The sequence below is a fragment of the Podarcis pityusensis genome, assembly GCF_964106645.2.
Source record: "Podarcis pityusensis genome assembly, chromosome: 2".
Lineage (NCBI taxonomy): Eukaryota > Metazoa > Chordata > Lepidosauria > Squamata > Lacertidae > Podarcis > Podarcis pityusensis.
This window is the reverse complement of record NC_138029.1, coordinates 65,839,828-65,984,006: the sequence shown is the minus strand read 5'-3', so window position 1 is coordinate 65,984,006 and position 144,179 is coordinate 65,839,828. Positions and strand designations below refer to the sequence as shown.

The following is a 144,179-nucleotide window of genomic DNA, read 5'->3' as shown; positions in this document are numbered from 1 at the left end:
TTGGGAAAGTGTATTTAAATAGTTTTTTCATTTTGTTATATATCATGTCCCAATATTTTTTCATTTTTTCACATGTCCACCACATGTGAAAAAATTCACCGTCTTTTGTTTTACATTTCCAACACATTTTATTACTTACTCTATACATTTTTGCTAGTTTAACCGGGGTGATATACCAACGGTACATCATTTTCATTAAATTTTCTTTTAGAGTGGATAATGTAATTTTCTTCTCTCAATTTGATCAGGAAACAAATGCAGAAACTGCTGAGAAAACTAGCAGTGTTTTCTGATAGGATGTGTGTCTTATCTGTTGATATTGTCAGGGTATGGTGAATACTTTGAGCATCTTTTGGCTTACCAACTCACTGTTGCACATGGCTGGCTGAAACCATTTTGATCAGGGATGTCCAACCGGTTGATCATGGGATGATAGTGATCACAGAATGTAATATACACCCCCCCCCGGCTGTATGATCCCTCCTGCGCATTTTCCCCTGCCTATAGTGTTCATTTGCAGCCTTTTCTTTGGTGTTTTGATCTCAACAACTCTGGTCCCCCACCCCAAAAAAGCTCAACAACCCGGATCTCCCCCTCCCCAAGTAGCTCAGCAACTCTGGGCAATTCTCCCCCCTCTTCCCATTAGTCGCCACCTTGGGTAGATCACTGCCATTTTTTTTTTATACTGGGTGTAGATCGCAGTCTCTTGGGAGTTGGATGTGCCTGCTCTAGATCAATGATGTAGTGCAGGACCTCTGTCTGGGAGATGCTTCTTGATCTGCCTTCCTGTTTATGATGTCATTCCCTTACTTAGTGTCCTCAGTCTCAACAAGGTGGCCATCAAACATTTGTGGTCAGAGTGGTCCTGACTGTGCAGAGTACACATCACTAAGATGTCTACCTCTATTATCTTTTCCTCCTTTCAAAAATACTATTTGATGTAATCTTCTAGCTTTTTTTTTTTTAAGGACATGCAGTCACAAGATCATAATAACTCATCAGGAGTTTTAGATTCCTCAGATCTTTTTACTTCTCAATTTTATCTAATTAATTCTGGGACTGAGGGATAATTATGCACATTATGATAATGCTTTCCCCCAGCTAATATTTTAATTGCTAGCTGTCCCCATGCAGGGCTACGAAAGGGAATAAAAAGTCAAGAAGTCAGAATGAGTCATCTGAAGTAGCAGATGGAAGGAGGACTAATTGCACCAAGCAAAGGGAACTGTCCCTCCCTATATGCACAAGGAATTGGACTGTCTTGGAATGCAAAGGAGAAGATGATTCCAGAGGACAGATTTTGGATGAATATCTTATTACCTATAAATAAAACAATAGCACACTAAGTGAGTGATTTGAATTATTTCCAGTTTTATTTATTTTATATCATATCAGTGATTTATTTAAATTTGTTTCTTGAGCTCTTCCATTTAAAGGGGGAAAAAATCAGCTCTGGAGCAAGTAAGGTCAAGCCTGGTTTTACTAAAATTCTTGATTCAATCAGTGTATTCCCAATGTACTTCTGAGCCAGAAAACATTAATATTAATTTAGGTCTGTTCTGGAAATCTTTCACCACTTAAGCTTGCTAGGGATATTTAAGTATTAATAACATACACATCACTTTTGGAACACAATGTCTCCAATCTGGTTACTCATGAGGCCAGTTCATTCAGGACTTGAGAGGCCTGATCCAGCACTATGCATGGAGCCCATAAACTGGTCTTCAACTATTCAAATGGAGAAGATGGGTCCAAATGGGACCTCTCTGTGTTCAATCCTCCATATGAATACCAAAATTTCCCACCCAATTCCTGATTTTTCTCTGGACTTTAGCCTGTGTATAATATTGTATCAGAGTAGGTGACATTTGGATGTGCCATTCCTAAGCTGATGGTGGAGTTGTGTCTTAAGTATCATCCTCTAAAGTTTCATCCATGGTTAAGAAGAATCAAATCAGACCTTGAAGGACAAAAAGCAATGAATTTGACTGAAAGCGCGGACAATCTATCCAGTAGTTCAAGAGCAAAATTTTATGCAGATGCAAAATTGTTAAACATTTCAAGATTCAAATCCAACATTTATATTTTGAAATATACAATTTTGCAATTTGGATCTGAGACAAACTTTTTGAAAGTACCCAGTTGAAAAGGAAATAATACTAAGTATTGATCATCTAAAATGACAACTTGTATACCATGTTTGTCCTCATGGCTGGTTATGGGGGTGGGGAGACCCAGAACATTGAGGAGATGATTTGCATACGCACCATACATTTATAGCACACACCCTGAGAATCCTGGGAACTGTAACTCATTAAGGGTGCTGGTTTTTGTATGTGAGGAGTAAACTACAATCCCCAGGATTCTTGGGATGTGTTTGTGCGCATGCTTTAAATGCATGCTGTGTATGCCGTCATTGTATATAAAAAACTCTACACTCCACCCATGAGAAATTCATCAATATTTCCGCTTCCCTTTCATAATTTTCCAATGAAATTCTTTTTCTCATTAACTGATGGTGAAAAATGCAGGTGAGATTTTCAACACAGCACTAGTTTTGACTATACCTTCAAGAACATGGCAAGATCTTCGTGGGAAAAAGAGGGAATAATTCCAGGCACTCTGTTTTCCCCCCTTGGGCTACTACAATGTCCTTTCCAGGTGGAGCGCTAGTAGTACTAATTTAACTAGCTCTTATTGCTCATTTCCAATAGGAGTTAAGCAGATTTCTGAAGAATTTTTCAGGGTTGAGTAGCATTGTCTCCTAGTGGGATAGAAGCCCTTTTCATTACACCATAGGATGTACTAATTTCTTGCTTTCAGAGTGCAGCACCTTCACAGAACCATCACTCCTTATCCTGAGCTGAAGAGGAATACATTAGAAAACAAAGTGATTAGAAGGTTATAGTCAAGCACTTTTAGTTCATTTCCTGGTGCCAGCTGAGACTCAGAGCACCAGGATAGAAATTTACAAAAGGTCCCTTTATCATCATTGATGTGGAGCCAAACCCAAAACAAGAAGAGCTCAATATAGCTGGAAATTGGTTTCAGCTGCCAAGATTAAAAGTGGTTCCAAATATCTCCCAAATTTCAGAAAAAGAGAAAGCTTGGCTTAACTTTGGCACAGACAGTTGCTATATTCAGACCCAGATTCCAACACTTTCTCAGTTTGACTTACACAATTTTAATGTAATTTTGGGGGTCCCTTTGTAAAACTCCATTCAACATACCTTGGTGTGAGACTGTTGTGTGCAAAGAAAAATGCAGGATTATTTATTTATTTATTTTTAAAAAACCACATTGTTTCCCCCCAAAACAGGCCAAGACTTTATTTAAATTCTCTTATCTCCCCACTTCACACAAAGAGCCTCACTTCTGCTCTGCTGCTACATATAATGTGGTTTGATATGCTTTCAAAGTCCTAATCTATCCATGCCAAGAGTTTAGACGTCTAGGAGAATGTTTTCAATTACTTCTTGGAGCCCACAAAGGAAAATAAATCAGGAACTGATTTATATTGATTTAATATCCCTCAATACACCTATTCATTATTTTATACCCCTGGAGCTCATTAGAGTCTCCTTCCTCAGGAGAAAGTCTTGGTGGCTTGATCGTTTTATCAGCTGATAAAGCTTCACTTGGTCACACTAGTCCTTCAGAGCGTATAATAGTCTAAAGGGTTTTTGCTGTTCTACCCTAAAGCTTTTAACAAGCATTCTCCAAGGAGAGATTGGCTGACGTTTAAAATATAACAACCCCCTGTGATGTGGCAAAGATTGTGTTTCACTACAGTAGCTGTGTATTATAGTTATTACAATACAGAGCAGGGAGGCTGGAAACCATACACTTTACTGTGTATCTGTACGCCCTTTTCTATGCATGTAAGCAATAATCTCCCCAAAACGCATTTCAGCCCCACTCAATGATCAATGCAAAAGGAAGGTGATACTCAATTGCACACAGGTAACACACAGGGGAAAGGATTAGGTTAAAGGACAAGGAATTAAGTACCAACTCTTTCATTCTGTTTGGTTTTCATATCCTTAACCAATCTGTTTCTCAATTCTTCATGTGTGAGCCATGACTTGAATATCAATTTATTTTAAAGTGGAGCCATAATAATTCCACAGTTTCTAAATATTTTGTCTTAACCTGAGTCAGAATATTTGGTCTGCCCAGTGGATCAAAAGCCTAAGGATAAAGCAGATTCATAAGTCTATAACAGGGGCCAGGAACCTGTGGCCCATGGGCCACAAGTGGCCCATGGGGGTCATTTAAACGGCCCATGAGCCACCCCTGAACTGAGCCACCCACTTGGTGAGTCCCTGTGTGCTGCACTAAACCGGTGCAGCGTGGAGTGGGGACTTGTTTCTGCGACACCAGAAATTGCGTCTGTGCAGACGCGATCCAGCCCATGGAGCGATCTCCATGGGAGTGAACCGGCCCAGGCGAGGTAAACCTTGCTGACCCCTGGTCTATATGGTCTCGAAGGTACCAGCATGAATTTGACTAAACTGCGGGAGGCAGTGGAAGACAGAAGTGCCTGGTGAGCTCTGGTCCATGGGGTCACAAAGAGTCGGACACGACTAAACGACTAAACAACAACAAAGAACGGAATCTGAACAGTGGAAGGGCACCGGCGGCAGGAGGCCTCTTTAGGGAAAGCGTGCCTCAGTTTAAGAACGGTTTCAGTTTAAGAATGGACTTTTGGAACGGATTAAATTTGTAAACCAAGGTACCACTGTATTCCATAATTAATGTATTAGTATTTAAGATGCCATAAGAGTCTTCATTGTTTTTTGCTACAGCAGACTGACACTACTAAAAGCTTCAGTTATTTGAAACACACACACACACACACACACACACACACACACACACACACACTCAAAGTTATATCGGGGGATGAGAGCTAGTCATTCCCATTCCTATGTTGTTCCAGTGACTTCACTACAGAGACCACAACTTGGTAGTTCTTCTTCCCTAGCTGCCACTAAGTTTGACAGAAACATGCAACCCATAATTTTTCAAATGGAGGTTTTAAACTTCCAATTAGAGGATGATGGAAGGGCAATCGCTCCCTGGCATGACAGGAAAATCAATACCCCCCCTCTCTTTGTAAGATCCCTTTCATGAGTGCCAACAGAGCTTCAGTGAAAGGAGGAGAAATAAATAATTAAACAAAGTAAGGAAAAACGTAGGTATTTCAACATCGGTTGGAACAAAGCTTGGCAAGAGGACGAACGAATTCTCCGTCTGCTAGCCCAGAAGATGTGCTTTTTCGAGGACATGTTCTAAACAGTGCCAAAAAACCCATTTTGAGTTTGAGATTGCAGCCCCGAAACATGTTTTTTTTTGGGGGGGGGCGTGTGAGATCACAGTGACCAAAATGGCCACTGTGCTCTTGCAAGAGAAAATAGGATGTCCTGTTTTTTCTGGGACACTTGTGAGATATGCAGATGTGTTCATCACTTGAAGCCTACAAAACCGTTTGATAACTTCCCAAATCTGAATGAGGTATTAGAGGTGAAACTGAATTTGGCAGAACTTACACATGAGGTTTTTTTTAAGTCAATCCTTCTGTGAACCTTCTCTGAATTCATTTGGATGAGTCATTAAATGTTTTGTAATAAAGCTATTTGAAATCAAGTGCCACACATATATACGTAAACAAACTCTTCTGTGATGTGGAGCTTTGCATGGAATCACCAGGTACAGAGGCGGAGCTAGCTGCTCCAGAACCCAGAGCAGCCTGTGGGGGTGGGGCTAGCCATCTGTGGGGTGTGCGCCGCCACTGCATGTTCCAGCAGGGGAGGGCAGGGGACAGCGAGCATCTCGGGGCGCTGCCCATGGCGATGTCACTCCCCTCAGGGATGACACCTGGGGCAGACTGCCCCCCCGCTCCCTTTCTCCACCTCTGACCCTGATCTATCTGGCCCATAATTTGAGTATTTCAGTTCTTCCTTTCTAGCCATCCTTGTTGTGAATGTACATTGTTGGGATTTTCATTGTTTTTTGTGTCTCATTTTTACTTGTATTTTTTAAAAAATGTTTTAACAGAACATGGTGCTCTTAGCATTTTTGCTGCTAATTATGCTGCTCTAAATGTGGCTCTTTATTGCATTCGTCGTTCCTTTGTAACGTTCTGTTTCAATATGTTGCACAGTTGTATTCACGATGCTTTACGATAAGCCGTAAACCACTTAGCGGTCCCTCGAATGTAAAGCAGTATAGAAAATATGTAAACCAATAAATGAATACATAATATTTGACAGAAGGCAACTGACATCTGGAGGTAGTGTTCCAGATCGAGAATCTGTATTTTTGTATATGATTCAGAATTGTTGGGGGCTCAGATGGATGGAGGAGGCAGAGGAGGAATAGTTCTGATGGTAATGGCTATTTAAACAAACACCCACACCAACACCCATTTCATGTAATGTGTAATTTTGCCTTTAGTTACAAAAAATCTAAAACAGAGACTTGATGCATGAAAGAGTTTTTAAGGAATCTCTGTGATGGAAGTATCTGGCTCTTTGGGCAGCTAGACTGGTGACTGGGAGTGGCTGCTGAGACCATATAACACCGGTCCTGGAAGACCTACATTGGCTCCCAGTACGTTTCTGAGCACAGTTCAAAGTGTTGGTGCTGACCTTTAAAGCCCTAAATGGCCTCGGCCCAGTATACCTAAAGGAGCGTCTCCACCCCCATCGTTCATCCTAGACACTGAGGTCCAGCTCCAAGGGCCTTCTGGCTGTTCCCTCCCTGCGAGAAGTGAGGTTACAGGGAACCAAGCAGAGGGCCTTCTCGATAGTGGCGCCTGCCCTGTGGAATGCCCTCCCATCAGATGTCAAGGAAATAAACAACTACCTGACTTTTAGAAGACATCTGAAGGCAGCCCTGTTTTATCGTGTTTTTAATATTCTGTTGGGAGCCATCCAGAGTGGCTGGGGAAACCCACCCAGAGGGCGGGATATAAATAAATTATTATCATCATCATCATCATCATCATCATCATCATCATCATTGTTATTACTACTACTACTTCTAAATGACCTGTTTACAGAACATTCATCCTGATTTGTTTGCAGGGAGTTTAGACAACACTGGCTATTTAATGAGCATTCACTCAGACTTGTTTACAGAGAGGCGTCTGCCCAAACATGCGTTATCCCACACCTCCCCCTGCATTTCCCAGTCATTTTCTTTGTCATAAAAAGTCCAGTCTTTGGGGAAACAGGTTTGTTGTGCAAGAGCTCCAAACCAGCTATAATTGCACAACCTGAATTTGCCAGTAGGCGACTGGATCCCACCCAATAATAGCAACAGTCTGTTGCTACCCTCTTCTCCCACCTCCTCACGTCTACTTTGGCAAATCCAAAATGTTAGCATGTGGAATCTCCGGAGGGGAAACGCTGACAACTTGTGTGTGAAATTTCCCTGAAACTCCCCGATGTTCTCACAGCTGAACAAGCCAGTTACAAGCTGACGCAGTCAGTTTCCACCTTCCAGGCACCGCAGCCGAGGCAGTGAAGAGAAACAGCTCTGGTATACCATATGTTCCAGCAGCAAGCGTGCTGGAGCTTAATCCTTTCCCCTGCTGCACACAGGAGAACACACAGCTGACAACCCACTGATTTCATCAACCGGCTGACATTCTGCTGCGCACTGTTGGTGCGCTTCATTTTGCCAGTTCTGCAGGCCACATCTGTCTACCAATCACGAAAGTGGCTATAGTAGGTTCCCATTCCAGGTCACTGGCAGGGCAATGGAGACCTATGAATGAGGCATGCAGACAATGAATTGCTGAGATGCTGCTTTCGTCCCATCCCATTGTGAGGAGTTCACTGAAGGCATTTTGGGATGATGCAATCATCTCCCCACTGACTTGAGTGACCTGGGCAAGTATGTTCTTGGCAATAGTGCAGTGACACTGGGGTCGGGAAAGCTAAGCACAGCTGCTGCTTGGGCTGGGCATGAATCATTTGCCTCCCTTTCCAGCACTCCTGACATCAGTATGCTTCATCAACAAACACATTCTCCCTTCCTCCTCCTTGGTTCCTGCTTAAAGGAATATTCAGCAGTGACACAGATTCCATCTAAAAACCTGGACACCTTTAAAATTTGCTTTTCCTGAAATCTTTGGACTTCAGTGGCTTTAAGCTCCCCACAGCTTTGCTTCCTCCTGCAGGGATATTCTAATTGCTGTAGTAAATTGCTTTACTAGAACACACAAATTGTCTCACAGAAAGAGATCAATGGCCCTTCTATTGCTGCCTCCAAAAGCAGGTCAATGCTGAAGCAATGAATGCTCTTTAAGGCACCTAATTTTGCAGTGCTGTGCCAAAGGGGACGCTCCATTTTGGCACCAGCTGACGATTGCTTTATTATGTCTAGGAGCAGGGGGAAGGAAAGCTCTTCTGTCTACTGTCTATCCCATTTAATGCACTGACTGCAGAACTCTTATTAAACACACATACACACAAAGAACAAATACAAACAAAAAACAGGCGATGGGCTTTTGAATGACAGCCGCAATCAGTCATGATGGTAATGAATGTTGTCAAGTAAAGACAAATGAAGCATAGAACAAATGTCGTTAAACAAATTATTACATGACATAAATGATTCTGCATTTGTGCCACAATGCATAGAATCCTGAACCAGGTATAGAATTTAACAAGGCTTCTTTTATAAATAAATAAATATTTCTAGTTCTCATGTTGAGGGGGAAACACTGATAACATATAGACAGTTGGAGGCAGGATGTTTCTGAATATGAGCTGCTGGAAACTTGAGAAGAGGAGAGTGTTGTTGTGCTAAGATTCTGTTTGTGGGCTTCAACTAGGCCACTCTGAGAATAGGCGGCTTGACTAGGTGGGTCACTGGACTGACCAGGTGGGCTTATCTTATGCTGTTATGTACCAAAGGATCACTAGCAGAAGTCGTTTCAGCCCTTCAGTGATCAAAGAGTGGCTTTTTCATTCGGCACAGCTTAATATCAAATTAAAATTTCTATTGCGGAACCAAATCAGTTCAAGAAATTATAAACTGTGCTGTGGAAAGTATTGTGGCCTGGTTTTTCTATGTTGTTTTTGTACGGACTTTTAATTGTATTGTGGAAATGCTTTTGCAATAATTTTAACATAAAGGTTATTGGCTATGTTTTGAATTGTTTTTCGTAAGCTGCTTTGTGAAGTGTAGAGAAAGAGTTCAACACCATCAATTCTGGAGGGGTTTGGAAAGATTTGGAATATGGTAATATTAACAAAACTTACACATTTCATTAGATAAAGAAGAGGACAAAGATTCCTAGAAATGTGATCAATTTTTATTTTGTTTTAGAACAATGAAGTGCATAGTAATGTAAAGCCATATGATTTATTTACATTGCTGTGACACTGTAATATGATTTTGGTTACATTAATCCATAATTTGTAACTTTATTCAATGCTCCTAAAATATACACTTTTCGTATCTATTATTTGATCTGGAGAACTGCATCACAAAATTCACAGACGTGTGAGTTTTAAAAGAGAGCTGAGCTTCAGTTTCACATATTGTTTCACGAACAGTGCATTAGAACAAAAATTTTCCCTCATCCCTAGGTGACAGTTGTTATGTTCTCTTAACAGTCCCTGTGAATGATTTCATTCAAAACTCTGTGAGTGTGTGTGTGTGTGTGTGTGTGTGTGTGTGTGTATGCTACAGTATGGATATAAGGCACTATTTCTTCTTTAAAAAGAAGCAGCAGCAAACAATAAATTGCTCTTCTGTGTACATTGTTTACTTCAGCAAGATACTGATGAGCTCATAATTCATGTCTGGGACACACAATAGAGTCCTCAGTAAGTTATAAGAGGGGATCAATAATGATTCAAAAATGGATGCAGTTCTTTTTGTGCAGCCTCAACCTGAGTTCTGGCGAGTTAGCATTGGAGTTAGCAAACTGAGGCAGTACATAACCTGGGATGGGTGTTGAGAAGGAGAAACTGGAATTCCTACCAAGCCTCCAAATGTGAAAAGAAAGTCTCTCTGCTTGGAGAAGTAGATACTATACCTTCTGATTATTCAAGCAGCTGAGGCAACTCAAACAGCAGGTGTGCAATATGTTTCACAATGATCCATAATTGCAACCCCCCATTTTCCTTCAAGTGCAATGCCAGCAGGCAATAACTAGAGAGAGAAAGAGGGAGGCTGTCCAAGAGATGCTGTGAAGCAGAGGATCCTTTTCTTTTAGTGTACATCCGATAACAGAGACATGTTCCATGGGAACAATGGACATGAAAGCACACTCACAAGAGTCATGATGAGAACGCCCACCCAAAGAACAATAACTGATTGTTTTTATAATAAAAAAAATCCTTCCAGTAGCACCTTTAAGACCAACTAAGTTAGTTCTTGGTATGAGCTTTCGTGTGCAAGCACACTTCTTCAGATACACTGAAACAGAAGTTGCCAGATCCTTCTATATAGTGAGAAGGTGGGGAGGGGTATTACTCAGAAGGGTGGTGGGAATGGGAGATAGGCAGATAGCTGGGATGAGCCTGCTGACGACTCTTAACGACTGTAATGGGTCTTACAGGAAAAGGCAAGGGGTGAGAAGGTGAGAAATGGCTTAGTCATGTATAATGGGATAAGAATCCAATGTCTTTGTTCAAACCAGGTTTCTCCATGGTTTTAAGTTTGGTAATGAGTTGCAATTCAGCAGCTTCTCTTTCCAGTCTATTTCTGAAATTCCTTTGTAGTAAAACAGCTACTTTGAGATCTTGTATAGAATGTCCTGGGAGATTAAAGTGTTCTCCTACTGGTTTCTCTGTTTTGTGATTCTTGATGTCAGATTTATGTCCATTTATTCTTTGGCGTAAGGTTTGGCCTGTTTGTCCAATATAGAGAGCTGAAGGACACTGTTGGCATTTGATGCCATACACAATGTTAGATGATGAGCAATTGAATAGTCCCGAGATGGTATGTGTGATGTTGTTGGGGCCAGTAATGGTGTTGTCCGGGTGTATGTGGCAGCAAAGTTGGCATCTGGGTTTATTGCAGGCTCTGGTGCCAGTGTCCGTGTTAAGTCTGGTTGTAGTATTATTGTGGGTTAGGAGTTGTTTAAGATTGGGTGGCTGTCTGTAGGCAATGAAAGGTCTTCCTCCCAGAGCTTGAGAAAGAGAACTGTCATTGTCCAGGAGAGGTTGTAGATCTCTGATGATGCGTTGTACAGTTTTAACTTGGGAGCTGTATGTGATGACTAGAGGTGTTCTGTTATTTTCTTTTTTGGGTCTGATTGTTTTTATGAAAAACAATCAGACTTTTGAAAAACTTTTTTGGGTCTGATTGTTTTTATGAAAAACATGCACACCCTGCATTTCCACTTCAGTTTATAGGAGCCCAAATGGCTTCCATCAAAATTTAATACAAACATTTAAGTTAAGAACCAATGTTTATTACAGCAGCATCATCGGATGGAAGCCAATGTTGTGTGCACGGAATTCTGTCCATGCAACGGGATTTCCCCTTCCTCTCTTCTTCCCCCACACCCTCAAAATTTGCTCTGGGGAGTTGAAGCCGAGGGGAGGGGAAAGTCCCATTGTCCAAATGGAAGTCTGCTGTGCTGGCAGAACAACAGTGCTGGATACAACCCATTATAAGTATGCACACCTTTTTCACAGTACGTCATAACACTACACCTGCTTTAAATTAATAATTACAAATACCTGGTCAACATTTGTTTGGTAAACAAAGGCCGTGTAAATATGTGTCTATCACATATTTAAAAGGTGATGTTCTTAGATACAGGATTATTCTCCCCAAGTTTATATTCCCGTGACAACACCGTGCAGGGTCCCTTCACACAACATAATGCTAAACACATTTATCGACAAGTAAGTCCCAGTGAGGGACGTGGATGGCACTGAGGGACACGGGTGGCACTGTGGGTTAAACCACAGAGCCTAGGACTTGCAGATCAGAAGGTCGGCAGTTCGAATCCCCGTGACGGGGTGAGCTCCCGTTGCTCGGTCCCTGCTCCTGCCAACCTAGCAGTTAGAAAGCACGTCAAAGTGCAAGTAGATAAATAGGTACCGCTCCGGCGGGAAGGTAAACGGCGTTTCCATGCGCTGCTCTGGTTCGCCAGAAGTGGCTTAGTCATGCTGGCCACATGAGCCGGAAGCTGTACGCCAGCTCCCTCGGCCAATAAAGCGAGATGAGCGCTGCAACCCCCGGGTCGGTCACGACTGGACCTAATGGTCAGGGATCCCTTTACCTTTACCTAAGTTCCAGTGAGCTCGTGAGACTTTCTCCCTGGTTGCTGTGCTAAGAGACTGAAGCCCGATTGCACCACAGTTCCTCCGGTCTTGTCTTGCGATAGAAAATCTGTCAGTATGTAATCAAAGGTCAGAAAGAAGTTGAATGCTGTAAGGAACCAAATTGTCCCTAAACTCATGATGCTCTTTCCTAACAAGAGCCGCAGTAAGGACGTGTTAACTGCTTCCCACACTCTTCCCCAGAGGGTTGGCTATAAACAACTTTAAATAGTCAGATGGTACTTAGCTCCCATAAAATTAAAGCCTCTTTAAATGTTTGCCATGACCAGAAATAAAAGCATATCTGCCTCCACTTCCATTGTTTTCTTTGCTTTTGTTACCCCTTGTAATTGCCTAATAAATAGCCTCTGATTTGATTTTCTAGTCAACTGGCAAGTCTGCTACAGCTGCTGTTTTCAGCTTGTCTGCGCCACAAGGTATAAAGAAAGGCATCCCTTTCCTATCTTCCGTGGGTTGGGCCATGTAAAAACCCAGTGTTCCAGTTTTGGTTTCATCAGCAGAACTGGAGCTGATTCTGATCCTTCTAGAGCCTTTGCTGAGCATGAGACTGCAAAAGTGTCCCTTTTTCTATCAGCCAGGCTGTAAATATCATTGAGATGCATTATCACCCTTTACCTTGGGCCTTGCTTCGTGTAGGAAGGAGAAGCAACATAATTAAGAATGCCTTCTTAAACAGGGAAAATTATACGTTGAGTAGGACTCTTGAGGTGAAGAGAAAAGGAAGGTGATGAGAGAGCATTGAGTGGTCTCAAGCTGTATCACTGCTGTAGCTGTATGAATGAGCCATCCAGAGACACAGGTTGCTCCTTAAAATGAAACTCTGGGGCACAAAGCCAGCAACCCGTCATTGCTCTTCACTCAGGGGAGACGCTGATGCTGTGATCATGACTTCTATCTACAGAGCAGACTGGGAGGCTCAGCTGTGAAGGCCATGTGCAAGGTACTTTAGGCATACTATAGATCACACTCAGTCATGGGTAGGCAAACTAAGGCTCAGGGGCTGGGGCTGGCCCAATCGCCTTCTCAATCCAGCCCGTGGACAGTCCGGGAATCAGCGTGTTTTTGCATGAGTAGAATGTGTCCTTTTATTTAAAATGCATCTCTGGGTTATTTGTGGGGCCTGCCTGGTGTTTTTACGAGTAGAATGTGTGCTTTTATTTAAAATGCATTTCTGGGTTATTTGTGGGGCATAGGAATTCATTCATTCCCCCCCCCAATATAGTCCGCCCCCCCCCCCAGGTCTGAGGGACAGTGGACTGGTCCCCTGCTGAAAAAGTTTGCTGACCCCTGCTCAGTGATCATGGGATGCTGTACAATAATTTGTCTGGTGCAAATGATGCCAAGAGATTTAGGTCAGGTATGGAGCACAGTGCAACCTGTAAGCCAGCCCTTCTCAACCTGTGGGTCCCAAGATGTTGTTGAACTACAACTCCCATCACCCCTAGCTAGCAAGGCCAGAGCTCAGGGATGATGGGAGTTGTAGTCCAACAACATCTGGGGACCCACAGGTTGAGAACCGCTGCGTAAGCAATCGTAAGTGCATATCCATGTACTTACTGCTCTAGGAGATGCAGCCTCACTTTGCACACTCGGCTGCTGACAGGATTTATGTCTGCTGTGGTTTCTTACCTGGAAAGAGTCCTCCTCTCTAATGGGCCCGAGTTAAATGAGCCGTGGAATGCATGTGATGCTGGTGGGAAGCAAAGATAGGGAGTTGATTAGGATATTACCCGTCTACCAGCAGGGCACCGAAAGAGTCTGCCAGGAACAGCTCTGCTGTGAAGTGGGCTAAAGGGCACAGCTTCAGGCGGCAGACTGCAGGAAGCAGCAGGTGTGTCATTTTAAATTTATGTAATTGTTCTTGAAAATGCTTTTAGTGCATGTAAGTGTGTGCATGCATGGGGAGGTCTCTAGCTCCTGCTACTGCGCAGGCTCAAGCAATTTGACCTGCCAGCCTGACAGTCTCCTTCCACTTTGTATTTGCCACCTTTGTCTCAGCTACCTTTGTTACAGGTAGGACTGGTAGAGGCCCAGAACAGAGGCTGACTTGGGAGACTGCTGATTAGATGAGGGTAAAAAGGTAAAGGTACCCCTGCCCGTACGGGCCAGTCTTGCCAGACTCTAGGGTTGTGCGCTCATCTCACTCTATAGGCCGGGAGCCAGCGCTGTCCGCAGATACTTCCGGGTCACGTGGCCAGCATGACAAGCTGCATCTGGCAAGCCAGCGCAGCACACAGAACGCCGTTTACCTTCCCGCTGGTAAGCAGTCCCTATTTATCTACTTGCACCCGGGGGTGCTTTCGAACTGCTAGGTTGGCAGGCGCTGGGACCGAACAACGGGAGCGCACCCCACCGCGGGGATTCGAACCGCCGACCATGCGATCGGCAAGTCCTAGGCGCTGAGGTTTTACCCACAGCGCCACCCGCGTCCCTGATTAGATGAGGGACCTGCTGCATAATCTGTTACAATAGCATTAAGAGCAGAGTCTTCAGGCTCCCTCAGACCATCCTTCACCGCTGACCCTGGCTCACCAGCACCCACTTGAATTTGTTCTCATGCTAAGCAATCCTGGTGGCTTACTGAGTCGGACTGAGCCCACCAGCAGGCTCAGCAACTGCCAGCCACCTTCCACACTCACACCTCTGCCAACCTTGTCGAGTATGTAGGGAATGGTGGCAATGGAAACACTGTACAGTGCAAGAGTAAAAAAACCAAAAAAAACCAGAAGAACCTGTAGCATCAGGCCAAAGGTCCATCTAGTCCAGCATTCTATTCTCTCAGTGGTCACCCTGATGCATAGGAAATCTTGCAAACAGAGATTAATCTGAGCATATGCATAGGGCTCTCTAATATATATATATTTTAAGTGCCCAATTGTGCAGAGTATACTTTGCTGCTCTGACTTTGTTTCCGCCTCCCCCAAAACAACAAGAACCCTGCGTTGTGGTAGTGTTTCATTGTTTCTGCTACGGGCTGATAAACTCTAGATCTCTTTTATTTATTTTTGTTCCCGGGAATGAATGGGAACGTAATGAACGGCATGTGCAAGAATAACTCAAGCAGTCATAAAATGGCAAAGAGAAGGAAATGGTAAATCAGACATCCACTTGTCGCAGGCTGGCATTCTTTGAATCACTCTCCTTGGGCAGATTATCAATTTCATTTGCCTTTTCCGTCTTAAACTTTTATTTGGCCTGTCTCATGTGGAAAGATAGAGTGCATGAGCCATATGTTTCGGGGATTTTGCTATTTATTTTCACTGCCATCTCTCCCCACTCTCTCCCCTCCATTCTCTGGAATGACAGGCTGCTCACATTTTACCATAAAGCTCCCTAGTACCAATTCACCTTTTCAGTTCTAAAAATAAATGTCGCTCCCTTGGCTTAGACAATGAAAATGGCTTCCCCAGCACTGTTTCCAATTACTTTGACACATTCAGATTTGTATTTAGTTACCGTGAACAACAATTAGCATACCTGAAGAGGACTTTTTGTTTTTAACTGCAGCAGGAGAGATGCTTGGAGTTTTGAAATGTTTGCCGCTTCCCTACACCTAGGCGGCACTGATCTGCTTATATCAAGCAGCTGTTTCACGAGGCCTCTGAGAACTGGAAACCATTTTTGGTGCTTTATAAAATACCTCCCATTTTTATTGCTTTATTGCTTTACTGTCTTCTTGTTTGCACCTTATTTGGGTTTCCTTGCTGTCTATTATGCTGGAAGCCTTTTTGTTGGCAGAGAAACTGTTCCATCTGAATCAGCTGAGATGCTAGAGCAGTGCTTGGAGGCAGTGCCGGGCAGTGGGGCAACAAACTGAAGTTGAATCCTGAAAAGACAGAGGGGTTACATGTCCAAATTCTCACGTCTGGGAGGTAGGGAGGTGGCTTGTCCTGGGTGAGTGAAATATACTCGGAGTCAAGAGTGGATTTCATGCTCTTTATTCAGCTCATAGTGGTGAGGAGGAATGGAAATTCCCCTAGAATGTCTGCTTTATATACATTATTTACACATTGGACCCACGTGATTGGCTAATTCTGGGATTCTCCTGTGGGCCATTCAGGTTGCGGATTCACTTCCACCTGGAGCTGGATTGGGTGGCTCCTGTGGACCAATCAGACTGCTGCATTCTGGGTCCTATTGTTCTAGGACCAATCAGACTGCTGCATTTTGGATCCTATTCAACTCAGTACATAACAGTGAGACTTCAACCTGCTGGAAAGAGCAAGTCTGCAGCTTAATGGTGCTTTTGGGTTCAGCACTGTCACTGGAGAACCAGGTGATTTTGGTGGTGAGGAGTGCTGTTTTCCAGCTCTGGATGCTTTGCCAGCTCTGGCCCCTTTTTGAAAAGAAATGATTTGGCTACTGTACTCCATGCTCTGGTAACTTCCAGACTGGATTGTTGCAATGCACTCTACATGGGGATGCCCTTGAAGATGCCTTAAACCTTCCATCGGTTCAAAACACAGCAGCCAGATTCCTGCTGGGGGTTCCCATTGAGATCTTGCATAAGGCCTGCTTTAAAACAGCTGCTCCAGTTGCCAATTTGTTTCAGGGTGCTCATGTGAGTGTTTAAGGCCCTAAATGACTTGGGCCCCAAATACTTGAAAGACCATCTCCTTATCTACAGCCTCTCTTGGGTGTTAAAATTGGCAGAGAGGGCCCTCTTTCTTGTCTCACCACCCTCAGAGGTTTTGTGTGTGGCAACCTGGGAGATGTCCTTCTCTGGGGAACTCCCCCCTCCCACAGAGGTGTTTCTGGCACCTTCGCTATGCAACTTTTGATGAATGCTAAAGATTTTCCTTGACAATGTAGGGATTTCAAAGGCGGAATTGACTTCTGGGGGGAATTTATGAAAGGTGGCACTTATCCTGGATCTTAGGCAAGTCAATAAAAAAATCATGGTTTGGGGGCATTTTCCTAAAAAAACCACAACTCATCAATTTCGGTGGTTTCCTGGTTTTTACTTTTTGAAATATGGCAACCCTATCTTTAGCCTGGCATTTGACTCCTGAGATGTATATTTTTAGGACCCACCTGACTTCTGTGATTGTAAGTTGTTTTGAACTGTTTTAAAAATTGTGTTTTAATTGTAATGCACCCAGGAACTTGGAGCAGCAACAATTTGCACTTACTGAAACCCAGCTATCTTTTGCAATTCACACCTCTCCAGCTTCTGCAATGCAGTTGTCCAGCTGAAAAATGTTTCCAGAAATGTGTATATTGGGGAAACATGTGCACAAATGAAAATAAGATAAAATGCATTATATTGCTTTCATAAATACCTATATTTGGGGAGATTGCTTTAAAATGTGCATACTGGAGAAACATGTACTAAAATGCTGTTGAATTTTTGTAAGGACTATATATATATATATATATATATATATAAAACTGATGTGGAGAAGACTGAAAAAAGAGAAATACCGTATTTTTCGCCCTATAGGACGCACTTTTCCCCCTCCAAAAATGAAGGGGAAATGTGTGTGCGTCCTATGGGGCGAATGCAGGCTTTCGCTGAAGCCTGGAGAGCGAGAGGGGTCGGTGCGCACCGACCCCTCTCGCTCTCCAGGCTTCAGGAAGCTATCCCCCCAGCCCGGCAAGCTTCGGGAGCGATGGCGAGGTTGCGCGCAACCTCGCCATAGCTCTTGGACCCGTTCTGGGGGCTGGGGTCAGGGGAAGCTCGGGCTTCCCCCGCCCGCAGCCCCGCAAGCTCCGGGAGCGATGGTGAGGTTGTGCAACCTCGCCTTCGCTCCCGGACCCCCAGCCCCGAGGCTAAAAACGAAGCCAGGACAGCGAGCGGGATCCATCCCGCTCGCTGTCATGGCTTCTTTGCTCTTTGGGGCTCGGGGGGGGGGAATAAATCCACCCCTTTATTTCCCCCCAAAAAATAAGTGCGTCCTATGGGCCGGTGCGCCCTATAGGGTGAAAAATACAGTAGATAAACCAAAACTGACCAATTCACGCACCCCATACCATGGGAAAGTGTGTTGCACATCTTTCCCCCCCCCCAACCAAAAAGAATAATGACCTGAATTTGCACACTGATCTCACTAGAGGCAATGAAAATTATGCTGGTCATTTGCCCAGAACCCAAACTACTACTGCAGAGAGACTGAAAACCAAAATAAGCTATTGCTATTCTGCTACCCTATTGCACAAAGTCCAGCTCTGAGTTCTGGATTAGGTGCAGGCCGATTTCCAGACACAAAGCCATAATTGCAGAGGTTCTAACAGGGGGATTAATTATCTTGTCAAAGCCAAATGAGACATTGAAGAAAGAAATTTGCCTTAGCTGGTTTGATATACCAGCACAATTCTGGACTTTATGCATGCTGAAGAAACATAATCGTCAATATTCTATCAGGGTGATTGTTTATGAGGTGCTTCTCATAGAAACCTTTCTCCAAGTAATCTAAAATGCCCGTATTATACCAAACCAGATATCAACTATGGGAAACATGTTCATCTATGAATTTCACATCATTTACTACCAACTCCATGGTTTCTGTTTTACAATTCAATACTTTCTTTCATCACTTGTAAAAAACAAATAACAAAGCCTCTTACAGAAACTGAGAGGTGCTAATTAAAGTATCAAACGCCTTTTGTTTGCATGGAGTCATATTCTGATAAATGATTCACAAGGGGGGGCGGGGAGAGACTTGACAACAAGTTTCATATAATGGCATGCAAATAATGACATGATTCGCTCAGAGGGACCAAGCTTTTCCATTATTCCTGCCGATAATTTCCATTGTTTAAGGAACACAGTGTATATTGTGCAGACATTGGTGAGGATATTGCATCACCAAAATTTATGTTTGTGTTTAAATTTTATGTTTCCTAAAGGTGACAATGTGCCATCTTAATCTGCACTTGAATTTCTAAATAGTGGCTATTGTTTCACAAACTTTGAAATTTATTATAACAAACACAAAAGTTTGAGTTCTTCATTTGTTCATACCTTATTTTAAACGACCTGGTTCTAGCATTGCCACCTCTTTGCTTTACCTCTCTGGAATGCACAGCTAATGGCTGCTGCTGTATCTATCAGTCACCTGGATATGGACCACATCAGTGTTCCACTGAGCTGAGTATCCTGCTGAACCTTCGGCCATACTGAGTTGCAGAGTAGTCAAGAAGCCAATCCCCGCCGACAGGACCACTGTTTGGAGACACTGAACGTTTAAAACTCACTTCTGACACCTGTGTTGCTTCCATGCTCATCTGGTAGTGCAGCATCCATTCCACTTTTCTCTCCCCAATTCCCCTTTGGACGAGAACTTAGAGGGAATCATTAGATTTTCTGGCTTTTCGCTGGTGTTGTGCTATAATCAATCTTCCCCCTGACACAAGGCTCTTTTGTCATTGGGCAGGGGTACTGAGCATGGCTGGAGAGGTGCAGGCTCTAAGCACCATTTCTGGCTGGAACAGAAAACCGCCTTCTTAGCCTTTCAGAGTTGGGCTGCTGTTTCTGAACCGTTCTGTAGAGCTGTAGTAGAATGAACTTAGCAGTACAGTGGTACCTCAGGTTACAAACGCTTCAGGTTACATACGCTTCAGGTTACAGACTCCACTAACCCAGAAATAGTACCTCGGGTTAAGAACTTTGCTTCAGGATGAGAACAGAAATTGTGCTCCAGTGGCACAGCAGCAGCGGGAGGCCCCATTAGCTAAAGTGGTGCTTCAGGTTAAGAACAGTTTCAGGTTAAGAACGGACCTCCGGAACGAATTAAGTACTTAACCCGAGGTACCACTGTAGTCTTTGTATTATTTGTCAGAGCTGTGATATCCTGGAGAAATGGACTATATTTTAATGGAAGAGATCAGGTTGTTGTTGTTGGGGATGATGATGGTGATATTAGTTGTTGTTGTTGTTGTTGTTGTTGTTGTTATTAATCAGATCATAGCCTTCTACTAATGTGGGAAACAGAACAGATAGCATTGTTTTAGATGGGCCTGTTTTAATGCCATCATTATATTTGCTTTAAAATATTGCTTTAAAACATTTGCTGCCTATGAAGAAGCAGCTTTGTGCTTGCTCCTATGATCAGCTGAATTATGCAGTGGGTTGAAAAAAGCTACAGATTTGTAGTTGTACACCAAGAGGGCCTCCATGGGATTGTGTCAGCAGCAGCAGCAGAAGGAGGAGGTGAAAGATTCATGTTGATCGGCTGCATCTTCATGCAGATTCCCAAGCTATAATGACAATGAACAAAAGCAAGCAAATTGTGGGGGAACTTTTTCTCTTCTTTTTCTAAATGCCATCAGCTGCAGATTGCTCATCTGAAAAGCAGCTTTGATCCCTGATTCACATTTTGCATGTAGGAAGGTATCACAAGAAAGCAAATGTTCAGCTTTTAATTTTGTGCACCAATATGTCTTGCTGAGCTTGACAAACAGGCATCTGTTTATGCTGCCGCGCTCTCCAAATCAGATCCCAGGAGTAGCTCTAAAATTAGATTCCATCTCTCCTCTCCTTGCAGGACAAGTGCTTAATGTCAGATGAATCACGAAGAAAACTTTTAAAATGAGGTACTGCGGATGCCTACAGCTTTAAAACAACTGGGGAGGTTGACAATGGTCCCCTGTCGCTTGGAAAGCTTCCCCTTTGATTAGCATATCCTCTTGGTTATGCACTTTACTTTAAAAGGAATGCAAATGTTAGAGGGAGAAACGCACATCTGAACTCATTTCTGAACCTGGCCAGGCCACTACAATCCAATATATTTAAGGCACTGCATAGGCTGAGCAGCTACAAGTTAATGGGGAAGTGCAAAGTCCATATAGATGGGCAGCATGAGAAGCAGGGTCCAGAAACTGTCCAAGGTTTACACACAGTGGGCCTAGCAACTAGCTAGAGGCCAGTGCAAAGATGCTGTTCCAGCACTCTGGGCCAACGACTGAAGGCTTTTAAACCTGAGCCTTTAGAGTAGGGTTACCAGACATCCCCGGTTCCTGGGGACAGCCCACGGATTTGCAAATCTGTCCCCGGAATGTCCCCAGATTTGCAAATCTGTCCCTGGGAAACGTGGCAGCGGCAGCCTCAGAAGCCCGGAGCCAGCCTGGTAACGCAGTTGGCTCTGGCTGGCTTCAGGAGCTGCTCGCTGCTGCCACCACTGCCAAAGGGGAACCAGGGACGTCTGGCGGTACAGATCTCCTGCCCCCTTCTCCCTTTGTTTTGACAGATCCGGGGAGGCTCAGGAGTCGCGGGCGGGTGGCTGTTGCCCAGGAGGGGCGCAAGGCATGTGGTTTCTCTGCCAGGCAAAGTGCAAAGCCCTTCTTTTGCACCCTGTGAAACATAAATGCTCTGAGTTTTTTAAAAAACTGGGCAACGGCCACCCGACCACGACTTCTGAGCCTCCCCCGATCAGTCAAAACAAAGGGGGAAGGGGGAAGAAGACTGGGGGAGGCTCAGGAGTCACAGGCGTGCCGTTACCCAGTTTTTTAAAAACTCAGAGCATTTATGTTTCACAGGGCGCAAAAGAAGGGCTTTGCACCTTTATACAATATGCATGTGTGCTTGGGCCCAGGGTCTTTTGCCTCACCATCCGCACTACTGACTCCTTGTTGCTACTCAGTGTCAAAAAAAGAAAAGAAAAAAAATGCCCCCGGATTCATTGAAAAAAATCTGGTAACCATACTTTAGAGTCCCACGCAGAACACAGCTATAAGCCATCGGTGTTGTGTGCAGATTTGGTCTACTCATGAAATGTGGCTTGCTCACAACAAGCATTCATTTATGCCTGAGGAGACCATGTTCCTCATGAGCCTGCATCTTTTTTGCTTGCACTCCCTATGGCTCAGTGACTGCCTCTCAGTCTGTGAAGGGGCTACCTGTGTTGTGAGGGGAAGGTTGGATTACTGTCTCCCCTTGAGGGCCCTGGACCCCCCTGGTCTGCCTCCTGGTCCCCTAGCACAGCCTGCTCCTCTACGATATTTCCCTCTGGGAGCTCCAGGCTGTCCTCCCAAGATTATTCTTCTGGCAGGGACATGACAAAATATAGGGATTACGCATCAATAACAAATGCAATGCAATCCCAAGGGCATTTACTAAGATGGTAGCTTCCCCACTCACATAGTTTGATAGGCCCTACATTTTAGTAACTGTGCAATCCTATAGATGTCTACTCAAAGGCAAGCCCCACTGACTTCAATACAGCTCGCTCTCAGGAATGTGGATATAAGATTGCTGCCTGAGGCTGCAGTCCTGGACATACATACCTGGGAATAAGGCTGTGTATGTTGGAATTCAAGCCTCTATCGGGAGAAGCTGGCAACCCTCCCAGGCACCCGGCTTGAATTCCGATGACCTCCCTGGCTGCATTCCCAGCAAACACAGGCTAGGTCTCTATAGGCGACCCTCCCCAGCGTGGGAAGAGCGCACATCCTCTCCCTCCTGCTCCCCCGGCAGGGAAAAGGAGATAGACAGAAACGTATTTACATGCTTTCTTTCTGTCTTTGCAGCATTACAGAAAACATGTCTGCTCTCTTCAAACTCCAGCAAACAAGTGACTAAGACTTCCTGTACAACCTGTACATACACAAGAGGAAGAGCTCATATTACACTCTGGGCAAATTCCGGTGCATTGCGCTGTGAACTGACTGTCCCACTGTTTCCCACAGACAGTCCCAACATTCCATCATGTGATGTTTCCAAGCTAGCAGTTTGCAGCTGCATTGCATCCATATCGTAACATACTCCCCCATATGAATCAATGTGAGCTGCGAACAAAGCTTGATCCAAAGAAGAAAACAAACAGTTGTTATACATATAACAATCTCCTGTTGTTTCAGTTCCACCCTTGGAACTACCCGCCATTGGTTTCCCCAGTGTAACTCTCTGGTTGTCTGACTTCCAAGGAATGAGTGCTTCTGCATTACCTTGGCTAGGGAATGTAGCGTTACGCTTAGCAACTCCCTGTTGTGTCTTTGTCTCTGACTTAGACACACCTTTTACCTGTCTTGAGTTGTCAACAATAGTAACACATGCAACAGTTGAGTTAGCAAACTCTTTAGAATACCTCTTGGGTGGTACGCCCTTTGTAACTCTCTCAGATCTGCGTATGAGGTGCTGATCTTCTTTGCTGACTGGTTCAGTCTCAGGACTTTTTGGAGAACCGGTACCAAAACAGTAATGTGTACTGGCTTAAAATGCAGCTAACTCATTTCTCCCCCGCAAATCAGATGGAAGCTGGTTGGGGGTGACAGGCATCAAAATGCAGTGTTTCATAAGAAATAACAGGATAGATATAGATTGTGGCTAAGTGTGTACACCGCTTCTCAAACCAATGGCAGGAGCCAACTGGATGTGGAGTAAACAAGTGTGTACACTGTCAGTTTGCATTTTTTTGGTGAAGAAAGTATTGAGCTGAAGTATAGAAATCTTGTCATTCTAATTGATTCAAGGGCGTTCTGGAAGCTTCTCTGTGTGATAGAAACTTCCTGCTTGCACCACTTTGTAACTGATACCTAAGTTTTTATTCTGCCTAGAAACTGGCAGAAGGTTCCTGATGTTTGGGTTATTCCTTCAGAGAAGGTGAACAGCTAGTTTAAACTGGTTCTGTTTTCTCTTTCACTCAAGGTCATGCTGACTATAATGGGCCAGAAGGAGCCTGAGTTTCTCTCTCTCTCTTTCTTTCTTTCTTTCTTTCTTTCTTTCTTTCTTTCTTTCTTTTTCTTATGTACTGAGCTGAATCCTAGAACAACAGGATCCAGAATGCAGCAGTCTGATTGGTCCGCAGGAGCCACCCAATCAGGCTCCTGGGTGAAGTGAATCAGCAACCTGATTGGCCTGCAGGAGCAGCCAATCAATTACACAGAACAAAAGAAATTACCATGAAAATCCCTGAAACAAGAAGTAATCGACTATAGAATAACAAAAATCAAAAAATAAACTAGAATTAAACAAAGACTTATTTAAATAGGGTTATGTTTAAAACTTTTTTGAGTTTCTGCCCTGTTTTTTGAGTTTGTTTGAAACTTTAAAACCTCAATTTCTTATCATTACTGCTTGATTCTCTTAAATAGGGCTGTGTTTAAAACTTGTCATTGAGGTTTTCATACCTTTGTAAACTCGAGGAAGCATTTTCAGCCCTGCTCTTGAGCTTGTTTGATATCACTTAACTGGCATCTCGTTAAGTCTTTGTTTAATTCTAGTTTATTTTTTGATTTTTGTTATTCTATAGTCAATTACTTCTCGTTTTAGGAATTTTCATGGTAATTTCTTTTGTTCTTTGTAATTTCTTGGGTCCGTGACTGTCTTTTTTTCACTGGAGCAGCCAATCAGGCTTCTGGAGGAGTTGAATCTGCAACCTGATTGGCCTACATGAGCAGCCCGAAATTAGCCAATCACACGGGGCCCATGGTGTAAATAATGTATATATAGCTAGACTTTTTGGGGAAAGTTTCATTCATTGCTACTATGAACTGAATAAAGAACATGAAATTCACACTCGACTCTGAGTATATTTCACTTTTCCTTCTGGTGTGGTATTCTGTACATAGTATGCTTAGGTGTTAAGGTTTCAGACTTAGTGTACCGGTAACTTCTTGTAAGTTTTAAGTTAAGTCTCCTGCAACTGGATTTCTTATGGACAGTGCCAATCCTGAATGTATGAATTTGTGACCATTACGCTCATTAACCTTCAGTAGCAGCAGTAACCTCTGCTGGATGAAATACAATTGCCTCTGGTCTATTTTGGGGGGAATCCTGCAACGTGTTTAAGTGTTTATTCTGCTAACTATACATTGGAGTTTTGCTCTGGATCAATATGAGCAGAATTCATTATATACACAGCCTAAACCCTATTGAACTAAAATGTATAGGATTGCAATCTAAGTGTATTTTAGATTGTGGTTATGCTGTGCAACCTTAGCCTTTCCTACTTGGCAGTAAGATCTATGGAGGTGAATCAGACTTACTCCTTGGTAAGAGTGTCTCAGATTGTAGTCTTTGAGCAGCACAGTCTGGTATCTCCTGCGCTAGCTCCACTTCTCATTTCTTCATTACTTTCCTTGGCATATATTCCTTCAGGAAGTGAAAGGCCCACCAGCAGCGGAGCGAGCCGATTGGGAGCCTGGGGCGGTGTGCGTGCCCTGCGCCCAGGAGTGGGGCCAGCCGTCTGCGGGGCAGGGCCAGCCAGGGCAGGACGCTCCATGGGGCCTCCGAGGAGTCTGCCTGCCTCCTCCCACTCAGTCGCCCTACAGCTGAGGGGGAGGCGGTGGTTGGACCGTTTGGGGCAGCGCAGAGCCTGCAGGTGCCCAAGCCACCGCGTCACTCCCAGGCCTTGCGGTGAGTGCCACCCAGCATTTTGTCACCCCCCTCAGTGGTGACAGTCGGGGGGCCCGCCTCCCCACCCCTTCCTCCGCCCCTGAGGACCACCATTCCAATCACAGACTTGGGAGTCAGCTACACTGGCAAAGAAAAAGCACTTTATATGCGTTATAACACTATGACACCAGATGGCGCTGTGGAGTCCCGCCTTTCACCAACGTGATTTCCCTTTATGAAGTTTAGAACACATTTCCCTGAAGTGCTTTTTTGATGTGTCTAGATCCAGCCTTGCCTTCTTCACAGTGCTCTTATTCTTGGGGTACCAATCATCCTAACATGGCTTACTTGGTAATTTGCACTTTTCAAATTCAGCATCCCTATTCCTCCTTACTGATTGGCAGCATTTCAGCTCCTAAGAAAGGGCACCCTCGCAGTCAAAGCCAGTTACTCCATGTGTGCTCTGTTGGATTGGCACCCTAAAGTCTGAAAGGCAGGAAACATGTATATCATCTTTGTCAGAGAGACATGATGGGCTGCTGCTCTCTCCTGAGTGCATGTTCAGTACCAAATCTGGGTTTCCCTTGGCATTATGAATGAAATGAGACTCTTGATTCCAAGTTCTGCTGCCCACAATTTTGTACACTGAATGACTACTGAAATAGGTGAGTATTAGAGCACATGGCTGGCCACAGAATCACAGCCAAAATGAATATATTAATCATAACTTTTTTTTTGCAGATCCCACTCATTCCATAAAGACAGTTTGGCCAAGGACGCACACAGATGAAACTAAAAACTACACTTTTTAGAACCATGAGCCAAGGTTCTAGTAGGAATCAACAGGCCTTTGCAAAACTAATCCCATGAATTATATCATTTTAGCTAACCAAACAACCACATTGGCTGCTGGGGAAATGACGCATTACGTAGGAATGCTGAAATGGTGTGGTTGTTCAGTCATTCCGTTAGCCTATCATGATATTCCAGATCCAATGACAAATTTATTGTGTTATTTTTGGGTAACAACTTGCAAGGCTGGCTGGTTCAAATCCAAAGTGTTCTTCATGTCACAGCCTCTGTGCTCTGATTGTGTTTTCAGAATTGCTGAAGCTACCACAAACATTTATACTCCATGCCCAGGTTTTTTTCCTGACACCAGCATTTGTTCTTATTGCATATTTGCTCTTTGCTTCTCTCCAGTCTTCAAGTGATTTTATCTATCTATCTATCTATCTATCTATCTATCTATCTATATCTATCTCAGCCTTATTGGTGTGTCACTGCTGCCTCAAAGGAGGTGGTGCAAAGAGGGATACCGCCGCTTCTACCCTCAGCTTCTATGAGATGGAGGTAAAGATGCTTCTTGTCTGTTATGTAAGAGCACATTCATCACTGAGCACAATGAACCTGGGTCTTCATTCGGTCGCCTTAAACCTTCCCCTAACATACACATTTTTTTCACTCAGGGTTTGGTTGGAGAACTGCGTCACAAAAATTGGAGAAGTGCAAATTCCAGAGGTCAGCTACCTTATGCTTTGCATATTTTTTTCAGATAATGTGGTTAGGTTTGCATTAAAATCTGAACTGAATCTCCACACCCTCCTGCCTATCCCTAGCTACTTCTGTCTCCATGTAGCACGCCTGCTGTGCATATACATAGTGATAAAAATCAACTGCATACGACAGACTAGCTATGTAAGCCTGTAAGCCTGAGGATGGTGCAGGCATCTCGTGAGTGTCCTAATGCATTTAGAACAAGCACTACAAAAATACTTTGTCAATGGCTCCCCTGAAGAATGATGCTTTGAGAAATGCAAGGCAGTATCTTTACAAGTGTGTACTGGTGTACAGTATGTGTGTGTTCACAGCTAATGAATTCAAAGGCATGAGCTGAAGATTACAAATGGAAGAGCCAACTAGATCATTTTAGGCAGTTGAATCACATTTCCCATCCGTGCCCTGTGATCAAATCAATGAGAAGCAGCGCACATATAAAGCCTCTCTGTGGCACGTATCGGGATATTGCACACAACAAAAGCAGCAAGGGGGAGAAAGCAGTGAGCTGTTGAAGCTCCCCAGGGATTCATCGAGCCTTTGAATTGTCAATATAGGAGTTTCGCTCTTGAAGCTGGAACACTGCAAAAAGGAAAACAAACTACTGACTTGTTTTAGTGTGTTATAATTATGGGATAAATCCAGTCTCGTATAACCAGCATGCTTAACTCCAGTTAATGCATGAAGGGGTTAAGATCATAGAGTAAGTTGTCCTGCCAGGCTTAGCTAGGTCACAACCACTCACCTTAGGAGAAAGGGTTACCAAACTCTTTGTTCTCTTTCTTCCACCATGTGAACCCTACATGTAAAGTCAAAGTTGAATGTTCCAAGCTTAGACTGCGTGGCTTTAGCAAGACATATGAGTGTTTCTATACAAATAATTTGGAAGCAACTTATAAGGGGATATTTTAAAGATCTAACAGCCTGTATTTCCATGCTTTACTTTGTTGAGTATTTTGTGATTATAAATCTCTGCTGGGGTTCTCTCACCAATAAGTACTTGCCCCAAAATTGGATTGAGACATCCAGGGAATTCTCTTCTCCTTTTACCACATTCTATTTTCCCCTTTGAAACCAAATTACAGAAACCATCAATAATAAGAAGATACCGACTAGGACACATGTGAAGGAGGGAAGATGTGTTCACCAAATTGGCTTTATAGATCAAATACAGCCGGGGAACATTCTTATACAGGGGATTATCTCGGATGTGGGTTTTCATGATCCAACTCATTGGATACATCGTGAGGTACTGAATCCAATTTTGGATGTTAATTGGCCACCTGGGGCTGCCTTCTTTTTTTTGAAACAGTGATGCATCTTTGCTGAGTGTTGTCATAACTGCATAGAGGGAAACATGGCCATGACTCAACTGGGATGTCAATCCAGATGGCAAATTAGAATCAACATTCAGATCCAGCTCCTGAAAATTGAAACATTTATCCCCAAGCTTGTTATTTAAGGGAAATGCCAGGGTGGGAAGAAGGGCGAGTTCTTTTATGACCGATAGATCTAGCTTCTAATCAGAGGAAAATATTTTACTAGGGCTGTCCAACTGCAGTGCTTTGGGGCATTGTGCAGGATCGTACTGCACATGGAATAAACTATATGGGTGGCACTAGTGACTGTACTACGTTGCACAAAGATTGGGGGAAATATGTCAATTAAGTACTGTATGTGGAAAATATTTGTGAGTGGAAGGAATGAACTCATTACTTTATATCAATGTATTTGGACATTATTATAAACTTATAACTTATTGGGTGTGTTGTTTTTTTACACAATGAGTGCTTACGAAAATTGATTCTAATGTTAATGCATCTAGCTGGTGATAATTCATTGCCGTGCCTCCCCTGATGCAATTCGTCTCAATTTTAGCTAATACAATTTTGCTCTTCGCATTATGAAGGGTTGTGTCCAAGAAAAAGCTAGTTATATCCATTCTTGTATTTGTTTTGCATATGCTGCCCCTAAGATTTGGTTTCTCAAAGACTCTTTGCATCATTTGCAGTGGCTGAGGACACAAGAGGCCTGCAGCAAAAAAAGCGACGGCTCTGTTCTTCACCAAACATGTGCTCCATCTGCATGTGTGGCCAAAGTCCTGCCAGGAAAAAAAAAGGATAACCCTACTTAAGATGTCCATGAGAACAGGTCTGGTGCCAGCATCTGGCATCTTCAAGGGCCCCAGTGCTATTGCAGGGCTCAATGCACTGATATCTTTACCAACCCCAGCAAGGGAGCCATGGACCATAGTGCCTAGGAGTGATGTTAGGTTTCAGCTAAGGGACTGTGGAATTAGTTGCCTGCTAAACCGGCAGCCAGATTTTAAAAAAGGGCCAAAACACTTTACCAAGTCTTCTGCCCAAACCTGGATCCCTTTATGGGATTTATAATTGGGAAGTCTGGAATAGTAATTCAAGGGTTCTATGCCCCTCTACCAACCGCTTATTGATTAATCAATTATAATTTCCTCCTTTTCCTCCAAAGAGTTCTGGCTGGTGTAAATGATCTGTTTTCTCCCTTCCCTCCAGATTAGTCCCACAATAACCCTATAATGTAGTTTAGGTTGAAGGAGAGTGACGATCACCCAGTGAACATCGCATTTAATTTTTTAAGCAGAGCAGCTCTGGGGAAAGAATAGTTTTACTCTGTTCTACAACTGGCTGGATCATGCCCTACTTAATTGTGAGGCTCTCAGCTTTCAGTGAAGTACATTTTTGCCCTCCTGTTTTTACAGAATGGTTTAAAAATATGTCCATAGTTCAGCTACAAATGCACGGATTATAATCCATTACAAATTCAAAATAGGTCAGCAAACCTCAAGCTATGCACAGGACCCAAACCAGAACCTTTTGGACATGTGAGAGCTTTGAATATCAGCACACCCCACCAAGCGAACACTGTGCAAGTCACCTAGCTTTCCGTGTCTCCTTCGTGTTCAAAGCAACAGCTGCCTCTAGTGTTAAATGCCTATAGCTACAGTTTGGAAAAATTGACGTCTCTGGCCTTAGAGAAGCTGAACGGAAGATCAACAGGCATTTTGCTAGCACTTATGATACATAAATCACCCACATGGTTTGATGTAGCATCCAACAGGCAAATTACAAAAGAAGTTTAAAAACAGCAGGTACACATGGAGATTATAATGTACAAAGATGATATTTTCTTAATATGTGAGTGCATTTGCTTCTTCATTGCTCTGAGGTAATATATGCCTACTACAGTTTTTCTTGCCATTTTGTTATCAGGTGTGACTCATGAATCCTTTCCCTGGTTTAAATACTATTATTACTGTCATTTTCAAACATTTTATTGTGCCCCTGCTGTGTAAAAGGCTCTACACAAACCAATTACACTCACTGCCCAGGTTTTTAATATACAAGGTCCGTTCTGTGGGCTCAGCTGACATCTGGATCTCCCCTCTTACACTCCACTGATGACCGAATACTTTTAAAGGAAAAGGAGATAGTTGGTTTCAACACTAAGTCTCGAAGTCATTATGTGAGCAATTTGACTTCTGCTACTGCAATGGAACTCAACTCATCTGCTCACACACAAATACAGTCAAACCTCGGTTCTCGAACGGCTCTGTTTTCGAACGTTTCGGCTCCCGAATGCCTAAAACCCAGAAGTATAATCTAAAAGATCATACACTGCATTATGAACACTAACCAAATAAAACATATTCTCCCATTTTCTCCTTAAGGAGTTATTTTTTCCTTTGAGAAATAGGTTTCAGTTGGGTTGTGACAGTTATGGTCTAACCTGTGGCCTACTCACAGGGCAACATTTGAGATTCTGCCAGGCTAAATATCCTGTGCTTATCAAGTTGTAATTGTTCCATCACTTGTATAATAGATTTGCTGAAGGTTAATTACGCATTTCCCTTTTTAAAAATCCATTGTTCTGAACAGCATTGAATTTTATGAAAACTAAATAAAGAACTTATGTAAGCTCAGCAAAGGAAAAGAGCATTTTGTTGCTAGGGATATTAGTTGTAATACAGTTATTTCACAACAACAGTTCTCCAGACCTGGCATGAATTGTTTTAGATGGTCACAGGACCATCAACACTACAAGCCAAATATTTTATTATATGGCCTGACACTCAAATACTCTAGCAAACGTTATTTCATTGTATGATAGGTTTGCTGCAAGGTCTTTGCAATTAGCGAAAGCCAGCTCTCCGAACCCTATATTGGACAGTTCATTTTTCTGTCATTTTCTGGCAGGAAGACATGCAAAAATCAGGAAAAAAACAGCCCAAACTTTTAATAATGGATTTTATTCTGGGGGGAAACCCACCACCTTTTATATGAAAGTATGAAATCCTGTGCTGTTACAGAAAATTGACACTGCCCCCACCAGAATGCAAATTACTACAATATTGTTTTAAATACTATTTCAGTTAAAAGTAGATCGTTATGATTGCCACAAAATTCAGAGGCTAAGGAAACAAGACAAGACAACCTCATGATTGACAAGAGACATTAGTTTAAGTCAAGCATTGGTATAATTTATACTCAGTGAGCCAGTGGGCATTCTGCAAGTGACATTTCATCTGCAAGTGACTCTTGCCATTTGTTGGCCATCTGAGTAATCTTACATCAATTTTTAGTTAGCTGCATCAAACAAATGCAAACACAATCAATCTTCTCCATATAAATTAACAATATCACATCAACATTTTGTAAAGCTTATCCACGCTCAACAACAAATTCATCATGCATCCAGTTTTAATACTTTTCTTTTTATTTAGTCTTGAAAATGTACTGTATGTTTCAGTTGCGCCTTTGTTGCACAGGCGGGGTTCTATGCCTGTGTCATAAATGCAAATTATTTACAGAAGAGTCTAGAGAAAATAAACCTCACAGTTTCTATCCCGGAACAGAACAAATATGGACTGTCTACCAGCAATGAGAGTGCGGGTTGGAGATCATGTTCTAGGAACTGCTTTCCCCATTGCCCACCCCCTTACTCCTAGTAGACGATATCAGTTCAGAATATTTCAACGGTATACCTGAATGTACATTATATTTTCATACACAGAAATTGAAAAACAGAAATAAGTATTATTGTCTTGCACGGATCTTATACCCAGGTTCCAGTGTCATATGATTATTTGGAATTTTCCAGTGACTTTTCTATGGAAGCGTCAAACACTGCTATATTGTATCTGCTGGGTTGGAAGCCCTGAATTTGCTAGTTGTGCCTCCGTATTATACGTAGAACATCATGTTCTGCAGATTCACAAGGACAATTACGATAATCTGACTTGATTATTAGGCCTACAAATCCATTCAGCAATTACAGTGTTGCCACTGTTGCCATGTAAGCATTGCAGTGCAGTGCTAACTGGGCACAGTGGAATCCATAGCCTGTAGAATTTACTGCTTTAAACTGTAACTGTAGGAATAAATTGGTGGGATTCAAAACATTTAATCGCTTGTTTCCAGAGTTAGAAGAGCCTACGCTTCTGGAAAGTATTAAACACCATCTCCCCTCAGTGCAAAACAGTGAACTGTGTGCTTTAACATTCAAGGATGGGGCTGCTGATAAACGCTTACTGTGAAAAATCAGGATTGTGGTATTCAGCAAGAGGCAGGGGTCGCATTCTAATTCCTTCCTGCAGACTTTCTTCATCTAACAGACACACTGAAAATAAATTGACCTGTTCTTATGATCTAGGACAGAGTGGAATCCCAGAGGAATACATTTATCAGCCAAGCCTGCCAAAGTAATTTCACTCATTGCTGCCAGATTAGCTTACGTAAGTGAAGCTATTATGCATCAGTCCACAGTTTCTATCTTTAGGATAGTCAGGTAGTACAGGAAACATTGTGGAAAGCCCAGAGGAGTCAACAGATAAATACTGCAGCCTTATTTACATGTAGGACAGGCATGTCCAACAGGCCGATTGTGAGCTACCTCACTGACAGTTTTTTTAATAGTGGGAGTAGATCGCAGTCTCTTGGGAGTTGGACATGCCTGATGTAGGACACAGCTGTGTTTCCTTGAAGGAGGGTATATGTTTTTAGCCCTGCCCCCCCGTGATGTCACACCTCCTTCCTCAAATAACCAAGCTGCCCACTACCGAACAGAAATTCTAACATGTGACCTCCTGCTTGTCTGCAATTGTTTGAGGAAGGAGGCATGATATGGGCGGGCAGGACAAAAAGCACAGCCCTGCTACATGTAAACACAATTACACCCTACATGCAAGTAATGAATGAACAGGGCCTGGGTGGAGTGTAGATGTGCTAGCTCCTGACCCAGAGATCCTACCTGTTATTTGCATTCCCAAGGAGGTGTCCAGCTTATGCTTCACAGCAAGCAGCAGTCAAGTGGAGAAGAATGGGCTACTTGAGCATGAAGCAAGGGCCAGAAGCAAGCAACTTAATTTGAAGAGCACCTTTGGAGGTTAGGGAAAACTCAGATATATCCCACTGCCAAGTTAATGTCTGCACCATCTCTATTTTGCTTTAGGAACTTTTGTCAGAAGAAATTCAAGCAAAATTCTAACAGGTAAATATCATTTACTCATTTTATGAGTTACATAGCGAGCATTACTGCCAATGACTCTCATTTCCTAGGTAGCATTACGTTGCTGTTTCCCACCCACTTCTAGTGCTATAGATGTAACACTAAATCCGCCTGAAAATTGTGTTTATTCCCCTTCAGTGACTGCTAGTTCAAATGAGATTCTATGAATAAAACAGCAGAAGAAGAGCTGTAGGAAATTAATGGGAACCCCCATTGCCAATTGTTAAAACAATATGACATTATGTTTTAAGTCGTGAAAAAAATGTAGACAAGCTTTGTATACGTTAAAACAAAACTGAATATAAGATGCAATTAAAGTGACACACTCTTAAAGTATATAAAAAAACCAAGCACCAAATAGCAAAAGCTAGAATCTGCCTTGACTGGAGCTTAATGAGCAGCTAGCAGAGGCACATTCCTATCACAAAACTGGGTCTGCACAGCTATGGCCACATGAAAGACAAAAAAGAACATGGGCCAAGTAGGAAGCCAACCAGCTATATTATTCAGAGTACAGAAGGATGCCAAAAGTTAATTTTATCATCCTCCAATTATTCATTCTATTTTCCAGCTTTACATGGTATAACACGGCCCAATTCATGACATGGGGAAATGGCCACTGGAAATATTTATAGTGGCTATTAACAAATCAACCTGTCATGCAGCAATAATTTGCTGGTTAAATATCAGTCTACTTATGCCACGCAATGTGGTGTAGAAAGGACTACACCACCTTAGATCATGTGAAACATTTGGAAGATTCCTGTATAGCAAACAAAAAACAAAATGGCCAATAAGAAGTGAGGCCACAACCTCTTTTTCTGATTTTTTTTAATGTGTGTGTGAGAATTCAAATGTAGTATCCCCCATCTGAAGTGGTACAGTCCATTGTATCACCTGCTGCACATGCAGAGGCAGCTAAGCCATCAGCACAGGAGAGAAGTCACTCAATGTGTTAACCATTTACCCTTTGTTGCATTCATCAGATTTTACTAAAGTGCCAAAGAATGTTATACAGCGTATGTTCATGCAAAAGCCAGCCACAACCTCCTCATCCACCTGCACAGCTCCTCTACCCCAATCATTCTGCACCCATGGCTGCTTTTCATCAAACACAAATGTACATTAGTAGACAAATACGGCTACCTACCTGAATCATTAGGAGAGTGTTAGGCACGTCCACTGGGTGATGACTAGTTCCAAAGACTCTGGCCACACATTTGCCTCTTATAAATATTGTTCAGAAACAACTGCCTGAGAAACCAAAGAGGTTTTATTTCCCTTTTTAATGTGAGAGTTTATTGCAAACTCTTCAACAAGATCATAACTGTTTAAGTTGTCATTGCTTTCCTCCTAGCAATACTGATGGCACTAGAACACATTGGAATTTCAGCAGTGTCAGAGAAGAAAGAATACTTGAAGTGCTGACATCTGGAGCTTTACTAAAAAACCCCCCAAACAGACAGGGCCTTTTTTGAACTGCTTGGCAAGCAGCAGCACATTTAAAACAACCAAATTACCACTTCTTGGCTGCTATGAGAAATTCAGATGCCAAAATTTGCATTTGGTTTCCATTTTCTAGTTCAAGTATTGCATGTGATTGCAATGTACGTGAACATGAACAACATGACAAACTGGCAGCTCTGGTAATTTCACAGCTTACTGACATAAGGCTGGACTCAGGCTAACTTAAGTGTCACTGATTGCAATAGATCTACTCTAAACATGAGTCAGTCTGGATCCAACTCTTCATTTTAAAAGTGTAATAATCCCATACTATTACTATAAGAAATGCTAAAATGTATGTTTCTTACAAACTCAAGATAAGCTTGATCAGATATTATAAATTCAGACAAGCAAGACAAGCACTGTTCTAGTGAACTATGCCATCACACACTATGAAATCATCACTGGACATATTCAGGAATTCAACCTCCCTGTAAGAATAGCAAAAACAGTTTATGTCAATGTATCCTTGCTCTTTTGTTGATGTTAGCTGGAGATCCCATAAACTGGGAGAAAGTATCCCCTCTGTAAAATGCCCCCAGTAGTATTCCTACCAAGGAGAATGTTTAAAAACATGATTTAAGCTGTTTTCCTAATTGGTTGGTGAACACTGAGATATGTTACAAAAGAAAAATCCAAATCCATACTTTTGCTAAATGTTCAGCACCTTATAGCCACTGGAGTTTTTAAAAAGAGATAAGGTTTTTGTGCATTTGTGACTCCAGCTGCTTTTTTGTTGTTGTTGTTGCTTCCCCTTTTTTCTTGAAGTTTCCAGATGAAGCTTTCATACATCTGCCTTTGCTGCTGTACTGGCTTCAGCACCTGCATCATCTTCAGAAGGTATGGAGGGAACACTGTCGTGGGAAACAGTGTCAATGCTTTGTGCTTCTGACTGAAGGTGGATGGATACCTCAACAGCTATTTCTTTACCATGGTCATTTACAGAACCATCATCCGAGTCTGCTGTCGGTGAATTACTGCGCTTAATTTCTGGGTTTAAGGGATAGAGTCCGTCTTGGACACCGAGGGCTTGTTTGACTCCATCTCCAACTTCATCAGGGTCATCGACTCTCACTGCTTCAAATATTTCTTCCATAAAGGCCCTACAGTTAAGGATGAGCGGCGGAAGAGGGATACTTCTGGCTAACTCTTCAATGTATCGAGCAAATTCCATAGTCTTAAACTGGGTGACTTTGGCCAGTTCCAGCGTTTTGGCAGAGGTAATGATTGGAATGCGTTTGGCAATTTCAAAGGCCTTCTGTAGTTTCTCAGCCCCTTCAGTCCTGAAGAATTCATTGATGGCCTTCTCTGTCTTGCGGAGATGGCTGCTCATCATGCACAGACGTGTTATATTTAAGATCAGGGTGATAGTAAAGGCAACCAGGCAGACAATCATGTAGTAAATGCCCATGTCCCCAGATGTGGAGACCACCCTGAGGGTGACTGAGTAATAGAAAGAGCCATTTTGGGTAGTGACAACACAACTGTATCGCCCCCGGTCACCAAAGGTTACACTTGTGATATTAAGGGTACTGTTAGAGATCAGCCATCTTCCATCTAAAACACAAATACAAAAAAAGATTTCAACATTAGAGTAACAGATCATACTTGCATCTTTTCTGATATATATATAGGCATGCCCCGTGAACTGTATTATGAAACCAGCAACACTGAATTGGGAATATGGATAACAACATATGTCTGGTCATTTGCCAACCTACTAGTCAAGCAAGGTTGAATATCTTTACCTAGCCAAGAAAATACTCATCCCATGTACTTGATCTAGGTCACTGGTCCTCAACTGGGGTGTTGAGACCACCCACTTCTGGGTCACTGCCTGATCTAAGGTGGGTCACACAGCAGCACTCCCAACATACAAATATATTGTAAAAAGGAAGAAATAGATCTACAAATGCATGTTTGGGTTAGAGCTGGGCCCTGGGTCTGATTTGGGCACTTGTTTACATTATAATGTTGCTATCCATTTGCAAAGGCACTCATCCCTACCGGGTGGCCCTTCCCTCCAACCCCAATACTACTTGTGAAAATTATATTGTTAAACTGCAAATGTTTCTATTAATAAATGTAGCAAGATCCACTGGATTGCGGCAGCAGGCAAATGTGTACTTAAAAGCTTGATGGGCTATAAAAGGTGGACACTTGGACAAAATATGTGTACAGTGCTATCTCACTTTTTCATGCAATGTTTTCTGCTTTCCCAATACCCTATTCTGGCAACAACAGCAAAAAGGTAAAAAAAAAAAGGTAAATGTATTGCTGGATTGGACAGAGCCCAGTGCCATGATGGGGATGCAAACCACTCCCTTCCCCAGTCACCAGACTGATCATTTGATGACTGCATAACAGACAATAACCCCCTCTCCCCAGCTGATCTGCATGGCTCAGCTGAGGAGACTGTCTGCCCATATGAAATGGTCACATCTTCTGCTGGCATGCAGCCCCTAGAGCAGCAGTTCTCAACCTGTGGGTTCCCAGATGTTATTGGACTACAACTCCCATCATCCCTGAGCTCTGGCCTTGCTAGCTAGGGATGATGGGAGTTGTAGTTCAACAACATCTGGGGACCCACAGGTTGAGAAAGGCTGCCCTAGAGGGTTGGGTCACCAAAAATTATTGCTGCACTGTCGTCCCCCAATCTAAATGTAAATCTGGGTTTGATGAGGTGAGCATTCTCCCCTGATAAAAACCATGCAATCAGCACATGGATTAAAATATCAAGTAGCTATACTCCTAAAGCAACTAATTCGGAATGAAAACTACTAGCTGCTCGAATATTATGTAACAGTACCTAGATTGCAAGTTGTGTAAGTTATAGCCCATTTAGCTTCAGCCAAAATCCAGTACTTTAATTTAAAATAGACTTGCATTGTGTTTTAATGTAGGTATGTTTGGGCAGAGAGGCGACGAACCTAGGAAGAGTGGCTTTCCCTTCAACGTCTTCTTAAAAGTGTGACATACAAGAGAACTTCTGTGATCAATACAGCACACCTGGTACATTGTGTAAAGCAAGTCAAACAGTTGTCTCTTACCCTCTCCATCTTGCTTCAGTAGATGCCCTTTTGAGTTGAACCAAAGGATGCTGTTATGCTGACTGATGTTCAGCTTACATTCAATGAAAGCACCGTTACCTTCTTTCACTATGATATCTTGAGGTACTGCCGATTTTGTGAAGGCTTGTAGGGTGGGAAGAAATGATGCATCGAGATGAAGGAACCTTGACCCAGTAGCAGCTGTCAGGTTGGAGGCCACATTTTCTAGTGCAAAAACACTAGAACTGAGAATCAAAGTCAATAGGCAGCAGCTGAGCTTCATGGAAGCTTGAAGTATAAAGCACGCTGCAAAAAGTTAAGCAGTCTGTATTGCACCAGTCACCATGGAAGATATTGATGGGTTCATCAACTTTGGAAGGGCTTTGGGTTTTTCTTTACAAGTAAAGGAACAATCCAACTGAAATGTAAAAAAACAAAACAAAACCGATGCAAGTCAGGATTCTTAACAACGCAAAGCTTTTTGGCTTTCAAACTCAAATAATTAACAATACAATTCCAGAATGAAATGGCATATAACAGGGAAGGCGAACCCACAGACCAGATTCAGCTTGCCAAGCCACTTACAGTGGCTTCCTTGTCCTCTGTCAAAATCTGCCTCTTCTTACCTTGGAAAAGTGCCTTTCCCCCCTTAAGCAGAAGAAAAAGGCTTCAGAAATAGAAAGGAACACTTACCAGTATTTTCCTTTCCGTATCAGGGCTGGGTAAGAAAGAGGGGAACTACTCCCAGCCCACTGATGTGATGAGAAGGAAACCACCTGATCCTCTGCTGACTGGCAAAAGAGTGTGCAGGGGGTGGGCTGTTTGAATATGTCTGCATGTCTGTCTGCCTATCAAAATGTGTGGTAAGTGTGCACATGCAATTGAGTATGCACTGGTGACTTTACCCATGCCAGCTGCTGGTATGCAGTCTCCAGAAAGTTGTCAACCATCAAAGCAGCCCGAGCCACCCCTAGTATAAAATGTTAGTTGTCTAGAGCTGAAAGGAGCTTAAGGTAAATTGGCACAAATAGCAACTTTCCAGGAAAGGAATGGGACCTAAAAACTAACCATTCTTTCCTTTGGTAGGCTCAAATTATAAACAGCAACAAAATTAATAGGTCCACTGCATACAACATTCAAGGTTTTGTTCACCCTTGGGTTGAAACTGAAAAAGGCAAACCAATCAAAGGAGCAGGTGCCAAGAAGCACAGCTTCTTTGCCTGCAGAAGGTTGATCACCAAGTAGGGCTGGGAGAGGCCAGAAACCTTGGAAAGCCATTGCCAGTCAGTATAGACAATACTCCCTAAACTTGAACCCTTAATGCATTTCTACTCTTATCCTAGCTGCTTCCTTCCTAACCACCTCTTTCTGCAATGCTATCTAACTTCCCAGTAATTCAGAGTACAAAACAGGGCAGCTCATGGTACTACTACATGGCAGCGTTTTCATCAATATCTTCAAAGTGCTCTAAAAACCCAGAGTGAACTAATTCCATCCTGAAATATATGTGTTTAAACTACAGCAATATAAATTTAATGAGATTTGGTTCCACTATTCTGCTAGTGCAGAGCTCTCTGTTCTGCACACCAAACAGGTGGGTGGGCAGAAGTGGTATCAGTTCCAAGCAGGGGTGCTACTGAGATGACTTGGGAGCTGTTGGATCTCAAGTACAGATGTATCTTGGAAGAACGGAATCCGTTCTGGGAGTCAGTTCGACTTCCAAGGCATGGCTTCCGATTGGCTGCAGGAGTGTCCTACAGCCAATCAGAAGCCGCGGAAGCTGTGCTAGACTTTTGGCTTCCGAAAATCATTCGGAAACTGGAACCATCACTTCTGGTTTTCGACTGTTCAAGAGCCAAAACGTTCAAGTTTACAGGTGTTTGGATTCTGAGGTTCCACTGTAATACCAACTACCATCATATAACAGCATTGACTCAGATTGGGGTGATGGCTGCAGACTCACAGCTTTGCACCTACCTGCTTTATGCCACAGCTAGGGCATGCAGTAGGACTGTGATGGCCCTGCCACTTTGTTATGCCTGACCAGGCACCACCTAGGGCTTGGATAGCATCCTGAGGCTGTTAGTTGCAACTGGGAAAAATCCAGTTACATTGTCCTTCAAAGACCTGAGATAACTATCAGCAGTAATTGCATATGTTTTCTACTACATTGTACATTGTTTGCATAATGCACAGCAGCAGTTGTGATGGGTCATTGGATTCTGCCATTAAATCCTTCAGTGTTTGATTTATTAAACTGTTTATCCCATTTTCTTTTATGCAAACCCATTACTGTTAAGCAAAGATCTTCTGCTGCAGGGTTTTTTTTTTCTTTTGAGGAAAAGAGGTTACATTTTTATGACAGAGCCATCATATTTATATAAAACAGCTTCTGTGGCTGATAAACCACAAGGAAGAAAAGACCATATAATGCCCTAAATTTTTCAAGGAAAGCACAGCCATGCATATCATAAAGTAGCTGTTATGAATGAACATTAACACAGGTTCAACATGCTCCATGTGAGCCGCAGATGCACTATACCTGAAGACAGATTCAGTATATGTACTGAGAAGCAGAACAGATGTCTTTCATTTTCATCTGCACACTTAAAAACTAACATATGCTCAATTTTATGCAGTGTACAACCACCAGGACTCTCAGAGAACAGAAGGAAGCATATGCTCATGTTTCTGCAGCACTTTAAAAATATCTACAATATTGCTGCCTAAATAGATAGTGGAAAAGCAAAAAGTTTAGACTATGGCCCCAAGAGAACCAAAAACAAATGTTTCCTACGTTTACTGGATGGCGACATTTTATCGAATTGCAGTTATCCTTCCAAAGCGTCTCACTTTTATCAATTTCAGCAACTCCAGTACTCACAGAACTATTTCAAGAGCAAGAATTTCACTTAAACACTGAGATCACGGCAAAAACTTATTGGCTGCTAATATTCCAATGAATAGCAAAGGATCTTACAGATATTTGAGTTACCATGTTTCAACCCACCCTGCTTTAAGAGCTCTTAAGAATCACTCACCACATTTGCTAGTTTACAACATTTCTTTTTGAAAATGAAAATGTCAAAGCTGATATATCACAGAGAGTTGGGTGCTGCTTCATTTTACTGCAGTGATCCGGAGAGACAATATTTACAAAGGTGAAACTAGGGGAAAGAGCATACCCATACTTTTGGAATTTATACCGTATTTTTCACTCTATAAGATGCACCAGACCACAAGACGCACCTAGTTTTTGGAGGAGGAAAACAAGAAAAAAAATATTTTGAATCTCAGAAGCCAGAACAGCAAGAGGGATCGCTGCGCAGTGAAAGCAGCAATCCCTCTTGCTGTTCTGGCTTCTGTGATAGCTGTGTAGCCTGCATTCGCTCCATAAGACGCACACATATTTCTCCTTACTTTTTTTAGGAGGGAAAAAGTGAGTCTTATAGAGCAAAAAATACGGTATTTCTTTTTTTAAAAGCTCCCACACCAAATTTCCAAGGTGTTTTAAAGCTGAGAGTAGATTCTTCAGGAGTAGCTTCTGAAACAGCCCGATGTTATGTAGAATTATGCTTACATATGTCAGAATCAGGCTTGAACTCCGAGAAATTCGTTCCGGAGGTCCGTACTTAACCTGAAACTGTTCTTAACCTGAAGCACCACTTTAGCTAATGGGGCCTCCTGCTGCTGCTGTGCCACCGGAGAACGATTTCTGTTCTCATCCTGAAGCAAAGTTCTTAACCCGAGGTAATATTTCTGGGTTAGCGGAGTCTTCAACCTGAAGTGTATGTAATCTGAAGCATATGTAACCCGAGGTACCACTGTACATATGAAGGACTGAGAGGGACACAGGTGGCGCTATGATCTAAACTACAGAGCCTAGGGCTTGCCGATCAGAAGGTTGGCGATTGTTGTTCGGTCCCAGCTTCTGCCCACCTAGCAGTTCAAAAGCACGTCAAAGTGCAAGTAGATAAATAGGTAGCGCTCCAGTGGGAAGGTAAATGGCGTTTCCGTGCGCTGCTCTTAGTCATGCTGGCCACATGACCCGGAAGCTGTCTGTGGACAAAACGCCGGCTCCCTTGGCCTATAGAGCGAGATGAGCACTCAACCCCAGAGTCGTCCGCAATTGGACCTAATGGTCAGGGGTACCCTTACCTTTATGAAGGACTGACAATGTTCAACTTTAGACTTTGCAGCTTTTTGAGTGTTTCCAAGACTCCAAGTGACAGGGGCAAGCTGTTTATTTAAGTTCTAAGACTAATTTAATGAATTTAAGTGATCACCACACTGATATTCTTTATTAGATAATATATATATTTTCTAGTTCTACATAATATGGAGGATAGTCCCTGCAATTAAAGCAAAAAAGGGAATCTTGCTGGACTACAATTCCCACCATACCAAACTACTTGTCGTGCTATTTGTTACCGATGGGAGTTGGAGTCCAACAACATTTGGAGTAGATTTTCCCACCCTTGCTTTAAAGGCCTAGACAAAGAGCCCCAAATACTACCCCCCACCACTGTGCAGAAAACTATCCTAATAAACACTCTACCTAAAATATGCTGTTGATCCTACATACCTGTAATTTTTTTCAAACATATCAGACTTTTTAAATGCAATGCTTATATATAAGCACTTCAAATGTGTTTACACATGCCTGACACAGATGCAGATTACACCACAGGAATACGATGCTGAGAAGATGGAATAACACACACAAAAAAACGCTGGAGGTTGATTCCAGATTATTTGTTTGTTGAGCATTCATCCTGGTTTGCACACTTTGCAGGAGTGCAGGGTGTGTGTGTTATACAACACTGGTTGTTTATTGGGCATTCTTTCTGGTTTGTTTGTGGGGAGGTTACACAACATCGCATCAAGCAATGGTTACCCCAGATCTTCCTATCAATTTTCTTGATCTTCCTATTAATTTTCTTATCATGAGGTGTGATTTTTGAAAAAGTGGGTTTGTTGAGGAAGAGCACCAAACCCAGGATCAGCTCAAACTGTCTTGTCCTGGTGAGCAACCTGGCTGCTGAAGTTTCCAAACCATCTTCAGAGGCAGCCCTATGTATAACATGTGGCAGTAATCTAACCTAGAGGTTACCAGGGAATAGAAACAGAAGTTAAGCTACCCTTGTCTAGCTGTAGTGCAGCTTGGCCACCAGCTGAAGCTGATGGAAGGTACTCCAGGTCAGAAGCCACCTGAGCCAGAAGTACCCCTGAGCTATGTACCTGCTCCTTCAGAGGGAGTGTAATTCCACCAAGAGCAGGCAACCTCCCATGCATATGATCTAGGGAACCACCCGCTAACCATGTCTCACTCTTATCTGGATTGAGCTTCAGTTTGTTGGCTTTCTCCAATCCATTACCAAGGCAAGACAATGGTTCAGCACATCCTGCAAATGGTCATCATGGCAGCAATGAAGTCCTGAGCCATCCCAGAGCCAATCGCCTTGGCCTGGATGTTGAAGTCCGCCAGAACCAGCAGTCTGGGGGTCCTCAACACTGCCTTCAAAACCAGCTCCATCACCTCAGGCAGGCAGAGTGCTGGGTAGGGAGACAGACAGCAAACCAGCAGAATTCCTAATCTGTCCCAATTGCCCAGTGCCAGAAACACACACTCTAGATCCCCACATAACTGGACAGAGAACCTGGAGACAGAGATGGAATCTCTATAGACTGCAACAACTCCCCATCCCCAAGTCTGCCCTGATGCTGCCCGGGTACTCAGGTGGGCACAGCTGGGTAAGACCAACTCCACCCTGTTCGCCCACCCAGGTTTCAGTGTTACAGACCAGATCAGCCTCCTCATCGGTAACCAGATCATTTCACGGTTTGCATCTAGCTTTCCTTTTAAAAAGGAAGCCCAATACAACTAGCAATACAAACTCTATTTATGGTAGGCACTTGGATTATCAAACAGTCACTTTTTCACTGGTCCAACCAGTAAAATTGTGTTCAGTGGAAAAACCAACACTGGAGCCTGGAAAACTAGTAATGCTTCATGGACTTCTGTCCACCATAGATGCCACCAGGCTCTGCTCTTGGACCACAAGTTTCCACTAACTCCACCCCCAACTACCAGATCTGAACCTGCTCCCCCCCCCCCCCCAACTTGCCTAACTCTGTCATAACCCATTAGGGAACCATAAGGGTCTGCCTCAACCTGCCAGGTACTATTCTGACTTACCCGCCTTCTACTGAGTCCATGTCACCTCCAAGCCTGTGCAGGCTTTATCCGCTAGCCCTGCTAAGGGAGTAAACACATGTGTGCTATTATTAACACGTATAAAGTGCCTGTGTTGTTGTTTTTTCTGAGCAGCAAGGTCTGCAACCTAACAGGCAAGAGGGAAAAGGGGGGAAAGGAATAGGGAGGGACGATGAAAGCAAGCACTGTAGAACCTACATCCTCACTAGCTCATGACTTGGGGCCTTTTTGGTCTCTCTTTTGCCCTGCGAGAGAGGAGGCGCAAGTTCCCAGGAGCTGGTGGCGGCCGTGCACGCTTCCTTTCAACTCTGCATGCATGCATGCATATACATGTACACACACGATTTATGTGCATTGCACAGCTCCCAGCAGCTCACCCCCGAGGCCATCGCCCGCGACGTCATAAATGCGCCCACTAAAACACCGGCGCGTCGCTCCGGGTCCTACGACATGGCCTTGAACTCCGAGCGGGAGCGGCGCCCGTGACGAGTTACCTTGGCAACGCCCTGTCATCCCTCGCTCGGCCCGCTCAGTCCGCCTCCAGATTCCCTCCGCTGACGGGCCCCCGCGCACAGCTCCAACCGGGACTCTGGGCCTTCCGCCTTCCCTTCCTCGGAGCTGCCTCTTCTGCTCCTGCGCGAGGTCCACCGAGGGAACGGGAGGAGCGACGCGACTTCCGCCCGTCGGGCGTGTTTTTTCCTGGAATGATTCGCCTCTCCCACCCCCACGCGCCGCCGTTCTTTCCCGCCGCCTCTATGGTTCGGAGGACCGTCCGTCGGTGTTTGTGCTGGAGGAGCGGCGCGTGTGCCTGACTTGCTGAGACGTGGCTGCGGTGGGGGCGGGGAAGGCCTCTGGCGGGTGGAAACCGACGAGGCGGAGGCGGCGGACCGCGAGTTGCCCGGTGGTTTGTTTGTGTTGCCTGTAAGTTGCGCGACTCTCTTCTACGTGTCCCTGCAACGCCGCCCTGGGGAGCAGCAGCAATGCTTGGCCGAAACCTTCACAGGAGATGATTGGGGGCGGAGGGCGCCTGTCACCGTCCCCCAAACCAAAGGGCGGGGTCAGGCTTCCTCTTCAGGGGTGGGGAAGTCTCTCTGTTGGGGTCCCTCCCTGTGATGGGGCTTTCCCCGTCCCGACCTCTTGAAGCAGCCGTGGGCCTGCCTGTTGAGCATCCGCGGGAGGGAGGAGCGAGAGCCCCGGTGCGAAATCCCTGACCCACTTACGGGTTTCCAGGGGCGCTGCGGGTTTTGGAGGTCCCTCTTCTCTCTCCTCCCCCCCACTGACCCACCCACACCGTTCTCCATTTGAAAGCAGCTCCATAAAGCGGGTGTTTTCTCATAAGTGTGGAAAAAGCAACCTCTCGCTGTGTTTGCCAGCAGTAGCCTCAGGTTGATCTTTTACAGTATCAACAGATGCTGCATTTCCAGTACTTGCTGTCTGCCACTTTTCGGTAACAATTGTACTTTTTTTATATACTTTTGTTTTGCTTTGTTTTTAATGGTCCTAAGACATAGCTCTTAAAAAGTCCTTTTTGATTCACGTTTAGCTTAGCCTTGCAAATAAGTGCACGAAAGTTAGAGGCCTGCCTAGAAAAGGAAGTTTTTTTTCAGTAGTCTGCTGGGTGTTGCCCAAGGAGGGGCACAGATCTCTAGCCCTCCTGCAGCAGCATCTTGTGTTTCTGTGCTAGATACCAGAGGGGAGGAGCTTCCCTGGTTTCTATCCTAGGTGCAGAGTTCCTCCTCCAACAGCTCCCTCACTCACCCATATGGTATTCAATGCACTTGCCTATACTGTATGTCGTTTCTTGCCACCTGTATAGCTACCACTAGCTACCAGGCTATGAGTTGGACCAAACTGCGGGAGGCAGTGGAAGAGAGGAGTGCCTGGCGTGCTCTGGTCCATGGGGTCACGAAGAGTCAGATACGACTAAACGACTAAACAACAACAAAGCTACCAGGCTAGTGTTTAAGCAGAAGGCTATTTTAGCTGCCACCCTCAATAAAGCCAGTTTTTCTCCATTCATTTTTATTATTGACAACAGTGTTGTATACAACTGAACACACTGATGTCATTCAGTAATGTTAAACTGTAATAGAAGGCTGACAGGTCACTTGGGGGGCAAGTGATATGACCTGAGAAGAGCAAATGTTTGGGAAATGGGCTGTCTGCCCTGTGTCATGCACATGGACAGAGAGAGGAAGAGACATATTTGTGGTTCTGCATATGTGAAGTGTGTGTGTGTGTGTGTGTGAGAGAGAGAGAGAGAGAGAGAGAGGGAGAGGCTATGGTATGGTCATCTTTTATTTTCCTCCACGATATTGGGGAGTGCTCCCCGATGTTGTTAGCACACACACACACACACACACTGATGTTGTTTCTGCCTGTCAGTATTGTGTGATCTTCACAATCAGGATCAGCAGGACATAGCTGACTCTCTATGACAAGCATTGTCATGTTTGATACAGCAGAGGCTTTCGTGAAGAAAAACGGGAGTGGAGTGACTCGTGTGTATCAGTCCCTGTCTCCTGAAGACCTCTGCCCCACCAGTCAGCCATCTGGAACAGGCAGGGGAGAGAGGCACAGGAATCTTCAGAGCGAAAGAGGCAAAAAATTGCCTCCTGCCTTCTGTTTATGGAAGTTTTTGCTGGATCAAAGAGCCATTGGTGAATGGGAGGACACTTCAAGTCTTCAAGTGGTGGTCCCTATTAGAGCAAGTACATTTTTTAAAATGTAGATGTAGGTATGAGTAGGGAAAACATTAATACACTTCTCTCTGCTCTATAGAATACATCTTGGAATGCACAACAATCTTAAGAAAAATGTTTTGAGTAGCTACTGTACTAACTGGGCCATGTAATTTCATTATGTAGAATTTCACAACCGGACATAACCTGGATTTTAGACCCCCTATACGCTGGGACTAGTAGTGAGCAATGGTGGGGAGTTTTCAACTGCTATATTTTTCTATGGAAAACACTTTGTTTTCAAAATGCATTGTCTCATAGAATTAGTATCATAATGATTGGGTACAATGCCAATCAAATTAGGACACTTAAAAATGTAATTAACTCCCACATTCCCACGACTGTCCTTGCTAGGGAAACACATACTAGGATTATTTTTTGTAAGGAGTGTAGATTGACACCAAAAGTATATATGATCCAAACATGTTAAATCACTCCACAACCTATGTAGGCCACTGGAAAATATTCCAGTTAAGTTTATTCCTGAAAAAAATGCCGTTTATCTTGCTAAACTTCTTGTATGTGTTTTAACAATAATTCTTTATAAATCTAGGGTATGCTGTGGTCATGTCCCAAAAGGATAATGAACCCTTGAATGAAGTTGCTCATGAACTTGAGGAAAATGTTCAGAAGACAGAGGAGGCAGAACCCACTGAGACTAATGGAGGGGAAGCTGAGCTTGTGGCTATGACACGGAAAAGGCCTGAAGCGAAAATCCCTGAGCCCAGTATTGCACAACAGCCACTGGGTCAGAATGTACAGGTATCGGTGCTAAACCTGCTATCAGTAAATTCTCATTTACCACAACAATGTTCACATTTTAATATTATACATTCCCTAGCAGGATTTGGGGGCCAAGAAGATCCATTTGAATGAAATGTGGAACTGTGAGATGTGGATATCTGTGTTCTACATTTGTCCTGTGTGCTAAATAGTCAGGTGCATCATTAATATTCATCTTGTTGGATCTGTTTGAGACAAAAGGAAAACAGGAGTCAGACTTGTGTAACTTATGATGGGCTAAGAAGATGTGCATGGATGTAGCAGCGGACAGCACAGTGGCAAAACCCTGTTGTTGATTTTGCTACCTTACTCGGTCGGAACTGTGACAGTCTGTAAAGGCTGAGACAAACTGAGTGCTTTAAGGAGGATGGAACCTGTCAAAAGGGATACAAGCAATGACCTGCATTCTCCTCTGCTTAATTTTCGTTTAATTAATTATTTTTAAAATTATTTAATAAAAAGATGTATGGTGGAATCTAACACTGCTTGAGCGGGTTCCTGCTAGTGCAATGAGACTTCACCTTTCTCTCCTCCCCATATACACCCACAACTGTTCTGGACCCCCTAGAGCTGTGGTTGCTAATGTGGGGCACATGCCCTACAGGGGGGCAATTTTATTTTTAAGGGGGACAATTCAAGAATGACTTATTAGCAGTTAATGGCCTTTTAGGTTTCCTCCATGTGAATAGGAATTCACTTTTTGAATAATAAGAATGATATGTCATGGGGGGGGGGGCATCAGGATTTTAGAGTTGCTTAGGTGGGGCATGGCCAAAAAAAGGTTGCGAACCACTGCCCTAGAGCATATTTTGAGGGCATGTGCCTTTTACCAGCTTTGTCTGGATTGGGATAACTTGGCCGCTGTAGACCATGCATTGGTAAGTAGCTAGTGCAGAATGCAGCAGCTAGACTGCTGATGGGGGCAGATGGCCAACAGCATGTGACACCTCTTTAAAACATATATACTGGATGCCCATATGGCAAGGTTCAAGACTCTTGTGTTGCTATAAAAATTCCTGAATGACTTGGTTTTCCTGTCTGGAAATGAATTTTGGTTAAACTGGATGTTTAATTTCAATAGTACAGTTGGCAATGTCCTTTTGTTTCTTCCCCAGAGTTCCAGTTCCATGGAAGAGTCGCAGACAGGATGGGGTTACTGGGGGAGCTGGGGAAAATCATTGCTCTCGACTGCTTCTGCTACAGTGGCTACCGTAGGTGAGGCTGCCCGAAACCTAAGCTATGCAATCCGAATCAAATAAATTGGGTCTGCTCGAAATTGCTTTTCTTTTTCTTTTTTGCCTTTAGAAGTTAAAAGTGACAGGTGCAAAATGTTCTATATAGAAAACAACAGAAGAAAATTAATTAGTGGCAGTTAAACATGGTAAAAATGTAAGCAGCAGCACGGAAGTTGAAGGTTGCAATGTGTGCTGTCTGTTAAAGAGGAAAAAGAGGGAAATATTAAGCTACTGGCTTGATTGGGCAATTCATTGTGCTTTTCAAATGCAGCATACTGCCTGCAGCAATTCATCTTGCTGACTTGGCCTCTGCTTGCTTGGTGAAGTAATTCATTTTACCTTTGGACTAAAGTAACATCTCTGCTTTCTTTAGGTCACGGAATCTCAAATGTCATTGAAAAAGCAGAGACATCCCTTGGGATCCCCAGCCCTACTGAATTATCTTCTGAGGCTAAAGATGTTGGGGAAGGTTGGTTTCTATTAACAATATATAAACTATTTGAAGTTTGCCCCTTGTGGTACTATGATGGATGTTGTTGTTTTAATGCTATTACTTCTTGTGCAAGGGAATCTGTTATATATTTCAATAGAAGCTGCTATTTTGCTGTCACTAGTTTACTTACAGGTTGTGAGGCTCTTCATAAGTATCAGCTTCCCTTGCCTCCTTTTATCCAAGACATACACAAAGGAATGGGAGCTACAGCCCATAGCCTATGTCTTATCTAGCACTGGCACCTCCTGTATGGCTGTGGGAGATGCCTTTGCACATGAGGATTCTTTGCTGTATGGTGTAAATGACTACTGGTCCCAATCAAATCAAATGCATATTTCTCAGCTTATTGCATGTGAAACTACTGGCGTAGATTGGCTGGGATCCAAATAATTGCATTACTATTTCCTGCCAACCTAGCAGTTCGAAAGCACATCAACGTGCAAGTAGATAAATAGGTACCACTCCGGCGGGAAGGTAAACGGCATTTCCATGCACTGCTCTGGTTTGCCAGAAGCGGCTTAGTCATGCTGGCCACATGATCCGGAAACTGTCTGCGGACAAACGCCGGCTCCCTCGGCCAGTAAAGCGAGATGAGCGCCGCAACCCCAGAGTCATCCATGACTGGACTTAACGGTCAGGGGTCCCTTTACCTTTACTTTTATTTCCATGCACTCAAAGGGACTTTGAACTTGTTTGAAAGAGCAGTTCCCCATGGCAAGCTATTGAAAATAAAGGGGACTTTCAAGTTAGCTTGTGATGATGACATATGTGTCTGCTTTTGGTTGGGGAGGGAGTGTCACGCTACACTGGCCTTGCCCAAATATCTCTGCATCAAGCCCTATATACATTGCAACACTAAGCCAAAGCATGGCTAAGCATTGTTATCTTGGTGTGCAGGTGCCAACAGTAAAAACTGCAACCTGCTTCACTCTTCCTGTGATCTTCATGTTGCTGGAGCTGAGCCATGGTCTGGCTTGCTGGTATGTCCAAATCCAGGCTTGTGGTTGGTCTCACTCCAGACAAGCTGTAGACAAGGTTTGTTCTTGCCTTGGCACTTGTGGTTTGTCTGAAAGACACAAACCATGACTATGGATTTGGATGTAATGCTAAGCCAAACCTTGTGGGTGTGGGTATCAAAGCAGACCTTATTTTTACTGTTAGTACTTGCACACTCATGCATTCACAGTAAGCCATGGTTTGGCTTAGCATTATGTGCAACCTGCGTCCTTGCCTAGGATGATACTGTTACCATAACACCGGATTCCTTCATTGTAGAATGTCAATTGTAAAAGTAGACATGGAGGCAGAGGGCAGAATCCAATATTTGCATTAGGGGACTTTCACCTCCTCTCATCCCCACTGCAGCTTCCTATGCACACCTCAGTTCTATTCTTGAGGGTCCCCCAACCCTCTGGAACAGATTTGGAGCTCATGGCAAGGACTGTTTGACTCATGAACTCAAGCTTTGAATTCAACCCAAAATAAAAATAGAACTACTTGGCCGTATTCAGAAAACGTCATTTGGGAAACAGAAATAAAGCAAAGATCTGCCATTTCTTAAAGACACATGCTTATCCAAATCAGTTTTCAAATTATGACCTCATGGGTCACAAAATGTTGAACTGCCTTTTAATCACAAGTGTCGAACACAAGATTACAGCTCACTTCAGAATTCCTAGCTTTCTATCAAGTAGCTGTTTTATCACTGACCCTGAAGTCAACTATGGATTTTGTCACACGAAGATCAGATTTGCAACAGGTTTGTGATATTAAGCACTACATCTGTGATGCTCTACATTCATGTCGGCACTACATCTATGATATTGCATGAGTTTTATGTGGCATTATCACAAATATATTAAAAAAGATGCTTGGGACCTTATTTGCTGCCTCTTTTTCATAGAAGCATCAATTTTATGCAATTCAGAGAGAGAGAAAGAGATCTTAGATTTGGTATACACCTTTATTTATTTAATGAATCGCTTCCTATAAAGCATTTTGCAGAAATTTCATAATACCATAGAAACAATTGCGTATATTAAAACGGGTAAAACAATTGCCCAGACATTTTTACATTTCTCCCTCCCTTTTTTGTTCTAAACCAGGGTGGAGAACCTTTTTGGCTCTTTGACCAGATCCTTATCAAATTAGACAGGTAGGTGGTGGTAACCACCTGTCAGTCACTTGACAATCACAGTGATGTTAACTGATTGGGTGCTTTGAAGTAGGGACTTCAAATCACCATGCACAGCCCTAGGCATAAGGAGTGCAAGGGAACTCTTTCACCTGACCTAGCAGCCTTTGGCTCTACTGCTCACCAGCTGATGGGCAGCAGAATCAAAGCCTGCTTTCCTTTGCCAATGGACAATTGGGTGGTCAATTAAGGGGCTTGATTGTGCATTTGCAGCTGCTGCATCTCTGCTTGCCCCACACCTGGCACCACAAATGAAGTCAGGTGTGGAGAGGTGTGCATGGTTTGGGGGAAATGGCCTAGTAGGTCAAATTTAAATCCCTCACAGGCTAAGTTTGGCCCACACACCACTTAAATCCTATTCCCTTCCCCTTGTTTCAGAAATCCAAAACTCTGAAGAAGGCAATGATGGCAAAGAAGAGTCTGAAAATCCCTCGCCTATTAGTGGTGCATTTGGAATGTTTTCTACCATCTCTGCTGCTGTTCAGAGCACAGTGAGTGAGACTGCAAGCAATATATCAGTGAAGACCAGCTTATTTTATTATTTTTTATTGAATTTATTTGTTTATTGGAAGCTTGTCTTTCATTTTGAATTCTGAGTAGTGGAAAACTTGATTCAAGCGGTTGGTTGATACTGCGCAATGGCTCATTAAATCATCAAATGATTCTGTAGTGTTGTGTAATATGCATTATCATAACTTATTGGTTGGTAATTAGTTGCTTGTGACCTGTCTAGCAGCTGTATATGTTAAGAAGAAGTTTTTGATTGGCGTCTGAGTAGAAGAGGGCATTCTATCCTTGAGATGTAAAATCTGGAATGTCTTGACGGCATTCCTTCATAAAGGAGAATTTCCTGCTGCGTGCTTAAGACTTGGGCACCGATCTCAGTGAATTCCTTAGTCTAGAATTGATGTTTAATTGGGGTGGAGTGAAATATCCTGAAAGTATACAAGTACATTAGCAAAAGGTACATCGCATGGTGCTTTGTGGTGGTAAGGACCTTTGGCTAAGCAATAAAGATTTGGATTTGTAGTATTCTGTGGACTTTGCTAGCCATTAGTGATGTTGCTGAACTTTGTAACACTTTATTTCATTTAGAGACGTGATGTATTCCTAACATGCTGGTATTCTGAAGTAGCCTATATTTCCTCCCCTAATAGTGTTTTTCCACTACAGTCTGAGCCACAAACCACCCCCTGCTGGCTCTAGTGATGGCAGGAGGAATGTTGCCTTAGCAGCTTTCAAACACAAAGAAGAAAGGGGAAGAGAAACATCCATCCCTGTCATTTCTGCAGCCGGGTAGCTGTTGGGGGGGGGGGTGCTTCTCAAGGTTGGCTTGTAATCTAACCTGAGAAAAGACTGTAAGGTGTTAGGTGGCGGCGGCCTGGTTTGGACTAATGCAGCACATAGTAATTTTCTAGTTTAATATCGTCACCTTCCACCTCAATGTACTATATGGAGTTCATGCTGTATGTAGTTCAATGTAAAAATAGCAGGGGGACCTATACCTGGTCAATGCAACCTAACATGGCTTCTTAATCATCTGAGGGGTTTTTTTGGAAAGCATTATTTGGTCACATTCACATCATACATTTAAAGCACATTCAATGCACATTTCAAGTGCATGGGTTCCCCCAAAGCATTATGGGAAATGTAGTTTACCACCCACAGAACTGCAATTCCCAGCACCTTTAACAAGTTACAGCTCCCAAGATTCTTTGGGGGAAGCCATGTGCTTCAGATGTGTGATGAATGTGCTTTAATGTAGGATGTGGATGTGACTTTTGATTTATTTTCGATCAATGTGGAATAAGCAGACGAAATGTGTCTCACTGGGTTCGTAAAACAAAATGAGAAATATAGTTTTTGCAAACTTATCCACTTCTTACAGCATATAATTATATGCTTTTGAAAAATTATTTGTCGTGTTTATGGTTGTTCCAGCATCAAGATAAAGTGGTGTTAGGCTGTGTTGTTCCTTCTTATCGCCACCTATTATCATTCTTCCCAAAGACTACTAAAAACCCCACCCTGCACTTTGAACACTTGACTCCCAGTGCTCTCATCATGTGATTTATATTTCTGACTTGAGTTTTGATCTCTGTTCCTTCAATTTTTTGAATTTACTGTCATGCTCTGTGTTTTGTATACAGTGGTGCCTCGCAAGACGAAAAGAATCCGTTCCGCGAGTCTCTTCGTCTTGCGGGTTTTTTCGTCTTGCGAAGCAAGCCCATTAGCGGTTTAGCGGATTAGCGCTACAGTATTAGCGGCTTAGCGGGCTTAGCGGATCAGCTGTTAAGCGGCTTAGCAATCAGCTGTTAAGCGGCTTAACGATCAGCTGATAAGCGGCTTAACGATCAGCTGATAAGCGGCTTAACGATCAGCTGATTAGTGGCTTAGCGATCAGCTGTTAAGTGGCTTAGCCAATCAGCTGATAAGCGGTTTAGCGGCTTGGGGAAAAGGGGGGGAAAAGGAAAAAACCCCCGCAGGAACTCGCAAGACATTTTCTTCTTGCGAAGCAAGCACATAGGAAATTCGTTTTGCGAAGCACCTCCAAAACGGAAAACCCTTTCGTCTAGCGGGTTTTCCGTCTTGCGAGGCATTCGTCTTGCGGGGCACCACTGTATTTGTATTTCCAATGCTCTGTATTTTGATGTTTTGAATGTGTGCTGTAAGCCTCTTTGGGTGCAGCTCATTGTGGAAATGCAGCACGTAAGTAAACTCCATCAATCAAAGGTTTATTCTCTTTCTCTTGCTTCCCACCTTACCCTGCCCCACTTTTAGGGGAAGACTGTTATTAGTGGAAGTTTGGATGCATTAGAATTCATTGGTAAGAAGACCATGGATGTGATAGCTGAAGGTGACCCTGGTTTTAAGAAAACAAAAGGCCTGATGATCAGAAATTCCACACTTTCTCAGGTATTGGCTTACTTCAAGCTTCCACACAGCAACAAAGAGTAGCCTCTTCCTGGATTCCCTTAATGGCAAATGATCAGTCCCTAGAGCTGTTCACAGCAGAACACCAGATATTTCAGGACGAACCTTTCCTTTGTGTGTGTTTCTCTATACATGCACCAGCATTAATGCTTCAACTTTTCCATTTGTAGATCTTGCGAGAGGCAAAGGAGAGAGAAGAACAGCGGACAGCTACTGAGGTTTCCATGGCTACAGAGAAGAAAGCCCATTATGGGCTACTCTTTGATGAGTTTCAGGGTCTTTCTCATTTGGAAGCTTTAGAGATGCTTTCCAGAGAGAGTGAATCAAAGGTAATGGCCCTGAGCAATTTCCTTTTTTTACAGTTGAGGAGGAATAAAAATGAATATTTCTTTAAACTCTGGCAGATGAGCCCTTTTATGGATTCCACACAAGCATCAGTAAATGAAAGCCAGTAAATGCAGGAAAAACACCTCTCCCTGCCCTCCCCTGCTGTTTCTTTACCCCTTGTGTAGTGTTTTTTATTAAAATAAGAGCTTTCTCAATCTTTGTTGCTCCGAATGACTGAGCCATTGATAGTAAAAATCAATGGCACTGCGAGGTAGAGCAAGTTTGATATTTTTACACACACACCTTCTCTCTCTGCTGTGAGGGAATATGCCAAACACAGAGCTCCCCTTCTCAAAGAGTGAATTGCTTTCCATAGTCAGCTTGTCATTAGTGCTGCCACCTTAACTTTTCACACCAAATATCAAGCGTTTCTGGCTGGTGGGTTTACGGTTCTCTTTGTGGCTTTCTTTCCTTTTAAATCAGGTGAAGTCGGTGATAAGCGCCCTCTCCGGAGATGAGCTAGATACTTTGAAGGCCGAACTGGAACAGCTCAAAGAAGCGTTTTCGTTAGCTGAATTTTATGATGATGACGAGGAAGAAATGAAGGGTAATTACAAGAATTCCCACTTGCAAAAGTAACAGTAGACTGAATAGCAAAAGTAAAATGACTGAATGGTGAGTTCAGTCATTCCGTTATGAGTGTGGTGCAATAACACATGAAAGATGGAAAACTAAGCATATGAACCAGTCCATTAAGTCTTATCAATGGTCCATCTTGCCATTATTCTGTTTCTGACAGTGGACAGTTCTCTGGAAGCTTTGCAGGAGATGCAGATAACACAGGCTGTTAATTGACTACTCTGTGCACTTCCAGCTTCTTCAAGTGAATACCTTTGGCAAGATTATCTATGTCATCAAGCTCTTGGTTAATCACTACTGGTATTCTGACTCACTCACTCTTTCAGTCTGTGATCCAAAGCTTAAATGAAGGATATTGCAGTTGATCAGTGGGATCACGAAAACCGCAGCAGAAGTCTTGTGGACTTGCGCAAGAGAAGCACTGCTAAGCTCCACAGGATAATCTCCTTCATCATTCCTGACATAAAAGGGAAGACGACCATTATAATGCAAATCCTTGAGCAGGAGGCTGTCCCTCTTGGTAGATTTTAAGGAGACCAAGATACCGTATTTTTTGCTCTATAAAACTCACTTTTTCCCTCCTAAAAAGTAAGCAGAAATGTGTGTGGGTCTTATGGAGCGAATGCAGGCTGCACAGCTATCCCAGAAGCCAGAACAGCAAGAGGGATTGCTGCTTTCACTGCGCAGCAATCCCTCTTGCTGCTCTGGCTTCTGAGATTCAGAATATTTTTTTTCTTGTTTTCCTCCTTGTGGTCTGGTGCGTCTTATAGAGCGAAAAATACGGTATTTGTAAAGCAAAGCTATTTATACAAAAGGACAGAAATGAGTACAAATGCAAAATTCAAATGCAATTTAGTAAGTTTTAATGTCGATGATTAGATGTAGCGTTCAGCACTGTCATCTCTTGCTTTCAGAGGAGGAAGACTTCACAAAGGAAGTAGGAGATCTCTTTTCACAATTACGAGTCTCTACAACGCCAGCCAAACTAACCCAAGTGAGTGTTTTTTTTGTCATCTTTTGGCTGTTAGGCACGCCTCACAAACACTGTTATATTGCGTCTTTGACGAGGAAGTGTGTAGCAGCCACAAAAGGCATCAGGCTTGTTTACACATTTTTGTCTAGTTGAAGAAGCCATGGTCCGATCTGAAAAATACAAATATTTAGGTTACAAAATTGTAAAAATAAATAAAAACTAGGTTTGCAAAACAATAATTACCATGTGGTTAGGGCAGATCAACGTGTCAGTGTCCACTTATCCCCAGTGGAAATATGACATATCGGCAAGAGTTGGAAATTGAAAGATAACTATAGCATGTACACGGAAATCATTTCAGATTTGAAATCAGCATTGAAAGAACATATAAGAACAGTTGAAAAATTTCATGCAGAAGAAAATGAAAAAAAAAATTGTTCCCCAGTATACTGTGTATCCCAAGGGAATAATTTTTTTTGCATACCTCCAACTGTACATAGATATACATGTCATTTTCAATGCTATACATGTCACGTTCAATGCTATATAAGTCACTTACATTTATACTCATATTGTACTACTTTGGCTATGTGTTTAATAAAATACTGAATTCTTGCACTGTGAAAAACAAAGATTATGGTGAAAAGTGAAAAACATGAATTGCAAAAAAACGAGAGCTTACAGAACAAAACCAACTTCAGATATGAAATCAGCACGTCAAAATTAGGTTAGAGCAACTGCAGGTGTTAATGCAACAAAAATTATGTTCCCCATTGCGTAGTTTCATTCCAGAGGCAGTTGTACTTCCTCCATGTGCAGCATGATCGGGATGGTCCTGCCTCTCCTTTTGGTGATGGGCTGGTGTGTTTCTGCTTCCTCTCGGACAGGCAAGGAACTCCGCTCATGAATTGACGAAGAGCCTCAGCGCGCGAACTGCAAAACAAGAAACGCCGAACGAAGGAGACCAGCAAGTGGGCTCCGGGGATGCTGAGCAAGAGGATAAAAAATCAGTAGAGGTAATCATTTTAACCGAAGGAATATTGCACTGCTGTCTAGCTGTCAATGCACTTATATAATCTAAGCTCATAGCTGACAGCATGCTGCTTCATGCTTGCAGTTACAATCTCTGCATGAAGCCTGCGGGATGGAATTGGGTGGGAAAGTAACATAATAATTTATTTATTTTTTTAAAGACGAGAGACTGACATCTTTTTCTAACTTCTGCAGGAAATTCACGCGTGTGCGATCAGGAGCCTGGCTGAACTGACAGCTTATTCTATCGAAGCATTCCACAAAACTGCAGCTCTGGTTCTTCACGGGCAGCAGCAAGAGGTGTTAGCCCTAGATCGGGCCAAAGCCCTTTCACAGTAAGGCTGATCACTCTTGGCCACTCTGCTGTGTATAAGATGATAAGTAGAATCCTTCTTGCTGGCTTTGATACTACTGTTCCATTTCTCTTGATTTTGATATTAGAGAACTATTAGGCCAAACTATACTCAAGAGCTATATCCAAAGTAGCTCCACACCACTCATTCTGTTGATGCAAAGATTTTTGCTTGTGTAATGGATCTTCCACCCTTTCCTCCTCCCATGCACTCCTTTAATCTGTTCCAGAGCAGATTTGGGGAGCGGAGGAAAGTTCCCTTGTGCATGCATAAATTTTTATTCCAATGGAATAAGTGCATTGGATCCTGCCCCTGGTTATGTGTTGTTTTCCTCTGCATTTTAAAAAATCAAATGCGGCCATGGATGCTGCAGTCTGGAGCACAGAACTAGGGGTGGGGAAAACAGGGAGGAGGCAGATTGCTTCATATTTCCATCTATTTCATTTGTGAATCGCTTCTCACAAAGCATCTAGAAGCGATAAACAACAAAAACATACACAAAAATAATTTCAAATCCAATCAGTAGCAACCTGCGCAATGGTGTAGATGGAGTTGTGTTCCTGCTGCAAAGGTGCCAAAGTTCTGACTTGTCTTCCTGCTTGCTTGTGGAGCCAGGAGATCACACCACTCCTTTGGGGCCATGTGCTTGTTTTCACTCCACAGGGGACTTTATACTTATCTCACCACCCAAAGTGGTGGATCGATGAGACAGAATAGTGATGTCCCGATCAGCCCCCCCCCCTCCCCAGAGTGTAAGAGTGTGATGCTGACAGATTATTTGAAAAATCCCTGTTCCCTCCACCATCTGTCTCTTGAATACAGGCTTGAATTAAGCTTGAAGGAAGCTGATTCTTTCATATCTTTTTTCAAAAAGAATGTTAATTCATCAAATCACTTTTGGTTTTGAAGAGCAGTTATTGAAAAGCATTGCATTCAAGGAGGAAATTTTCTTTCAATTTGTGTTTACTGTATGCTGTTTGTTCTTTCTTAGAATGACCATTGTGTTGTGCAAAGAACTATCGGCTGTATCTAAAGGCTTCGTGACGTGCTTAACAGCTGCTGGGGTAAGAAGTCAAGTTTAAAGAGTTGTTGGACAATGGTATGATCTTACTTCAGTCATCTGAAAAGCTGGATTTCCCTTTGTTTTGCTTTTTTAAAAGAGGAGGCAGCCTATGGTCTCTTGTGGCTGCAGCAGTCAGTTCTGGACTTTACTTTACTCTCTCTTTATTAAAAGGTTTTTTAAAAAAAGAAAAGAAGGGGAAAAATCCATAGGGTGATAATCTAGTTAGTTATACTCATAGAGTTGACCAACTAAAATCATTGGATTCAAGTCCATTAATTTCATAATATGACTTAGTGAGATAACAGTATTTTGCAAACTGTTGTTTAGCAACGTCTGTGGAAAATGTCCATTTTGCACTATGCTTATTTTAGAGATATCTTCTTGGTTTCTGTGCCCCCCCTCCTTTGGCGGCTGACATTGACTGCATATTATGAACTTCCTATTCATAATTTCTGGTAGCCCCCTCAGTACACTTGGTTCATACTGACCTTTCTCTCTCTCAAGTAGCGTGATGCCCCAGTATTACAGCTGTTGTTTTAATTTTTGCAAGCTCATCTGAGAAACTGACTTTACTTTGTATGTAACATGTTTTTGATGTGAAATACATCAGAGCTGCATTTTCAAATAATGTGAGGTGGATTATCAGCTAATCTAATCAGTGTATCTTTAAATCATTTTTAGACTGGAGATCAGATAATATTCAAGAGGTTTTGTGCTGTGTTTGGTAATGCAACCTAAAATATCCAATCTTTCCAGGTGGAAGAGAAGGCAGATGTCCTTAACCCTTTAATCACTGGAGTGTTTTTGGAGGTCAGTTGCAATGTACTTGAAAATTTTAGCTAGTTAAACAATGTATATTTTTACTGGCTATGACTTTGTCTGAAGTGGGCTGGCTGATGACTGGAGTGAAGAAAGAATAAGTTGAGAAATCTTGTGTGTGTGTGAATATTGTCATAAAGTTACAGCATCTGGTTCATATTATGTAACTAGTTTCTGAAATCTCATTACCGAAAGAGCTAAGTGTGGTGTAATCTTTCTGTTGTGCTGATTGGGTGGCAAGTAGAGGATAAAATGTTGAGAAATATTTCTGACTGCTCATTTAGACTGCGGAAGGTTATGCTGTAAAACTTTAATCTGGATTTTTGGAACAAAAATAATCTTTAATACTTCCCAAACTCTTATGGATTGCAGATGTAGAAAGTATATGAACTATCTGCTCAAATGACAGTGGGTGGAGGGTGGGCATAGCTCTTCAGTGAACATGGTTTGTAGGCTACCAGATGGGACATGGCTATATCTCAGCCCTTTCTCCTAGATGCCTTTTGTTGCATAATGTCCCATTATTCCATTGAAGTGGTTGATTTGGGGAGCAGTGGTTGTGAGATGCTGAACAAATGCTAACCTCTAGAATTAGCAGGCACTCTTTATGGAAAGGGGCCCCCAGCGTGATTGCCCTTTTATGTTCTTCTTTGCAGGCTTCAAACAGTGCCTCTTACATCCAAGATGCCTTCCAGCTACTCCTGCCAGTTCTACAGATTTCTCACATCAAGGCTCGTACAGAGTTAACACGGCAATAAATCAAATCTCTGCACCTAGAGCAGTGCCCCAGCCGGCATAAATGGCACCTCCCCGGTTCAGCAAAATAATAGGAGCTTGTAACAAAATACAAACGTTTTGACTGTGTTTCACTGACCAGTAATAACTTGCTGAATGGCCATCATTTATCTGCCTAGGCTAGCGAGGAGGATAAAGTGCAGACAACGTTGCAAGTTCAAAGTATGGGGAGGCTTTGTCACTGTGTCGGTTAATGTTTTTCCCCAGAGGTTCCTGGAGAAAGAATCATTAAGGTTGCAATACTGGGCACAGTTACACGGGAGTAAGTTCCATAGGACACAGTGTGACTTCCTTCCAAGTGAACAAACATGGGGTTACACTACAAGTATGAGTGTTTTAAAGAGATTTCATTAAAGGCCTGGATCAGCCCCTTATCTTCCTAGCCTTGCTTCTTTTATTAATGAAACCTTAGAGACAAATTGGGAATTCTAAAAAAATCGCTCTTCAAGTGGCACTGTTTCTTTGAGCTTACTTGTTTGGATAGAACAGAAACTTAGACCAGATTTGGTCAATATACTTGGAATGTCTACCTTTTCAGTGATCGATGAAAAGTAGCTCAAAGAGAACTAGCTAATAAAAAGCTAATATAGGCTAAATGTACATAGTTGGTGGCTGTATTTTGTTCCTCTTGGCCCTATCTTAAGTGGCTGAATGCTCTTGCGCTATTGTATTCAGGAGTGTGGGATCCCTCCCTAGATGCCTAGGCAAAGGTTTGTTGCTGATTCATATGGACAAGCCCCAAGACTTTCAGGACAGAATTATTTTTATAGAATTATTACTTTGCATTGTTTATATCTTGCGTGGCTATGGGAAGGTTTTCCTCCCCCCCCCCCCTTGTGCTTGCAGTCTGGGAGGAACACCCTGAATATTTTTGTATTAAACAACCAAGCAACTTGCTATGATTTGCCCCACTTAGAGAATAAAATGAGTGCTTGACTAGTAAGGGAAAAGGCTTGGGTTGCATCCAATTAAGTCTTGCTCACTGAAATTAATGAACTTAAGTTAACATATCTATTAACTTCAATGGGTCTACTCTGAGTAGGACTAGCATTGGATACAGCCGTTTGAAATGGTATCATGGAGTTGTAGAGTTGGAAGGGTCATCTAGTCCAACCCCCAACCTTTCTCTTATTTTAAGAGTGAATTTTTCACCATCTTTATCAGGATTGGTCTATTGCCAGGGTAGTGAACATGGTGCCCTCTTGATGTTGTTGGGCAACATCCCCAATAGAGATGATGGGAGTTGCAGTCCAACCACATCTGGAGGGCACCATGTTGCTTATCCCTGGTTTGTTGTAATATTTTTAGTATCTTTTTCAGCCTTCAAACTGCTCTGATTTCTAAATCCTCTGACTACTGGCATACCCTGTTACTCAGAAAAGCAGCATTGCAGCAGCACACTCAAAATGGTGGCTACATCAGGGCAAACGTCTTTCAGCTTTCAATAAATGTTCTATTGTTTGGGACAGATTCTTTTTCTACCAAAGAATCTATATTTTAAATATGTATGTTTGTGAAATCTGCACTATATTATATAAAGAGAATAAATGTTCTGTGATTCAATAAAGAGAAAGTTTTCCATTAAAACCAGGCTATCTATCCATTGTCTGTAGGATGCAGGCATGCTTATTCCAGGATGGGTCAACAAAAGGTGAATCACACTTGTTGCTACTGCTCTAAAGCTTGTTCCCTTACATGTGCTTTATCCTGCAAAGGAGTAGCAGGTCACAGTCTTATGTATCATAGTCTGGCAGTCCTGCATATGGTGTTTTGAAATATAAAGAGAGATGATAGTATATATGCTCGATAAACTGACTCTGGAACCTGTGAACAGAGAGTTTTGCAGAAATTGACAGCTTTCCATAAACTATGACTCACAGCAACTGTGTTTTTCATTGTAAACACAAACAAAGGGGGATGTATTGTTAAATTGCAGGAAAGGGAAAACAATTCCCAAGAGGCATTAATAATTTTAATGGAAAAATCTTCAAGCAACATCCAAGATCTGTAGTGTAATGAGCCTTGCTAGTTGTTCAAGAAATTATAAGGCTTCTCCCAAGGCACCAGGAGGAGGGGGGGGGAGGAACTAGTTGTCACCCCCTCTTCTCTCCTCCATCCCCTGCACATTAGATGTAATTCTGCAGTCACTTAACATGATTTCCCAACACATTTTGAGTGTTTTCCTCTTGCTTTTTTAATAGTGGGAACATGCAACAGCAGGTCTCTAAAACTCTTACTTCATGATACAGCAAATATGTTTCTAACGGGGGGGATCTTCTCAGCCTCTTTGGGATTTCCCAGTCCCAGACTGGGCTACTTTGCTCTTCCAAGTTCAGACTATTTATTAACTAGCTATTCTGTAGCAGTAATACTAATTTATTTCTTTGGTGCACTCTACTGTTTGTTTCCTGCTGTTGTGAAGCATCCAATTATTGCTACCATCTGCTTCCCACATAGTTTTGCATTCCCACCTACTCCTTTTTCATGGTTATCCTTCCGCAGAGAAAAAGTAGAACTGTAAATCGGTGCCAAGAATAGGAGATAGCCATGGCAGTTGTGAATAAACATCAACAAGATCAAATCATTTTTCTTCTCTTCCTGTGTGGAATTGTATTATGCTCTGGCTTAGCAGGCATCATCCCTCCTGCTGCTGTACTCATAAAGAAAAAAAGAGAGAGTATTTATTCAAATGGAATAATGGTGTGTTCTCTCCAGCAGTTTTCCTTGTTAAATCTTGTTCAAATAAAATATAGAGCACTAGAAAATGTTTTGCACCCCCAGGGAAGAGTGGTCAGTATCCTGCTGCCTCCAGGAATTAAAAACAAATCCTTGCTTGGACACAGTAGGAGGGAAATTGCACTGCCAAATGTATTCAGGTTAAATGAGCGTGGAGTCAAGTTATATAAGTAGCAGGAAGGAAATATGATAGACTAGCTTCATTCTCAGTTTTGGAAGGGCATGAGCAGGGCTAAGGAAGGATGGTGTTGCAAACGTCTCCTGCTAACTCAGGAGGTGGTCCTAAGGGTATCTTTCCCCTAAAGAAAAATGGTTATAGATTTCCATCCTTCAGCATATTCAGTAAAATATTCAGCTAGTTGCAAAGAAAGTTAAGTTGCACATGTTGCATTGTGTGATCCTGCGCATTTGGAGACAAGTCCCACTGGGTTCAATGAAGTGTGCTCTTGAATAAGTTTGTATAAGATTGAAGCTTGGAGCTGAATTATGCTAGCTGGTGTTACTGGGTGGTTGGGGCTCTTTTTTGTATAAAGATACTCACAGAAAAGAATTGTAATGGTCTGCCACCATAGGCTAATCCTAGACTGAATATTCTAGCTGTCAAGTCCTACTTCCAAGGAGTCCTATCTTCATCCCAGCTCTAGAAACGTTAAAACAGTAAGGAGCTTTGACTATACTTCCTAATGCCCAGAGGACACAGGACGTAAGAAAGCTTTGTGAAATTCTAGCTTAACAATAAACCTTCTTTAAACCTTCTATTTATATTTTACTTGCTTCAAGAGCGTATTGAGTTTCAGAGTAGAAGAGATTCTAAGAGTGACTTTGATGATTATAGGAAGAAAAGAAATACTGACATGAGACTTCATCTATTTATGGGGATTTGAGAGCAGTAAAAGCTGACCCCTCGATGGAGAGGGACAGCTATTTTGTCCAATTGTGAGAGGTGCTGCATCTCGGATGTCAGTCTCTGTAGCCAATCAGAATTTACTTTAAAGGCTGTTCCCACAATCTTAATGCCTTTACTGGAGGAAAAGTTCAACTCCGTTCATGCTTAAAGGTGAGCTTACCTGATTTGCGCCAATCCAAATCAATATGTGAACCAAAAAACATCCAGCCTCCAAATTCAAACTTCTCTGCGTTTTGCAATGCCAGTGATGTGTACAAACATATGTATACTAAGATAAATTCACACATTAGTGAAAATAACACACACAAACATTTTTATATAAAAAATACATTGAAAAGATAAGTGGAAGTAAATTGCATCTTAAGACCATAGGTTAAAAAAAAACACAATTCCCCTAAGAGGAAAAGATGCGTTATTTGGGGACTTGTTAGTTTAGAGATAAGGTGAGTAAGAGGGTGACATTACATGGGTTGGAGAAAGTGGATAGAGAAATATTTTTGCTCCCTCCTAACACCGGAACTTGTGAACATTGAAGCTGAATGTCAGAAGATTCAGCACCGATAAAACAAAAGGACTTATTTATACATTGCATAGTCGAACTATGGAACTCACTGTCCGCAAGAAGCAGTGAGGACCATCAACTTGGATGCCTTTAGAAGAGGATTACCCCAGTTCATGGAGCACAAGGCTATGCATGGCTTCTAGTCTCAAGGGCTGTGTTCTACCTCCACTGCCAGATGCAGTGTGCCTCTGAATACTGGTGGCTGGGAATCGCAGGTGAGCCCAGTTCCATTGTGCCTCATGTCCTGCTTCCCACAGGTATCTGGTCTGCCCCCTGTGAGAACAGGATGCTGGACTGGATGGGCCATTGGCCTGATTCAGCATGGTCTTGTGTTCATTAAATTATCGGTAAATGCTTTGAAAATAATATAGATATTCTCAGTTTCCAGTATTGACCAATTGTCTCTGTTTCTAGCCATTCCCTCCATAGCTACAATCTAATTGAGAGTTAAGCATGCTTAAACCTATTGTAATCCATCATCTTAAGCAGGGCCTGGGTCTAGGAAGTGGCCCTAAGCCTCTACATTTAAGTAGTTGAACCTGCTTGTAAAGGTAAAGGTAAGGGGACCCCTGACCATTAGGTCCAGTCGTGACCGACTCTGGGGTTGCGGCGCTCATCTTGCTTTACAAACCGAGGGAGCCGGTGTACAGCTTCCGGGTCATGTGGCCAGCATGACTAAGCTGCTTCTGGCGAACCAGAGCAGCACACGGAAACGCCGTTTACCTTCCCGCTGGAGCGGTACCTATTTATCTACTTGCACTTTGACGTGCTTTCGAACTGCTAGGTTGGCAGGAGCAGGGATCGAGCAATGGGAGCTCACCCTGTCGCGGGGATTCGAACCACCGACCTTCTGATCGGCAAATCCTAGGCTCTGTGGTTTAACCCACAGCGCCACCCACATCCCCGAACCTGCTTGTACCTGCCTATTAAAAAGTGGATTATATCATCCCTCGAGACACGGAGACTTGCTTACCTGATACTGTGAGAAAGCATAGGAATATGTTGACTCTGGGTTTTAGGTATGCACCATTTTCAAAAGCAGGCCCTGATCTGAAAGTAAATGCACATACAAATATGTTATAGAAGTAGTAAGGTGGTTCCATAAAACAGGAAACCTGATGCATGTTGAGCAGGGATTGAGCAAACATAGGCTTGTGTATGTCTGCGATATCAGCCATGTAAATTTGAATTTAAGAAGACAGAACGTGCTATTCTAAAGCAGGGATAGGGAACCTGTGGTTGGACTAGAACGCCTATCATCCCTGACCATTAGCCATATTTGCTTGGGTTGATGGGAGTTGGAGTCCAACATCATCTGGAGGGTCAAAAGTTCCCCGCTCCTGGGCAGGAAATATCTCCCCAATGCAAATATAATTGTACCATTTGCAGGCCACATAACATCTCTTTTCTATTATGCAGCTAATAAAAGCAATTCCGTAGCACTATTTGCTTGTCGCTTCTGTGCATTCGTACACTCATCCTATCCCTGCTGGAGGTCTGGTACCGCCTGAAACAACAATGGCTTCTGACGTGGCCAGCTGTCCACAATCTTTCCCCAAGCCTTGCTTCCTACCTGTACACACTTAGTCACATCAGAATGGGGAGAGGGAAGCAAGCCCATTCCCTTTTGTTTTAACGACTGCTCCAAAATTAAAGGGCCAGCTTGGTATGTTTAGTATGCGACTTACTAAGTACAGCATGTAATACTTAAAGAAAAAAGGACAGGAGTGCTAAGCAGGACCAGATGCATCAGATTTAATAAGCCTGTTAAGTAGATTCCATGGAAATCTATCCACTGTCAACAGCTGAGAAAAAATTGAATTCATGTCATATTACGGAGCTGTCAAAAACGTTAAGTGATTTTTCCTAACCTGAAACAGAAATGAAGTGTTGTGAATGATTGGCCCCTCAAACAATATGGCTACTGGCCACATTTTCTACAATGAATGACATGAATGTCGTCAGTTATGAACATCTGCTGACAGTGTGGGCTTCATCAGCCAGGCAAGCAACTGGCAATACTCAGAGTGCCGAGAACAAATGGTAAGACTAGAAGCACTTTCTAAAAGTAAAATGTAGTGAAAGTGAAACACAAAGGCGGATTTAGGGCAGTACGATGAGTTCTGAACTGGGTGTTGAGCCTAGCGGGTGCTGCAGGATATCAAAAATATGGCAGTGAATTGATCAGGATGGAAGGCAAGACGTGGGAGGGTGCCGAGTTTTGGCCTTGCACAGGGTGCCATTGAAATTTGAAAGACTAAAGTCTGCCCCTGTGAAACACATGTGTTACATGTACTTGTGGTTAGGCTTTCTATGATGGTCAAATTAGAAGAGATGATGGAGATTTGCAAGTGGGTCTCCATTCTCCCTAAACGTATTTCTCCCCCCCCCAAAAAAGCACCTTCAGATGGAGGAGGAGGGAATTGAGACTGGCAGCCTTGTGCCCAGGAAGGAGGAGAGGGTAGTTTGCCGATTCAAATGTCATCTAAGCAACTGTCTGCCCCACAAAGGGAAATATACAGGCGCTTGTGTTTTCCCTAATGTGACAACAGAAGTCAGTGTATAATAAAAAATTTCCTCCATGCTAGCAGTGGGCAACACATCACCTATTTATCTGCATGGAAAGGCAGATCATCAGATAAATAGTGACCCTGGAGGGAAGGTGGTGGGTGTGATACTGAAAAGGAATGGATGTGTTGACTACAGTTTGCGGTTTTGAATGAGGTCATTCTAGGAATAGTAATACTACTGCATACAAATCCACACCCCAAAGGTGCCTTTTGTTAATAATAAAATAGTATACTACATTATTCCTAGTTCTCCATCCTAACGTTTCATAATGAAGTGGTATTTCTGGGCAGAAAGCAACATAACGGCTTCTTCCTCTGGCTTCTACTTTATTACTGCTTTGGACCCTAATAGGCAGGTTGCCCTTGCAAAGCAAAGAAGCTGCAAGTGAAACACAAGAGGAACATGCCATCAAGTCACTTGCACAGATGGGATACCTGTCGCGGGAGCAGCAGCCACCTAGAGCAGACAACAAAGTCCACAGTGAAGTTGCCTAGCTCAGAATATTTGTTTGTTTATGGCCTGCAGGGAACAATCCTTTAAAGCTGCTGATAGAGTCATACCTTGGATCTTGAACGCACTGGCCCCTGAACAAATCGGCTCCTGAACGATCGAAACCTGGAAGTGAGTGTTCCGGTTTTCAAACGTTCTTTTGGAAGCTGAACATCCAACGGGGCTTCCACAGCTTCCTGAAGGAGCTTCCTGCAGCCAATCAGAAGCTGTGCTTTGGTTTCCGAACGTTTTTGAAGTCAAACGGACTTCCGGAACGGATTCCATTCGACTTCCAAGGTACGACTGTATTACATGCCCCAGAGATGTGTAGATGTTTCTATCCTTAGTTCAGATCTTGGACCAGCCACTCTCATCCTGACCTACCTTGCAGGATTGTTTTGTGGATCAAAGCTGGAGGGGTATATATCTTATATGCTACCCTGAGTTCTTAGAGGAAGGGTGGGATAAGAATGAAATGAGTGAATAAACTCTATGAGCCAGGAGAGAACTCTGGGACATCCCCCCGCAAAGTTGATAAATAAAAAACAAGTTCTTGAATCAAGAGAAGATTTCACCCATCACAGAGTGAGGAAGCCAGTGCTGAGACCTGCAGCTTACACTACACTCCTTCAACCAGCCTGCTGACCTTAGGAGACTGCTATCCCTTAAGGTTAGCAAGATTCAACTATCTCTGCAATCAGCTCTTGTACGTGGAATGGGGAGTGGGGAGATGCAAGACGGTCCTTTGACTCAGGTGGCCAATAGTATTGGGCTGCCCTGCAGCTGACCACCATTTGATTCAGTGGCTTAATTCTAACTGTGGAGCAATAAGGGAAAGATATCTCAAATGTGATGCAGAATTGTTCTAACTGCTTTGAACCAGACCTTTCTGGTAGAAAGTATGCCAGGATTACAGAATGAGGTTTGCCTGAGCAAGGACAGAATCTACGAAAAGGACACTCCCTGATTGTGTGTGGTGCCTGGGGTGGGTGGAACAAGTTTTTCTTCTTGTCCATGTTGCAATATGGGAGGAGAGAGCACAAATGACAAGGCGGCAGGGACGGAAGTTCCATAGGTCAAAAGAACATTGGAGAGGCAAGGCTGCTTTTCTTTCTTCCCTACCAGGTGAGCTTGCTTTCCTTTACCTGCTTTCCTTTTCTCCCATTAAGAAAATTTAACTTGATTCTCATTCTGTGCTTATAGAAGACGCTATATTTTGCACATGCATTTTGAAGGAGTCTATTGATTTTAGGCTGTTTGCATTACATATCACCTACTGAACTAAGGTTTGGGACATTTTTGCCTTGCGGTATAGGTTCTTCACCTTTTAGGGGGAGAAAGATGCTGTCTCAGTTGTGGATTAAGACTTCACCCAGAGACAAATCTACAGGAGAAGTAAAAGTTAGGGCTTGCCAGATTTGCATAGGAAAATAAGCATATGCAGGATGGTGAAATTTGCATTGACTTTATGTGCCTGAGTTCCTCTGTAGTGGTTTTGCTGGTTTATTCAGCCTTAGCTGGGGAATCGGGAGGAACTAAACTTTTCCTCTTTTGCTACACAAAATTAGTCAATTTGCTTATCCAGTGCTGGCTACTCTGTCCGGGTATGTTATATAGTGGTGGAGGTGGGTGAGGCCAATAACAGGCAAAACCAGATTCTTTTGTATGTGCTAGGATGATATATACTCTCTCAAGGCAAGTCTCCTGAAGACAATTTAAATCAGGGTATTTGGAGCAACCCCATGGCAGAAATATTTTGTCTCCCATGTAAAAATCCCCTTGCCTCCAATAACCTTTTCACAGTCTTTTTCTCCTACCCCTTCCAAATCCTTACCAGTCCCCTTGATATACTGGGAATGTGCATTGTGTGGCCTTAGGAAACAGGTTTAAATACTAATACATCTACATTTCCTCCTGGCAAGAGCTGCATCACGACTGAAGAATGTCTTCCATTTTAAAAGGTGGGTCACTTTTGCTTTGTATCTATACTGAGAATACTTCTGTTAACAAAGAAGTAGTTACTGTACATGAAGCTGGGTGAGGCAGTTGCCTCAGGCAGCACCTCTCAGGCAGCATTACCCTATTCCGCTGCCCAGCTTTGCAGTTGGTCTTCCCAGCCTCTAGGGGCAGAGAGGGACTGGTGGCAAAGCTCTGTGGAATGCCTCCCCTCCTACTAGTCAGCGAGAAGGGTTCCACCACATGGTAGTGTGGTAGGGCTTTGCACTGGCTTCTCCTGAAAGGATATGCAAAACCCCTTGGCCGGTGGGAGGGAGGGGATCTGGAATGGATTTCCCCCACCACCTAGCAGGGGAGACTCCTTACGAAGCTTGTTCCCCCATTGTGTGGGCAGCAGCAGGGCATTTCACCTGGTGAGCTATAGGTTCCCCATCTTTGCAAAAAAGCATGGATGACCAAGTTGTGGCATACACAACAGTGGTTTGTGGCATTCCTAGACTGAAGGCTGAAGGGCCTTTGGTAAAGTGCCTATAGCAGAAAAGCAGACCTGCAAAGCCTTGGCATGTGGCACACTTGGCAAAAGCAAGGATGGCTACCACTGCAATAGTGTTTGGAAGTTTTCTTGGCTGGGGAATGCAGATGAAGGTGATGGATCTTTGACTTCACTTTGTAAATGTCACAGCATCTCTGCTTCCTGTTTCTCTGTTTTCTTTCATCTCATAACCATTAGTGTTTGGGAGAGACGAGAAGGAAAAGGAAAAAGAAAAGGAAAAAAGCCACAAAGAGGGTGAGAAGAAAGATAAGAAAAAGAAAAAGGAGAAAAAGGTAAGAAAAAGGATGCTGAATTAGAGGTGGCTTTTCTTACAGTTGGGAGGCATGTCTCCACCCAATGCACATTTACTTGCTTGGTTCCCTTCAAGTCCCTCAAGTGAAGCTGTCACCTGTTCATGAGTTGTCACCTGCGAATGTCTCAAATGCACACATCTCAGCTTAACTCTGAAGTCTGATGTAAGGTGGTTTCATCAAACTACAAAATAGATACAGACTGTGGTGATTGTCAGGGTGCACATGGCTTCAAACATCAGTGGTGAGAGAGCACTGGAATCGGAGTAAATGGTTATGCATACACACCTTCAGTCTGTTTCATTTGGTGAGACAGATGATTCCTCAGTACAATGTCCTGAAAGCCTTTGAGTGGTTTTCAAGTAAGTTTTACTTAGAGTAGACAGTGGCGGAGTTTCATGCTCCAGCACTGGGGGGGAGGAGAGCAGGCGTGGGTGTGGCTGGCGTTCATCCCGGGGGTGTGGCGCACGTTCTGGGGGCGTGGCCTGCTGCCTGCGGGGGTGTGGTGCCCAGCATGGACAGGGGGGCAGCTGCGATGGCACCCCACCAGGATTGCGCTGCTGGGGACGGTGCATTCCCCCTGCCCCCAGCTTCCTCCGCCAGTGAGAATAGACCCATTGAAAGTAATGGACCTTAGTCATGTTCATTAATTTCAGTGTATCTAGTGTGAATAAAATTTAGATTACTAGTACTCTTTAAAACCATTCCAAATGCCCCACAGAATGATGGTCATTGGCTAGCTTTGTATATCCTGATGCATGAATTTGCAAAAATCAATACAGTAAACACAATCCAATTTTATGAAGTAGCATGGAAATCTTTAATAGCTCATTCACTGTCTGTGCCATATGAAATCATCACATCAGAGCTACTGCAAGCTCGTTTCTTCTGCTCAGATGGCAGAACTATTTATCACTCTGAGGCAGCAGCTGCTCCTGTAAAGCTGCATTGATCCAATTAATTACATGATGTTGCAGTTTGTGAGAATTTGTCCTACAATGGGAGTTCAAATTATAGGTGATGTCAGTGGCCGCAAAGGACTGACCACATTCTACCAACATCCTCCAAGAGGAATACATTTACGCAGATCAGGAAATTCATTTATTTGTGTAACACTTCAAAAAGATATATACAGTAGTTGCTTCACTTTTATATTCTCTGTGCCAATGTGAGTCTAGGTGGCAAGAAGAAAGATATAGGAATGTGAAGGGTAGTGAAAGTTTGGAATAAAGGCCTATGACTGGAGGCTATGAAAGAAGGCTTAAAACTCAGAGTCTTTTACAGACACTGGCTCAGATTGTGCATCTTGGTAAACTACTGCTGAGAAGAATTGTTTATCTAACTGTGAGGCTCCCACACAGTGGGTCTGCAAGACATGACATGCCACAATCACTATTTGGCTATGATTCATCACTTGTTTTCTTAAGACCTTTGAAAGCAATGCAGTTCAGCTGACTGTTTCCTCCCTGCTCTGTATGTGAGTCAACCTGGGCCCAGCTTGGATAACTAAAGGGAAATTTTTAATCGGGGAAAATGCCTACAGAACTCAGCATTTAATAGGGAGATAGAAAGACGCTGTTGCGAAATGTAGGGGGAAAACAGCTGGATGGGTGTGTAGCATCTTTCAAAGGGCGCATGATGAGTGAGCTTTTAGGCTAGAATGAGAGTGCGGTGATTTTTTTTACCCTTCAGAATCCACTTTCATGTTCCCACATCACAGCATAGAAGTCCATGACTGGCACAAAGTGCATCAACATGCATTGAAGTCAAGATGCTAATTCGGCCCCAGGTGCCTTCTTTCAGTTACCTTCTCATCCTGCAAGATGCAGTAGGCTTTGTTCATTTATGTAAGCTTTGGCAAATGTCGAGGATTCAAAATCTCAAAAGATTCCCATCCATTTATCGGCCACATTTAAAAAAAAAAATTCCCCAAATTTGCCATATGTCTTGTGATGGTAGGGATGGATGGATCTGTCAGTTTAGGTTCTCTGGTTTCTCTTTTCCCCCATTATGACTGCATCCACCCAGTCCGTGATGCTGTATAGCTTTCAGCATAGGCTGACAATGCATCTCCTTACCCTGACAGCCAAGGAATGTTGTTTTTATGACCTGCCTGAAAAGTATGGCTGTTTGGGGTTGGTGGTTTTTAAATGGCTGCTTTTGTTTAAATTTATGTTGTTGTTGTGTCCTTATAGGGAAGGGTGAGTAAGAAATTGAAGAAACAAATATACTGACTAGCAGCAGCTCCCCATGAGTCTTTCCCAGGCCTTTCTAGAGATACCAGGATTGAATCTGATGCCTTCTACTGTATATACAAAGCTGTTTTTTCCCCTAAGCAAGGGGGATGGTTGTGGCTCAGAGGCAGAGCAGACGCTTTGTATGCCAAAGGCTGCAGATCTGATCCCTGGCATGTCCAGGGTAGGGCTGGGAGAGACCCCTGTCTCAAACTCTGAAGAGCTGCTGTAAGTCAGGCTAGATGATGCAAGCCAGGTGGAACAATGGTATGTTCCTGTGACTGCCAAGTTCTGTGTTCTGTACCACCACTGGTCTAATCGCTTGGTTTTTGCTCCCTAGCATGATGGGAAAGATGATGACAGCAGCAGCAGCTCAGACAGCGATTCTGAAAAGGTAATGAGATGCTTGGTAGACTGAATGGGAAGGGGTTCAGCTGCTGGCAGGTAGGTAGGGATGCCGATGCCGATGCCGAGGCTGAGGCTGAGGCTGAGGCTGAGGCTGAGGCTGAGGCTGATTATTATTTGGTCCCATATTATTTTAGCAGACAACACTCCCCCCCCCCACTTTTTATCCAAGTTAAAGAAAGAGCCACTTTCTAAATGTTTGCCTTTCAGTAGGCCTGCTGGAAAGCTAATTGGCAGCCCTGCCTGTATTCACTGCCAATGTACTAGCAGCAGACACAGTCTAGTCCTTCAGAGAGGACGTAAACCTTTGTCTGGGCTGTACCACTTCAGACTTCAGTTGTGGACTTTCATGTTGCAAGGCACTCCGTGGTATCAACAACCACCCATCTCCTTGACATGCCAGTTTATGCTGTGGGGGTTTCATTGTACAGTGGTACCTTGGTTTACGAACTTAATCCGTTCCTGAAGTCCGTTCTTAAACAAAACCTGTTCTTAAACCGAGGCATGCTTTCCCTAATGAGGTCTCCCACCACCGGTGCCCTTCCACTGTTCGGCTTCCGTTCGCAAACCGGAACACTACTTCCAGTTTTGTGGAGTTCGTAAACTGAATAGTTCGTAAACAGGGCTGTTCGTAAACCGAGGTACCACTGTATGGAGAATCACACAATCACATAACACCCCCATCCACACCCAATGGCAGTCTGAAGTGGTACAAACCAAATGAAGGTTTTAGTACCCCTGTGAGAAGTATTGGAATATTTATATCCCACCTTAAGATTGGAAGATCGTTAAGGTGGCTTACAGTAGACTTCAATAATGTATGGACATTTACAAGCCTGAAACCCACACCACACTTTTAAGTCCTGTTACCAATGGATGGTCAGTTGGCAGATGATTCCTTTGAAGTCCCAGTGCAACTGGCAGCTGAAGCTGAATGTGTTTTTTCTAGCAGGGAAGGGGGGGGGGGAGTAAGCAGTTTCCTATAATTGCTCCTTCTTTGGCTGGTGGATGGGCCAGACTGCCCTCCTTCTTGCTATCATCACCCTGTATTTGCATGCTCTGGGCAGATACACTGAGAAACTGTGTGGTCTCAGGTGCAAAAGCACTTCTGTCTCTGAAGAAAAGAGAAGCAATGGCAGCGAGGATGAAAACTGTCCCTGATAAAAAATATCCCTGCTTGAACTGACAGAAGCCTCTGCTTTTTGGAATGTGGTTATCATAATGAAAGGCGAAAGAAGGTTGAGGGATTGTGAAATGTTCCTCAGCTCCAAATTACATTCTCTCTTCTTGTATGCCGCAGGCTCGCAGTGGTGACAAGAAGAAAAAGAAGGAAAAGGATTAAATTTGGGGCAGCCAACAACTAGCAGAGGACATGAGCCGAGTTGCCTAAGAATGTCTTCAGGGCATTTGGAAAGGAAGGAAGAAGTGTCTGGGTTCAATGCATGTAAAACGAAGTGTATTTGTTTTGTTTTCCATTAAAACTTAATACTCTTGTTTAATTCTCCCTTCATAAGCAATCTGCTTCTAGCCTTAGTGAAAGGTGATAATAACTAAATACCATTGTGGTAGGATTCACATTGTGGAATACCCTGTTGCAGGAAGGATGGCATAATCAGCTGTATAAAAGTGAGGTAGCAGTGCCACCAGCTGGTGCTACAAAACTGCTGCATCTATACTCTAAATCTTATCTAATGGATGCTTGTCAAGCCTTTTTCAGCATGATTCCACAGTGCCCAAAGGAAAACAAAAATGCATTAAGCATGCAGGCTAGGCTTCTGGCACTTGTTAAGTAATTATGAAACGTGGTCCAATTGTGCAATGGAACTTTCCCACACCTCCTCTCCCCCCCCCCCGGCGTCTCCCACCCCACAGTCCCTAATCCTGCTCTGGAAGGTTGGGGACAACCCCAGAACAGAAGAGAGGACACAGATTTTGCATATGCTAACGGTTATCTGCACATGTAGAAACAATTACTGGATCCCAGGCAAGTCAGGATTCTCCCCCCACCCCCCACATGAAGGAAATATAATACGCATTCTCATAAGGTCTCATCTTATGCTCATCAAACATTTAGCCAAACATGTTTGAACATTCCTGCTGAGTTTGTTCTTAACTAATGACTACTACGGGTATGTACTTTTTTTAAATAAAAAAAATTGCTTCACAAAGTGGGGAGGGGAGGATACTGGAAGAGACCTGTGCAGGAGCTGCAAATTAGACGCTACTATCTTTAATCCTAAATGTCAAACAAGTGTTCAGGTGAAGTTGTTTGATCCCTAACAAAGCAGAGAAGATGTTAGGGGTCTCAGAGCTCATCAAAAAGTAATGTGGGAGCGAGAGGGGAAATCACAGAACTGTAGAGTTGGAAAGGGAGCCCAAAAGTAATCTAGTCTTGGATGATGGACTCAAGGGCATCCTGATCAAATTTGCAGATGACACCAAACTGGGAGGAGTGGCTAACACCCCCGAGGACAGGATCACACTTCAAAACGACCTTGACAGATTAGAGAACTGGGCAAAAACAAACAAGATGAATTTTAACAGGGAGAAATGTAAAGTATTGCACTTGGGCAAAAAAAATGAGAGATGGGTGACACCTGGCTTGAGAGCAGTACATGTGAAAAGGATCTAGGAGTCTTGGTTGACCACAAACTTGACATGAGCCAACAGTGTGACGCGGCAGCTAAAAAAGCCAATGCAATTCTGGGCCTCATCAATAGGAGTATAGCATCTAGATCAAGGGAAGTAATAGTGCCACTGTATTCTGCTCTGGTCAGACCTCACCTGGAGTACTGTGTCCAGTTCTGGGCACCACAGTTCAAGAAGGACACTGACAAACTGGAACGTGTCCAGAGGAGGGCAACCAAAATGGTCAAAGGCCTGGAAACGATGCCTTATGAGGAACGGCTAAGGGAGCTGGGCATGTTTAGCCTGGAGAAGAGGAGGTTAAGGGGTGATATGATAGCCATGTTCAAATATATAAAAGGATGTCACATAGAGGAGGGAGAAAGGTTGTTTTCTGCTGCTCCAGAGAAGCGGACACGGAGCAATGGATCCAAACTACAAGAAAGAAGATTCCACCTAAACATTAGGAAGAACTTCCTGACAGTAAGAGCTGTTCGACAGTGGAATTTGCTGCCAAGGAGTGTGGTGGAGTCTCCTTCTTTGGAGATCTTTAAGCAGAGGCTTGACAACCATATGTCAGGAGTGCTCTGATGGTGTTTCCTGCTTGGCAGGGGGTTGGACTCGATGGCCCTTGTGGTCTCTTCCAACTCTATGATTCTATGATTCTAGTCCAACCCCCTGCAATGCAGGAATCTCAACTAGATCATGCACGACAGGTGGCCATCCAACCTCTGCTTAAAAACCTTCCAGGAAGGAGAGTCCACTATCTTCTAAGGGAGACTGTTCTATTGTCAAAGAGGTCTTACTGTTAAAAAGCTATTCCTGATGTTTAGTTGGAATCTCTTGCAACTTGAATCCATTTTACATAAATGAAGCATGTCTACTTCTATAAAGTAGAAGAGGGGAATGTGTTTTGTTGTGGGTTTCTCTGATTCCACATGTGGAGACTCATAGACTTGGATCACCTAAGTTCCAGTTCCTACTGAGCTCTGAACTTGCTTTGTGGCAAGTCACACTGGTCTCAAGCAGTCATTTCCCTATGATTCTAATGTTGCAGGGGATAAGTTTGGTTATAGGTTTTCTTTTTTCTTTATATTTGTATTCTTATCTTGAAACCCAATTAGAAAAAATGTTGTTTTTTTTAAGTCATGTGGATCGACAGTAGAAAGGCAATTTGGAGAGAAGCTCTTTGTGCTTTTAGGCATAGATTCATTTATCATATTTATATCCTGCCTTCCCCCCCCCCCTGCAATGGGAATGGAATGAGCTAGATGACCTTCAAGTCCCTTGCAGCTTAATGGCTCTAAGGCTCTGGGGTCTGGACAGCAGAACTATTCAAGTCAGGGGTAGCCAATGATATTGGATTCTCATCAGCTCCAGCCAGCAAGGTCATGGATGATGGGAGTTTGGAGTCCAGCAACCTCAGGTGGTCATCATACTGGCTAACCCCAGCTTAACCTACCAAAGGAGCCTGGTTTTTTGTTATTTAAATTGGCCAAGTATAGGTGATTGATTGCTGTATAACCTGGCTGTATAACGTAACACCCTTTCCAGGGTTCTAGCCAACCAGCCAATCCCTTTACTAGGATTGAAAAACACCCACATGTATTTCATTACCCCCTTTGACACACAACCTTGCATAAAATAACCAGTATATAAACCAAATGCCTGTTATATAAGGCATTGAAGGGTGGAGCAGAGAAAGCAAGAGAGCCAGTAATGATTACTTAAGAGATATCTTGTTTACATGCATCCACTCATATTTATATAACCATGTCATCACACACAGGTTTTCTTTAGGAGTCCCTGAACAGAACATCTGAACAACAACCATAGCAGCATCTTACTTAATTATAAGAAATACTCAGGCGAGCTCACGCATAGAGGAATAATTACAGGATCTCTGTGCGTCAGGCACTGTCTGAAAAACAAAGTCTGTATTGTTGGTCTGCATCTAAGTGTGCATGTCATGAAGATCTAAAACTCTAAAAACCATGTCAAATAACATCTGGGTAGCAATGTTGTGATTGTATTCTAATGGATTTCTGTTCTGAATACTCGGAGGAATGTTACGGTAGGGCACCCTTATGGAAGGGAAGGTATCTGTGGTTTTGGCATTTGGATAGCTATCATGTGAATGACTACCAGTAGATGCAGCTTGTTGTGAAATGGGTTTAATAGTAGCAGCAACAGAAGCACATGAGCCCATTTAGTTTGTAGCGGTCATAATCAGTGTCTATAAAATTTGTGAGCTGGCCAGAAAGCAAAGTTCTTATGAGGAAGAAGAATCAGGGAGATTCTAGTGGCTGGCATCCTTGGGAATCCTTAAACCCATGGCCCTAGCAAGAGGGTCCAGCACTGATCCCCAGAAACCCCTTTTCCTGTAACTGGGACACCACCTTGCCAGCTTTCCTCCAGTCCTCAAAGTAATTTTCTGTATGACGTGGAGAGAACCAGACAGATGATATATATATATTTTTCAAAATTAAATGTAACTATGCTTTGCTATTTCAAGGGATTGAAAAGGCACATGGTCAGAGGCAAGGGTTTGAACCAAAGGACAGAGAGAGGGAAAAAGAGGTCTTCAAAGAAAGTGCGTGGCTTCCTTCAAAGTACCTTGGGGAGTACAGTTTGTTATGAGTGCTGAGAATCGCAATCTCTGTGAGGGGTGAACTACAATTCCCAGGATTCTTTGGGAGAAGTCATGTGCTTCAAATGGATGGTGTGTGAATGTGACCAAAGCCACTTGGGAAAGGAGGATGAGCCATAAAGAGCTGAACTGCAAGCCAGGTCAACCTGACCGGACTGTCATATCTTTGCTGAATCAGTCGTTGCCTGCACTTGCGCGATGCACATAATGATTAGAAACTATGTTGATGGTTTTCATGCCAGAAGCGACTTCTCACAGCTCTATTGCTAAAAGTACAAAACAATCAAAATCCAGTTCTGCTTCCCCCACTTTTTAATGGGCAACATTACCTGCAAGAGTTCCTTTCCCAAAATTTATCAGATCTGTAGAAACATTTCTGTTTTTGTGAAAAGGCTTCATGGTTTTCCGCATGTTGGTGCATCAATTGCATTCTTTCCCAGAAAAGTTTCATTTTTCTACAATTGGAACCTGCTTTTTAAATGCACTTGAAGGTACACCTTGGGAAAAGCCCACAGGGTGGGTTGTAGGTCTCTAGGCTTGACCAAAGTGCTTTGGAAGGACATAGAACTCCATAAATGTTTTGTTCTTCCCTTGCTGAGAAGGTAGGCTTTGCTGTGACATAACTTGAAAGTTCCTGTTATGTAGCAACCTCCCGACGTGTGCAAAAGCTGGTGTTCAGACTCCCTGTGATTGCTGAATCATTAAAACAAGTATGATTCACGCAGTGCCTTAAGTACATGACGGTGATGGTGGTGAGGAGAACCCCACAGATTACATATTTGTCCCAATTTAAGAGCTGGTTAGCATTTCTGTCTACAGTGAGTTCTTCTAAATAGCAGTCCACCCACCTGCAGGCTTTGGAAAGATGAGAATTTTGCACAGATGATGGAGTCTCATCAACAATTCCCCACAATTCCCTCATGTTTTGGCTTGATGGAAGCCTGCTTCCACTCCCACAAGTGGCGAAACATCCAGAGCAAGGCTGTATGTGTCACGCAACCCTAAGTATTTTATTCTAAGCCAGGACTGCACATGCTTATTTAGAAGTACCTTCTACTGAATTCAATGGGACTTCCTTCCAGGCAGAGTGGATAAAAATCAATGATTTTTTAAAAAAATCAAAAATCAGATTTTAAAAATTTTTAATCGGATTTTTTAAAATTTAAATTGGATTTTTAAAATAAAATGCTTTTGGAGGGAAAATCTTTCAAAAGATAGTTTTTATATTTAAGTTACGTTATAGTCCAAAGGCTATTCAACAGGAAATAAGGATTTGTTTCAAGTTTTTCATGTGTGCTAAAACTCAGTCTAAGTTTTCTTTTAAAAAAAATTGTTTAACCACATCAGCTAACAAACATGGATACAGATGCTATAATGTTATTCTTTTAGTTAAATAAATTGTTTAATTGTTATTAAGGAAATAAAGTACAGCAGAAAAACTGTCCAAATATAAACAGTTAACTTATTAAACCTCACAATAATTTCATAATTGTATATGCCTTTCTAATAGTATAACTAAATCAGTAATTTTTGATATAAACTGTAAATACTACTTATTATTCCAAAAAACGAAACCTTCATCTGGTTGTAAATATTAAGATTATACCAGCAAGAATGAGTCTTTCTTTTTTAAAAACGATTTAAATCAAGTCTCACTGAATAGTGATTTAAATTGTGATTTAAAACAATTTGATTTACCGTATTTTTTGCTCTATAAGACTCACTTTTTCCTTCCTAAAAAGTAAGGGGAAATGTGTGTGTGTCTTATGGAACGAATGCAGGATGTGCAGCTATCCCAGAAGCCAGAACAGCAAGAGGGATAGCAAGGGAGCATTCATTCAAGAGTCAATGTGGTTGCCCCGTCTCCCCAATAGATTTCAAATCACTTGTATTTCTCACCAATTTTAATGTTGGGCCATTTCTTTTCATCCACTTCTTTCCTGATTCCGATGCCGTCTGTTGGTGAGGGTTTTTAAAGAATAAATAAATAAGGGGATTTGTTGCCCAACCATCTCAATCCCTGTGGTAGTGTTCGACCAAAAGCTTTCATGTTCAGATACAGTCGCAACCCTGATTGTGTGACTGAAATCAAATGGATTTATTATGGGGTTCTTTTAAAAAGTGCAACTGACAGAAGTTTGCTCAGAGCAAAATTTTGCGTGGATAATTCATTCTCAACGGTGCCATCTTCCATCATTCTAATTGCTACTGCAGTAGGAGCAGTCGGATTCTTCAAGCTCACTTTAAACTCATGGTTAAGTTTGTGGCCACATCCTTCGCTGCCCCATACCTGATGACGTCAGGTGAGGGGTAGGGGGCATGTTTTGGTGGAAATAGTTTTGTGGGTCAAGTTGGGATCCCAGGTGGGTTTCCTTTGGCCCATGGGCCAGCGGATCCTCACCCCATCTAAATTATCATAATTATTTCTAAAGCTGGCATCTTATATAAATTATAATGTGCAGAATTTACGCAAGTCTGTATCCTCTTCTGTCCTGGGGGGGGGGGGGTGATGTGTAAGTGACCTCCAAGAGTGTGATGGCCTGGGACTCAGGCTCGGACTTGGAACCAGAGGAGACTCAGTCTGCACCGGATCCTTTGCCTCAGGTATCATCTGAGCCAAGTCTGGGGCCTGATCCTGAAGAGTCCCAGTCTGCACAGGTTCCCCTGCAACAAACACCAGCTGGGTGGAGTCAGGGGCCTGAGCCTGCCCTGGCTCCAGATGCGAGAATTACCTTGTTGCCTTCAGCTGGGCCATCACTTACAGCTGCTCCATTACCGGTTTGGTCAGGGGAGGCTGAGGTGGTCTCTGGGTCTAGTAACCCACTGATGTCTCCCGAGCTGCAGAGACTAAGGTCTGAGAGAAGGAGAGACCTGAGTACTCGCAGGAGGTGTGCTCACCTTTGGGCGAGACAGGGAGGTGAGTCGCCAGGAGATCAGTACCGGCATCTACCCCGACAAAGATAAAAGGCTGTCGGACCCCGCCCCAGGTTGCAGGAGCAACATTGCTGTATGCTAGATCCTGCACCTGTTCTTGCCTCGTGTCCTGCCTTGGCCCTGTCAGACTGACTCCCAGCGGAACCTTCGGGTTCTAGACTGGTCCTGGACCATGTTTCACGGGTTACCCCCGGGCCCAGTGCAAAGAGGGAGAGAGATTGAGAGAGAAAGAGTCTGGTTGAAAGTAAAGCACCTTAGGGCTCTCTCTTGGAATCTGATAACAAATCAACGGCTTTGATGTCTCTTTACAGGAGTCTGTATGCTTCTGGTCTGCTTGTTGCAATCACATCTTAAGTCTCAGTAATAGATTTGTTTCTTTAATGGGCGTGCCTAATAAACCTGTTTAAAATTCCAACGTTGCATAAAGGAAACATCTACAGTATAGAGATCATTTCGCATTTCATTAAAAGGTATCATATTTTGTATTCTGTTGTTCAGTCAAGCATCAGTTATGGCCAAATCACACTCTGCAATACTAGAATATATTCCCCAATCAGCCCCAGTTCATATTAACTCATACTGTTGTAAGTTTTGGCAGTGTTGCTTGATTTCAAATAGGATTGCCAACTTTTGAATCAGCTGCTGCTGTCCCTTTATACCAGTGTTTTGATCTTACTCTCAAACCAGGGTTTAAACAAACCAGAGTTCCCAAAGTTCAAACATCATAACGCCATGGCTTGCTTGAAACCAGTCAGTGAAGCTTATAATATCCATCTTGGGGTGTGAAACAGGAAATAAGGGGAGATGGAGCATGGTAGGCTCCCTCATGTAGTGGGAAACCATGCCTTCCAATCACAACTGAAAACAAACTTTGTGTGCAGCAGAAAAACAAAGGAATGGCAGTTTGAATTTGGACAATGACAGACTGAGAGCTGGAGCTGTCTGAAGAAGGGATGCAACTATTGCTAATGGGGAATCCAAAACAGGATTAGCATTTATTCTGTCTGATGTAAATCTCATTGGTCTCAATATGCTATGCTGGCATATTTGAAAATAACTAGAAATTACAAATACACCATAAATCTTCACCTTTTTTTTATTGCAAGGAAACAGAGCAATAAGTGGCAAACCTCTCAAATTTCTTACTAGCAAGGGAAGTGGGGCATGCCACTCTCTTAACATATTTTTTTAAAAAGTATTTTTTTGAGTATTGTTAAAATAATTAGATAAGTTAGGAATGCTTATATATACTTTGTCGTTAATAACATTGTTATTAATTAGTTATATAACACAACCATCAATATGCACGGCCCTCTACAGAACAAGAAAAATCAACCAACCAACAACAACAAAAAAGACAGGCTGTTAACCTCACAATATCAGGCATGGATGCAGAAACCTTTGGCTGGACTCCATATCCCATCAGTCCCAGTCAGCATGGCAAATGGAGAGGGTTGTTGGGAGCTGCAGTTCTGCAACATTCCGAGGGGACCAAGTTCCCCTCCCTGAGATATCTGCTTATTTTACTGCATAAGCACACCAGCCCCCTTGGTAGCATTTCACATCTTAAAATGCATTTATTCCACGATCTGCATGACGATGTAATGCGTAGAGAGTTTGTTTCCATGGCAATCAACTATTCCAATTTTCTTCTTTGAAATTACCCCTGATAACGTCTTTGTGAGGGGGGTGGGAAGTCATGTGTAACTTTGAATGCTAAGGGGAAGGATACATAAGATGGTGTACGATTAGCAAACTTTGCATCAAAAGACATTGGTGAACGGTGGGAAATTCGTGTTATGCCCAAGAGAATGAAGACAGCTCTTGATTTCCTACACTGAAGACCATTTTGAAAGTCTTGCTTTGGAATGGAGTCCATGGTCTGAGAAAACATTTCCTGTGATGGCTTCTGTGTGGTAACATGCAAACTGGCTCTAAGCTCAGCAATGAATGTGTGTGAACTGTTTTTCTGAGACTCCCCGATATTGTGCCCATCCCAGTAGCCATCTGCCTCTGCCCTCTTTCGCCAGTGCTGACTACAATGGTGTTATGAAAGGTGGCCAAGCCCTGCCCGTCACTCAGCTCATATGCTTTGTCAGGAAAAAGAATGGTGAGGCTCCTTGAGAGCTTTCCATAATCATCTGTGAGATTCCCATATGCTGAGAAAACAGGTTGCTGGGCTAGAGGGCCCTTTGACACTTCTTATATTCTTGTGTAATGGCTGCTTGGTGTTCCTTAATGAATGTCTGTGAGTGTTAAAAGATGGGTTCTTGGTACCTAAATCTTTGGATTATTCAGAGTATTTCCTGAGGCCCCTTGACTTAATTGAATGAAGGTGGGTGTGTCTGTGAAAAGGAACAAAAGAGAAATTGTGCCTTGAGACTCACGCCTGGAGTTGTAAGCACCTGGAGATCTGATGTGGGGAAAAATGCTGTTTTGGGCATGTTTAGTTTGTCTCAGTCCATGTTCTACATGCATATTTGTAAAGAAACTCAAATATTCAAAAATATCATGTCTCCAGTGTTCTCTGCTCCAAAGGAAACCAAACCCAGGTAAGCAGTACCACCACTCTTGTTCACACACCCTTTTCCACCTCATCCATCCATTGCTTGTACTTACAAGTCCCCTGACACGAGTCGATTCTATCCACATATGGGATTCAGCAACCGCAGACCAACACAACTTGCACCCCAAATGGAAAGCAGGAAATTGCACAATGTGCAGAGCAAATAATGCAATGAAGTTCGTGAAACCTGACATTATATCATCAAGTAATTAAGAAAGTAGAAGACTTTCCCAAAACACATGTGCCCATTTTAGAGATGGAAACATAACATTTAAGCTTGATAGATGTAAATGAAGATTCTTTTTTTAAAAAACAAACAAACTCTAAGAGACTATTACAGTTTTATTGCATTCTGAATTCAAGATGGTAGTTTCTCCTCACCCTCTCAACTTTGGCAGGAGAGTGGGACCACCTACCTGCCAATCACTTTATGTTCTAATCACATTGGATGATTGAACTTTAACAGCTGACAAAGAAGGTCCCCGTAACCAGTGGCGTAGCGTGGGGGGTGCAGGGGGGGCCGGCCGCACCGGGCGCAACATCTGGGGGTTAGGGTTAGGGGGCGCAAATCCACGGGTTAGGGGGTGCAAATTACTTGCCTTGTCCCGGGTGCTGACAACCCACGCTACGCCCCTGCCCGTAACTGCCCATCAGGGCCTACAGCAACTTCCTCTTAATGCTCCTTTAACTGGAGCATTTTTTCTTTCTTTCCAAAGCAGAACTCTCTAGTGCCACTCATGTTCAAGCACTGACAATCAGCTGATCATTGGTGCTTGCAATTTGCACTTTAAAGTTCAATCTGCTGACTGTTTGGGGCTTCAAAGCATCTTCCAATTCCGACCTCCCTTTGGCCCAGTCCTGTGTGTCCCACACCTGATCTCAGGGTTGTGCCTTGGCCCAAATGGTCTGGTGGGCCAAATGGGGAAGCCTGGGGGACCTAAACAGGCCTATGGATTGGCCATTCCACTCCTGTGATGGGGGACAAACAGCAGGGGAACTGAATTATCCTGATGGCTCACAGGTTACCAGATACATGTTATTTAGTGCATTTTTAGTGCAAGGGGAAGGCTGTCCCATGGCCACCCAAGTAAGCCTGACAGCCACCCAGTAAATTATGCCACCGTTGTCCCCTACTGCTGCGTTGTCCACACCACACCCAAAAGGCCACTTTCACCAGGTTCTTCCATGGGTCCTGCTCCCTCTAAGTAAGGGGACAGCTCACCTACCAGCTACGCCTTTCCCTGGCACTTTGGTTCTTCCGAGCAAACTTGCCTGGGATTGCTCGCGCTGCTCATTTCATGAGCAATCATTTCAGATCCGGAACATTTTGTACTCTGCATGCAAATACTTTCCGGGAGCGTCATTTCACCGGGGGAAGCATAACGACGAAGAGTCAACGCCGAGCTGAAGGGCTATAGGTTGACTAAGGGCTGCCTGCGAGTACATGCAGAGCTGACCCAGGAGACTTGGCCTCTTGCAATGCATCAACTGCGCTTCGCAAGCAATCGCCACTCCCTCCTCCTGGTTGGGGACTTCAAAACAGATCGCAGCCCCCAGAAAAAGTAGGGTCTTCTCTCTCTCTCTCCCGTCTTCCCTTCCCGCCCCCACCTCCAAACTCCGAACTGCCCATTTCAGAGGTTATGAAACGCGCTCCGCAATGGCTGTTTCACAACAGGGGCGGGCCGAAGCCGGCAGCCAATGGAGCAGCTCTCCGGCTCCATCACATGGGGCTACTCCACATTTTATGTAATATTCGGGCCTTTTTTGTTGTTGTTTCATGTTTGTGCGCGCGCCTGTGTTCAGAAGGTAACCAAAGGGGTCGTGGGTAGGGTGGGGGAAGCAATCTGGCGAGTGAGCAGGAAAAGAAAAGTGACCGATTGTGCTTTTTCTGTTTGCAAATCCTGCCGCCACGCTTCTCCCCTCCTGCTAACTCGCCCCAAGTTGACGCACGCGGAGAGGCGGCCGGTGCGCCCTGCAGGAATCCAGAGGCGAGGGAGGAAATCGGATGTCCTTCGCTTCTCTCCCAGCCTCTTGGAAAGGGGAGCGGATGGGCAGCGCGTCGGCGAAGTGGCACGATCGCAGCAGGACCCGTCAGAAGAGTTTGAGGAGAAGGGGGCGGGTGGAGCTCGCACTTACACAAGCAACCTCCACTCCGCCCCGGCCGGCACCTCTCCAAAAAGTAACCTGCTCGCTTAGTTTCCGCGCAGACGCGGCAAAGGAGCGGCGGGTGGCGCGCTGCGAGCGAGCTTGACTTTTCCCCGGTCGTGGTGGGGACAAAGGGTCATCCTCCCCTGCGCCGCCGCCTCCCCCTGTTGTTTTTGTTTTGGTGTCTGTCTGGATGCATTCGAAAGCTTCTATGTCTCGGGCGACGAGGCTGAGCAGGCACCTCTTGGGTGAAAAGGGATGAAATAGGGGCAATAAAAAAGGGTGGGACGACGACCCGCAATAAACAAAGGAAAGTGAAAGCGGAAAGCTGCTCGCATTGCACCAGCTGCTGCTTCTCGATCCGTTGCAAAGTTCTCCGGAGCTCGCTCTGCGTGGGGAACCTCCGGGGAAGAGCGCTGCGCCTTTAAGAGCCAGCGAACCACTCGGCTCGTGGTCTTGCCCCCCCCCCCCCAAAGCAGGAAGGTGAACCTCCCGGCCTTTTTGGGAAAGTGTCCCCGGTCGCTGCAGGAGGCTACTTCGCCACGCCAAGTTGCTCCCACGGGAGACTCGGTTTTGCAGGGAAATCCTCTTCCCACCCCCGCCCCCAATTCCATCCCCGCACCTTTTCGATGCCGCTCTTCTTCAGAGGCGATCGCCCTTCGCCCGTTGCCCTGGGAGGCACCCTTTAGCCAGCCCCGCTGTCTGCCTGCCCTCTCTCTCCGTGGCAGGAGCCATGGAGATTTTCCTGTGCGCCGCTTGCCACCGGGCTCTATGGGACCCAGTGACCGTGTCGTGCGGCCATACCTTCTGCAGAAGATGCCTCGGAGGAGACTTGCCCTCCAAGTGCCGGCTCTGTGGGGGGAAGTCCGTCCTGCTGGGATCGCGGACGGTGGCCTGCAACGTCCTGCTGTGTGACTTGTTGGAGAAATGCTTGGACAAAGGCACTCAAGTGGCCAGGCTGAAGACCGACTTGCAGGAGCTGCTGAGAAGCAGAGACTACCGGGCAGCGCTGAGGAGCGTGCAGAAAGGGCTCGCGCTGGGTAAGCGTTGCATGCCCCAGAGATGCCTTATGGGGGACTGGGGACACTGACGGGTCTGGTGGGGGTAGAGGGGCAAGGCAGGTTAATAGGGGGGCTTTGACGGATTTCTTTCGGGAGTCTTGAATTTGAAGACACACACCCCGCCGTCGCCGGTTATGCAACTTGTCACCGTATCGCATTGTGTAAGCAGCGAGGGACAATCCTCGATAACAGTTTGTCGCCGAGTTCCTCGTTTCCTGCTCCTTACAGGCAAGAGACTTTGCGGACACGGAGCCGCCTTCCGCGTATGCCACATATGCATGTCGCATTCTGCCAAAACGGCTCTTTGCATTAATTTTTTTAAAAAAAAATATTATTAAAAGTAAACTTTTGGGAAGTTTGCTTCTCTTGCAACTTTTTATGCTGCGCGTGTGTCAAGGAGAAGAAGGCGTCCAGTGGCGATGGTGACATCAGAAAATTACTTATACAACGAGGGTTTGTTGGTTTGTCTTTTTATAGAAAAAAGCATGGCTTTGCCTTATATGGCAGGCACAGCCCTTTTATAGGGCACCTCGTGGGACCTTTGAAAAGCTGACCTATGCGAATTGTGCTGCCGGATTTGCTGGATCTGTTCAGGGGTGTGGGGAACATGTGGTTGCCTTTGGCTCCTCTTTGTGGGCACAGAACACAAAAATAAGGGTAGGACATGGGAGCAGCCAAGACTTTTGTTAGGGGGGCAGGGCTTTTGTGGGGGGGGGGAAGAACCTCAGTTTCCTATGTACTTTTATGGAATTTTATTGATGGGGGGCAGGTGCCCCCCCTTGGCTAAGTCCATGGAGTAGGACGTAGTCATAGTTCAGGATTACTGGTCATTTCTGTAGCTGTCCTTTCTGAACTTAATAGGCAGTATGACTTGCCCAAGACTGTGTGGGGATTTGAACCCAGTACACGCTTTGCTGCACAAAATAAAAGTGTAGCGGGCAATACTATTTCTTCCCTGATCATAGAACTGGAAGGGACCACAAGGGTCATCTAGTCCAACCCCCTGCCACGCAGGAATCTTTTGCCTAATGTGGGGCTTGAATCCACAGTCCTGAGATTAAGAGTCTTATGCTCTACTGACTGTGCTATCCTTCCCTAGAGAAGACATACACTCCCTCTTTCACCTCATCATTTACATGCCCACTCCCCAAACTCAGGGAGTGTTGTGATTTCCACCCCCAGGTTTTCTTTAAATAGTTGGCTGATAGGGAGAAATTCAACAGGCTCCTGGTATAGAGAGGCAGTGAAAGAGAAAGCTGCACCTATTGAATTAGCATGACATTGTGTTGGGGGGTAACCATCAAACTGAAGAGGGGGAAACTGTCAAGTGGAGGCTGGATGAGCTTATTCCACTGTGCTAGGCTCACCTGTTTTATGAAACACCTGTTCTCCGCGTTTGAGTCATTGCGGACTCTGAGCTGGTGTTTTATAACAGGCTCTTAACAAATGAAGAATGATGTGAGGGCCTCAGCAATTCTATAAAGAGATGAAGGTCTGAATCAGTGAAGCCTGTATGATCCAGCTGCTCTTGAATCCCACAAGCTCTAGGTCACCTCAACTTTACCAACCTCAAAGGCAGTCCTCCTAGATTCCTCTTTAGGCTTATTCAGGAGGGAACATGTTGCAGGGTGCAAATAACTCTCTGGATAATATAGATTAAAGCTGTAAGTCTATGCATGCTTACCTGGGTGTAAGCCCCATTGAACACAATGTGATTTGCTTCTGAGTAAACCTGCTTAGGATCTCACTGTTAAATCCTTTAATTTAGCACTTGGTTTTGGGGCGTGTGTGTGTGTGTTTATATAACACAGCACAAAGATTTCCGTTTCTGTGACAGTAATCAGCGGTTAGCATAAAAGCTAGCCCTCACTTTGGGTCATGAATTTCTTGTCAGGACTTGCCTGTAAACAGCATGTTATGTTATTTATGTTTTGTAAATTCAGCAAAATATGCATGACTAGCAGTAGTCACAAGGATTCATTTAGGAATTAGCTGGACATTTATTCAGTTTATTATGGAGAGATTTATATTTCTTGTGTAGAAGTCCAACTATATTCCTGGTTTTACAACAAGAAACTGATCTGAAATTAACCTTTAATTCCACCATGAGCTATAGTACTGGATTCACTTTTGTGTCTGTAACCATTTAAACCACTCTCCCAAACTGCTTAATGGCTTGTTTGTCACAAAATACCTTTATTTTTGTATGGTATTTGCATATAGATAGACAGTGTGTGTGTGTGTGTGTGTGTGTGTGTGTGTGTGAGAGAGAGAGAGAGAGAGAGAGAGAGAGAGACTTTCCTGAAAAGGCTGGTCCAGATCAGTGATTTTTTTTTTATTCAGTTGTAAAATCCTCACCCTTTCTGCCAAACTTCTAGCATGCAAAGCTGACTGCGTAGTCTGTTGGAGTCAGTTTGGGTTATCACATTTTTCTTCTGGAGACTCTGTGTCTTTGACAGCCATGCAGCAGGCAGCTATTCAAGAGGTGCAGCTCTCCCAACCACTGTCTTTGTGCTAGGCGGGTTTTTGCATGTTCAATTTCTGCCTGTTGTTTTGCTAGCAATGGTTTAGAGACTTGGTCAGGAAAATAAGGCAGCCCTATGTATTTAGTTAATATTGCCTGTTTGATAGAAAGTGCTCTTTCTTCAGCTCACCTCTTAAAGCAACAATTTAATGCATTTCACAACAGACAATAACTTCCTTATGGAAACTCACCAAACTGGCATTCTGTTGTTTTCAGAGCCACATTTATTGCTCTATTCATCTTCACTTCATAATTTCTTTCTATTATTGTTTTGGTTTGTGAAAGAAACAGCATGCAATAAAATCCAGGGAAATTGAAACCTTTTCATTTTAGGCTAGTTTAATGTTTCTTCTCTTCAAAATTATGATTGCTAGGACTCCCACCTCAGTCAAATATTTTCCAGTAGACTAACTTAAAACAAACCTTTGGGATCTTCTCTGCCTTTAGCAGCAATCCTTTACACAATTACCTGCGAGTAAGCTGCACCAAATTTAAGTTGGTTAGAAATCGGTTCCTACCAATCCCATGTTTTTGTGTAATCCTAAACCTGATTTCCGAAGTCTGAAATGGATTGTGAACAATATTATTTTGATTCATTAAATTTCCATCTTTCCCTTCTTTGAAAAGGAGCCCAGGGTGGCAAATAGCAATGTAGTAAAACAATAGAATTTAAAAAATGAAATAAAACCTGTTTAAAACATTAAGGACGAGAGCATATGCAAACATCAGGAAGAGTTTTGCATACAATAGTTAAAGGGCAAGTACTGCTGCTGTTGCAGAAATGATTGGGTTTCATGCAGGGGCAATTCTTAAGCCGTACCTTTCCTTTTCATCCTGCAAGGCTACAAGGTGGTTCATTTGGCCAACATGCACTTATGTGCACACCCCATACAGCACATCTGTGTGCATGCAGACCACACATGAATGCACATAAGCAGGTGCGCACACACACATGCACTGAGCAGAGGTGGTACAAACAGGTAGACAAGTGAACACACAACATTTACAGATTCAGCTAGGCTCACTTGCCAAAGGCAGGGCACAAAGGCAGCCAGGCAGCAGTGTCTCTCACACATCCCCTCAGCAGTGAGGGGCATACACAGACAGACAAACACATTAACACAGGCAGGCAGACCAGCCAAATAAGGGGGGGGGGTATTTCTATCTCTTTTCCTCCCCATTATACTGCTCTGGGAACTAGAGGTTTCCTTCCACAACACTGTGATGGGGAGGAAAAGGGAGTCTATTCAAAGATCTCTTTCCTTTGCAAGGGAATCTCTTCTTCTGGAGTTGGTGCCATTGGAAGAAGGTCCTGGGGCTCAGGAAACAGGAAGAAGCATTTTTGGTCCCTGTTTCCTTAAAACCACCTTGACATGGCTGCCACACAAGAGGGAGAAGAAGTGCCTTAGCAAGTCAAGGCAGAGGCTGATGGACCCTCCACAGCGGAAATACCATGGAACTACAATAGGGAGCCCCTTCAATAGAACAGTTACATTAAAATAAATAAGTAATTATATCCAACTTTTTTTAAAAAATGGAACGTTGTTTGTTTCCTCACCAAATGTTTAGGAGTGATGGAGATGCATTAGCTATAATTATGTGGGAACACAGGGTAACTGGAGAGGAATGGTATTGGTGTGGGATGTGCTCAATGCAGCCCCCTTGTGTTCTTCATAATTCTCTTAGACACAGACTGTTTAAGCAATTAAATCTTGGTCCACATTTTGAACAGTGCATCAGCCGCCTATCCAGCAACCCATCTTCAACCATATCAAATGATTTAAGACCCTCAGCTCTTTATTTACTCACACAAGAAGAAGACCTGGATACAAAACAGAACAGTTGAACATCAGGTGTAGATGTTGGGTGGGAGACAGGTGAAGAAACAGCAATTGGTTAATATGACATGTGGCAAGACCCTAAACTCAGGCTGTTTTTTATTTCATATTGCAACCTTCATACAAGCAGAAGGTTGTGATGTCCCACGTGTGACAAAACAGGTGAGCAAGCAGGTGAAAGAGTGCAGCTCCACTTACAAGTTAGATCTATATTTATAATCTTCTTGCCTACAGTAGCATTAGGATAGGGATGAGGTACCTGTGATCTTCCAGCTGCAGGTGATACTGGGCTCATCAGCTTCAGCCAGCGTAGCTGATGGCCAGGGACCATGGGAGTTGTAGTCCAGCAACATCTGGAGAGCAAGGTACCCCATCCCTTCTTTAGGTGGCTGTCATGAGCTGCCCCCTCTCTTATAATGCCCCTGTAGGAAGGCCTTGGCTTGAAGCTGTACTTTAGAAACAGGATGCTCTAGCAAAGCAACATATGAGAAATGGCAGAATGTAGCCACTAGAAATGGGAAGGAATCTTATCCTTCACCTCAAGCAGCAAAATGTCTTGGAACTGTCACCCAAGTTGTACAACTGCTGCTTGTGCTTCCGAGTCCATGCCTCTGGCATGACCAGAGAGGAGGAGGAATTGGTTTATTTCCTGAAAAAATCTGGTGTGTTTTCAAAGTAGGATGTTGCATTTCCAGTTCCTATAGGCTTCATATTATCAGTGAGAAGAACGCTCTCAATAAGCCTGGGGGACTAGGACAAATCAACTGCTGCTTGTGCCTCCGAGTCTCTTGCCACTAAGCAATACCATCCACATAAGATACCAAGCCACCTCAGATTGTTCTAACACAATCCAGACTTCACTGTGTCACAGGCAGAAAGCAAGAACTGAAGGTACACGCAGTACAGATAAGTCGAGCTTGACTATAAACTCACTTCAAATCACCTCTCTCTTACGCTCATGTTGTCAGCATTCTGTCGAGCATTTAGAAGTCACCAACCCATTTTACAGATGGATAGTGCAGAGATAGAGATGACTTCCCCAGCACAGCGGGTGAATCTATGGTGGAATACTCGAGCACAACAAACACTAGATCTTGCTGAGCCTGGCTATGGCATAACTTTTTAGTAGAGCATGTTGTGGATCAGGTATGTAGGGCTATGTAAGAAGAGCCTATAAACTGTTAATGGGCCTGAAGAAGTCTGGCAGTAATCTGGCAAACTGACACAGTCCTAAATTCTGTGCATCCACTCTTGGCATGTGGCTGGTCATCACCAACGCCCCAGACAGGAGACAGTGTGGCAATCTTAAGTAAAAGAGTTGGATTCTGCAAAGCATGGTACTGCTTGCAGAAGTAAGGTGCAGAGTTGTTTGCGTGGTGATCCCAATTATACTTGACACAAAGCAAGAGTGGTGCTCAGATTTAATTGCTTATTATATACTCTTATTATATAATGTGCCTTTTCCCCTGACGAGACTCAGGGCCGCTTGCAGAATCTGTACCTTGCTACCGGGTTGCCTTTAGACTGCTTTTTCAGTCAACCAAGTCGGACAAAATGAACAGTCTCTCCACTACTTCCTCTTCCATCTTATCACCTAGGTCAGGGGTCAGCAACCCACGGCTCCGGAGCCGCATCTTTTACACCTTTGCCGCGGCTCCGGGGCGGATACTAGCGAGGGGAGGAGGCGCATTGTGCGCCCCAACACTCCCCACTGTGGCGGGCACTGTACTGGCTGTGACGTCGCATGGGGGCGGTGCGTGCTTTAGTCACGCACCGTCCCGACGTCACCTTCCCGCCCGCCCGCCTGCTACATTGTAAGGGGCATGTACGCTGGTCACTGCATTGAAAGGGGGCATGTACGCTGGTCAGTGTTTTGAAGGGGAGTGAAGAACACACACACACAAAAAGGTAACTTGTTAATTTAACATTTATTTCTATGAGGAGGAGTAATTCTGAGGGGTCAAACAAAGAAATAATAAAAAAGTGACAAAAAAGTTATTTTTATAATGACGAGTTTTGCGGCTCCCAGTTTTTTTTTCTTCGGAAACGGGTCCAAGTGGCTCTTTTTGTCTTAAAGGTTGCAGACCCCTGACCTAGGTTCAAAGACCCAACTGAAAGAAGACATACTTGGGTGCTGTGAAGATGCAACAATGTACCCACCAGTCCATACAACCCCTTACAATGTTGCTTGCCTAGGAAATGGCAAAGGCACTTAAATATTTTGTGCAAGGCAAAGGCTTGGCGAAGGCCTTAAAGATACCGGAAAGCCACAGGTTAGCCTTCCCTGCTATTATCCAAAAGGGATTTAAGGCAAGGATAAGGATATTATTGTCTGCGGAGTCCAGGGCAAACTTTCTCTTGCTCCCACTAAAAAGTATTTTATGCAACAACATGCCCTCAGGGAACCTGTATTTGGCATCTGAAGGGGGAACCTGTGAGCCATGGAAGCTGGGAAAGTGCTGCATTTGTTTGTTATGCTTGTTTTTTTTATCAATTCTTTATAAGAACAGAATGTACAGTCATTGGATAATGCAGACATAAGTGGTGAGCATTAACAAAATAACTAGGGCATATGCCACTAAAAGGTATTTTGATCGGTCAGAAGCTGTAGATTGTTAAAATATTCACGAATGATAGACGTCTTGAAACACCAAGCAAAACAGTATCGAGGCAAAGCTTACTGCATTTTCCAAATGACTCCCTCCTCCCTCCTTTTTTTTCAGCCTTGAAGACTGTGCCTGCCTCCTCCTCTAGTCATTTTCACTTGTTCAGTGAACAAGGTCTAAAGGTCTGAACACATTTCTGTGAGGGGGCGGGACTAGCTGACATAACTAGTACCTGCTGTTAGTCTTATCCTTCATGAGTTCATCTAATCCCCTTTTAAAGGCACCCAAGATGGCAGCCATCACCATGTCTACACATAATGTATATTTGCAGAGATCCTGCCTCTTGTAGAATTCCTGATTTCGTATGAGGAACTATGCACTATACATTCAAAGTGGAATCATTCTGCTTTAAACCATTGTCACTTCCCCATATGAATGCTAGTTTAAGGGGGCCGAGAGTTGTTAGGCAATCCCTCTTTCTCTCCTAGAGCTGCAATTCCCTCAATTAAGATTGTTGAACCATTCTTGAGAATCGTAGCTCTGTGAGGAGAATAGGGGTCTCCTAACCACACTCAGCACCCTTAACAAACTACACTTCCCAGAACTCTTTGGGGGAAGCAATGGCTGTTTTAAAGTGCCATGATACTGCTTTAAATGTTTAGTGCAGGTGGGATTTAACTATGCATACAGCCTTCAGATGTGTAAGGGAGAGGCCAGGAGCTGGGACAGTAGCTGTGAGCCTGATTCCCCCTTTCTCCATATGTTCACTAAACACGTGAAGGGAACTTCTCTTCAACCTATGACCACGAATAGTGGCAGTTTGTACTCTGTTCCCTACTGTTTGCATTTCTGGCTGGCCTTGGATCGATTGCTTCTTTTACATGGAGTTTGGCATGAGAATGAGGTGTGGGCTCTCGGTCCCCATCTCCATGCATCATACATTTGTATGAGAGTAGGTGCTCACCCAAAGGGACACGGGTGGCGCTGTGGGTTAAACCACAGAGCCTAGGGCTTGCCGATCAGTAGGTCTGCAGTTCGAATCCCCGTGACGGAGTGAGCTCCCGTTGCTCGGTCCCTGCTTCTGCCAACCTAGCAGTTCGAAAGCACGTCAAAGTGCAAGTAGATAAATAGGTACCGCTCCAGCAGGAAGGTAAACGGCGTTTCCGTGCGCTGCTCTGGTTCGCCAGAAGCAGCTTAGTCATGCTGGCCACATGACCCGGAAGCTGTATGCCGGCTCCCTCGGCCAATAAAGCGAGATGAGTGCCGCAACCCCAGAGTTGGTCACGACTGGACCTAAATGGTCAGGGGTCCCTTTACCTTTACCTTAGGTGCTCTCCCGGATCATCTGTCCATCACGTGCTTATGACGTACACAGCTTCTTTGTGTTACTATTATTTCTGCATTTGCTGCATAATCAAAGCCTGTCGCCCCAACTCTAAAATATACATTGGGAGCCCATGGCAACACTTGATAAGATCTGTGGGTTCTACATTGGGGTAGTGTGACAAGTTCTTAGAAGCACTGGCAGCTCATGGCTTACTCTAAGGATCTTTGTCATCTTGCGATTGTTGGGTTCCGCCAAAAAAGGGTTGATCGTGATGAATTTCAACCTTCCAGCTCTAAAAGCATTCCAGCGCACTTTGTTTAGCAACTGACTCTGGGATGATTTCATTGCAGGTTTCCAGATTTAAAGTTAGACACGAGGGTCAGAGTTTAGCTAATTTATGTAAGGGGAGAATGTGACCCGCAGCTCACGGCAAGCAGGCTCCCTGTGCTCCGTGGTTCTCATTCTTTCAACATCTCTGCAATGGAAACTGTTGTTGTGTAATCACTTTTCTGCAGCACTGATAGATGAATCACTGCTGCAGTACTGATAGGTGAATCACTAGAGCAAAGGCAGCCCTGTGGTGTTTTTTCTTTTTTTAATTGTGGAAATGTACTGGCTGGGGACGGAGGGGTGGGTGGGCTGTTGACAGTCCAAGAACCATGTAGGCTACCAGTTTTAATTCCTCCCCTCTGAGGTAAAATAAGTACAGCTGCATCACTCTAATTCAAAAGCCAGTAGGTCCTGTCATTAAACAAACTGAATTGAGTGACCGTGTCGGATTCTGCTGAACTGCACAAGAGCATGCTTTTCAAATGAGGATTTTTGGGCATGAATCTGCACAAAGAGAAGATTATCTGAGATACAGTTCAGATGTTTTATTCTAAATAAGGCTTAAATGTGGAATCTTAGTGTTGGAAGAGACCCAAGGGTAATCTAGTCCAACCCACTGCAATGCAGGAATCTCAGCTAAAGCATCCATAATGATGGAGGGCAAGTAAGGTGCTGCTATAAACTGAGGGATGTAGACTATATGAGCTTTCTCCCAACCTTGGTAGAATGTTATTTCTATATCATTCTCTTTTTTTTGAAATCATTTTTTATTTGATTTTACAAATGTAAATTAATTGCAATACCAAATACATATCCATAAAATGAGATTTCTCTGAATCTCGAGACTCCCCCCCCCCATCCCCTTCATGGGTTCTATTGTCAGCCTTTCCAACTGCATATTATTTCATAGCCTATGCCTTTCATCTATCCATATTGTCCATAGTATTTGTTACATTACAAGTGGGATTAAAATCCTGCTAATGTTTTCATCTGCTTACAGTGGTCTCCTAAATAAATTACAAACTCTTCCAATTCTTTCTTGAATTTCTTGTCTGCTTGTTCTCTGAGTTTCCCTGTCAGCTTTGCCATTTCAGCATAGTCTAACAGCTTAGTTTGCCATTCCTGTCTGGTAGGGAATTTCTATTGCATTATCAATACACATAGCACCTCTTTAAAACTTGTGGATTTTGTTTTCTCTCTCTAAATAAAAGCTGATTTCCATCCCGCACCTCTGGTGTAGATTTGTTTTTTATTTATTTACCTTAAGGCATTTGTAGCCAGCTTTTCCCTCCAAGGAGATCAAAGCAGCATCAGTAGCAGATGGGCATGGTGGGGCAAAGGTGCTAATCTGACCTCCTGGCAGGTGAGTCAGTGCTGCTTACCAGGGTTTTGGGGAAGGCAGTGCAAACGCAGCAGCAGGAGACTGGAGTGCTGTATAGGCTCTGCTGGTGCATTTGCCCCACACTGACCTTATAGTGCCTGTGCCTCACCTCTTCCTGTAAGCAACAATGACTCATCTGCCAGGAGGTCAGGGAAGCCACTCTGCCCCACCACGCCATTTGCTACTGAAAGCAAAACATTAAAACCTGGGAGCAAAAAAATAAAATAATATGAGTAAAAAGGTAAAGGGACCCCTGACCATTAGGTCCAGTAGCAACCATATTAAATAGAGACCTCAAACAACACAGAGTGTTGCATCTGTGAGTATAACCACAGAAAGAATCCTGCATTGTAGAAGGATGGACTAGATGATTCTCAGAAATTGGGGGTGTATATTCCTGTCTTGTATTCGTAGTCCTATGCATATGTACTCATAAATAAGTCCCGCTGAGTTCAACGAGGCTTTCCCCACGTAAGTGTGTACCAAATTGCAGCCTTAATCTGTGATGGGAATTATTTTGGGCTGTGTCACACAGAACCTTTATCTCCAGTTCCTCATTTCCAACTTGCCCTTCTACTGCAAATTCAGATCTGGAAAACGTGTGTGTGTGTGCGTGCGTGTACGTGTGTGTGTGTACTGGAAGGTAACATCACTTATAGATTTTATAGATAGCTGGATTGTATATGTGGTGAATGGGTTTTGGAGATGATGGGATTTGTGACCAGGTTAGGAGCAAACTGAAGTCACCCAACAATCCCATCATTTCAACCCTTTTGATGTCTGCTTGTACAGTGGTTTCTGATCCCCAAACCTTGCCCAGATGAACCATAACGCACTGGAAGATAACACAGTCTAGCTAGTATTTATTATTATTATTATTATTACTACTACTGTTTATTAATTAAATTTCTGTACCACCCTTTATCAAAGAACTACAGGGTAGTTTACAATATAAATACACAAAAAATACATACCATAGTAACAAACAAAAGCAACACACACAGTTTAAAAAGTTTATGTCACCTTTCATTAACTTGGGAGCAGGGTGGATAAAAATCAATGCTTATTTTTTTAAAATAAAAAAATCAGATTTTAAAAAATTTAAATCAGATTTTTTAAAATTTAAATTGGATTTTTAAAATAAAATGCTTTTGGAGGAAAAATCTTCCTAAAGATAGTTTTCTATTTAAGTTACATTATAGTCCAAAGGCTATTCATCAGGAAATAAGGATTTGTTTTAAGTTTTTCATATGTGCTAAAACTCATTCTAAGTTTTCTTTTAAAAAAATTGTTTAACCACATCAGTTAACAAACATGGATACAGTTGCTATAATGTTATTCTTTCTTTTAGTTAAATAAATGGCTTAAATTGTTATTAAGGAAATGATTATTTTTCTCCTTCCAATAAAGTACAGCAGAAAAGTTGTTCAAATATAAACAGTTAATTTATTAAACCTCACAATAATTTCATAATTATCTGTCTATGCATTTCTAATCGTATAACCAAATCAGTAATTTTTGATATCACTGTAAAAACTACTCTGAAAATTTACTATTCCAAAAATGAAACCTTCATCTGGTTGTAAATATTAAGCTTATGCCAGCAAGAACTAGTCTTTCTGTAAAAAAAGAAGAAGATTTAAATCAAGTCTTACTCAGTAGTGATTTAAATCGTGATTTAAGTCAATTTGATTTAAATCAAATCCACCCTGCTTGGGAGTGCAAGAATTTGTGGAGCAGGTGGCTCCCCAGATATTTCTGGACTATATCTCCCATTGGCAAGGGCTGATGGCAGTTGGGAGTCCAAACGGATCCCAGGTCCCCAACTTCTGGCACAAGGATTTACCTTGACTACTGCTTTGCTAGCAACAGTTCTGAAGTGTCCTGCTTTTGCCTGTAGCTCCTGATGATCTTATGCTGAGACTATGCCGATCGGAGGTGTATGTGGCTTTGCAGCAATACCCAGATGCCCTGGAGGATTTGGAGGTGCTGTGCAGGCAAAAGCCAGAAGAGAGTGAGGTGAGTTGAATGTGCAGTTTGATGTTTTTGTCCCGGACAAGCATCTGTATTTGCTCACAGGCAATCCATGAATGTGATGGAACTGTGTTCTGTAATAGGCTGAGTGTGCAGTGAGATACTGTAGCCCTGCAATCAGGTGAAAAGGGAGCAGTTAATTAATGGGCAACTCTTTGCCAAGTTGCCAGCCTTAATGATGTTGAATCTACTAAGCTTATTAGAATGCTTCAAATGATCCTCCTCCTCCTCCTCCTCTCTCCCTTCCTCCCTGGCTACCGAAAGCCAAAAAAGATGAATTCCTTACTACTTCTGGAATATTCACAAACTCTGGTGAGGTTTTGGAAGGAAGGCATTCTGTACCTGAGGGACAGCCGCCAAAATTGCCTCCCAGTGCACTGTTACTGTCAAAATTTGGTAGACAGACAGTAAACTTAAGAAAGTGTTACCAGAATATTTTATGGTGCTTGAATTATTGGGTGCCAGAGAAGAGGAGCGGCATTTCAGTCTATAACAAACAACTACAACAACCACCCAAACACAAAACCCCTCTTGAGCATCTAAGCCCCATGAAATGGCATCCTTAAAAGATCCGTTGTACTGTTTGATGTTTGTATATGCAAATTTGCTTTGACAACGTCTCTGGTTATTTCTCTTTCCCCGGAAGTATACATGGTCATATGTTAGATGGCTGAAAACCTCATCAATTGGAGCACTGATTTTTGAGAATGGTATTTGACTATCGTTCTATAAAGTATTATTACTATTAGTATACATCCCATCTATAGCTCTCAGGGTGGTTCACAACATAAAATACATGATAGAAACAAGAACATATACAGTCGTACCTTGGAAGTTGAATGGAATCTGTTCTGGAAATCCGTTTGACTTCTAAAATGTTCGGAAACCAAAGCGCAGCTTCTGATTGGCTGCAGAATCCCCATCGGACATTCTGTTTCCAAAAATAGTTCGAAAACCAGAACAGTCACTTCGGGTTTATGGCGTTTGGGAGCCAAAACTTTCAAGAACTAGGCTTTTCGAAAACCAAGGTACGACTGTAAATGCAAACCAATAACTGCCCCCTCTCCTGCAGAATAGGCTTGTGCCAGAGTAGGTAGCAGACATGCATCCCATGATGATGGAGAGCTTCTCTTGTGTCTTTTGTAAGGAAACGTTTGGATCCATGATTGTGACATGGCATCTGTGTAATTGCTGTAAGGTACCTCTGTACCTTCATGGATCACTGCCTTGCCGTGGCGAAGGGGCTTGAATAACTCAGAGAAGCTACGAGCTATGCCGTGCAGGGCCACCCAAGATAGACTGGTCATAGTGGAGAGTTTTGACCAAACGTGATCCACCTGGAGCAGGAACCGGCAAGCCACTCCAGTATCCCTGCCAAGAAAACTCCATGGACAAAGACAACAGGCATATAAAACAACAACAACAACAACCTCTGTACTCTGTATATGCTACAGATTTTCCCCTTTGCAGCCCAACTTGAACTGAAGCTACGGCGAATAATTTGGAGCACGCAGTGTGCAATGCTAATTCTTTCTTTGAATCACCTGATATCATGTGACTTCATGCGATCTGACAGATGGGTGGAGCTGTTTGTTTGTCAAAGTAGCCCACAGGGGATGAGGAAGTTTTGGATCTGGCCCATTAGCCAGATCCTGCTTCCCCATCTTTGTGCTAAACCCAATGTATCAAGAAGGGTTAGATAGATCGTCCAGGAAATTCTTATTGTCTTCAAATTGCCAGGAGAAAACAGATAGCACAGGTCTATCATCGGAGAGCAGAAACAAATGTGTTCACTTGCTGCACTGTGAATCTAACTTCTGAATTGCCAGCAGATCGCCTGTAGCCATGGTACAGCTGTTCATTGGTAATCCTAAACGTAGACATTCCTGGCGGCTTTGTTGGGTAGATCTTCTTCGGAAACACACTAACCAAATCTGTCAATGAAGCATTAGGTTTCAAGGATAGAATGTAAACACTGCATTATGCTAATTGGTTCATCTGTCAATCCTCGTTAAACTCGGTGTGCCTAGACAACTCTATTGGGTTAAAAGAAAAACAGCACCCCACCCCAAGAACTTGTCTGGCTTCCTGTCATACACAATCTTCATTCATTCAGTCAGTCAGTTTCATAGCTTGTCTGCCAGCAAATTAATAAGGCAGAAGCTATGAAGAGGCTGGAATTCCTGCAGTGAGCACAAGTTGCGGTGGTGAGCTGAACTGATGAAGCTGACCAGGTAAAGGTGTTCTGTTTCTTTAATTGAAACAATACACAGATCAGAAGCATCAGGACTACTTTCAGAGAAAAGCAACGATTAGCGTGAAATGGCATTAGAGTAAAATAATTCATCTGTTGGTTGGGGGTAGGTGAGATTTTCCATGGTCTCGGAATGGGTGACAAGGCTTGTAAAAGTTGATAAGAATTAAAATGGTCTGGAAGTAGAATTGCCTTTTCCCATATGAGTCTGCCCTGCTGGCTTCAGAAAACCAACCATAGGTACCATGGCTGACCACACAGCCTTTTCAGTGGTGGCATCCTGTCATTGAACTATCTTTCCTAGATAGATTTATGTGGCACCAATACTACCATTATTTAGACATGAGCCTGAGAGATCCAGCGTTACGTTTACAAACTGCGCTTTTTAAAATCACTAAGACTTTAAATAGCTTTACACTCCTGCTGTTCTATTGGGTCTCCTGACTCCTGTTTTGTTTATTTTGTTCGCTGTTCATCTCTGTTTTATTTGTCTACCACATTAATTCCAGCTTTTCATTTGACTATCCGTTGATTTGGAGACATTTCTAGGAATAGTGACTCACAAACACTTAAAACAAATTTATAATATGCAGAATATGTATACGTTTGGACTAAGCAAAAATCTAAGTCCAAACAGGACAAGGAAATGCATTGCTTCAATAAGATTATTTGGCTTTTGCTTTGAGGAGGTGGGGGTGTACAGCAGCCACAAGATTAGGTTCAGACTAAAATTTTATCTTTGATTCAGGCTGCACCAATCTGAAGACCGCCTAATTCAACTTGGGGCCTTGAGCCTACTTTGTTTTCCCCAATCACTATTGGGAAATAATAATAACAAAGCTACAAATTTTGTTCCATTTTGACAGAAGTGGATGAAGTTTGCAAGCATAATAGCCACTCTTTAGTGGATAAATCCTACCAAATTACGGCCAAATAAGTCCAGCAATCTTCATGCCGGATGTTATACCCCAAAGGGCTAAAAGTAGTTTTGTGATTGACAGCTTGTTCAACTATTGCTGCTTTGGGAGGAAGGGCGGCATAGAAATATAATAAATGAAGAAACAAATAAATTCCAGGTTTCCCTTACTGTATTCAACAGGCTTCAACAGCATCACAAGTATGATTTTTGTACTGATGTATCTTGGTTAGCATGTGAATCATAAATAATTCCCAGTCACTGTTAGGAACATAGCATACTGTCTTATTTTAGACCATTGTTCCATCACATGCAGTGCTGTCTGCACTGTCTGACAGAAGGTCTCCAGTTCCCAGGCCTGACTTGGAGATGCTGGGAAGTGGACTGGTGCCTTCTGAATTATGCCAAAAGCAGCACACTAAGAGAAGAATATGGAGGTTCAGGAAGTCTGAAGGCTTTAAATTAAAATTCTATGTTGTCTGCTTCTTTGCAGGTCTTCTTTAGGAAGGGAAAGGTCCTCCTGGAAATGGGGAAGCAATCTGAGGCCCTGCTGCAGTTCCAACATTGCCTCACGCTGAATCCCAATTTTCATGCTGCTCAATACGAAACAGAAAAGGTATTTGTTTATTTTAAATAATTTTATGTTCCTTTAAGGTAAAACTTTCTCAATGTGGCTTGTAAAACATAAAATGTGTGTGTGTAATACACACACACACACACATATGTATATTACAGTTTACCTAGACAACACTGTTAAAATGCACAATGGCCATTTGAATTAGCTTCAGCTTAAATTTTGGGTATAAAGAATTGTTAGTGTTGCCATGTCTGACACTTTATTGCCTCCCAGCAAAATAACATGAGATTCTTCATCTGTTTGATCATGCAGCATTGCAGCCTCATGTTTGTGCCTACATGGACTGCTCAAAAACAAAAGATGGAGTATTCATTTTGATTGGCCGCAAAACCAAAGCTAAACTGGCGCTTCCATGTTTACACTGCAAACTTCCCTCCCTTTGATGGCTTGAGCATGAAATAATGCTACAGGACCTTTTAATATAATCACAGCTTTGAACGGAAATATTTCAATAACGGCAGGCTCAAATGAACCAGACATTAGTATTGCTAGGTGTTAAGAGTGTACTAGGCAACAGGTGCTGTGAGCATCTGTCATACTGTTTAAAACAGTTTAGCTCCTGCCATTATTATGGGTTAGGAGTAAAACACTCTGGTGAGGTAGTGTGACTGTTTGCATTTCAGAACAGTACACCATTTATGCTGACAGGGGACTTTAGTTCCTGGAGTGGAAATCCTCCAATAATTTGATTTCAGGTGGGTTCTTTAACTATAGTACTACAGTCAAATATATTAGTTAATGCATTGTGATATAAGTATAAGCTTCTGCCTTTGCATCTAGTCTCATTGCATGCATATTTTTAAAGGCATGTTGTTATTGATTTTTTGGAGCTACAGGAAAGAGTTTTTCTGTCCAGTGAAAGGGAAAGACTAAAAGAAAAACGGTAAACAAACTGGCTTGAAGTCTTGTTTTAGTTGTGGCATCAAAGACTATTTTAATTTGCATTTAGCTAGCTTAGCAATTTTTGACTTAAGAAACTCTTAGTAAGAGAGATAATGGTATTTAAAAGCAAGTTCTACCTTGAAGTTTCTTTTCCTTTCAGAAATATAGTAACCTGTTTTCTTCTTCTTGCCAGATTCTCGCGAATGATGCCTCCCCTCTTCCAGGCACTGTTATGGAGCTGAAGAGTGATGCCAGTCAGAACTTGAAAGGGTCTAATTCACGGAAAGAGCTAACTGCCCTTGTGTCTTTTGAAGGAGAACCCCTGCAGGTAAGCAACATGGAGTGGCAGTACCAATTACAAGGCTAGCAGCAGCATGAAAGGGAGGTATGCATTTGAATATCACTTTGGATGGGTGTGCACATCATATAGACCACCTAACCAGCATACATACTGTGTTTTAGTAATTTGCTCTTGGAAATTTTATTCCTGTGTTCTAAATCTGCCTCTTGAATGAGATTCTACCTTTTTGGAGAACTGAGGGTCTTAATAATAGTGGAAAGAAGTAGGCAACTGTTGTTGCAGACAACAACTTTAGATTTCAATAAAGCAAAACGTTAGTCAAGAAATGTGAGGTTTGCATGTATGTGCTTTGCAGACTACAACTGTCTTTTCGTGTCTTTCTTCACCTGTAGTCTTTTTGCTTGGTCTGCTCTGGAAAGGAGGTGTTTAAGAGGATGCTTTTCTTTATGAAATAGGATTTGAAGGGAAGAAAGGAAGTTTGGCTGGGAGAAGATGCTTCTGATCACAGCCAAGCAGCACTTTCCATACCAGAATGGTTGAGGAAGAAGTCCAATTCAGGTTTTCCAGCAGAGAAGGAAAGGGGTAAGGATATATATAAAAAACAATGTTTAGAAGTCAGTATTACCTGGGGAAAACAAAAGGTGGCTACTTAAATCTTCATGGGAGTATGGTATCTTAACCACTATTCTCTAAACTGCACTAGTCAATTTTTATAGCTTATATTAGGGTGCAAGGTCTTAATGGAGGAGCAGAGGTCCTGTCTACACAACGTATGGCAGTGTTTGGATTGTTAACCCTAGCCTTGCCTGGGGCTCACACACTCCCACTGGTTTGCTTGAAAAAGAGCCAGATTGCAGCAACTACTGGGTTCAGGGGTGGCTGGTGTGGTGATGCTATGGAGCTGGCCAGGCAGCGATGGTGCTACTTGGAGCAGGGCAGGATGGCAGTGAGCTGAGGGTAATTGTGCACATCGGTGGGAAGGCCAGACTGGTTCTGCCCTTGCCACCCTGCCCTTTTTGCCACTGTGCCCTGCCCCACCACGGCAGGTGTCAGTGATGCTGCTTCCAGGAGGCTGTCTCCATAGTCCACAGTGCTCCTCTTGACTGGGTCTGATGACACAGCATCCTATTTGGTGTTGTTGCAGGGAAGGGGGCATCAAGTTAACTCAGGCTTCCTCAACCTCGGCCCTACAGATGTTTTGAGACTACAATTCCCATCATCCCTGATCACTGGTCCTGCTAGCTGGGGATCACGGGAGTTGTAGGCCAAAAATATCTGGAGGGCCAATGTTGAGGAAGCCTGAGTTAAGTGTTGCAATTATGAGATGTCAGACACTACGCAGGGCAAGTTTGCAAAATGCTGTCAGGTGGCAGATTGCCTCTGCAAATCCCAAAAGGCCATTTCACACATTATACCGAGGCATTCATTCCTTTTATTTGTAGGCAGCTTTTCCACACAAAAAAATCACGCTCAAAGTAGGTTGTAACAAATAAATAGGAATGCATTTGAAACAAACAATCCAAAACCAATTTCGTAACGACATAATAAAACAATATCAAATATAACACACCAAAAACTACATTCCAATACTATAAATATAACAACCTGCAGCTTCACAGTTTCAGCTTAGTCCTAGAAACACTCCTTCCATGATTTTACTCACAGTCCCTCTCCTGCAGAAGCTTCTTATAAGTCTTCAAAGGCAAATGGTGGAGTAGCTGGAAAAACCGCTCCCATGATGTTACTAGGTTTGCCACTAAGTTACTAGGTTTGCTACTAACTCCCATGATGTTACTAGGTTTGCCACTAAGTTCACATTCAGCAGGGATTCACTTTAACCCTCAGGTTTCTACCTAAAAATGTATGGTGTGAAGGCACCATTTATTGATGCAGTTTCCCTTGTCGCTCAGGTGTAGCTTGAGACCACTGGTCTGTGGAGGTACAAAGGCATGGGTTGTTCCAGTATGACTGTGATCATCATGTGCAAAGCAAAGTTGATGAAGCTGCCCTGTGGACTTGAGGTGGGGTAATGTGTGGCATTCAACATTTCTCTCTTGCTTTTTCTTTCACTAACAAAGATTTTGAAGAAGGGGCATCGGCAACAGGAGCCAAGTCAACCCAGGAACATAAACCAGACTTTGCAGATCTCTTGAGTACATCAGACTTGGAATGTTCTCTTTGCATACGGTCAGTTTCTAGAGTTGCTGGATAAAGGATCACCTGTGCACTTTGACGTGAGAACTTTGTGATCAGTCATCTGCTTCACATTCTAGCCAAAGCTTGAAAGGCGGAGAGTGAAATGCAATATATATAATGGGAGGTGTGAAAATGACTTTATAATAGCATTTGAGAATTCAGCGCTTTTCGTCATCACGGATGAAAGTGTTGATAGTCATTTATTTAACAATTTATTAAAATACTTACCATGGCCTCCGTATACATAAGGCAATGCTCAAATAGATTTTATTCAGAGTAGACCCATTAAATGGACCTAACTTTAGCATGTTCATTAATCTCAGGGGGTCTGCTATGAGTAAAACTTAGTTGAATTATCACCCATGATTTTGAGTCGGGATACATACTTCATATAAAACAACACAGACACAAAAATAATATAAAATTAGCAACCCTTATTTATTTATTTCTAGATTTATATCTTGTTTTCTCTCAGTAGATAGTGTTTTAGACTGTAAACTGCCCTGTGATCATTAGATGAAGGGCGATATAGAAATTTAATAATAAAAATACAGAGGATCTGAGCAAAGCTGATCCCCTGCATCTCTGCCTACTTTTGCTGAGTTGTATGGAAGTATGAGGTTGGGCTCTGTGCTGGAGCTTTGTGAGATTGTGAGATTTGGGTTCATTTGGATGTCCAATTAAACACATACCTTGTCTGCCTTTTTTTATGAACCTTTTCCAGCCTTTCCTTTCCTTGTTCATCAAGGAAATGACAGGGAGAAACCGATGTGAATGATGCCTCAGTGCTGATCTCTTTCTCTCTCAGGATTTAAAAGCTTAATTCTCCCAAGCCTTGCCAAAAGGCTCATGGCCTGGGGGATTTATGCCTGTAATTAGGCAATATCCTTATTAGCAACTTTGTCACCCAGGCTTATCCACCTAAACTTTAGTTAAGGGAAATGAGATGACCACATGCCAATGCAGTCGAGGTGAGGCTTGGTGATGCCTCCTTCAAAATGGAAGAAGGACCAATGGGAAATGCCACATGCTGTCGATGAAAAATCAGTGGCTCCTTGTGATGGCCTACAGTGCCTATTTCTCCTTGTTTTGTAGCAAAGCAATTTCTTCTCATGAATGAGGGTGATGTTGTGCCTTATGAACTTCTGAAAAATTGACATTGAAAACATGGTTGGCTTGATACCAGGCCATGGACAGACAGACAGCAAGCCTTTCTCAGTTAGCTACCCCATGCCACCTTGGAACATTCTTGGATTGCCATCTTACCACATAAATGAGGAGGTGCATGATCTGTTGGGTGCACCAGTGGCTGGAACAGTCTGTGTCACAGTTAAAGTGTGTGATATTTATTTCATTTTTACTTACAGTGGTACCTCGGGTTAAGAACTTAATTCATTCTGGAGGTCCGTTCTTAACCTGAAACTGTTTTTAACCTGAGGTACCACTTTAGCGGGTGGCACTGTGGGTTAAACCACAGAGCCTAGGACTTGCCGATCAGAAGGTCGGTGGTTTGAATTCCTGCGATGGGGTGCGCTCCCGTTGCTCAGTTCCTGCTCCTGCCCACCTAGCAGTTCGAAAGCATGTCAAAGTGCAAGTAGATAAATAGGTACCGCTCCAGCGGGAAGGTAAACGGCGTTTCCGTGCGCTGCTCTGGTTCACCAGAAGTGGCTTAGTCATGCTGGCCACATGACCCGGAAGCTGTACGCCAGCTCCCTCAGCCAGTAACATGAGATGAGCGTCGCAACACCAGAGTCGGTCACGACCGGACCTAATGGTCAGGGGTCCCTTTACCTTTACCTTTACCACTTTAGCTAATGGGGCCTCCCTCTGCTGCTGCAGGATTTCTGTTCTCATCCTGAAGCAAAGTTCTTAACCCAAGGTACTATTTCTGGATTAGCGGAGTCTGTAACCTGAAGTGTCTGTAACCTGAAGCGTCTGTAACCCGAGGTAGCACTGTATTCATTAAATTAGTAGACCGCCCTTCATCTGCAGATCTCAAGGCAGTTCACAACATAAAAATACAATAGGAAAACACCAAATACCATATCTGCCTGAATATAAGCTGCGCTTTATTCCCAAATGAATTGCTTGATGTTATCAGGCAAAAAGAAAAAGCAAGTTTTATATAAATGCTTGGGATTTTCAGCAAATAGCGGATTTGTGCACATACACACACAATGTGCAAACATGACTCTTGGAAGACAGTGAAGCATAACACACAGTACTCCTTTCCCCATAACAATGTAATGATCTGTACTAGAGATTTTTCATTGTTAAGAAATAAGTCCCTGTATATCAGTCATCAAAAATTAGCAATGTGGCTTCAACTACCAAACTTTCTGCAAATGGACATATTTTTTGGTACATTAAAAAAACAAAACACAACTTAGCCTTGTCTGTGATGCTGCTTGGGAATTCTCTTGCCACCTGAATTTTTCACGTTCCCTTTCTTCCCCTGGTTTTTCTGCAGAATGTTCTTTGAGCCTGTGACCACACCTTGTGGCCATACTTTCTGCAAAGAATGCTTGGAGCGTTGCCTAGATCATAGACCCAACTGTCCACTTTGCAAACAGAGCCTCAGAGAGGTAAGAGAAATCTTGCAGGATGTGTGCATAATGGAGGAAAAGGAAGGTCTGGATTTGTGTTTAATTTAACCTGAATTAGAGCTTTTCTTTGTAGATTCTATCACTGTGAGTAGGTGATGGCATTTATTCAATTCCATTGTTGACCTGGATAATTGTTAGAAAAAGCAGCATGTTACTTAAGTGAAATTATGACAGGTGCAGTGCTATGGTAGAAATCGCTGCACCTGCTTTCTTGCTAGGATCATCAGACCAAAAGGTACTTGGCTCTTCTCCAAGTGCTAAATCAATGCGGGTTTGTTGAATATTGCCAGGTATGACTTGCATAGATAATTGTTGATTAAATGGAAACATTATATTTGCATTAGATGTGGAAATGATTAAATAATGCTTTCAGCCTCCAATTAAGAGGGTCCTCTGAGCCACAGGTTTATTGCTGAGCAGATGACATTATTGAAATGGGAAATCACATAACACATCCCATAATGGAGAAGGGTCAATAGCAGACACAAGCAAACTGGCCTCCTGTGAACAGGTAGCAAAGTAATGGAATAGGAAAGCTAATCTACAGACACGAGGCAAATACAGTCCGTCCCCCCACCTTGGAAACATCAGCTTAAGTTATTATATGGATGCTATAGATATGGTTTCTGTGGGCCATATCCTGCATAGGTAGAGGTCCCTCCCCCCGTGCAACAGGATTCACATGAAGAAAAGAAGCGGTTGACATGATGAGTGAACAATAGCTGTAATTTCCTGCTTAAAGGAAGCAATTAAGGAAGACATAGTCATATTACTTCAGAAGTAGGCTGCCTTATACTGGTGAGACCATTTGCCTACCTTGATCATAGAAGAGTAGAGTTGGAAGGGACCCCCATTATCTAGTCCAACCCCCTGCAATGCAGAACTATTCCGTTATCTCATACAAGTATTGAACCTGCAACCTTGGCATTATTAGCACAACGCTCTAACCAACTGAGCTATCCAGGACCAGTATTGTCTACAGTGACTGGCAGTGGTTCTCTAGGTTGTCAGGCAGTAGTCTCTCCTACCTGGAGATTCTGGGGATTGCAGATGCTTTGGCCCTGAGCTACAGCCTTGCCCTGATTTAATTCCACAGAGTAAATGCTCCCACACCTCAGTTTCTATATTCTCTCCTTCTTCTACCTGAGTTTTGTGCTTTCTAGACTTACACATAGACAGGAGCAGCTCACCCTGTGGGCTGGAACCACAGCACTAGCCTCTTGGCAGCAGCGCCACTGCTGTTTACTAGGAGGGGTGGGTTGATATCCATGTCAGATTTGCTCTGCTGCTGTAGTCATGCAGCCCTGACCTTTCCACCACTTTGCCCCTCCCAGTAAGTGGCAGTGCCAGGAGGTTTTTCTTTTTTTTTAAAAAAAAATGATATTTATTACTTTTTTAACATTTCCAACACAAACAAAAAAAGAAAAAATGAAAAAACAATGCAAATACAATACAAAAACGCTACAGAAACTAAAAAAAAACAAATAAAAACAAGCAAAAACAATTTAAAATCACCTCAAACATTTTCAATATCTTATATTTCATTCACTTATTTCCAGCGACCTCCTCCCACCTCCCTTTTTGTATTCCACTTCTATTATTTGTTTCAGCAAATCCTTTCCATCTTACTCTGTTTTCTGTTCTATAATTATCTTAACACATTCTTACCATACTTTTCCTTTAATTTTCTATTAATCTATTTATACCTGATTCCTTATGACATTTCTACTAAAGCCATATAATTTCATTCCAACATTTTTCTGACATTCCTTAGTTTTACAATATCTCTATAAATGGTCTTTATAGTGATATACAGTGCCAGGAGGTTATTGCTGCAACTCTGCCTCACTTGGGTGAGGCTCTCCTGATAGTAGATACTGGTTTGTTCATCATGAAAACAAGAAGAAAGAAGGCTGTGATGTGTGTTGACTCTAAGTTTTTTTTTTTTAATTCTAGGTAGCACAACATAGACTCTTATAATAAGAGGGAACTGATCTCAAATAGCGGCAATATCAAACATGAAAAAGGCACATGCCTTTCTCCTTCAAATTTTTTATGTTTTTCTGTTTAATCTTTTACTGAAATCTTAATAAAAATCATTAAAAAAACAAAAAAACAAATTGTGTTTGGAAGCCCTGTAGATTTTTGTTTGAAAACATGCTAACCTGGAATTCGGTTTCTGGTGTTGGGATGTATCTGATTTGTGGTCTTGGCTGTCAAAACTAGATAATTACATTCTGTTAAAAAAAAGAAAAGAAAAACCATTCTGTTGTCTAGAAAAATGCACAAGGACCTATACCTCTCAAAAAAGAAGCCTTCCCCAGCCTTGTTTCACCCATCATCCCCAGCCAGTATGGCCAATGGTCAGGGATGATGGTAGTTCCTGTCCATGGACATCTAGGGACCCAAGGTTGGGAAAGGCTACTTGAAATGGTGAATCCTTAATACATGCCATAATGATTTTTCTTCCTCATAAAATGAAAGTGATGCCTTTGGGAATCAGATGTGGGGAGAGTGGGATTAAAGCCAGGTCCTCTTCCTGGGCTTGCCATAGGCATCTGGTTAGCCCCTGTGAGAGCTGGATGCTGGACTAAATGGGCCTTTGCCGTGATCCAGCAGGACTTTTCTTACGATGTTATGGTTTCTTCCAGTACCTGAGAGCTGGAAAATACAACACCACTCTTCTGCTGGAGGAGCTCATGATGGCTGTCTTCCCTTTACAACTTGCAGACAGGAAACGCGTCCACCAGGCTGAAATGGCAGAACTTTCAAAGTAAACAGAGACTTTTGCTTTCTGTTTTGTAGTGTCAGGGCTCAGGTCTGGTGTAGGTGAGCAATAAAACGACAGATCTCCAGAAGTCAGTAAAGTTAAGTCTTCATTCAAAGTGAAACGGAAGCACTCTGGCCTAGTACTCCCAGCCACCCTTCTCTGCAGGTCTTTCCCAATTGAGGCAGGGATGAGGACTGAAGGACCCCACTTTCCCAGTGTCCACTAATGCTCCTCTCTCCCAGGGTCTTTCCTAAGCAGTCTCATACTTCACCTGCACACAACTGATTTCTGCTCAGCCTGCTTCATTTCCCCGCAAGTCCTAGGAGATCAAGGGGAGTTGTGTGGAGCTGGAGTCTCCTGGGCTTCTTCAGTGTCCTGTCTCTCTGCCTCCTGGCCCCACACCTCTCCAGCCTGTTCTTCTGTATCAGAGTCTGAACTGTCTTCTGCTGCTGGATAGGCCCATTTAGCAGGAGGAGGATATGGGAGAGCAGTGGCTCCATGGCTGTAGCAGTGCTTGGGGCCTCAAGCAGTGTTGGGCTCTGGCAGCAATGCTTCATGAGGGCCTAGTGTCTCAGGAATCAGATAAGATAGGTAGCAGTTCCAGTGGGCCCTGCCAGGGCAACTAGACCCCAGAAAATGTGAAAGGTGTGAAAAGGACATGGAAGTGAAGAGTAAGGGAGAGGATCAGTCTTCCCCATTCCTTTGGCAATGACTGCCTTTCACAGCTGCCTAGATTCATTTTGTGTGAGAGAGCTTGTGCCGCATCTCTAAGTGGTATAACTTTACATGTGGAACATACACCAATTTGGCACTCTCCAGATGTTTTGGACTACAACTCCCATCATTCCTGATGGGAATTGTTGCCTGAAACATCTGGAGAGCTCCAATTTAGCGAATTATTCACATGTGCACACGCACAAGTAGAATTTATTTTAGCCACACTGAGAGCATGTAATTATGCTTCTTTCTCCTTCCTTCTGCAGCTTGACTAAGAATATCCCAATCTTTGTGTGCACAATGTCCTTTCCAGGCATTGTGTGTCCCCTTCATGTGTTTGAGCCTCGCTACCGCCTCATGATGCGAAGGTGTCAGGAAACTGGCACAAAGATGTTTGGCATGTGTATGTATGAGAATGGGAAGAGGTAAGTGGCAGAGAGATCCTGGCAGAGTGGCGCTGATCTCTCTAATCCCTTTGTTCCTCTATTGAACTTTAGTTGAGATTCCTGTATTGCAAGGAGTTGGACTAGATGACCCTAAGGTCCCTTCCGACTCTACAATTTTACAATTCTTTTATTCTATGAAACCATCTCAATATTGGTTTCCTTCTCTTCAGTTTTGCTGATTATGGCTGCATGCTGGAGATTCAGAAGATAGCATTTCTACCTGACGGACGCTCTTTAGTGGATACCATAGGCAGACGGAGGTTCCATGTTTTGAGACGTGGGCATAGAGATGGCTACCACACTGCAGATATTGAGTATCTGGATGATGAGAAGGTGAGTAAGGTGTCCCATGTAGCTTATGGCTACAGTAATCATAACACGGAATAGGACAGAGGCAATAAAGTGGCGTCTCCTCCATTGGCCGTATAACTTATGTGCCAGCTTTGGTGATGGGGTGTATGTGGCAGGCATTCATCTTACTGAGTTACTAAATCATTGCAGTGACAGGTGCACTTTGTTGATTGAAAGTTCTGTGCAGGAGAAATGCAAAACTAGTAGGTTCCAATTAAGGAACTTGAGCTGATGTGTTAATCTGCCTTTCAACTGATTAATCAAATTAAAATTTCAGACACACAAATGTGCCCTTTTAGGATACTGATGGATGTGGGAGAGCAAATTTATTGTTACAAGGAAAGGCCACCATTCAGTGCGGATAATAGGAGACATCTTTGAAAACCAAAATAACCTTAAAAAGGAGAGAAGAAAGCATGGCATTAACTCTCAGCTTCACCAGCTAAAATTTGCCCACTGCCAATTAGTTACCTAAAGCTTTAGTTGACATCCCTTTAAATCAAGGCCTTGTTGTTCGTACAGAGCTTTTCTCCCTCTTTCCGCCCTTCTTATCCTTCCCCTTCCCCTTCTCCATCACCTCCACTTCTTTTGTTCTTCCATCTGCTGCTCTCTCTGCAAAGGTGGAAGGAGAAGAACTGGCTGAGCTTCAAATTCTTCATGACTGCACATACCAGCTAACTCAGAGATTTTATGAACATGGAGACACCACCTTCAGACAGCTTTTGATGCACCATGGACCTCTTCCTGAGAAAGAGGAAGATATACAGGTATTGGCGCTTTCTCTCTCCAGGCTCCTAGAAATGGGAGCTGTCCAGATTCAAAAGCACAATGTACTAGTGAAACAGAGGGAAGGGTCAGAATAGGAGAAAAGTACCTAATGATACAGACACTCTCGCATCCCATTCTGTTTCTCTTTTTGCTGAAAAATCATGGGAGATCCAGTCTTGTTAGATCTGGATGCTTCAACAATGTGCAGAGTGACTTGCACTGGCATGCATCCTATTTCCTGCAAGCCCACCCTAAGAGCCTAATAGAGCATATACACTGTAGGTTTGCACTGGCCTAGCTGCCTTCCCAATGGGCAAAATGCTCACAGGATTCTACATACAAGATGCGTGGGCCATTTATTAGATAACATAATAAGGTGAGGAACCAGTAGATGCATGGCACTCGTGGATAAAAGCAGCATTGACTTGCATTACTACAAGGCTAGTTTTAAAAGCATTGAAAAAAATTACCGCAGTTCATGGAGTTGTGTTGGTTTTGGCCCCTCATCTCAAACTCCCCTTTAGTGAAGTGACAGTTCGTTGACTCAGCCTAACGGGGATACTAATAGCCCAGGCCATTGTTAATGTTATGCTTTTCACACTGTTGAACTGGCTGTGCCTATGGCGATGCAAATGGCCTGCTGCCAAGTTTAGCAACAGCCTTGTTTTGAAAGAGCTCAGGAACAGTGCGATTAATTGCATCCTGTGATTAATCTGTTCCATCTTCTTGCTGGCTTGCCGAGATGCAGGAAGTTAAGAAATAGCCTTACTGAGATCAGTGGACTGTCTCAAAGACCAGTAGCCAATCTCTACAGGCACCTGCCAATCTTGGCTAAATTGTGTGGGGAAAGAACGCAATAATAGTGAAGGAATGAGGCAAATATAAGACTTGATCCAGCGTGATCAAGTGTTGTATTTCTGTTTGTATACCAAATAAGACTTGGCTATATATTAAAGCACCAAACAGCTCCTCCAGTTCCTTTACATCAGCCTTTCCCACTGTGGTCCTCCAGGTGTTGTTGAACCACAACTTCCATCAGTCCCAGCTTTACATCATAAGATTTTCAGAGCAGCCTGCCACTATGGATAAATTGATGCTTTGCTCTATGTACCTTAACTGTGGGAATGGAAAATTTGGTCCATTTGTTAACTTGCTACCCAAGGCCACTAAAGTACCATAACCTTTGACCCCAACCTTGAACTTTAGACCACAATATGTAATCTTCAGGCATATTTGATCAGCCAAGAACAATTTTACAGAAAACTAAGCTCTTGCATTGGTCTCTCAAGGGACATGGGATGAATCGAAATATTTGTTTTCTTTCCCAAATTTATTTCTAGAGCATATGTTTAAAATATGTGCACACTGCTAAATAGATAAATGGGTCTATTTACAAGCTTTTCTTATGGCTTCCCAAGAGACATTGCCTAAATTTATTGCCTGGGAACTAAGCAGGTTTTTTAAATTACAAAAAAGGAATAGGAAAAAGGAACTATTATGGTATTTTCTTTTTTGAGCATGTGGTTCATTGTTTTGTTACTAGTTTTTTTTTTAGTATGTCAAGTAAATTGGGTGCTAAGCAGTTTAAGATTGTTCACTGTTTAAGTTCATGCAAAGTTTTAAAAAGTAAACTTTTTAAATGCAATACATCCATTAAATATGAACTTTTAATGCATATTTCCCATGAAAGTAAACTTTAATTCTTTTGATGGGAAATGCAGATTGCAGTATTGGTTGTGTGATTTCCTAGAGAAAGGGTACTTAATATTTGGTCAATGGACAGTCGTTGGAGGGCTTCTGTTTCCATATCCATGGAACCAATACACTGTCATCCCTATTCATGCATTTTCCACAAGATGCTTCATCTTGGGCTGTGCAGCAGAGGCAAGAAGAGAAGTCTGTAGAAGGATTTACTACCTGATGTATTTTTAAAAATCCTGGAAGTGAAGGACTTTCCAAATCAGTCCTGCAGCTATTTTCTAATTCATGGTGGTAATGGGTGGGCTTCTTTGCACTGCTAGTTCTTCTTATTAAATGAGTGCACAATCTATGTACCTGTGTACACAAATAGGTGAGCTGTACCAATCAACTTGCATATTTTTTCATACAAACACTTGTACATATGTAGAAACAGTTTGTTCCTTCATTCAGTATAGCATGTGAAGAAGCCTGTTAATTTGGGTAGATTCTTTTGTCAAATTCTACCCAGTTGGTTGGTTAATTAATTAAAGTACAGGAATTATTATCTTGCTGAACAGCACAAAACCTGCATATCTTTATTCTGAAGCAATATGGAAGTAGGAATTACAGCTCTGAAAGAAGGAACTCTTTCCTATTCTCAGGAGTTCTCAGCCCTTATCCTGATCTTAAGTGGGGAAGGGGCACATTTGGTTTGGTTCCTGTTGTTATTTTTGGTTTGGTTCCTGACGTTATGTTCCCCCTTACTGTTCTTATTTAGATATTTTCTAGGCAACCTTTCAATATAGTACTCCCAGAGCAGCATACAACCTGTGATATGCTTACATTGTAAAGGCGTAAGAACGGAACAAAGATAAAAAGCACAGAAACAACAGCTGTATGTTTCTGAAGAGTAATATCATAAAATTAATTGAAGGATTCTATTTATTTAAGAAATTTATGTCAGAAGCTCATGTGGTGGGCTTACAGCTTAGTAACATAATAAACAAGACAAGATGCATACATCAGCCATCACTGTTGCAGGTGGGGAATGCAGACTAATTAGCCAAAGAAGGAACAATCCCTTTATGCTACTTAACATACCTTGGTGTTGCCAGATTCGTTGCCCTCAGTTACTGCAACAGAACAGGCCATAACTGATTCCTCCATGAAGTGATATGGAACCCCTAGCACAACGAGTTAATGTATTTTCCCTTGTTTTCTCACAAGGCATCTCCAGATGGACCAGTTTGGTGTTGGTGGCTTATCTCCATCTTGCCCCTTGACTTGACCCGCAAATTGACGATCTTTTCTGAGACCTCCCTGAAGGCTCGTCTCACTCAACTGAAGCATATTCTGAATGTCATTCTGGAAAGTCGTGACTACAACAGCTAATTCTCAAGCCTCATTCCCAAGAGAAGTTGTGTGCGTATGCATATATATATATATGCAGAAACAAAGTGGGTTTTTGCTGTATTCACCTACCAGTTTTCTTTCTGGGGTTGGGGTAAAGCCTTAACCTGTTCTTCTATTTCTTTATTTCTTCTGTGTGTTTCAGTTACTTCTTTTCATTGTAGAACTGACCAGCAATAGGCCATGAACCAGATAACTGAAACTGTTGTGCAATAGTAGCAAGATTCAATAGCAAAGATGTACCGTCCACAGGAAATATCCCTTGAAAGACTTTCAGTTGGCCTTGTTGGGTCTAAAAGAATGCAGTGATCTAGATGTGAAATCTGTCCAAGAAACCTGACTACCATTGTGCTAAGTGAAGAAACTTCTGAGCAACTACATCCCTTGAAAGCAAAAACCAAAACCCCACCACGAATGCTAGGACTTCCTGGGCTTTGTCCTCTTATGTCATTTAATGATGCTTGTGTACAATTATTCAAAGCTCTACAAAATGTATATTGTGTATATTGTGCCATTTCTTCAACTTAAGCAATCTGCTTGAAGTTACAGAGTAGGATAGAGAAAGACAGGATCAATACAGGTATCTGTATTTTCTTTTCTTTTCTTCGGTTGTTACCTCAGAAGGGAGCGACTTTCCTCAAGGCCACAATGCAGGAGCAAAGGGTTAAAGCCTCTCCCTTGCACCTCAGCCTCAATTCAAATTGCACCCCTTAACCCTGCTAGCTGCATTTTAACTAAAGAAAAATTCTGTGGGAGAATACACCACAGGAGTCATGTGTGGCTTGGCCCTTAAGACATTGTGAAGAGAAGAAAACTGTGGAGAACAAGGGTATAGCCAGGGATAGAGAAATTGTGGACCTCCCAATGTAATTGGACTGGAAGTCCCATTAACTGTAGCTAGTGTGGCCAATGGTCAGGGAATATTAGCAACAATAGCCAAAGATTCCCCACCCCTGCTGTAGTCATGTGATAACCCCCCCCAACTACTTCTACATAATGTGGAAGTAACACTCCAAAGCGGTATAATTAGGGAAAGGCTGTTCATGAATAAAACAATGTAACTTCTAAAAGATGACTGCAGAGAGATTTGAAGAAGAAAATTTAAATTCTGGAAATCACTTCTACGGAATGGAGCAAAGAGCTAAAACAGTTGCTGTGGTCTAACATGTATTGGCCAAGAATCACCCTACATTTGAGAGCATCAACCAACAAGGCTAAGGCTTCAGCTCTGTTGCACTGCCTAGTTATTGTGTGCCTGGCTAGGCAATTACGTGAAATACAAAAACACATTGAAATGCCAGCTGATTATGAGTTTTTGTAACCAAGGCACTACTTCATCTGATACTGTAGGAGATGGTCACATAAATGTGACCATCCAGTATAGGAATCTGCTTTGCAAGCTATGAGTGGTCATGCATTTTGTTGGTCTTTTAAGGTGCTACAGACCTCTTACCTACATAGAAGATGGGAATGTTGTGGTGCTGATAATATCAAGGTTGCAGGCTGGACATCTGTATGGGACAGCTGCATATTCCTTCATTGCAGGGGGTTAGACTAGATGATTCTCATGGTCCCTTCGAATGCTACCATTCTATGATTAACAATTATTAGGCCAAATCAGTGCTTTTCTTCTAGAAAAAAAGGTGCTGATGGTGCGTACCCTTCAGTACCCTCAGATAAAAAGCACTTGACAGAATGACCTCAACTGCCACCCAACTGAAGGACATAGATGTGAGGAATGAGCAACAAAGCTTGATTACAACTGTCCTGTTATTAATGTCTTCAGATTTCTAGCTCTGTTGCTTTTTGGTTGACCTTAAATTTTCCCCCCATGACATTGAATAATAGTGTTGCAGGTCCTCTTATTTAGAAAGAAGATTTAAGACTTTATTGTAGGCAGGTGAACCTTCTGTTCAGAAAACCAAATTATTTTGACAGATTGTCCAATAATTGCCACATTACAATTAGCAAAGCGCATGTTCACCATCTCCTGGGCAACCACAATCCTTCCTACTAGGTTCATCTGCCTAACCACCTGGTAATAGGATAGGAATGGTTCAAAGAGAAAGGAGAGAACTTGCTGAAAATCACCCAAGCAAATCAGTATTATGACAACATGTCTGGAAATGGTTGCTGTCTTGAGTCAAGTTGAGGACACTGTTATGCGAGTAAAAAGGGTGGTGTAAGTCAAATTTTATTTTATTAGCTCATTTCCTTTCTGCCAGGCTTATCCTGGCTCAACGGGCAGTAGCCCTGCTCCTAAATGGAATTTGGAACGGGGCTATAGTTCCACTAGCTTCCTAAACTTAGGATTGCTCTGCTTATCAGATAATGTAGGGAGTGCCAAGCTACCAAAATGCCTATGGGTGTGAGTTTTGGGCCATGTCTAGTGTTTCTCCATATTTGTAACCTCTGCTTTCTCACAGGATGCAAGTGTCTTACAGTCTGAAAGCTTCTGAATCTGGAATCTGCACTGTGTTTGGAAGGTTTAGTATACAGACTTGAAAGGTCATCATGTTAGCTCCTAGAAAGCACAGGTCCGAGCAGTTCTCTGCTTATCCTGGACTTTGTATGAACGAGTCAAAGTGGTTTTGCCTTTGCCTGGCTGCTTTCCCCTGGAAAACCTGCTCTTTAGTACTAAATTGGAGCAAATGGCAATCCACAGAAAACCCAATTGCTGCTTGTTCCAATCCATTGCTAATCTGTAGGTTTTCCCAGGGGAAAGGAGCAGGGTAAACATAAGTGTGAATGAGTCCTCTGTTCTTAAAAACACAAGGAGAAGAAAACCAGTACTTTAAGTTACCATTGTAATTATTTATTTTTCATTGCCTGCTTAAACTTCGCTGCAGATGTTGTTTTCTTTAATGGATTGCAAAGGAACAGAGAACATCAACATCGTCTAGTGTCCTGAATTTTTCTGTGGTGGGTGGCTAGGCTGGTTCTTTTTTTCATCTTGAATTTCATTCTGTATTTATTTGGAAGCATCTGGAGAGATATTATTTACATTATAAGCCGTGCAGCATTTTGACATGGTTCTCCAGCCAATCACAGTATCTGTCCCATTAGCTAAAAGTCCTAAGTCAGGATAAGTGATATTTATTTATAGAGTATAATTGAGATTCCTCAGCCTCGCTGCCTGTTTTGTCATGCTGGCATCAGCTGTTTATTTCTTTCAAATGTCTTGTTCTAAAGCATTTGAGTCGAGCCCATTCTTCTGTACAATGTGCCTCATTAAGGGGAATAATAAGCTTCTGCAACCAAAGATGTTAAATGATGCTTAAAAGGGATGGGGCAAAGTTGGGTTCTTGAAATCAGTACTAGTTTCTTTTCAACATGTAAAAATAAAATAAAATCCTCTGGTTCATTTCGAGTATCTAGGAAGTTTGTATGATAGACACTTTAACGCTGACTTCCCAGAGGCATTTTCATACACGGAGGTGTCAGTATAACAGCTTGGTAGCCTCAACCTTCAGTCTTTTTGTACATGGCAAGCCAGTCTGTGTGGGGAACTGCTGTCCGTCCTGCACCATGTGGAGCAGTCTCTTGTTCAAAGCTGGCTGCTTGGCCTTTGCAGTCCAACCTTGTGTCTCCACAAGGAGGGTAAAAAAGGGAGCCAATTAGCATTGGAGTCTTATGGATGCTAGGCCTGTTCACGTGGCCTTGGAATTATGGGTAAGGAGAAGTGAGGCTATCCCAGCAATGGAGTGGGAATAGGGTGAATGCCTCTTTTGTATATATATCCCTGTTATGGAAGGGATTTGCTGCTGCTGCTTGCTTCACATGCTATAGGAAATGGAAATATGAAGGGAGTGTTTAAAGCCACTGACAAACGCACAAGTTTTTTCTTAACTGGAAAGTGCCTTTTTTTCAGGGTGGAGCTACTTCAGAGCCAGGCCAGGTTGAAGGAAGAGAGGGTGGCAGCGGTTGTTTTACTGACCCTCTGGCAGTTAGGATTTCTCAAACTGCATAGTCAACCAGCAGATATACTCATCCTGCTTGTGTGTGTGTGTTTTAACCCCACATGGACTTCCTTGTTTCCCTCTTTCCCCCCAAATCTGTAAATGTGGGTGTGGATCGTATTTAAAATGTGTTTGTGTGCTCTTTCTTCATTGCAAAATTATTACTTAGATAAACTGAGGCTGTGGTCCTATATACAGTTACCCAGGAGTAAGTATCATTTAATTCAGTGAGACTCACTGCTGGGAAAGTGCGTTTCGGATTCCACTGTTAGTGAGTTGTTTATTTTACCTGGTAGGAAATGTGTTAGGGAATTATTCCACTCCGAATTCATTTGAATTTGTATCTTTTTATTCCCTGCTGGTCTAATTATTATTATTATTTTCTTATCAAACTAATAAACTTTTGTGTTTTTGAGCACAGCGTTTGTGTCTACTTGGATCTATCCGAGGTTTATATATTTCACAGGAATTGCCTTAAGGATTCTCTAGCTTTCAGCTGTAAAGAGATCCAAAAAGACCCCTCCTCCTTGCAGTTCCAATCACTATGCTCTCATAATTGGGGAGGCAGTACACAGATACATGAAAAAGTTGTAACTGGCCTGAAGTATTTTCAAGTGAAGCATGGTGGAAGCTAACAGAGTAATGTGGTATACAGGAAAGCCATGGGCAGGATTCATCTATCCAGCTCTGAGGAAGGACTTCAACTTGTGCAATGGGGCTCCCCCCCCCTTCGCTCCCCTGCAGCCTCTGATACTGGCTTGGGGGATATTGACTCTCTCCCCCCTCTCCCCCTGCATATTCCCTCTTGGCCAAGTCTCTAGGGCAAGGGTGCTTAATGTGATGCACATGTGATGCACAGCTCCTATAGCTCTGATTTTTGGCCTCACTAATAGGGGCTGATGAGTGTTGCAGTCCATCAAAATCTGGAAGGCATTATGATGTCTACCCTTGCTCTCTAGGGGGTTGCATATCAGCGGCTTGCCACACATCAGGAAAATTTCTGCCATGTCCTGTTTTTTGGGTGTAAAAATGGCTTTGGGGGAATTTTGCCGAATCGGCAAAATGTCAGGGACAACCCAGATGTATGGCAACGCAACGGAAAAAGCAGAGGAAACGGCTTAAAATCACCATGGGGGGGCATGCAGGTGATAGAAGGCCTTTTCCAAGACTAATTGTAGCTTAGTTTGTGCTTTCAGCAAAGGGTTGCCACACACAGGGAGAGGAGGGTTCCTTTCCTCAGTTGTGACTTCTCTGAAAATGCACCTTCCTATTGCAATCGGGCTTGCAAAAAGCATTCTGTTGGGTACAATAAAGGTGTTCTCCCCCAAGTCTGATTGGGGGGGGAGGGGGTTACCATATACCATATGGCACAAGAGGCCAGCAGTTCATCCCCTTGCCATATGGGTTGTGTATTACTTCTTGGGTTACATGTATCTTTTGACGGTGCAGTGTATTGAATGCATTGGGATGTACTTTTGCAATGAAGCCTCTTTCCACTAGGTGTCATTATAGATCAGAGGACTTCACAGACAAAGAAAGAAAAATTAAGCACGCTGGTGGTTATCAATAGAAAGAGACTATTTCCTCCAGCATCCAAGCTTTTCGACTCCCAAATCAAGTGTCCCGTTTCCGAATGCACCAAAGCACTCTGTTTATGCGCAAGTATTTGTGGGGGGTGGTACATAATGCACAGAGCGAACCGTTAATTTTGCTGTTTCTGTTCAGGTTCAGTTGCAAGTTTCTGTGGCCTGGTTCCAGTTTGGGCCAGCAAAGCTTCAGTAGCTGGTCTGGGACATATAACCAACTAGCTCAGGCTGCATAGAGACTCATTGGTAGCACAAAAATGTCGTTTTCCTTGATCTGGAATTGTTCATGCTCGTCCTCAATATGCTGCTTTCAATGTAGATTGATTCCAGATCCTGCCACCTGCAAGGCTGGGTGTCCTTACCTGATACACATTTGAAACCTCCCCCAGATTAGGTTATTTGCACCTTTCCCCCAGCTGAATGAAGAAGGAAGCCTGCAATTGCCAAGACTGCCCACATCTGTGTTTGAACGGACACACTGCAGGTTAATGCAGAGTTAATCAGCAGTGAGCTTTTGCTTTCTGAATGAAAGCAGTTTCTCCACCATTGCTTTTCAGGAGCAAAACAAATATGCAATATATCTACATGTGTGTGGACTATGTAGAAAAAAAAGTACCCAGTCTCCACCGATTCTAGGATAAAATGTCAGTAGTTTGAAGATTGTTGTTGTTAATTGAATTTATATACCACCCTATACCCAGAGGTCTCAGGGCGGTTCACAGAATAAAACCAAAATATAAAACCACAAAATACATAATCAAAATAAAAACAACAACCCAATACCCCCCCCCCCCAAAAAAACCCCACATTTAAAAAAGGCATTGGATGTCAATGAAATCAACCAAAGGCCTGGTTAAAAAGGAATGTTTTTGCCTGACGCCTAAGGGTGTATAATGAAGGTGCCAGCCGAACCTCCCTGGGGAGAACATTCCACAGACGGGGAGCCACTGCAGAGAAGGCCCATTCTCGAGTTGCCACCCTCCAGCCTTCTCATGGAGGAGGCACATGAAGAAGGGCCTCAGAAGATGATCTCAGGGTTCAGGTAGGTTCATATGGGAAGAGGCGGTCCTTGAGGTATTGCGGTCCTGAGCCATTTAAGGCTTTATAGGTCAACACCAGTTCTGGGTCTGGAAACTAACTGGTAGCCAGTGCTACCAGGATCGGTGTCATATGCTCAAACCGTCTTGCTCCAGTGAGCAACCTGGCCGCTGAATTCTGCACTAGCTGAAGTTTCCAAACCGCCTTCAGAGTCAGCCCTATATATAACACTTTGCAGTAATCTAATTTTGAGGTTACCAGAGCAAAGACAACAGTAGTTGGGCTATCTCTGTCCAGAAAGGGGTGTAGCTAGGCCACAAGCCAAAGCTGATGGAAGGCACTCCAGGCCACTGAGGCCATCTGAGCCTTGAGCGACAGCAAAGGATCCAAGATCCAAGCTATGAACCTGCTTCTCCAGAGGAAGTGTAACCCCATCAAGAACAGGTGATCTCCCACCCATCCGGTCTAGAGAACCACCACAGTGCCTCAGATTTATCTGGATTGAGTGTCAGTTTGTTGGCTTTCATCCATTCCATTACTGAGGCAAGACACTAGTCCAGCACTTCCACTGCCTCACCTGAAGATGTAAAGGAAAAATGGAGCCGAGTGTCATCAGCATACTGCTGACAACGTACTCTAAACCTCTAAATAACCCCACTCAATGGTCAAAATTAAAAAAATCCTTCCAGTAGCACCTTTAAGACCAACTAAGTTAGTTCTTGGTATGAGCTTTCGTGTGCAAGCACACTTCTTCAGATACACTGAAACAGAAGTTGCCAGATCCTTCTATATAGTGAGAAGGTGGGGAGGGGTATTACTCAGAAGGGTGGTGGGAATGGGAGATTGGCAGATAGCTGAGATGAGCCTGCTGACGACTCTTAACGACTGTAATAGGTCTTACAGGAAAAGGCAAGGGGTGAGAAGGTGAGAAATGGCTTAGTCATGTATAATGGGATAAGAATCCAATGTCTTTGTTCAAACCAGGTCTCTCCATGGTTTTAAGTTTGGTAATGAGTTGCAATTCAGCAGCTTCTCTTTCCAGTCTATTTCTGAAATTCCTTTGTAGTAAAACAGCTACTTTGAGATCTTGTATAGAATGTCCTGGGAGATTGAAGTGTTCTCCTACTGGTTTCTCTGTTTTGTGATTCTTGATGTCAGATTTATGTCCATTTATTCTTTGGCGTAAGGTTTGGCCTGTTTGTCCAATATAGAGAGCTGAAGGACACTGTTGGCATTTGATGCCATACACAATGTTAGATGATGAGCAATTGAATAGTCCCGAGATGGTATGTGTGATGTTGTTGGGGCCAGTAATGGTGTTGTCCGGGTGTATGTGGCAGCAAAGTTGGCATCTGGGTTTATTGCAGGCTCTGGTGCCAGTGTCCGTGTTAAGTCTGGTTGTAGTATTATTGTGGGTTAGGAGTTGTTTAAGATTGGGTGGCTGTCTGTAGGCAATGAAAGGTCTTCCTCCCAGAGCTTGAGAAAGAGAACTGTCATTGTCCAGGAGAGGTTGTAGATCTCTGATGATGCGTTGTACTGTTTTAACTTGGGAGCTGTATGTGATGACTAGAGGTGTTCTGTTATTTTCTTTTTTGGGTCTGTCTTGCAGCAAGTTCTCTCTGGGTATAAGTCTGGCTCTGTTGATCTGTTGTCTAACTTCATCTGCTGGGTATTTTAGTTCTGAAAAGGTTTGCTGTAGATCTCTTAGGTGAGAGTCTCTGTCTGTAGAATTGGAACAGATGCGGCTGTAACGTAGTGCCTGGCTATATACAATGGACTGTTTGGTATGTTTGGGATGGTAGCTAGAGGCATGTAGATATGTTTGTCGGTCAGTTGGTTTACGGTATAAGGTGGTGTCTATGTGCCCATCCTGTATTTTTATAGTAGTGTCCAAAAAATGTATTTCTTGCATAGATTGATTCATTGTAAGGTTGATTGTGGGGTGAAAATCATTAAATTTCTGGTGAAAGGTGTCCAGGGTCTGTTGACCATGTGTCCAGATGATAAAAATATCGTCAATGTATCGCAGGTACAAGAGAGGTTTGAGTGGGTAGGAGTTTAGGAAACGTTGTTCTAAATCTGCCATGAAGATGTTGGCATACTGTGGGGCCATGCGGGTGCCCATTGCTGTGCCGCTGATCTGAAGGAACAGGTCATCACCGAATTTGAAGTTGTTGTGGGTAAGGACAAATTGGCAGAGTTTGGTGGCAAGGTCCACTGTGGTTTTATCTGAAATGGTGTTCCTTATAGCTTGTAAACCATCGTTGTGTGGGATGTTGGTATACAGAGATTCCACATCCATAGTAGCTAGTATAGTATTGTTGGGAAGATTATTTAAAGATTGTATTTTCCTCAGAAAATCTGTGGTGTCACGTACATAGCTGGGAGCACTGATGGCATATGGTTTCAGAACAGAGTCCATATAACCGGAGACACCCACTGTAATAGTGCCAATACCTGAAATGATGGGGCGTCCTGGATTTCCTGGTTTGTGTATTTTAGGTAGAAGATAGAAAGTTCCTGGTCGAGGTTCTGTTGGTGTGTTGGTGAGGATCTGTTCTTGGATGTGTGGGGGTAGCTCCTTAACAATCTTGTTCAGTTCTTTCTTGTATTCTTGTGTGGGGTCTGAGTCCAATTTTGTGTAAAAGGCGGTATTGGAAAGTTGTCTGTGAGCCTCCTGAATGTAGTCAGTTTTGTTCATGATGACGACAGCTCCACCTTTGTCTGCTTCTTTAATTATAATGTCTGGGTTGTTTCTGAGATTATCTATGGCTCTCCTTTCAGCATGGTTTAGATTTTGTTGTAAGCGATGGTGTTTTCTGGTCACATCTGTTTGGATTCTGTGGCGGAAGCAGTCAATGTACAAGTCCAGTGTGGTATTGCGTCCATCAGGAGGGGTCCATGTAACACTTTTTCGGAGGTAGTTGGTGGTCAGTGTTCATGTAGATATTAAACAATGTAGGGAATAGGATTGAGCCCTGCAGAACCCCACATTGGAGGTTCCACGAGGCTGAAAAGCATTCCCCCAAATAACACCCTCTGGGAACGGCCATCCAACTAGGACTGGAACCGCCACAAAGCGGTGCCACCCACCCCTAGTTTGGACTGTTGCTTCAGAAGGATACTATGGTAGATAGTACTGAAAGCTGCTGAGAGGTCAAGGAGAATTAGCAGGGACATACAGTGGTACCTCGGGTTAAGAACTTAATTCGTTCTGGAGGTCCGTTCTGAACCTGAAACTGTTCTTAACCTGAGGTCCCACTTTAGCTAATGGGGCCTCCCCTCAATGTTCTACATTGATTTGTGTGTGCATCAGCAAACACATGAAATGCTTCTTACATGTGGATCTCTCCATTAGGGGATATATAGAATTAGAAGGCACCTCAAATATCATATTGTCCAACCCCTCCAGCAAGACCCCTGGTAAATGGCTGCCCTGCCTTAAAAACCTCTAACAAAGGAAAGCGTATTCTTTTTCATGGCAACCTGTTCTATTCCCCAGCCGCTTATACTGTCAGGACATTATTCTTAGTGACTAGTGAAATCCCCTTTTCTTGAAATTTGAACCTTTCTGAGGCAGCGAGGGGGGGGGGAGAGGTGCTCTATCATATTTGTGACAGCCTTTCACAAAGACGTTGCAGTTAAAGTGAGCAAAATAAGATAGGAAACTATGTTATATTGGTTTAGTTAATCCAGTGACTGGCAGCCACTCTCCAGGACTTCATAAAGAAGCTCTATCTGGAGATGCCAGTGGATTCTCTGCCACTGAGTTATGGCCTTTCCCCCTGTACAGATGGAACGGCAATGGAGGAGATCATAGCCCTTGTGGCCAACTCTGGGGTTGCGGCACTCATCTCGCTTTATTGGCCGAGGGAGCCGGCGTACAGCTTCCAGGTCATGGGGCAAGCATGACTAAGCCGCTTCTGGCGAACCAGAGCAGTGCACAGAAACGCCGTTTACCTTCCCGCCGGAGCAGTACCTATTTATCTACTTGCACTTTGAGGTGCTTTTGAACTGCTAGGTTGGCAGGAGCTGGGACTGAGCAACGGGAGCTCACCCCATCACGGGGATTTGAACCGCCAACCTTCTGATCGGCAAGTCCTAGGCTCTGTGGTTTAACCCCCAGCACCACCCGCGTCCCACAGCGGTTGAATGCAAATCTCCACCTGCTTCCGCAGTGACTAGCATCACTCCATTGTGTTTCTGACACTTTCTTTTTAGGATTTGGGTGGCTGTGCCTCTCCAAAGACCTTGAAGCCATCACACGCTCCTTTCATATATGAAAGGGCCAATAGCCACTGTTTCAAAGCCATGGGCGAAAGGAACATGAAAAGGTAGAATCCACAGGCTGCCCAGGGGCTGTTGCTTTGTTCTTCCATTTTAACTTGACTCTCAGCTCCATTCTACTGAGGTCAACAGAAACTAGAGCAATGGTGGCTTTTTTTTTTAATGCCACAGGCTTGAAAAGTGCCTGTTAAAAGAATTAAAATGGGGGGAGGGGAAATGCAGATTCCTATTCTTTCTCCATATTAGAACCAAGCAGACATTAATAGCATGGCACGCTTGGTTGCTTATCTATAATTACTGTGAGGCCTCTTCTCCTTCCCTCTTCTCACACTCCAAATAAATTACTTATGCTCCCCACCCCTTCATTTCAGGTAGAACAAAACAACCAGATTTTCTGTGGGCTAAGCTGCAGAGACAGGCAAGGGTTTTTCTTGCCTTTTATGGACTTGGTGATGTTAAAGCAGGAGGGGGGAACCTGCGGCCTTCTGAGTGTGGCTGGACCAGAACTCCCATCACACCTGGAATACTGTGTCCAATTCTGGGCACCACAATTTAAGAAGGATGTTGACAAGTTGGAACGTGTGCAGAGGAGGGCGACCAAGATGATCAAGGGGCTGGAAACCAAGCCTTATGAGGAATATTTGAAGGAGCTGTGTATGTTTAGCCTGGAGAAGAGGAGGCTGAGAGGAGACATGATAGCCATCTTCAAATATCTTAAAGGCTGTCACATGGAAGAGGGAGCATGCTTGTTTTCTCCTGCTCTTGAGGGTAGGACTCAAACGAATGGCTTCAAGCTGCAGGAAATGAGAATAATGCAGGATTGTCTGTAAGGATTTCTGAAGCCCTCACTACCCCACACCCCACACCACAGTGGCAGCTAAATTTCTAAAATTTAGTTAGAAATTAGTTAGAAGTTAACAGCAGTCATGCTTCAAAACCGTCCCAGGAAACAAACTGTCTGGGAGCTGCACTGCTTCATTTGTCATGTAAGATGGGAGAGGGCCGACAGTGATGACACACAGTGGTGAAGAATTTGTTTCTAAAGAAAGCCATCTGGTACCATGCCAAGCTTATTTGTCCATCTAGCCTAGACCTGTTTACTCTGACTGGCTGGGACTCCCCAAAGTCTCAGGCAGATGCATCTTTCCCATCTCCTGCTCCTTGATCCTTTTTAACTGGAAGGGCTGCTGGGAATCATTTGCACACAAAGCCTATTCACTAGCACTGAGCAATTGTCAAGGTCAGTGGTTCTTCCCTTTGAGCGATGCCCGCTCCCTCAATGAGAAGTGTACTACTTTACGTATTGCAGGGCTTATCGGTGGCATTGAAAGCAGCCAGATCAGCCCTAAGCCCCAATGCAAGTGAAGTCCTGGAGGAGATTGGGCTGAACAGCCTTCTTGTCAGTGTTCCACAGAATGTCATGGAGACCCAACACCCATATTTCATATATCAGATCCCCAGGGTGTTGCTTCATTTTGAAATGTTAACCTAGTAACACACACAACCAAAGTCCTAGAGAGGAGGATGGCAGGAAGAAGATTTGTTATTATTATTCTGGGCATGCCTTATTTGTCTATATTTTTGATTCTGCTCCGTTATAGGAATTTGAAATACAAATATTAGGAAGATGGTTCTGTCTCACAGAGGCTCTCCCTTTTACATAGACAAAGGAGAGCCAACAAAAGAAAGAAATGGAACAGCATTAAAAGCCTAATTTTATGAATGGTTTTGCTAAGCAACTGGGTTGCTAGGAGCTCAAAAGAGCTGGTGCTGGGGTTGACTGTGGGAAGTGAAATATGGCTCTGTGTGCAAGTCCTTCTATGTCTAAATGCACACTAGGTGCACTGGAAATTCTATGACTGTGTCTTCTTTGACTCAACAGAGGCCTGAAGGGCTCTCCAGCCACCATTCTTCAGGCTGACCACCTCCAAAGTATGTGATCATGCTATTCTTGGGGCAGAGGTGTGCCACCCTTATATACCCATGGAATCATAGAACTGTAGAATTCAAGCCCCTACAATGCAGGAACCCCACTTAAAGCATCCCAGACAGATGGCCACTCAACCTCACTGCATTGCAGGAATGGCTAATGTTTTGTAGGCTACTGAGGGCCACATGGTTAACCCTGGAGAGTAAGCTAATGTGACAAGAACCACAGTTTTCAAGGCTGTTTCCAAAATAATTTCTCACCAGCTATTCTACACTGTTTAAAAAACTTTTTAAAATCATTCACTACTCAGTAAAAATAACAGAAGAAACCCTGCCCCTCTTTTTAATTGACTGATTGAATGAAAGATTAATGAGAAGATTTATAAATCAAACAAATCATGGTTTGATGGGAATTCTCATTGCAATATAACCTTCCTGCAAACAAATCGGCATGAATGCTCAATAGAGATGGAACTGGGCTTTTGCTCCTTTTCTTGGACAGCTCCCTTGACTTTTGAAAAGCATGCTGAATTCATCCTGTGCTGGCTCACTCAGAAATAAGTCCTAGCTGTCCAGTGAAAGCAGTGCTTACAAGACTGAGAAAAATGACAAAAAAAGGTTTCCCTTTATATATATATATATATATATATATATATATATATATATGTAGAATTGATATAAACAGAACACGTGGGGCTACCTTTGAAGGTGACCCAGAAACTGCAATTAATCCAGAATGCGGCAGCTAGACTGGTGACTGGGAGTGGCCGCCGGGACCACATAACACCGGTCCTGAGAGATCTGCATTGGCTCCCAGTACGTTTCCGAGCACAATTCAAAGTGTTGGTGCTGACCTTTAAAGCCCTAAACGGCCTCAGTCCTGTATACCTGAAGGAGCGTCTCCACCCCCATCGTTCAGCCCGGACACTGAGATCCAACGCCAAGGGCCTTCTGGCGGTTCTCTCATTGCGAGAAGTAAGGTTACAGGGAACCAGACAGAGGGCCTTCTCGGTAGTGGCGCCTGCCCTGTGGAACGCCCTCCCAGCAGATGTCAAGGCAATAAACAACTATTTTACTTTTAAAAGACAACTGAAGGCAGCCCTCTTTAGGGAAGTTTTTAATGTCTGATGCTGTACTGTTTTTAATATTCAGTTGGAAGCCGCCCAGAGTGGCTGGGGAAACCCAGCCAGATGGGTGGGGTATAAATAATAAATTATTATTATTATTATTATTATTATTATTATTATTATTATTATGTGACACCCCCCAATAAATTAATAAACAAATACAGTGGACGCTCGGGTTGCGAACGTGATCTGTGCGGAAGGTACGTTCGCAACCTGCACCGTTCGCAACCCGCAGCGCTGCGTCTGCGCACGTGCGGGTCGCGATTTGGCACTTCTGTGCATGCGCAAAGCGTGACTTAGCACTTTTGCACATGTGTGAGCACTGAAACCCAGAAGTAACCTGTTCTAGTACTTCTGTTTTCGGCGCAGTGCACAGCCCGAAATCGCGTAACCTGAAGCGTCTGTAATCTGAGGTACCACTGTAAAGCAATGACAGTGCTTCTTTGTTTACCTTAACTGTTTTCTCTTCATTCATTATCATTTGAGAAGAAATTTTGTGCAAATTGAAATAAATTAATCAAATTTGTTTAAATCTTTGTGTTGATAGTGGCGTCTGAGGGTCTCGATTAGGTGAGTTCATTTGGGTGATGAGATTATGTTTCCTAGATTGCTGTTCTCTCTTTCAGAGAGAGAGAGAGAGAGAAAGAGAGAGGAACTTCCGGGGTGGCACCATTGGTAATGGCGGACTCCCTCTGATCCGGAGGGACTAGCTCTACGGGAATCGGGTCTGTTCCGCTACGGCGAAGCGGGGACCCTTGAAAAAATCACAGGCGGGTGAAGCCTGTGACCGTGGGACTCGGCGGGCACCTTTTGCGCCCCCCCAATCTGCAAAGGAGCCCAATTACGGGCCCCCGAGTGAAGCGGGGAAGTGGCGCGGTGCTGAGAGTCAACTGCTTCTTCCGTGGAGCGAAGCCGCACAGCCGTTACCGGAGAGCGCTACCTTTTTCCTGTGACAATCTGGCTACAAAAACAACTACCCGTGAGTAGGTTAATTTTGGAAATAAAGGAAAACAAAGACGTAATTTGATACCGAAGCGGGGAGGCATAAACAGGAAGTCTGCCTTCCGTTCTTTGTAAATAGAGTAAAGCAATGAACTTGTAAGCTAAAACCTTGAAAGAATCTTGAAAAGGACTATAATTCTAACATCAAAACAAGCGATCTCCCCCCTTGGCTGCAGGAGAGGAGGGGGGAAAGGTGTGAACTGTATTTCCCTGCAAAAAGAGAGAAAAGGAAGCTAAAATCCACCGCTTAAAACCTGGGAACGGGCTGCCAATGGACAATAAGAATGCCGTACTGTGAAATGTGCTGTTGGTGAATAGAGTACTTTTTGACAGCTAACTCTGCAAGTGAGATGCAATGTTTCTGGTTGGCTTCTCCTGGTTTTAAAGTAACTGGAAAATAACTGAAATTGAAACTGTCGTCTATTTTGTGAATTGGGGGATTAAAAAAAAGGTTATTTATTTTAAGGCAACAACTTCTGACTGCTACTGTGTCCCCCTAGAGGAAGTTTGAAATTGTTACAATAACAACTGGGCCAGGGGAATTTTCCACTTCAAAACAAATTCTGGCCGTGGGACTGACCTTGGGCTTTAACTAGAGTGCTATGGCAGATGGAAAAGAGAAGCTAGATTTGCCTCAGGAAAAAACAACGAGGTCTGGTAGATCATTTTGCCCAGACGCTGGGCTGCAGCAAAGAGCATCAACATCTGGCCCCTCTGGCCCATCAACAGGGGCTGCATTTGTACAACCTAAACCTAAAGGAATGGCATCCGAAGATGTTTTAGCTCAGGCATTAGGCAAAATTAATGAGTCTCTGGAAAAACTAAGTAAACAAGTAGCTGAAGCATCAATTAAAATTGATCAAAATACTACAAGTATCAACAATTTGGGACAGAAGGTAAATACTAATACAGAAACTATTGAGAAACTGCTACAGGAATCTACTTTGACCCGAAAGACAGCTGAAGAAGCAAAGGAAATAGCAGTTGCTGTAGAAGAGACCACCGATACATAGGCAACTTGAAAACCACAGGTAGATATTGTCTATGATTGAATTGAAGGAGAAACAAACGAATCTGAGGATCAGGGCCATACCTGAACTTGAGAAAGACAATCTGACTGACTTTCTTATGCAGGAATTTGCAGACTTTTGGAACCCAGATTTGGAGAAGGAAGATTTTAAGATAGTGAGTGCTTTCAGGCTTGGAAGAGGAGGGAAGAAGAACAGGGTGAGAGACTGTTTGATCACCCTCCGAACAAAAGAGGAGAGAGACAAAATCTTGAGTCTGCACTTCCAGAAGACTTTGGAAATACATCAGTCAAAAGTGGAGATATTTAAAGACATTCCGAAATACCTTTTGGACCTTAGGTCCAATTATGGAGATTTGGTTGCCCTGTTGAGAAACAACAGAATCATCTTTAGGTGGGAATTTCCCCAAGGCCTATCTTTTAGCTTCAAAGGAAGAAAGATAAAAATAAGATCAGTGGACGACAAAGAAAGATTTTTGAAAGACCACGGAGAAGACCTGCAGAAAGAATCTGGAGAAGAGTTAAGAGCACTAGAAAGAGGAATATTAGACATAGCAAAACTACCTTTTGGATTAAAAGACTGCCTAGAGAAGGTGATACCACCGACAGAGCAGGAACAGGCACTTGGTGCAGTTGGAGGAGAAGTAAAGTAACTACATCATGGCTCTGCAACTTTTAAGCTGGAATTGTAATGGTCTCAACTCCCCTCAGAAAAGGAAAACAGTGTTTCATTTATTAAAAAAGGAAGAATTGGACTTGATTTGTCTACAGGAAACACATGTGACAAGGCTACATAGAAAAGTATTGATCAATAAAAGACTGGGCCAGGAGTTTATTTCATCGGATAAAGTTAAAAAAAGAGGAGTAGTGATTTATGCAAAGGAGAGACTATTACCGAAATTTATCTTTAAAGATGACCAAGGAAGATTTGTGGCAATTGAAATTCAAATACAAGGAGAGAAATTCTTAATAGTAGGAGTTTACGCACCAAATGAGGGGAAATCTGAATTCTTTAAAAAGTTGCATGAGACCTTGATGGACTATTTGGACTATAATGTGATTTTGATGGGAGATATGAACGGAGTGGTATCTACACATATGGACAAGGCACAAAGACAGGTAGTCACTAAGGATGGCAGACTACCGAAAACCTTTTTTGAGATGACAGACAACTTGGACTTAGTTGATATCTGGAGAACAAAGAATCCCTTGGCTAGAGAGGGAACCTTCTTCTCTGAAGCCAAAATGACATGGACAAGAATTGACCAAATATGGGTAACTAGAGGAATGGCACCAAAGACAAGAAAAGTGGAAATTTGCCCAAAAACCTGCTCCGACCATAATGCTGTGAAGATGGAGATGAAACTAACACCAACTGGCTCTTTCAGATGGAGGATGAATGACACCTTATTTAGAGATGAAGAAGTGACTAAGAAGGCCCAAAAAACCTTGAGAGACTATTTTGAGACAAATATGAACACCAATGTTGAAAAAAGAGTAATCTGGGACGCAAGCAAAGCTGTTATGAGAGGGTTCTTGATACAACAGAATGCAATAAAGAAGAGAATTCAAAATGAGAAGGAGGATAAAATATTGGAGAAAATAAAGGAAAGTGAAAAGAAATTGAGAGCAAAACCAAAGTCGCAAGAGATCTTGAGAGAAATAAAGTTATATCAAGTACAATACATGAAAATGATGAATCAGGAGATAGAATGGAAAATTAAACAAATGAGACAAAAGACATTCGAGTCGGCTAATAAATGTGGGAAATTGTTGGCTTGGCAAATGAAAAAAAGACAAAAACTAAATACTATTATAAATTTAGAAGTGGAAGGAAAGAACATACAGAACCCAGCTGAGATTAGAAACTGTTTCCAGAGGTATTTTAAACAATTATATACACAAGGGCCACAGAAAGAAATTGATGTAGACCGATTTTTGAAAATAAATGGATTACAAAAAATCTCTCAAGAAAATAAATTAATGCTGAACTATAAAATAACTGAACAGGAGGTAGAAGGTGCCATTCAGAATATGCAATTAGGTAAATCTCCAGGACCGGATGGACTGACTTCTAGATACTACAGATCTTTAAGAGAATGGTTAGTACAACCTTTAAAAGAAGTCTGCAATGAAATAATGGATGGGAAAAGGGCACCAGAGTCGTGGAAAGAAGCGTATATTACACTTATACCAAAAACAGAGACTGAAAAGACGCAGCTTAAGAACTACCGCCCCATATCATTGCTTAATGTGGATTATAAAATCTTTGCAGACATTTTGGCTGAAAGACTAAAAAAAGTGTTAGTGGAAGAGATTCAGAAAGATCAAGCAGGCTTTCTCCCGGGTAGACACTTGTCTGATAATATGAGAAACATAATCAATATTTTAGAAAAATTACAAGTGAATATTAATACCAAGGCAGTTTTGATATTTGTGGACGCGGAGAAAGCTTTTGACAATATTTCTTGGAGTTTTATGAAGAAGAATCTACAGGGGATGGGGGTAGGTCAAGGTTTTGGAAACGGTATAAGTGCAATTTATTCAGAACAAAAGGCTAAATTAATTGTTAATAACGTGGTGACGGAGGAATTTAAGATAGAAAAAGGGACACGACAAGGTTGCCCAATCTCCCCACTGCTTTTTATATCGGTCCTGGAGGTCCTGTTGAATATGATTAGAAGGGACCAGTTGGTTAAAGGTATACAAGTCGGAGCTAAACAGTACAAATTGAGAGCATTTGCAGATGACTTAGTATTGACATTACAGGAGCCAGAATCTAGTACCAAAAGAGTTTTGGAACTGATTCAAGAATTTGGTCAGGTTGTAGGATTTAAACTAAATAAGTTAAAAACAAAGGTCTTAGAGAAAAATTTAACAGAGATTGAGAGAGAGAGGTTTCAGAATGAGACAGGTTTAACAGTGGTTAAGAAAGTGAAATACCTGGGGATTAACATGACAGCTAAAAATGGGAATTTATTTAAAGACAATTATGAAAAATGCTGGACTGAAGTGAAAAAAGATTTAGAAATCTGGTCAAATTTGAAACTTTCACTGCTAGGCCGTATTGCTGCGATAAAAATGAATGTATTGCCTAGAATGTTGTTTCTGTTTCAAACATTGCAAATTTTGGATAAAATGGATTGCTTCAAGAAGTGGCAGAGAGATATTTCTAGATTTGTCTGGCAGGGCAGGAAGCCTAGAATAAAATTTAAAATACTAACGGATGCAAAGGAAAGAGGTGGATTTGCCCTGCCAGACCTTAGACTTTACTATGAATCAGCAGCTTTTTGCTGGCTGAAAGAATGGCTGCTTCTTGAAAACACAGACGTTTTGGATTTAGAAGGCTTTAATAACGTATTTGGATGGCATGCATATTTATGGTATAATAAGGTCAAAGCACATAAAGCATTTAAAAATCATATTGTTAGGAAAGCATTGTTTAATGTCTGGATAAGATATAAGGACCTACTCGAAAATAAAACCCCAAGGTGGTTGTCACCGATGGAAGCGAAGGCTCAGAAAAAGCTCAATATGGAGGCCAAATGGCCGAAATATTGGGAAATTCTGGAACAAGAGGGAGATAGACTGAAATTGCAGAGTTTTGAAAAACTAAAAAATAAAGTGAGAGATTGGCTTCATTATTATCAGATAATGGAGGCATACAATTTGGACAAGAAAATTGGCTTCCAGGTGGAAAAATCAAAATTGGAAACAGAACTGTTAGAACCCAAAACCAAGATTTTGTCAAAGATGTATAACTTGCTGTTGAAATGGAATACTCAGGATGAAACGATGAAATCTGCTATGATTAAATGGGCACAAGATGTTGGACATAACATAATGATGGCTGACTGGGAACAGTTATGGACCACAGGTATGAAGTTTATGGCATGTAATGCCTTAAGAGAGAATATTATGAAAATGATATACAGGTGGTACATGACACCAGTCAAGCTTGCAAAAATCTATCATTTGCCCGATAATAAATGTTGGAAATGTAAAGAAACTGAAGGTACATTCTTTCACCTTTGGTGGACATGCCCAAGGATTAAGGCTTTCTGGGAGATGATCTATAACGAAATGAAAAAGGTATTTAAATATACCTTTCTGAAGAAACCAGAGGCCTTTCTCCTGGGCATGGTCGGCCAATTGGTGCCAAAGAAGGACAGAACTTTCTTTATGTATGCCACAACAGCAGCAAGAATACTTATTGCAAAGTATTGGAAGACACAAGATCTACCCACTCTGGAAGAATGGCAGATGAAGGTGATGGACTACATGGAACTGGCGGAAATGACTGGCAGAATCCGAGACCAGGGAGAAGAGTCGGTGGAAGAAGATTGGAAGAAATTTAAAGACTATTTACAGAAATACTGCAAAATTAATGAATGTTAGAATGATGTCAGAATGAAGTTAAGTGGTTTTAGCAGCAATGTTATAAAGGTGTATGTAAAAATGGATTGTTAACAGGTGAGAATCTAAAGTTATAATATATTAAGTTAAAGGATTAAGATAAAAACAAAGAGGGAAAGGAATTGCTGAATTAACTAACTGAACTGGAATACAAAAAAGGGAGGCGTGAGGAGGTCAGGGAAAGAAGTAAATGAAAGACAAGGTATGGAAAGATTGATTTGTTTTGTATTTTGTATTTTTTCTTTTCTTTTTTTTTCTTTTTCTTATCTCTGTAACCTTTTTTGAAACTTTAATAAATATCATTTTTTTTAAAGAGAGAGAGAGAGAGAGAGAGAGAGAGAGAGAGAGAGTGCTGGGAGCACAGTCCTGCAGGAATGAATGAGAATCAGCTGTCAGAAAAGCATTTTGATCAATGATGTTTTTGTTCCTTTGTTTGTCACTATAAATCAGCATTGCAGGGGACAAGAAACAGCATCCATTCACTGTGAAACTCAGCCAAAGGATACATGCTGAAAGAGTTTGAAAGTAGCAGCAGTCCTAGCTGTGGTGAAATGTGATGCTGAATAGACAGACGATGCCTTATTATGGTATGGCATGTACCCTGGAACTAGAACTAGGACTGAAGTGCTTCAGCCCAAGCAAGGTCAGCCTTAGTGAGTTTGTTAGGGCTTGTCATACCATCACTTTTAGAAAATAAAATATATACTGTTAATATACAGCAGTTTCTGGCATTCATTAAACACTAGTGGCCCAAATGTGGATTGATTGATTATTTGATTTCCATACTACTTAATATATTTAAAATATTTCTAAGCAGTGTACTGAAGCAATGACAGACAACCTATCATTTTACAAAAACACACAGTTACATTAATACAAAGTTACTAATATATTTATATAAAATGCCCCCCAGATGTACAATTTGGGGTGCCACGTGAGATCACAGCTCCCCAAAAGTGCTTTTTTTGAGGCAAGTTGTGTGAGATCATTATGCCTAAAATGGCTGCTATGCTCTCACAGGAAAAACCCAGGGTGTCCTAATTTTCCTCGGACACTTGTGGGGTATGCCCTTATTTGGCTGGATGCCACATCTTCATAGAAAGGAGAGTAATAGGCCGGAGGGTTTGTGCTGCTGCTGGAAGCTGGAGAGACAGAGACTTGTCTTGCTCTGTGCTGGGCCCTTAGCTATAGCAAGATTTGTTGAAGTGTTAATGCTATAAACCCTTTCATTCTAGGGCTAGGTTGTATATAAGTGTAAATAAACATGTATGTACCCTAAAGACACCACAGTCTCTATTCACCTTCACTCCAAGGCAACTGAACTCTGGATAGCTGTAGGCACCCTTGAAGTTTCTCATTGCTTGGAGACTGGGGTGCACACAAAAATATTCTTCTAGCAAAAAAGTAAGCATTTTTTAAAAAAATGTGTGTATTCACTGGGTTGAAGGAAGACAACCTGCCCACACTGGAGAATAGAGAGCTCCCACCTGGCTAGATAATGGAGACTGAGCAGAGAATTTGTGCTGCTTGCTGGATATATAGGTTTCAAGGAGAATATATTGGTTGTAGAATTAGTGAAGAAATAGTTATGCTTAAGCAGGAAAGGGGTTGCTAGCTGGTAAGAAGGAGAGAATGAAAAATAGGCAGGCCTTAACCTAACAAAATGCAAACTTAAGGAAAACACAGCCAGCTATCAGCTGACCCAGCAAAACATAATAAGGTGTGTATTTAGTTCCCTGCTGTCTCCCTCATTCCTTAAATGAAATGTCAGCAGAATGCATGTAGGTACGAATGTTTGTCTTAAGCTGTATCACAACACTGAGAAAACAAAAGTGTCTGTATTTCCATACACCTTCACTTGCCTGCACTTTGTGGCATCTATACTTCGTTGTGGGTGCCTTGTGTGAAATACACCCCAGTAAGGTGTGCAATACTACAGGCAAATGTACTGCTTCAACTTTACGTCGACATAGTATGCAAAAGAAATGTAGATGGATGAGAGGCACACATAAATCAAAGTGACTACAAGTGCCAACTCACACTGCTCTGCTAACAGTGGCATTTATGGATGGCAAGGAGGGAGAAGTTGAATTCAGTTCACGTTCAAAGGTGAACCTATCTAATTCACGCTTTCTCTGAAACAAAACACAAACTGAAACACAGCCAGCCTTTGAAATTCGCACTTCTCTGAATTTTGCAAAGCATTTCCTCAGTTGTATCTTTTGTGGACAAAATTGCATCTACTAGCGTGAAATGTGCATTTATAAAAACATATATATGCAATAACAACACTGGATTGTATTAGGAAACATCGCTTTACAAATGTATATTGTAGGCTGAACTGCATACAAAAATGTGAATATTAAGGGAAATCTGCACTACAATGCTAATGAACTTTTATGGGTTTTTATTTTATATATAAATATAATTGTGAGCTGATGTGTAAAGGAGGAAAACTGAAAAGTGAGAAAACAGCCTTGTGCAGAAGATATATAATCAGAATTAAAGAAATCTGAACCCAGGAATTTGTCCTAAACTCACAATACTTCCATGCCACACACACACACACACACACACTTATAACAGTGATAGTTGTTTCTCTTTGCCTCTCTTAAAATATATTGATTTATAGAAATGAGGGGTGGGGCGCATAAATTGCAACTTCCACTAGGGTTATAGGGAATGTGCATGGAGCTTTGAATGGCTCAATCCACAGCAACTCTGGTGTGGGTGGAACGTTAGATTGATGCATTTTGCATATGCAGTTTTAGGTCTTTGGTATCAACCACTGCTAATGGTGTAATTTTAAGTGCATAATGTTTGGGCTTGGGTTTACTTCAGGGCAAACCGATGCAATTAGAGACACATTTCTCTGCATCTGAAGCCAGGTGAGACTTTTCAGGGTCCAAGACTTTGTCTGCTTGAAGTTGGAGGTAGAAAATTAGAGCTGCCCTAGGCATTCCCCTGAAACTGCAGTATTCAATATCTGGGCTGATTGATTATTCTGCACTGAATTTCCCTTTGAGAAAGCTGAGAGGCCTGAGCTCCTTTTTAAAAAGAACCTTGGCAGGCAAAAGCTACCCTTGAGGAACCCATTTTTCAAATTTGCGACACTGACGCCTTCTGTCGTGAGGACCCTGTTATCCAACAATTCTGACTTTCAGTCTGACCGCATTGTAATATAAGTGACAGGCCCAACCTGGAAAGAGCAATAAAAGTTTGCACATTGAAGGAAAACAGAGCTCGCTTCTGTCAGAGTGGCGTGGAGGTGGTAATTAATTTAGTCTTGTATAACAGAGCAACAGAGTTTTCCGGTGCAGTTTCCACGTCTCCTTCTGCCATACAACCTTCTGGTTGAAGCTTTTCGTTTCAGAAAAATATAATTAGGCCTGCCAAGTTTCCCCATTTGGCCGGTGAGGGTATTTCAGCCAAGCCACACCCATTTGCTTGACATCTCATGCAGGGCCGGATTTAGGTTTGATGAGGCCCTAAGCTACTGAAGGTAATGGGGCCCTTTATATGTCCAGCTGTTGTTTGTGAACAACAAATTGTCACTGTTTCTTGTGTTGAATATATGCTATATGGTAATTTATGGAACTAATAGGTATCTAAAGCCATTTGCACATAACAAAACATGTATTTTACCACAGTAATTGTTGAACTGAAATACAATTAAGAAGAAGTATATTAATAGTGAAATACAATTAAGAAGAAGTATACAAATAGTGAAATAATTATTAAGCTCTAACTGTATGTAGGTTTTATTTTATTTGTTTTTTAGCTTATATTTTGGAAATGGACATCCAGTTTTTTCCCTTTAAATTTTCCTGAGGCCCCCAAGAGAGTGGGGTCCTAAGTTATAGCTTGTTTAGCTTATACGTAAATCTGGCACTGATCTCATGTCTTCATATAAAATGCAGTTGAGCTGAAATGGGCTTTGCAGGCCCCACCAGAGCATTGTGAACAGACCTTTGCAAGCCCCGATGACTGGCTGATCACCAAGTGTTGCAAAGCCCAGTGATTAGCACTTTGCAGAGTGCCAACAAGTGAGGCACTGTGCACAGGGTACAACATCCACTGACAGCCACTGTGCATGATCAGTGACTCTGTAAGTCTCATTGGTAGCTGCTCTGCCTATTTGGAAAAGAAGAAGCTAGACCTATACAGGTTCCGTGCTTTACCTGCCCTGGAACAAAAGATCCGGCAGGCAGTGGCACAACAGCAGAGAACCTGAGGACAGGAGAGGAAGAGGGAAGCCAGAGTCGAGATGTCAAAATGTTGCCCAGTGATGACCCCTTTTCACAGGCGACTAGCATCTGACCAGCTTGGGTTGCGAGTCCTTTCATCCCATTCCAGTCTCTGCAGGCATCGTGAAAAACTGATTTGCAGCCCAAACCGTTACTGCTGCCTCTGCTTAGAATAAAATAAAATAAAAAGGGCATTTAAGAAAACTGCCGTGAACTCACTTCAAGCAGCAGAATAGCTTTCCTTTCTTTGGAATGCATTGCTACGAAGATTACGGAGCAAGGTCATGCTTTTCAATTCATGTACAAAATCTATAGGCCCTTGGCAGCTCCTCTCCTCCCACGCCTGCAGAGGTGGAGGAAATCCAAAAACCCAAATATAGAGGATCTCTCCCCCCCCGGGATCTCTCCCCCCCCCCCGGAATATATGTGTTTGATGGAAATCTGAATATTTACCTAGTATGAGCTTTGGATTTGTACATTTAAATAGGACACAGTGCCAGGTGCTCTGGAATAGATAAGGGAGTTAGGAGGTGCATTTCCACGTTAAAATATAGCCAGATTAATCTAAAGAAATTCTTTAACAGCTCAATGCTTAACACATCATTGCATTGCTCTGATGATGATGATGATGCCTGTCTATCACTCTCTATGAAAAGAAAAAAAACACTTGTTTTGCTTAAAATAAAAGACTTTCTGATTTCTGGTGTTCCCTGCTGTGCCATTATATATGTTCTTCTTTAACAAAGAAAGAAAGATACTGTAACCTTGCAGGCTGAAGGTCAGTTTTAATGAATACCATATTAAAGAAAACGGAGATGGAAACGTGGGAGGGAAGGCAGATGCAAGAAGCTTGGTTAAACATGTAACAGAGGCTTGAGACATCTTGGCTCTTCAGGAAGAAGTGTGTGAGGGAGAAATAAGGATCTGTTTAAGATAATTAAAATGCTTTCCAAAAAGTATGTTTTAGAGGTGGAGGTGATAGTCTAGAAACATTCGGAAATGCTCACCGAATTTTCCCCTCCTGTTAGAGACAGATCTGCAGCTAAGCTTAAACGTGACATCCCCTTTCTATTAAATGGAAATGCATGGCATTAAAATTTACATTCAGCTTCCTAGATCAAGAAGCTGGAACACCTTTCCTATGAAGAAAGACTTAAACCGCTTGAAGATTTTTATAAAAAATCTTTAAAAAGAGGGTGGCTAAGTGGGGGGTGTCAGAGGTTTTTGAAATTATGAATTATGTGGGGAAGAGTTGTGATTTCCTCTCCCATCTCTCCTAAGACTAGAACCCAGGGGGTCACACAGTGAAATAGATTGGCAGTGGATTCAACATATAATCATGGAATTATGGAGTCAAAGGGACTTTTTTGCAGAGGGTGATGAACAAGGATAGTCGTAATGGCAGCAATTTGACAATGTTTCAAGTACTGAGCTGTTAGGGGATTCTAGTTCAACCTTGTGCTCAAAGCAGGATCTGCAGTCCAGGATGCAGTTCTAGCATCTCTGACAGATGGCTTTACAGTTTCTGCTTAAATGTCTCTGGCAAAGGAGAGACCGCCATCTCCCAAGACAGTCTGTTCCACTCTTGCAGAGCTCTCCCACATTTCCCCTAATGTCGTGCCAAAATGAGTTCCTCACCCATCACTTCTAGTCCTGCCTTTGAGTTTGGTCCTCTAGACAAACCAAGGTACTGAGCCTCTTGGACTTGCCGATCGGAAGTAGGTGGTTCAAATCCACACAACGGGGTGAGCTCCCGTTGCTGTGTCCCAGCTTCTGCCAGCCTAGCAGTTCTGCCAGAACTAGCAGTTTGAAAGCATGCCAATGCAAGTAGATAAATAGGTACTGCTGCAGTGGGAAGGTAAATGGCGTTTCCATGCACTCTGGTACTTGTCATGGTCATCTGTGTGCCAGTAGAGATTTAGTCATGCTGGCCACATGACCTAGAAAGCTGTCTGTGGACAAGCACTGCCCCCCTCAGCCTGAAAAGCGAGATTATCACCACATCCCATAGTCGCCTTTGACTGGACGTAACTGTCCAGGGGTCCTTTACCTA

The 144,179-nt window shown here is 42.9% G+C and overlaps 3 protein-coding genes and 2 long non-coding RNA genes across 9 annotated transcripts; 4 read left to right on the top strand and 1 right to left on the bottom strand.

The window, feature by feature from the left end:
- Positions 1-31,419: 31,419 nt before the first annotated feature.
- MFAP3 (microfibril associated protein 3) lies at positions 31,420-45,103 on the bottom strand. 4 transcript variants are annotated; one of them, XR_013981173.1, is made up of 4 exons: positions 44,964-45,103; positions 38,253-38,670; positions 34,847-36,759; positions 31,420-32,808 (listed from the first exon to the last, which is right to left on the bottom strand). XR_013981173.1 is itself a non-coding variant. In XM_080988753.1 (3 exons), the coding sequence occupies exons 2-3, from the start codon at positions 38,533-38,535 to the stop codon at positions 35,987-35,989; spliced, it is 1,056 nt and encodes a 351-aa protein (XP_080844879.1). In that variant the 5' UTR covers positions 38,536-38,670; positions 44,964-45,103; the 3' UTR covers positions 31,420-35,986. The 4 variants fall into 4 exon arrangements, 3 of the variants coding, with proteins under 3 accessions (XP_080844879.1, XP_080844881.1, XP_080844880.1); XM_080988753.1 differs by having other exon boundaries at positions 31,420-36,759; XM_080988755.1 differs by lacking the exon at positions 44,964-45,103 and adding an exon at positions 44,668-44,777 and having other exon boundaries at positions 31,420-36,759.
- Positions 45,104-45,228: 125 nt separating this feature from the next.
- On the top strand, positions 45,229-62,437 carry FAM114A2 (family with sequence similarity 114 member A2). Its single transcript, XM_080988415.1, has 14 exons — positions 45,229-45,390; positions 47,764-47,972; positions 49,109-49,208; positions 49,602-49,697; positions 52,294-52,406; positions 54,697-54,831; positions 55,020-55,178; positions 55,660-55,783; positions 56,730-56,809; positions 57,676-57,804; positions 58,016-58,155; positions 59,165-59,237; positions 59,993-60,046; positions 60,712-62,437. The coding sequence occupies exons 2-14, from the start codon at positions 47,778-47,780 to the stop codon at positions 60,811-60,813; spliced, it is 1,500 nt and encodes a 499-aa protein (XP_080844541.1). The 5' UTR covers positions 45,229-45,390; positions 47,764-47,777; the 3' UTR covers positions 60,814-62,437.
- A 6,685-nt stretch (positions 62,438-69,122) lies between these two features.
- Positions 69,123-75,046, top strand: LOC308467715. The gene is made up of 5 exons (XR_013981262.1): positions 69,123-69,240; positions 70,038-70,076; positions 70,802-70,896; positions 73,489-73,542; positions 74,854-75,046. It is a non-coding gene; the product is annotated as an uncharacterized lncRNA (long non-coding RNA).
- Positions 75,047-86,037: 10,991 nt separating this feature from the next.
- LOC308466992 (LON peptidase N-terminal domain and RING finger protein 1-like) lies at positions 86,038-118,481 on the top strand. 2 transcript variants are annotated; one of them, XM_080988403.1, is made up of 12 exons: positions 86,038-86,134; positions 99,441-99,559; positions 103,238-103,360; positions 104,457-104,591; positions 105,020-105,146; positions 106,643-106,751; positions 109,231-109,345; positions 112,018-112,139; positions 113,120-113,278; positions 113,470-113,632; positions 114,271-114,417; positions 117,326-118,481. In XM_080988403.1, the coding sequence occupies exons 1-12, from the start codon at positions 86,053-86,055 to the stop codon at positions 117,488-117,490; spliced, it is 1,566 nt and encodes a 521-aa protein (XP_080844529.1). In that variant the 5' UTR covers positions 86,038-86,052; the 3' UTR covers positions 117,491-118,481. The 2 variants fall into 2 exon arrangements, with proteins under 2 accessions (XP_080844529.1, XP_080844528.1); XM_080988402.1 differs by lacking the exon at positions 86,038-86,134 and adding an exon at positions 86,143-87,513.
- LOC308467748 lies at positions 88,345-98,581 on the top strand. Its single transcript, XR_013981279.1, has 3 exons — positions 88,345-93,494; positions 93,994-95,458; positions 95,831-98,581. It is a non-coding gene; the product is annotated as an uncharacterized lncRNA (long non-coding RNA).
- Positions 118,482-144,179: the final 25,698 nt, after the last annotated feature.

What these genes read in the sequence shown, in the direction of transcription:
- MFAP3 (XM_080988753.1), bottom strand. Translation starts at nt 38,535, where the DNA reads ATGAAGCTCAGCTGCTGCCTATTGACTTTGATTCTCAGTTCTAGTGTT. An exon ending in ACTGAAGCAAGATGGAGAGG is followed by an intron (nt 36,760 to 38,252) that starts GTAAGAGACAAC and finishes TTTGTGTTTTAG; the next exon opens with ATGGAAGATGGCTGATCTCT.
- FAM114A2 (XM_080988415.1), top strand. Translation starts at nt 47,778, where the DNA reads ATGTCCCAAAAGGATAATGAACCCTTGAATGAAGTTGCTCATGAACTT. An exon ending in GAAATTCCACACTTTCTCAG is followed by an intron (nt 54,832 to 55,019) that starts GTATTGGCTTAC and finishes TTCCATTTGTAG; the next exon opens with ATCTTGCGAGAGGCAAAGGA. An exon ending in TGACGAGGAAGAAATGAAGG is followed by an intron (nt 55,784 to 56,729) that starts GTAATTACAAGA and finishes TCTTGCTTTCAG; the next exon opens with AGGAGGAAGACTTCACAAAG.
- LOC308466992 (XM_080988402.1), top strand. Translation starts at nt 87,207, where the DNA reads ATGGAGATTTTCCTGTGCGCCGCTTGCCACCGGGCTCTATGGGACCCA. An exon ending in GCAGAAAGGGCTCGCGCTGG is followed by an intron (nt 87,514 to 99,440) that starts GTAAGCGTTGCA and finishes TTTTGCCTGTAG; the next exon opens with CTCCTGATGATCTTATGCTG. An exon ending in TTGAAGGAGAACCCCTGCAG is followed by an intron (nt 104,592 to 105,019) that starts GTAAGCAACATG and finishes TTTATGAAATAG; the next exon opens with GATTTGAAGGGAAGAAAGGA.